General features: G+C 42.7%; 1 protein-coding gene across 1 annotated transcript; it reads right to left on the minus strand.

The window, feature by feature from the left end:
* Positions 1-3,935: 3,935 nt before the first annotated feature.
* LOC106585065 (single-stranded DNA-binding protein 2) lies at positions 3,936-100,962 on the minus strand. The gene is made up of 17 exons (XM_082968516.1): positions 100,780-100,962; positions 55,702-55,774; positions 53,722-53,783; positions 53,270-53,354; positions 19,312-19,401; positions 12,408-12,467; positions 10,609-10,672; positions 10,453-10,523; positions 10,169-10,236; positions 7,912-7,960; positions 7,702-7,740; positions 7,287-7,338; positions 6,880-6,950; positions 6,719-6,797; positions 6,398-6,426; positions 6,116-6,214; positions 3,936-5,784 (listed from the first exon to the last, which is right to left on the minus strand). The coding sequence occupies exons 1-17, from the start codon at positions 100,833-100,835 to the stop codon at positions 5,755-5,757; spliced, it is 1,077 nt and encodes a 358-aa protein (XP_082824642.1). The 5' UTR covers positions 100,836-100,962; the 3' UTR covers positions 3,936-5,754.
* Between the last annotated feature and the right edge of the window lie 3,752 nt (positions 100,963-104,714).

Raw genomic sequence — 104,714 nt, forward strand, 5'->3', positions numbered from 1 at the left:
TGAAGCTCGCCTGGAGGGTAGTTAACAGTGTCCAAAGAAGGGCCAGAAGTATACAGAATGGTGTCGTCTGCGTAGAGGTGGATCAGAGAATCACCAGCAGCAAGAGCGACATCATTGATGTATACAGAGAAAAGAGTCGGCCCAAGAATTGAACCCTGTGGCACCCCCATAGAGACTGCCAGAGGCCCGGACAACAGGCCCTCCGATTTGACACACTGAACTCTATCAGAGAAGTAGTTGGTGAACCAGGCGAGGCAATCATTTGAGAAACCAAGGCTATTGAGTCTGCCGATGAGGATGTGGTGATTGACAGAGTCGAAAACCTTGGCCAGGTCAATGAATACGGCTGGATAGTATTGTTTCTTATCGATGGCGGTTAAGATATCGTTTAGGACCTTGAGCGTGGCTGAGGTGCACCCATGACCAGCTCTGAAACCAGATTGTATATCGGAGAAGGTGCGGTGGGATTCGAAATGGTCGGTAATCTGTTTGTTGACTTGGGTTTCAAAGACTTTAGAAAGGCAGGGTAGGATAGATATAGGTCTGTAGCAGTTTGGGTCAAGAGTGTCCCCCCCTTTGAAGAGGGGGATGACCGCAGCTGCTTTCCAATCTTTGGGAATCTCAGACGACACGAAAGAGATGTGTGAGGAATGACAACACAACTTTTCTTTGTGTGGTTTTACTTGCCGTTTACACCGGATTGTTGGCATGATGATGAGTTTCAATGCATTGTCTAGTAAGAGGTGAAGTGGTAGGAAACGTGGCGATGAGGATCATAGCTAGTAAATCACTGTAGCCATATTCTCCTGCACAAAATATGAATTTGAGAGGGAAAGGACTTGATTCGATTTACAATATGTGTACTATTTGCAACCAATGGCTGTATAGACATGAAATACAATGAGCTAATTAACGTTTGTATATGTCTAATGCAATTTAACGTTTAGAACGACAAGCTAAAAGCAATCAGAATCTAATGAAAATGCTTATTTTAGCTAAGTAAAATTATACGACAGTAAATCACTGATACTCAAGTGATTGCCATTTCCCACAAAGTCCCCACAGTACGGTGAAATCTAACCTTAGGCATTCAGAGCTTTACTAGGCGTCACATTTGAGTTTTTCCGCTGGCCGGTTTGAACACCCTGTAACTGTACGTCTTTACCGCAATTCTTTCTTTCTGGTACATTTACACATCCGTAGCTAACCAATAGTATTTGGATTTCACTCATAAATTCTGATATAACATGTTGTATTTGAAACACATTTAGGCACATATCTACCGCTTCAGGCTGCACTGTCTTTGGCTTCGCTGTACTCTCCGTCTACTCTTTTACCCGCGAACCAGGTTGTGGCATCTTCCTCTTGCCAGTCTAGCACTTCGATGATACTTGCATTTGAGTGAAGACTTTTGAATCTTTTGTCTCTTAACTTTTCAGCCCCGCCCGTACATTTTTTTACTCTGCTTTTCCATTTTCTATTGTAGCTAGTTTTCGAGCTGTCAGTGTCAATGTGAGTGTGGACGGGGCTAAGGGTTGCATAGACGTTCGTTTTGAATACAGTGGGCGAAAAAAGTATTTGATCCCCTGCTGATTTTGTACGTTTGCCCACTGATAAAGAAAGGATCAGTCTATCATTTTAATGGTAGGTTTATTTGAACAGTGAGAGACAGAATAACAACAAAAAAATCCAGAAAAACGCATGTCAAAAATGTTATAAAATGATTTGTATTTTAATGAGGGAAATAAGTATTTGACCCCTCTGCAAAACATGACTTAGTACTTGGTGGCAAAACGCTTGTTGGCAATCACAGAGGTCAGACGTTTCTTGTAGTTGGCCATCAGGTTTGCACACATCTCAGGAGGGATTTTGTCCCACTCCTCTTTGCAGATCTTCTCCAAGTCATTAAGGTTTCGAGGCTGACGTTTGGCAACTCGAACCTTCAGCTCCCTCCACAGATTTTCAATGGGATTAAGGTCTGGAGACTGGCTAGGCCACTCCAGGACCTTAATGTGCTTCTTCTTGAGCCACTCCTTTGTTGCCTTGGCCGTGTGTTTTGGGTCATTGTCAGCATATTCCCTATAATGTAAACAGAAATAACTTCAAATGCCTGACTTCAAATTAAACCAAATAGTTTACACTCACGACTACTGGTTTCAATAAAATATTCAGTCAATTTACAAGCGAATCCTTTATGAATTTATTATTACAAATCAACTTGCAAGGCTACTAACCTGCTAACATTAGCCCTACTAGCCTGCTAATGTTAGCCCTACCAGCTTACTAACGTTATGCTAGCAGTGCATGAGTCAGCCAGTTGCTATCAACACCTAGCTTACAGCTACATTAAAGTAGACCAAAGGTTAAGAAATACATAATGCCATCTAACCAGTTATCAAAGAATGTTAGCTATATGCAGTTCTTAGCCAGTAAGCTAGCCAGCCAGCCAGCTAACATTAGCTATTTAGCCAATTAGCTGTTAGACTAGCCAGTCTAGCCAAACACCACGGTTATAGTCGGCAAGCTAGAGCACAACTAACACAACACAACAAAACATAACCGCAGATTAAAAGCAAAGAGAGTGCAGACTTACAGATTGATGGCTGGGGCCCATCTGATGGTAAAACGCTTTAAAGAATGCAGGCTGAGTTAGCTACCAAAGTGAGGGGGAGGCAGGGGCTTCATTGTCAGAGGGGGAGACAGGGAAATCCAAAATAGATAGATTCCAGATGTCCGTCAGCTAGCCTGCTAGCACTAAGCCAAGGTGGAACAAAATTACAAAACTCATAGCCTACTTCACAGAGAACCTGCCAAATTTTACAAATTTAGAAAACAAAAAGGAGAACAGACAAAGTACTTCACAATTAGAGCAAGCAGGTATGATCAGGGCCGGACTAAGAAATCATAGGCCTCGGGGCTTATTTTATTATACAGCCACTCTTGGGCCCCCTATAGGCTTGGGCTCAGCCCCTTACTCACACAATGGACCAGTCACATTTATTTATTATGCATTTTTGTATTAATCAGTTACCCAATCAAGGCAGGGCACCCAAGTAGGCCCCGTACCTCCTCTCTTTCCCCCATCTGATTAGCAAAGCGGCAGAAGGCAGCAGCAGGCTGTCTACACTCAAAAAGAGCGCCAAAAAAGTATTGTTTGTACTTATAGGTTACCAGATCGTGACTACAACTAAGTTACGAAGTCTTTGAGCACACTGTGTTGTTACATTGGTGAGTAAAAACTCATGCTTCCTACCTTTTTTAAAGCTTTTGAAAAAGCGAATGTATATCATTTTGCTCACTGGGCAGTAGTGTACTGCTGTTGTTGTTGACAGACACACGCACATCATTGGCTGCGTTTAGACAGGCAGCCCAAATCTGATCTTTTTTTTGTTGACCAACCAGATCAGTTCTAAAAGACCGAGAAAATATCAGAAGTGGGCTGTCTAGGCCTCCCGAGTGGAGCAGCGGTCTAAGGCACTGCATCGCAGTGCTTGAGGCGTCACTACAGCCCCGGGTTCAATCCCAGGCTGTGTTACAGCCAGCCGTGACCGGGAGACCCATGAGGCAGCGCACAATTGGTCCGGGTTAGGGGAGGGTTTAGCCGGCCGGGATTTCCTTGTCCCATCGTGCTCTAGCAGCTCCTTGTGGTGGGCCGGGCGCCTGCAAGCTGTATTCGGTCATCAGTTGGACAGTGTTTCCTCCGACACATTGGTGCGGCTGGCTTCCGGGTTAAGCGATCAGTGTGTCAAGAAGCAATGTGTCTTGGCAGGGTCGTGTTACGGAGGACGCATGGCTCTCGACCTTCGCCTCTCCCGAGTCTGTATGGGAGTTGCAGCGATGAGACAAGACTAACTACCAATTGGGGAGAAAAAAGGTGTAAAAAGTAAAATAATTGGGTTGCTTGTATAAACACATGCATGCACATTAGACATACAAGGAGTCAACATTTTTAATGAGGGAAGAGAAGCTTTATACCAGCATATTCAAAACCCATGTAGTACTTCTCAGTGTATTTACAAAACATAAAGAGGTAAAAAAAAAAAAAGAATAACATAAAAAGGAAGAAAATGAACACATCACAAATGGAAACAAACATAATCAACATTTGGAATCCAAAAATGTGTAAATTGTCAAATTTCACAGAAAAAAATATGCATCTTTCATTATTCATACTTGTGACTTTAAACTAACATTAAAACAAACGGCTCTGTATTGGTGTCCCCTAGTTCATCTTCCCCCTCTCTCTTTCGTTCTCTTTTTCTGTCCATCCCTCCATGTGTGAGATACATAAAGAAGAGGAGTTAGATTCGTGAGATTTAGATCTACGGGAGGGAATAGTACAATCCTGGACTAAATAATATCGTCATGGACTAAATATTATCGTAATAAACTAACATGGGCTGAGGATTAGGTTTAAAATAATACAAAACACAGCTATTTTACCTCTACACATACTCTCCAAAATACATTAAGATCACAGTTTTTCCGGATGACAATAATAAATTAATTAAGAGAATGATTTAAATGCATGTTTTTAATAATCCCTTCACACAAAAATCCCTACAACCATTGTCACCAATTGCTGCACTTTTAGTTTTCCTTTTTCGTTCAATCTACAGTCTTGCATTCTTTGAAAAATCATAACAGACATTGCATTCTTTTGACAAGGCAGAAAATAGTTCTCTTTCAGACAACCAACTGCTTGCATTTTCTCTGTTCTCTCCATCTCAGATGTGTCATCGTTAGATTGGCAAATCTCTATTTGTTTTTAGGTGTTGATGCTCGTAGTCAAGACATAGATATAAGGATGAACATTGCTCCCAGTAAATGATAAGATGTGGCCTTACAGTACTCTCTAGCCAGTACACTTACACAGTGTACAACTCAACAAGCAGGGGTACATTCTCAAACCATTCAACACGCCAAACAAAATCAACTAACCAATAAAAAACTAAATTGAAAACATGGCCCATACTGTACTGAATGATCTCTCTCTCTCCCTCTCTCTCTCTCTCCCACTCCCACTCTCTCTCTGCAGTCAACATAGCACATCAGATCCAAGTGTATGGAGGTGAAACTAAAAAAAATTGGTGAATGTTCACTGTGGGACGAAGATCTCAAATTCACTGAAGCTGTCGCCCCTCTCAAATCAAAGACAGTGGTTGCCATAATCTTCATCCAATGAGAGACGGAGGATACCATTAAATAGGCTTTATCCCAGGTTGTTGTATATCCAATGAGACTGAAGTTGTCATCTCAATATAATTCATCCAATCATAGACTGTGGTTGCCATCATGCCCATCAAATCTCAAGACTCATAACGAATGCAGGTGGAGAGACAGGCCAGAAAGCTATTCGCTCAGATTTCTTTACACTTGAGGGTTTTCAGTGTCTTTTCCACAAGATGGTGGAGCATGGTACATCTTTCTGTGTTAGCATGACTGAGAGTATGCACAGTGACATACATTTATAAATATACAGGGATTTTTCTTTCCTGGTTTGTTAGAATGGAGGTTCCTTTCATACAGTCTCTGATGGTAGGTGATGAACGAAGCAGAAGGTCACAAGTGTAAAAGTGAGAGGAAACAGAAGAAGAGAACAAACACAGATAGAGAGAGGCCAGGGGAGAACGAGGCCTGGGTCCACTGTCCTGGTAGGGAGGGCGCAGAGAGGAAGAGCCACTGGGCATAGATGACATCACGTCCTGTCTCTTCCACCAATCCACACCACTAACTGACCAGCTGGCGGAGCCTTCACACACTCATCGTCATGTTTGGAGAATACTACAGAGAGAGAGATGGACAAAGGGGGTTATGTAAATATTATCAATACTCTTATGAAGCCAAACATCACTTTTTATGGTATGAACAAATAGGGTACACACACTGAAATTCCCCTGCACACACCTGAGGTTGTTGGTAAAACATTGTGTTGGTAATGGAGCCTTTCAGTGTCCAGGCCTTTTAATATTTATTATCAACACCATGTAAAAAATGTATAGTTGGTAGGCTAATGTTCATTTTGAAAGTTGGTAAAGATAATCTTCAGTCCTACTGCTAAAATGTGTGTCGCTGGCCCTTTGAATAACTTCTGTAGATGCGGGTATGGACTCACGCTCTCGTTCTGAAAGGGGTTGAGGAAGTTTCCCCCCATCTCGCCGTCATCTCTGGGGGTCCCCGGTTGGTTACTCATACTCAGGTTACCAGGAGAGTTCTGATCAGGACCAATCACACAACATAGATGATATTTCTATCTGTATACCATACATACGCAATAGGGTAGATTAACCATTAACGGTAGTACCAATATTTCAACCACATACAAATCACTACAAAATTCTGTCTGATAATTGATTGACGCAAATGACTAATGGTATGGGTTGGAGTCTTCTCCTACCTTAGGGAGGCTATCCATGTCACCAGAACCTGGGTAGTTGGGAGAGAGAAGGGCATTACTACTATACAGTCTCAGTAAACACATCAATTTGCCCTTCAAAAGACTAGTGTAGTGAGTTAAGAACAAGCTCAAAGTGTGTGTGTGTGTGTGTGTGTGTGTGTGTGTGTGTGTGTGTGTGTGTGTCTGTTTAAGGGTTCTATTCAGCTTCATAGCGTGATTGAAATTTAAAGGCAATGTTCCTGCTTTAGCAGAGACTGCATTCATGGTAAACGCTCCATAAATGCTTCAGCTTTACAAATTGAATAGAGCCCTAAGTGTTACCTAGCGATCCATTCATGTGATGTGGCTCCATTCCTGCCATCCCTCCCATTGGACCGTCTGTACCGGCACCCATTGGAAACTAAGGCCAAAACACAAGCAAACAGTATTAAACAGTTAAATCACTCACACACACACAGATAATGATGGTTAAGTTGTCTTACATTTGGTCTGTTTCCACCGGGGGGGACTGTGTTGATCATGGTGTATATGTTGTCACCGGAGTTAGTCGAGTCTGACAGGAAACACAGTATACACAACTTATACATACAGTATACATATGTACACACACACACACACACATACATACATACATACATACATACATACATACATACATACATACATACATACAGTACACACACACACACACACACCCTCAGGTTAAGTACCCACTAGAAACCTTAACATACTATAAGCCAAATAGGCAACTGACTTCAGGTAAAGTCACACTTTAGGCCAGATATATACAGTTAAGTTGTTTCACAGACCAAATCGCTGAAGTCAGTTTGTAACATTGTGAATGCATCCCTGTCCCTGTCAAACACACACTCACACACGCACACACTACCTGCTGGGCTGGGCATTATTGGAGTACCAGGTGGCCCCCCTCCTCCCGGCGGACCCTAAAATGAGAGTTGATAATTGGGAGATTAATGCCTCACAGCAACTACACACCAACAATACAATGCTCCTAATATCTATAAAGACAATACACTATATACTGCCTTGTAACTAACAGGCAAATACTGACAACCAACTTCCAGTCACATAGTTTCAAGTATCAAGTTTTAATGTCACATGCTCATGTACAGTGAAATGCTTTTCTTGCTAGCTCTAATCCCAACAATGCAGTTATCAATAACAATGTAATGCCAAAAATAACAGGGTAGAATAAAAACACAATATATAAAAATAAGAAATAAGAAGAACACAATCATGTAAATAAGAATACTATATACAGGGTCATACTATCCAGGGCACATACCCACATAACTCCCCGGAGACGCAGAAGAGTAGGGGATCTACAGACAGACAAAGAGAGAGAGAGTGAGAAAATAACATTTCTCTTTATTCAAATCCTCTCTTCAGGAAATGTATGTTTTTTTTAAATTAAAATATTTACTATTTTATTGTGGTATATTTAGGTATCGGTCTTAGTGCTTGTGTTAAAGTTTGTTTTTCTGGTTACTCACTGAGTTGGCGTTTTGAGGATTTGGCCAAGGTCTACCCCCACCAGGTCCCCTAAAATACACACACACACACACACACACACACACACACACACACACACACACCACACACACACACACACACACACACACACACACACACACACACACACATTTTAGTTCACTCTGTTCTTACACAGTCCTGGGTTGTTCTATTTCCCGTCAACAGTATTGGCAAGAACACATCATTTAGAGTCCAGAGAAAGGAAGAGAGGACAGCACATTCAATCATAATCAGCTCTGAGGGTAGTGATCGTATCTACTGAGGAATTGAGGAAATATTGTTTTTATAGAACTCTTGCGTAACCACATCCGGAGGGGGGAAGAGTTAAAGGACGGTGTGGATTGTATGTTTACAGTGCTGTGTCTGTTCATTGTGTGTGCGTGCGTGAGTGTGTGCACATGTTTTTGTGTGTAGTGTGTGTGTATGTATATAGGGAGGCGCACAATTGGCCCAGCGTCGTCCAGGTTTAGCTGGGGTAGGCCGTCATTGTAAATAAGAATTTGTTCTTAACTGACTTGCCTAGTTAAAAAAAAGGTTAAATAAAATAAATACAGATGTACAATGCCTTCGGAAAGTATTGACCCCATTTCTTTTCCCACATTTTTTTACGTTACAGCCTTATTCTAAAATATATATATATTTTTTTTAAGTAAAAAAATCCTAGGGAATCTACACATAATACTCCATAATGACAAAGTGAAAACAGTTTTTTGGAAAAACAGAAATACCTTATTTACATACGTATTCAGACCCTTTGCTATGAGACTCGAAATTGAGTTCCGGTGCTTCCTATTTCTATTGATCATCCTTGAGATGTTTCTACAACTTGATTGGAGACCATCTGTGGTAAATTAAATTGATTGGACATGATTTGGAAAGGCATACACCTGTCTATAAGGTCCCACAGTTGACAGTGCATGTCAGAGCAAAAACCAAGCCGTGAGGTCGAAGGAATTGTCTGTCGAGCTCTGAGACAGGATTGTGTCAAGGCACAGATCTGGGAAAGGTTACCAAAACATTTCTGGAGCATTGAAGATCCCCAAGAACACAGTGGCCTCCATCATTCTTAAATGGAAGAAGTTTGGAAACACCAAGACTCTTCCTAGAGCTGGCCGCCCGGGCCAAACTGAGCATTCGGGGGAGAAGCGCCTTGGTCAGGAAGATGACCAAGAACCCGATGGTCACTCTGACAGAGCTCTAGAGTGCCTCTGTGGAGATGGAAGAACCTTCCAGAAGGACAACCAATCAGACCTTTATGGTAGAGTGGCCAGACGGAAGCCACTCCTCAGTAAAGGGCACATGACAGCCCGCTTTGAGTTTGCCAAAAGGCACCTAAAGACTCTCAGACCATGAGAAGCAAGATTCTCTGGTCTGATGAAACCAAGATTGAACTCTTTGGCCTGAATGCCAAGCGTCACTTCTGGAGGAAACCTGGCACCATCCTTATGGTGAAGTACGGTGGTGGCAGCATCATGCTGTGCGGATGTTTTTCGTCAGGGACTGGGAGACTAGTCAGGATCGAGGGAAAGATGAACCTAGCTGAGTACAGAGAGATCCTTGATGAAAACCTGCTCCAGAGCGCTCAGAAACCTCAGACTGGGGCGAAGGTTCACCCTCCAACAGGAAGACAACCCTAAGCACAGAGCCAAGACAACACAGGAGTGGCTTCGGAACAAGTCTCCGAATGTCCTTGAGTAGCCCGGCCAGAGCCCGGACTTAAACCTGATCAAACATCTCTGGAGAGACCTGAAAATAGTTGTACAGCAACGCTCCCCATCCAACCTGACAGAGCTTGATAGGATCTGCAGAGAAGAATGGGAGAAACTCCCCAAATACAGGTGTGCCAGGCTTGTAGCATCATACCCAAGAAGACTTGATGCTGTAATCGCTGCCAAAGGTGCTTCAACAAAGTACTGAGTAAAGGTTCTGAATACTTATGTAAATGTGATAATACATTTTTTCATTTTTTTTATATAAATTAGCAAAGGTTTCTTAACCTGTTTTTCCTTTGTCATTATGGGGTATTGTGTGTAGATTGATGAGGACAAAAAACAATAATACATCTTAGAATAAAGCTATAATGTAACAAAATGTGAAAAAGTCAAGGGGTCTGAATACTTTCCGAATGCACTGTATGTGTGTATGTGTGTGTAGTGTAGTGTAGTGTGTGTGTGTGTGTGTGTGTGTGTGTGTGTGTATTGATGACAGCGTGCTCACATGTTCATGCCAGGCATCCCAGGGCCGACGAGTGCATTTAGAGGAGGTCTCATCCCTCCACCGTAGTTCTGGAAAAGAGAAACCCAAGGTCAAAGGTCAAACTACTGTAAAGTAATATACACAAATCAAACAGGATCCACAGGTGGAGAGTAGAAATACTACTATTGTATACTACCACACATAAATACAAATATATTCACCCACCTACAAACACAAACATACGCTAATGTTACAGCAGGAGTTTAAACTTGCGCAAACCTGGAGATTTCATCCAATCAACATACCTGTGGCGCAAGAGGGACCATCCCTCTGGGTGGAGTCATTCGCTGCATGGGCCCGCCCATATTTGGATGCCCTGAAAAAACAGCACCATCAGCTCGCAGTCCTTGTATGTGTGTGTATGTGAGTAAGAATCTGTGGTGTGTATGTGTGACACACACCTTGCTGTCTCGTGGGGTCCATTCCGCTGGGTAGCATCGGCTGGTTACCATGGACCCCCATTGCCTGAGCCGAAATTGTCATCATCATCACAGAATATAACACAAAATCATTAACATACACTAAAGCTAAGGAGCTACAGTGCCTTGCGAAAGTATTCGGCCCCCTTGAACTTTTCGACCTTTTGCCACATTTCAGGCTTCAAACATAAAGAAATAACTATTTTTTTGTGAAGAATCAACAACAAGTGGGACACAATCATGAAGTGGAACGAAATTTATTGGATATTTCAAACTTTTTTAACAAATAAAAAACTGAAAAATTGGGCGTGCAAAATTATTCAGCCCCCTTAAGTTAATACTTTGTAGCGCCACCTTTTGCTGCGATTACAGCTGTAAGTCGCTTGGGGTATGTCGCTATCAGTTTTGCACATCGAGAGACTGAAATTTTTGCCCATTCCTCCTTGCAAAACAGCTCGAGCTCAGTGAGGTTGGATGGAGAGCGTTTGTGAACAGCAGTTTTCAGTTCTTTCCACAGATTCTCGATTTGGATTCAGGTCTGGACTTTGACTTGGCCATTCTAACACCTGGATATGTTTATTTGTGAACCATTCCATTGTAGATTTTGCTTTATGTTTTGGATCATTGGCTTGTTGGAAGACAAATCTCCGTCCCAGTCTCAGGTCTTTTGCAGACTCCATCAGGTTTTTTCCAGAATGGTCCTGTATTTGGCTCCATCCATCTTCCCATCAATTTTAACCATCTTCCCTGCCCCTGCTGAAGAAAAGCAGGCCCAAACCATGATGCTGCCACCACCATGTTTGACAGTGGGGATGGTGTGTTCAGGGTGATGAGCTGTGTTGCTTTTACGCCAAACATAACGTTTTGCATTGTTGCCAAAAAGTTCGATTTTGGTTTCATCTGACCAGAGCACCTTCTTCCACATGTTTGGTGTGTCTCCCAGGTGGCTAGTGGCAAACTTTAAACGACACTTTTTATGGATATCTTTAAGAAATGGCTTTCTTCTTGCCACTCTTCCATAAAGGCCAGATTTGTGCAGTATACGACTGATTGTTGTCCTATGAACAAAGTCTCCCACCTCAGCTGTAGATCTCTGCAGTTCATCCAGAGTGATCATGGGCCTCTTGGCTGCATCTCTGATCAGTCTTCTCCTTGTATGAGCTGAAAGTTTAGAGGGACGGCCGGGTCTTCGTAGATTTGCAGTGGTCTGATACTCCTTCCATTTCAATATTATCGCTTGCACAGTGCTCCTTGGGATGTTTAAAGCTTGGGAAATCTTTTTTTATCCAAATCCGGCTTTAAACTTCTCCACAACAGTATCTCGGACCTGCCTGGTGTGTTCCTTGTTCTTCATGATGCTCTCTGCGCTTTAAACGGAGAGAGTTTGCTGCACTGAAAGTAAAAGGGGCTGAATAATTTAGCACGGCCAATTTTTCAGTTTTTTTGTTTGTTAAAAAAGTATGAAATATCCAATAAATTTCGTTCCACTTCATAATTGTGTCCCACTTGTTGTTGATTCTTCACAAAAAATTACAGTTTTATATCTTTATGTTTGAAGCCTGAAATGTGGCAAAAGGTCGAAAAGTTCAAGGGGGCCGAATACTTTCGCAAGGCACTGTATACACACAATCATGTCCAAACCCGGTCAAAGAGAGTAAGACAAGACAATGTAGTCAAATAAGATATAAAGAGAAGCAGATATAAGTGAAGGGAAATAAAGAAGATGAGGGTACATATCCAACTGTAGCCTGAGGAGCGTGTCTGTGCATCAGTGATCTTACCTGATTAGGTATTCTGAGGGGAGGTCTGGGCCCACCAGGGTAACGAGGTGACATGAACGACTGTGAAGGTACACACGCACAAACAAACACACCAACATGCACACAGGGTTACAAGCATGCACACACATACCAGTACACACACAAAGAGAGAGGGGGGATAGAGGACGATAGAGTTAGGGAGAGATAAAGTCCGATGGAAAGAGATAAAGTATATGATAATGAATGCTAACAATGTTAATATGACAGTCAGTTATGACACTTCTACACTCCCGTGACTAACTACTATATGTATGTTTCAGTGTGTTTCCTGTAGGATTAACATGGTTGTGTTCTGTGATTGAAATATAATGTTGCTATTGTGTGTGTCTGCTATCTAATGTCTACACCACACACAATGAACTGTCCCATAAATGTTGGGGTCAATTCAAACTAAACCAAACCAGTTGTGTGTATTCATGGATGCCAAGAGAAGGCTTCCCCAAATATTTGACAAATTCAAGATAAATGAAATGAATTTATCTTTCGTCTCTCTGTGTTTTCATAATTTCCCTTCAATTCGCAAGCGGCTGAATCTCACCGGAAAAGTCATCCGAGCGAGGGAAACAGAACCCCACTGTCTCAGTATGTGTAGCCCTTGTATTTCATGCTGTCTGGACCAAAAGAGTATGCCGCCATAACATTTGATTGATGCCAGCAAGCATTTGGCTTCCCATGATAAAAAAAAGTATAAAAGTATTAGCCAATCAGCGTTCAGCTGAGCTCAACTTTGGGTTGTCCTGGCACAGTAAAACACCCCCCAAGGGAAAGCAGTTTGGATTTGGCTTCACACCAATCAAATCACATCCAACGCATACATTTTTATTTATTTTTTAAGTTTCTGGTCTGCTTTTGTTGTTGTCCTGTAGTAGCTAACTTGCTAAATTTTCCTAAGACATGGATGGAGATGGGGATTTGAACTTGTGGTTTTGACTTAATTCTCTGTATGATTATGAAGGTGATTCTGATCTAACCATAAATTAATACACTGCTCAAAAAAATAAAGGGAACACTAAAATAACACATCCTAGATCTGAATGAATGAAATAATCTTATTAAATACTTTTTTATTTACATAGTTGAATGTGCTGACAACAAAATCACACAAAAATAATCAATGGAAATCCAATTTATCAACCCATGGAGGTCTGGATTTGGAGTCACACTCAAAATTAAAGTGGAAAACCACATTACAGGCTGATCCAACTTTGATGTAATGTCCTTAAAACAAGTCGAAATGAGGCTCAGTAGTGTGTGTGGCCTCCACGTGCCTGTATGACCTCCCTACAATGCCTGGGCATGCTCCTGATGAGGTGGCGGATGGTCTCCTGAGGGATCTCCTCCCAGACCTGGACTAAAGCATCCGCCAACTCCTGGACAGTCTGTGGTGCAACGTGGCGTTGGTGGATGGAGCGAGACATGATGTGCTCAATTGGATTCAGGTCTGGGGAACGGGCGGGCCAGTCCATAGCATCAATGCCTTCCTCTTGCAGGAACTGCTGACACACTCCAGCCACATGAGGTCTAGCATTGTCTTGCATTAGGAGGAACCCAAGGCCAACCGCACCAGCATATGGTCTCACAAGGGGTCTGAGGATCTCATCTCGGTACCTAATGGCAGTCAGGCTACCTCTGGCGAGCACATGGAGGGCTGTGCGGCCCCCCCAAAGAAATGCCACCCCACACCATGACTGACCCACCGCCAAACCGGTCATGCTGGAGGATGTTGCAGGCAGCAGAACGTTCTCCACGGCGTCTCCAGACTGTCACGTCTGTCACATGTGCTCTGTATGAACCTGCTTCCATCTGTGAAGAGCACAGGGCGCCAGTGGCGAATGTGCCAATCTTGGTGTTCTCTGGCAAATGCCAAACGTCCTGCACGGTGTTGGGCTGTAAGCACAACCCCCACCTGTGGACGTCGGGCCCTCATACCACCCTCATGGAGTCTGTTTCTGACCGTTTGAGCAGACACATGCACATTTGTGGCCTGCTGGAGGTCATTTTGCAGGGCTGTGGCAGTGCTCCTCCTGCTCCTCCTTGCACAAAGGCGGAGGTAGCGGTCCTGCTGCTGGGTTGTTGCCCTCCTACGGCCTCCTCCCCGTCTCCTGATGTACTGGCCTGTCTCCTGGTAGCGCCTCCATGCTCTGGACACTACGCTGACAGACACAGCAAACCTTCTTGCCACAGCTTGCATTGATGTGCCATCCTGGATGAGCTGCACTACCTGAGCCACTTGTGTGGGTTGTAGACTCCGTCTCATGCTACCACTAGAGTGAAACCACCGCCAGCATTTAAGTGACCAAAACATCAGCCAGGAAGCATAGGACCTGAGAAGTGGTCTGTGGTTACCACCTGCAGAACCACTCCTTTATTGGGGGTGTCTTGCTAATTGCCTATAATTTCCACCTGTTGTCTATTCCATTTGCACAACAGCATGTGAAATTTATTGTCAATCAGTGTTGCTTCCTAAGTGGACAGTTTGATTTCACAGAAGTGTGATTGACTTGGAGTTACATTGTGTTGTTTAAGTGTTCCCTTTATTTTTTTGAGCAGTATATATTGTGCCACTGGCCTGAGACAAATTAAGTTCAATATGTAGCCTAGATGTAGACTAGGCTCACGTTAACTAGCTAGCTAACTTAGCTGGTTCATTGCTGCCCATGCATGGAAGTTAGGCTAGGAAGATATTTTAGCTAGGTAGCCTATGATAACAAAAACTAAAAGCGTACTGTATGACAAAGCGATAGACCATTTTGCCAACATGAAAGAGAGGTGGATGGCATTGGTCTACAAGTAGGATGAGTCAACATGTTTTACTTGCACGCGCGCACACACACACACACACACAGAAATAAATCAGTACCATGGACAGCCACATGATATTTAGCAAGATTGATTGGACTAAAATGTTTTTGGTATCTTTAAGTTTGTTTTCACTGTATTATAGCCTAGTTGATTTGATAATGTTTAAGTTGAAATGGTGCTAGAATACCAGAGGCAGTGCTGCTGTTGTCTTTATGCTGACTTGCAGCAACTCCGTGGTTCTCAATCAGTAGTTGTTTAGTAAACTATCTAAAACATGCCTGGCTTACCATGCTGTGGGTCATGAAACTGTTTGTTACATGCAAGATGTTGCTCTCTGGTTTTGTGATGAAAAAAACATGTGTAGTTGCATTTATTCCGCCGCTGTGTGACTTTTGTCTTTTTGCTTTATTGTATATTACGGTGGCGTATGAACGAATGGGTTAAAGAGCAAATAACGCAATTATCACAACATAGGTTGGAATATGGCTTTTTTACTGGCTTGGCTTCCACAGGGATTTTACCCACGCACTGCTATTGAACCAAACCCAACCAATGATGTGAGCTACAGAGAAGCAGTACCATAACACACCTCTAGGGAGCAGTATCACAAGACACCACTATGGAGCAGTACCATAAGACACCACTAGGGAGCAGTATTATACCACTAGGGAGCAGTATCATAATCACCACTAGGGAGCAGTATCATAAGAAACCACTAGGGGCAGTACCACAACACATCACTAGGGGGCAGTACCATAACACACCACTATGGAGCAGTACCAAAACACACCACCAGGGTGCAGTACCATAACACACCACTAGGTGACAGTGACATCCAGTTGACATCCAGTCCCTCTGCTACCTGCCTTCCTCTCTGTTTGGATCCAAATGAAATGGACATTGACTTTACAACAGAGAGATTATCATGTACTATTATGTTTCTTATTGTCTTATGTGTATTTCAGCCCAAGTGTATTTCAGCCCTTGAAAGATGTAAAAAGAGATTCGCAGAGTCTAAGAAATAATATAAGTGTATATGGATGAATGAATATATTATTACATTTATTTGTGAATGAGCAAAAGTGCAAAGAAGTGAGTCAATTAGAGTAAGTCAAAAGACATGAATGAATATGGACTACGGAGCCAGTTGGGTTTAGTGTGCACGTGTGTGTCTGCCAGTCAGTGCCTGTGTTGTGGCTAGTTTCTTTGTTGATTCAAAGCTGCATAGGCATGTGTTGATCATTCAGTTTGGCCTCTGTAAGAATCTCTGGGAGGAACTAGTCTGCTCTGTCTCAGACCCTGATTGGCCTTGACAAGAAATCATCTTCAAAGACGGCTCCAAACAACAATGATTGATTTTCAGCAAGGATCGGGGGACCAGGAGGTGGTGGAAAAGGGTGTGTTTTGACTCAAGTTTGAGATTTCTGAAAAGCTGATCTGAAAAATTGCCACGAAGGCTATTGATCTTAGTGTCAGACGTGAGCTACTAAGTTTGACTGTTAATGACATTTCATCAATGCGCTACCAGCCGACTGACTAATGTAATAGAGAGACTGACTGCCTAAGAGAGGAAGCTCATAGTGCTCAGACACACACACACACACACACACACACACACCTGTGCACCAACACACACACACACACACACACTAACATGCACACATACAGTACCAGTCAAAAGTTTGGACACCTACTTATTCAAGGGGTTTTCTTTATTTTTACTATTTTCTACATTGTAGAATAATAGTGAAGACATCAAAACTATGAAATAACACATATGGACTCATGTAGTAACCAAACAAGTGTTAAATCAAAATATATTTTAGATTCTTCAAAGTAGCCACCCTTTGCCTTGATTACAGCTTTGCACACTCTTGGCATTCTCTCAACCAGCTTCACCTGAAATGCTTTTCCAAAGGTTTTGAAGGAGTTTCCACATATGCTGAGCACATTGTTGGCTGCTTTTCCTTCCCTCTGCGGTCCAACTCATCCCAAACCATCTCAATTGGGTTGAGGTCGGGTGATTGTGGAGGCCAGGTCATCTGATACAGCACACCATCACTTTCCTTCTTGGTCAAATAGCCCTTACATAGCCTGGAGGTGTGTTGGGTCATTGTCCTGTTGAAAAACAAATGATAGTCCCACTAAGCAGAAACCAGATGGGATGGCGTATTGCTGCAGAATGCTGTGGTAGCCATGCTGGTTAAGTGTGCCTTGAATTCTAAAGAAATCACAGACAGTGTCACCAGCAAAGCACCCCAACATCATCACACCTCCTCCTCCATGCTTCACGGTGGGAACCACACATGCGGAGATCATCCGTTCACCTACTCTGAATCTGATACAGACACGGTGGTTGAAACCAAGAATCTCAAATTTGGACTCATCAGACCAAAGGACAGATTTCCACCGGTCTAATCTCCATTGCTCATGTTTCTTGGCCCAAGCAAGCCTCTTCTTCTTATTGGTGTCCTTTAGTAGTGGTTTCTTTGCAGCAATATGAAGGCCTGATTCACACAGTCTCCTCTAAACAGTTGATGTTGAGATGTGTCTGTTACTTGAACTCTGAAGCATTTATTTGGGCTGCAATTTCTGAGGCTAGTAACTCTAATGAACTTATCCTCTGCAGCAGAGGTAACTCTGGGTCTTCCTTTCCTGTGGCGGTCCTCAGGAGAGCCAGTTTCATCATAACGCTTGATGGTTTTTACGACTGCACTTGAAGAAACCTTCAAAGTTCTTGAAATGTTCCAGATTGACTTACCTTCATGTCTTAAAGTAATGATGGACTGTTGTTTCTCTTTGCTTATTTGAGCTGTTCTTACCATACTATGGACTTGGTCTTTTACCAAATATGGCTATCTTCTGTATACCACCCCTACCTTGCCACAACACAACTGATTGGCTTAAATGCATTAAGAAGGAAAGAAATTCCACAAATTTACTTTTAACAAGGTACACCTGTTAATTGAAATGCACTCCAGGTGACTACCTCATGAAGCTGGTTGAGAGAATGCCAAGAGTGTGCAAAGCTGTCATCAGGGCAAAGGGTGGCTACTTTGAAGAATCTCAAATACCAAATATGTTTTGATTTGTTTAACACTTTTTTGGATACTACATGATTCCATATGTGTTATTTCATAGTTTTGATGTCTTCACTATTATTCTACAACGTAGTAAATAGTCAAAATAAAGAAAAACCCTGGAATGAGTAGGCGTGTCCAAACTTTTGACTGGTACTGTACACAAAACCCAATCAACTCCTTGCTACAGAGCGTCAGGTCCATGTATTGCTAAAACATACACAAATGGAAAGATGATTGAATTAGTCTCTGTGAACATGTAGTGTTGTTGTAAAAGGATGAAGTACAGGTACCCTCCTCTAACCCAACCAGCACACACACACACACACACACACACACACACACACACACACACACACACACACACACACACACACACACAGTTAACACTCTCCCCTTGACATGACCATCTAACAAAGCTGATCTACCATCTAATGCAGCTGGTAGGAGGGTCTATGGAGGGACATGGGTATTGAAGATGGGCTCTGTTATAAGAACAACTAGCAGGGATGATCTCGATTCTATTTCAATCCAGTCAGTTCAGCAGAATTGTTTTGTTTTTTCTGAAGTTCCATGGTAACTCCCCACTCAACTCCTCAAGTCATACCCTTCCACCTCTTCTGCTTCAATTCAAAACCAAAGTCCTGGAGACAAGGGGTTGCCATTAATGACACATTGGACAATAGTGAGAGTACCTGCCTGGTGTCGGTGGTATCTGTTCTGGCTATAGGACAGTATGTTCTGTTGGTCATAATCTGTAGTTACTAATCTGATAGACAACCATTTTCTGTCTCCCACACACACACACACACACACACAAAGATAACACAGCAGGAACTGTGTGGCCACCGCAATGACGCACAGCAATCGGCTGAGTGCCATGTTAAATACTTCCCTGTAGCCCATTCAGCCAGAGCACAGGGAAGACCCCTTTCTGCTTTATAAATTCAACAATGTGTGTGTGTGTGTGTGTGTGTGTGTACCTGGAAGAATCCTGGAGGTACAGGACCCACTGGCATGCCCTCTCCTGGGGGAAGGTTCCCAAGGATTGGACTGGGTGCTGCTGCTGCACTCTGGAAGACACACACACACACACACACACACACACACACACACACACACACACACACACACACACACACACACACACACACACACACACACACACACACAGTAAGTGAGGTTAGACCATGGTGGTGGTGGTGTATCAGTGACACACCAATCTAACAATGCTCAAAAGACATCCAACATCCCACCACCAGGAGACCAAAATAACTGCCACCAATATCCCACAATATCTTGGCAAACTCAACCTCCCAGAACCCTAGTAAAATCCATAATCCAGCGCATGACTGTACTTATTATACAGGAGCAAATCATAACAGTATCCCAGTTTCTTTGTTATCATGTCATGATCAAACGAGCCTCCCTCCTCTGTCTCAATGGGATCTTTCCTGTGTGTTTCTGCCGGCCTCCCTGGTTATTTTTACTCCTTATTTGTTTTCCCCCAGACAGGCGGTGCGGGCACATTTCACCACTGCCTCGGACTATTTCCTGTGCTATTTTACAAACTCCCCAATATTACCAAGTCCCAAACATACCACCAGACAATGGCTATGGGCAGGGAGGCAGGGAGATGGCCACAGCCAGGAGCGTATTTAAGGGTAGAGGAGGGAAGCAAAATGCTGGTGGTCCGCAAAGAGGTGTTATCAGACACAGTGGTGAGTGACAGTAAAGATAGTTACCGCCCTTCAGTCGTCCTCTCTCTCCCTGTCCATTCATCCTCTCTCTCTCTCTCGCTCTCTGTCTCTCTCTCTGTATCTCTCTCTCTCTCTCGCTCTCTCACTTTCTCTCCCTAGGCATAGACTGTGTGTAAAAAGCCGCTGTGAGACAGACCCAAACTCTCTGAAGTTTCCGCTGGCTGACTTTTTAGGTCAGACTGCAACACAGTTACTAATCAGAGCCAAGATAACAGCCAACTACACCCCTTTTCCTCCCTTTCCTCCCCCTACTCCCTTACCCCCCCCCACACTCCCATGTCATCCTCTTTTGTCTCTCCCAGTAATGTTTGGGGACAGCATGCATACAAATCTTGAGTTGAAATAGCCATTTCATAAGGTACTGCTCTGTGTGTAAACAGAGCTTGTGTATTTGGCTTAAACAGATGAAGGTATGGATGGATGGCTCAGTGGTGGAGAACATTGTTCAGGAAAGGTGTGTTAAATAATTGTGTGCGAGTGTGTGTGTGTGTTCAAAGTAATGCACTCTCTCTGGAAGTGTTACTGTTCTTTTCCCCTGCCTCTGTTTCTCCTCTAACTCCAGGTTTACCCAGCATGCTTTTCACTGACTGGCAGCCTGGAGGTCTGCTGAGTCTGCTGAGAGTAAGAGAGAAAGAAAGAGAGCGAGAAAGAGAGGGAGAGAGCGAGTGTGTGTGTGTGTGTGTACCTGTGTTCATGTGCGCAAGAAAGAGGGGGGGAGAGAAATATCTACCTGACCTGCTGACAAGGCAGCCTTTTCCAAATAAAGCAACAAGAAAAACATTACCAAGATATTCCCTGCCCCCACAGCACAGCAGCCTCCTCCATGGGGATAAACAACAACAATAACCTCCCAGCCCCAAAGCCCCTGCAACACACTACACAGACAGTCTCTACACAACAAGCTCCCAGCCCCAAAGCCCCTGCAACACACTACACAGACAGTCTCTACACAACAAGCTCCCAGCCCCAAAGCCCCTGCAACACACTACACAGACAGTCTCTACACAACAAGCTCCCAGCCCCAAAGCCCCTGCAACACACTACACAGACAGTCTCTACACAACAAGCTCCCAGCCCCAAAGCCCCTGCAACACACTACACAGACAGTCTCTACACAACAAGCTCCCAGCCCCAAAGCCCCTGCAACACAGACAGTCTCTACACAACAAGCTCCCAGCCCCAAAGCCCCTGCAACACAGACAGTCTCTACACAACAAGCTCCCAGCCCCAAAGCCCCTGCAACACACTACACAGACAGTCTCTACACAACAAGCTCCCAGCCCCAAAGCCCCTGCAACACACTACACAGACAGTCTCTACACAACAAGCTCCCAGCCCCTGGCTAAAACAGAGCTACCACAGGAGTTGTTGTTATTTATTTCTGAATAAAACTGAACGTCACCTCGACCACACACATACCTTTTAAGCTTTCATTAGGAACACAGTTGGTAAGTCTTACGTACGCCAGGTTGGACTGTGTGTGTGTTTGGGGGTCAACAGCAGGTGTGTGTTACCATGGTTTACAGATTAAAACCTGTTGGGGCTAGGGGGCAGTATTGAGAAATGTAAAAAAAAATATATGTGCCCATTTTTAACTGCCTCCTACACCAACTCAGAAGCTAGGATATGCATATTATTAACACATTCGGATAGAAAACACTCAGAATTTTCTAAAACAGTTTGAATGGTGTCTGTAAGTATAACAAAACTCATATTGCAGGCAAAAACCTGTGAAAAATAGATTTAAAAAAAATGTGAATTTTGTGACTGTACTATTTAGTGTCATTGTTTTATAGATACCATAGTGAGAAAGGATTCATTTCGCAACTCCTACGGCTTCCACTAGATGTCAACGATCTTTATAAAGTTGTTTGAAGCGTCTATGATAAACAGAGAGCAAATTAGAATGCAGGGAAGTTGACATGTCGTCACTTCATTTTTTTGCGCCTGCGCATAAATCTGAGAAGAGTGAGTTTGTCATAATTGTTTATCTAGACATAGGATAGGTTGTGTGAAAATATTACTGATGTTTACTGATGTTTCACGTTAAAAATGGACCAAAAGATTAATGCTAAACAACGTTTGACATGTTTGAACGAACGTAAATACATTATTTACTAGGTTTTTTTAGCTTTTCGGCGTGATTTTACACCCCCCCCCCCCACCACGTTTTGTGGGAGCATACTGAACGCTAACTACTTGGTGTTATTTGGACATAAATTATGAACTTTGTCAAAAGAAACCACATTTGTTCTGGACCTGGGATTCCTGGCAGTGCCTTCTGATGGAGATAATCAAAGGTAAGGGGATATTTACAATGTTATTATCGATATTAGATGATGCTAACTGTATAGCATAGCCTATTGTTCTTAGCATAGCACCCCGTTTATTGCAAAATGTGATTTCCCAGTAAAGTTATTTTGAGATCTGGCCATTCGGTAGCAATTACGAGATGATAATATATTATTCTTTGAATGACAATATTATAATTTACCAATGTTTTCGAATAGTAATTTTGTTATGTTCACCGGAAGCATTTCAGAGAAGAAAAAAATCTGAATTTCACGCTACTGTAAAATGCTGTTTTTGGATATAAATATGAACTTGATGGAACAAAAAATGCATGTATTGTATAACATAATGTCCTAGGAGTGTCATCTGATGGAGATTGTCAAAGGTTGGTGCATAATTTTAGCTGGTTTCTGCTTTTGGTGACGCCTGACCTTGAATTGAAACTGGATGTTTGTACTTTTGTGGCTATGTACTGTCCTAACATAATCTAACTTTATGCTTTTGCCGTAAAGCCTCTTTGAAAATCGAACAATGTGGTTAGATTAAGGAGATGTTTATCTTTTAAATTGTGTAAAATAGTTGATTGTTTGAGAAATTGAAATTATTAGATTTTTGATGTTTTGAATTTCCAGCCTTGTTAGCAATCCCGTCTCGGGGTTCATTGCTAACCTGTAGCCCCAACAGGTTAAACACTGCCATGTGTACACACCAATATCGAAAACGATATAGAGGAATTTAACAAGATTCTTATATATTCGACCAGGAATGTGTAAGTATATGGCAGCAAATACACATACAAGATTCATAGAAGATTATTGTAATATCTGACTTATATGTATACATACATACATACATACATACATACATACATACATACATACATACATACATACATACATACATACATACATACAGTTGAAGTCGGAAGTTAACATTCACTTAGGTTGGAGTCATTAAAACTCGTTTTTCAACCACTCCACAAATTTCTTGTTAACAAACTATAGTTTGGCAAGTCGGTTAGGACATCTACTTTGTGCATGACACAAGTAATTGTTCCAACAATTGTTTACAGACAGAATATTTTACTTATAATTCACTGTATCACAATTCCAGTGGGTCAAAAGTTTACATACACTAAGTTGACTGTGGCTTTAAACAGCTTGGAAAATTCCAGAAAATGATATCATGGCTTTAGAAGCTTCTGATAGGCTAATTGACATCATTTGAGTCAATTGAAGGTGTACCTGTGGATGTATTTCAAGGCCTACCTTCAAACTCAGTGCCTCTTTGTTTGACATCATAGGAAAATCAAAAGAAATCAGCCAAGACCTCAAAAACAAGAATTGTAGACCTCCAAGTCTGGTTCATCCTTGGGAGCAATTTCCAAATGCCTGAAGGTACCACGTTCATCTGTACAAACAATAGTACGCAAGTATAAACACCATGGGACCACGCAGCCGTCATACTGCTCAGGAAGGAGACGCGTTTGGTCTCCTAGAGATGAACGTATTTTGGTGCGAAAAGTGCAAATCAATCCCAGAACAACAGCAAAGGACCTTGTGAAGATGCTGGAGGAAACAGGTACAAAAGTATCTATATCCACAGTAAAACGAGTCCTATATCGACATAACCTGAAAGGCCGCTCAGCAAGGAAGAAGCCACTGCTCCAAAACCGCCATAAAAAAGCCAGACTACGGTTTGCAACTGTACATGGGGACAAAGATCATAATTTTTGGAGAAATGTCCTCTGGTCTGATGTAACAAAAATAAAACTGTTTGGCCTTAATGACCATCGTTTGGAGGAAAAAGGGGGAGGCTTGCAAGCCGAAGAACCCCATCCCAATCGTGAAGCACGGGGGTGGCAGCATAAGGTTGTGGGGGTGCTTTGCTGCAGGAGGGACTGGTGCACTTCACAAAATAGATGGCATCATGAGGTAGGAAAATTAGGTGGATAATTGAAGCAACATCTCAAGACATCAGTCAGGAAGTTAAAGCTTGGGTCTTCCAAATGGACAATGACCCCAAGCATACTTCCAAATTTGTGGCAAAATGTCTTAAGGACAACAAAGTCAAAGTATTGGAGTGGCCATCACAAAGCCCTGACCTCAATCCCATTGAAAATGTGTGGACAGAACTTAAAAAGCTTGTGCGAGCAAGGAGGCCTACAAACCTGACTGTTACACCAGCTCCGTCAGGAGTAATGGGCCAAAATTCACGCAACTTATTGTGGGAAGCTTGTGGAAGGCTAACCGAAACAGTCCTTGCTAAATTATTTCTTGAGAAATTGCCCTTTGCTAAGAAGCTGTTTGTTTGTTTTTGAAATTTTAATTGAAAGCAATCATGGTAAGGTACATATTGTTACCTAGAAATGATTTGATATTGAGATAAAAATGGCTGCATTGGACCTTTTAAGTTTTGAGTTCTGAGGTGTGCGATGTGACTGAGGAAACCTGAAGCAGTGAAAACACTCTCACCCCTCCCACTCAGAAGAACACCTGGACCTCCTGGCAAACTCATTTGTCATGTAAATTATTCACAGCACCACTCTGGAGGACAGGGTTACACTACACTAACCATACTGTTACAGGGTTACACTATGCTAACCATACTGTTACACTGATCTCAGGACAGTCTAGTATTACACTAAAACCTCAGCATCCATTCTACAGGTTAACAGAGTGACCTTATATAATGAATATGAATTCGGAGGGCAGAAATTATTAAATATTAAAGCATTAGACCTCTCACTAAAGGCATCAGTCATACCAAAGTTATACTTAAATCCAAACTGGTTTTCTAGTAAATTGGTACGAATGTCTCATCCTATGTTCAAGAAGGGCATTTTTCCTTTTATTCAGATTACACGTGCCCACTTTCAGTTGTTTGAAAAGGAAATAATCTCCAAAATATCTTTATTTTTTAAACAAGCCTTAGAAAGTTGGTTGCAATTTCAGTTTAATCCACCTGAAAAGACAGAACAAATAATTCAACAAATATTGTGGTTAAATTCAAACATAGTAATTGATAAAAAACTGTATTTTTCTAAGAAATGTTTAAAAAAGGTATAATTTTAGTGAATGATATTATAAATAGGACTGGTGGAGTGATGTCACACATGCAGCTAACACAGACATATGGAAATGTCTGCTCTACCCAAAATTACAATCAATTAATTGCAGCATTACCACAAAAATGGAAGAGGCAAGTAGAAGGTGAAAAAAGTAAGGAACTTGTATGTCGGCCCTGTATTAAAGAACATAAATGGTTAAAGAAAAGTGTGATAAATAAAAACATATACAAATTTCATTTAAGGACCAAAAAACTGACAGCTGTGCCATATAAATTGCAAAATAGTTGGGAAGAGATTTTCGATGTACCCATTCCATGGCACATGGTTTATGAATTGATACGCAAAACAACGCCGGATTCAAAACTTCAAATTTTTCAATTTAAATTACTATACAAAATTCTTGCAACTAATAGAATGTTATATATATGGGGGATACAATCTTCCCAGCTCTGCAGATTCTGCTGTGCTGAGGCAGAGTCATTAGATCATTTATTTTGGTATTGTCCATATGTAGCTCGGTTTTGGTCCAGGAATGGCTGAAGAATTGCAACATTTGCCTACAACTTACGCTGCAGATAGCAATACTGGGTGATTTGAAAAGCCATAGTCAATCAATCAATAACATAATAATTATTTTTGCAATAATGTTTATTTTTAATTTCCAATCTGTAGAAGCTATGAGAATAGAAAGGTTCAATTGTTTTGTGAAGCAGCACAGTTGAAAAATATATGGCAAATAGAAATCTGAAATTGATGATGTTGAGAGATAGATGGGAGGGGTTGAATGGAGCTGAAGGGTGGGACTAATAACAAGATAAACAATGTAAAACATACGGGGTCTGTAAAATGTATATAGGTTCAGAACTTTTGTGAAATAGCAGTTACAAATAGAAATCAAACTGGATGGACATCAGAAATAGAGGAAGGACTAAAAACAAACAAAAAATAACTATTGTAAAATAGACTGTGTCTGTAAAATGTGTATAAGATGAATAAATTGAAGGTAAAAGCCGAAGTGTTCATTAGTTTACTCCAATTGGGGGATCGGTGGTAGGGTTTGCGGGGAATAATAATAAAGGTATATTCTTTTAAAAAGTATGTATGTCAATATAGGTATGTGTATGTATATATGTGTATATGTATGCATGCGTGTATGCAAGGATGTTTAATGGAAATAGGATGCACCTAAGCTCAATTTCGAGTCTTATAGCAAAGGGTCTGAATACTAATGTAAATAAGGTATTTATGTTTTTATTTAAATACATTTGCAGAAATTTCTAATTTTCGCTTTGTCATTAGGGGGTATTGTGTGTAGATTGAAGAGGAAAAAAGTACATTTAATCAATTTTAGAATAAGGCTATAACGTAACAAATTGTGGAAAAAGGGAAGGGGTCTGAATACTTTCCAAATGTACTGTAAATAGCAGAGTGTGAACACCTTTTGACCAGAGGCATAAGGAGTTTGGAATGCAAGGTCACTTTTTTCCCTTTTTTTTTTTAGGGGTGGATCAGCTTATTGCGGAAAGAATATTGTTTCCATCAATGTAATTGTCTGCATCATTTCCAATCCCCCATATATTTTTTGGGTAAATATATATATATATATATATATAGACCCCTTCCCTTTTTCCACAATTTGTTACGTTATAGCCTTATTCTAAAATTGATTAAATGTACTTTTTTCCTCTTCAATCTACACACAATACCCCCTAATGACAAAGCGAAAATTAGAAATTTCTGCAAATATATTTAAATAAAAACATAAATACCTTATTTACATAAGTATTCTGACCCTTTGCTATAAGACTCGAAATTGAGCTTAGGTGCATCCTATTTCCATTAAACATCCTTGATGTTTCTACAACTTGATTGGAGTACCCTTGTGGTAAATTCAATTGACTGAACATGATTTGGAAAGGCACACACCTGTCTATATAAGCCTTAGACCGCTGTGCCACTCGGGAGCCCCCATATAAGGTCCCACAGTTGACAGTGCATGTCAGAGAAAAAACCAAGCCGTGAGGTCAATGGAATACTCCGTAGAGCTCCGAGACAGGATTGTGTCGAGGCACAGATCTGGGGAAGCGTACCAAAACATTTCTGCAGCATTGAAGGTCCCCAAGAACACAGTGGCCTCCATCAATCTTAAATGGATGAAGTTTGGAAACACCAAGACTCTTCCTAGAGCTGGCTGTCCGGCCAAACTGAGCAATCTGAGGAGAAGGGCCTTGGTCAGGGAGATGACCAAGAACCCGATGGTCAATCTGACAGAGGTCCAGAGTTCCTCTGTGGAGATGGGAGAACCTTCCAGAAGGACAACCATCTCTGCAGGACTCCACCAATCAGGCCTTTATGGTAGAGTGGCCAGACGGAAGCCACTCCTCAGTAAAAGGCAACTGACAGCTCGCTTGGAATTTGCCAAAAGGCAGCTAAATGACTCTCAGACCATGAAAAACTAGATTCTCTGGTTTGACGAAACCAAGATTGATCTCTTTGGCCTGAATGCCAAGCGTCACATCTGGAGGAAACCTGGTACCATCCCTACGGTGAAGCATGGTGGTGGCAGCATCATGCTGTGGGGATGTTTTTCCGAGGCAGGGACTGGAAGACTAGTCAGGATCGAGGGAAAGATGAACGGAGCAAAGTACAGAGAGATCTTTGATGAAAACCTGCTCCAGAGTACTCAGGACCTCAGACTGGGGAAAGGTTCACCTTCCAACAGGACAACAACCCTATGCCCACAGCCAAGATAACGCAGCAGTGGCTTCGGGACAAGCCTCTGAATGTCCTTGAGTGGCCCAGCCAGAGCCCGGACTTGAACCCGATCTAAATCTATGGAGAGACCTGAAAATAGCTGTCCAGCGACGCTCCAATTCCAACCTGACAGAGCTTGAGAGGATCTGCAGAGAAGAATGAGAGAAACTCCCCAAATACAGGTGTACCAAGCTTGTAGCGTCATATCGAAAAAGACTAGAGACTGTAATCGCTGCCAAAGGTGCTTCAACAAGGTACTGAGTAACGGGTCTGAATACTTATGTAAATGTATATTTCAGTTTTTTATTTGTAATAAATTAGCAAAATTTCTACAAACCTGTTTTTGCTTCATCATTATGGAGCGGCAGGGTAGCCTAGTGGTTAGAGCGTTGGACTAGTAACCGTAAAGGTTGTAAGATCGAATCCCCGAGCTGACAAGCTACAATCTGTCGTTCTGCCCCTGAACAAGGTAGGCCGAACACTGAACACTGTTCCTAGGCCGTCATTGAAAATAAGAATTGGTTCTTAACTGACTTGCCTAGTTAAATAAAGGTAAAATAAAAAATTATGGGGTATTGTGTGTAGATTGATGAGGGAAAAAAACGATATAATACATTTTAGAATAAGGCTGTAGTGTAACAAAATGTGGAAAAAGTCAAGAGGTCTGAATACTTTCCTGAATGCACTGTATGTGCATTCAGAAAGTACTCATACCCCTTGACTTATTCCACATTTTGTTGCCTTACAGCCTGAATTAAAAATGTATTACATGTATTTATTTTCTCACCAATCTACACACAATACCCCATAATGACAAAGTGAAAACATGATTTTAGACATTTTTACAAATGTATTTGGCTGGGCTTTCACGTTCTTGTTCTGAAGCCATTTCAGTGTTGCTTTGACTGTATGCTTGGGGATCATTGTCCTGTTGGAATGTAAATCTTTGCCCCAGTCTAAGGTCATTTGCACTCTGAAGCAGGTTCTCATCAATGATTTGTGCTTTTAGGACAAAGAGCTAAATGTTTGTCTCATCAAACCACAGAATATTTTGCCTTATGCAAACTCCAGGCGTGCTGACATGTGCCTTTTTCTCACGAGTGGTTTCTGTCTGGCCAATCTCCCAAAACGCCCGGATTGGTGAAGTGCTATAGAGATTGTTGTACTTCTGGCAAGTTATCCCATCTCAGCCAAGAAACTGTAGTTCTGTCAGAGTGGTCATTGGGTTCTTGGTCACCTTCCTGACCCATGGTCCTTCTTGCCCGGTTACTCAGTTTGGTCAGACGGACAGCTCTAGGCAGAGTCTGAGTAGTTCCATATTTTTGAATTGGCCACAGGTGGACTCCAATCAAGTTGTAGTGACGTCTCAAGGATGATCAAAGTAAATTGGATTAACCTGAGCTCAATGTCATAGCAAAGGTGTGTGAATACTTGAGAAATTAGATATTTCTGTATTTAATTTTCAATACATTTGCAAAACTTTTGAAAAACTCGTTTTTTTACTTTGTCATTATGGAGGTATTGTGTGTAGATGGGTGAGAAAAATATATGTAATCCCTTTTGAATTCAGGCTGTAACACAAGAAAATGTGGAATAAGTCAAGGGGTAGGAATACTTTCTGAAGGCTCTGTATATACTGTATGTCACAGTTGTGACTAATTGCACTCGTTGTGAACCAAGAGCTCCCACTGGCTAATTGATGATCATGTGATTTCGGATGTGTGTATTTAAATCCCTTTCTTTTCTTGTTCTAGACAGCAGCCCACAGTAGGTGATGCAGTCTGGATGCACGGTGGAGCCTTTGTGCAACTATGTTTGGTGAAAGCAAATGAAGTTTGTGTTGAGTTGTATAATAGAGAAAATGAACACCTGCCTGCTGGACTGCACCAGTTCCTGTGCCCCTTTTTGTTTTCTGTATTGCTTGTATGTTTTTGTTTTTAATTAGCATATTGTTTAAAGTAAAAGTGGAATGGAAATGGAGGAACTGATAAAAGTGAAAGCAAAGTATGAGAACTTAACTGTGGAAATCGATTGATGTTTGGAACTTGACTGCCACGTTTTATTGAGAACCATGCCTTAAAAATGATGGAGTGGCTATGGACACAGTTTCTGTATCCCAATTTGCCCAGGAAAGAAATATGGATATTTCTGTGCAGGATTGTTTTTGTTGTTGTTGTACGTAGCCGAGTGTCCACTCCGCGGCCTACGTAGCTGCTGTGCTCTCCCCATTCCTTCCATCGCATTTGTGTGGTGACTGGGGTAGCCTACAAACTTCATGTTGTACGCAAAACTGTTCGAACTGTCTATTACATTCCATGTCTCAGTAAGCAAGAGCGTGATGTCATGTTCTTTTTTCAGGAGGGGAGTAGGCTACATGCAGCTATTTACATGTTGTACACAAAATACATTATTGATGTGATCGTACAAACTTAGGTTGTCAGTATTGCAAACATAAGCACGTCACAAAGAGGCAGTCTAGCGATTTCATGTTCTTCTTAGCTAATAAGTTACATGCAGCTATTTACTCTCACCACGATATCAGCATATATGGCAAAACTATGGCACCGCTCAGCTGCCTAGAACGTTTGGCTGCCCAACCCTAATTGGCGATTAAATTTTTTTTTTTCTTCATCATCATTGCAAACATTGGCTAAACTGGTCAGGAGGCAGACAGCCAAATAGTGTTCTTTTTCCAGAAACTACGATATGGCAGCAATTATAAAGATTAGCCTACATCCTCACACAAAATGTGTACAATGAGTAGGGACTGCGTCCTGCTTGTACAACTGAGATATACGTTTCAACAGACGGACAGAGAACGTTTTAACCTTCATAATATATATGTTTTGGAATGGTCGGTCAAATCGCAGCAGTTTTTTTTTTCTCCAGCTGTTCAGAAATGTGAGGCAGAGAGAGGCTACATCATTATGGTTCAGAAGAGGGTGAGTAAAGCGCGAAACGTGAAGGGAGGGGGAGTGTGAGCAGCAGCTATGTTAGAAAAATGAATATGTGTGTAAAAATAACACATGCGCAGAACGTAATCCGAATCCTTAGCTTTAAGAAAGAGGTTTCCGGAGAGGCGTGGGGGCGAAAACTACGAAGCCACGGCCTAAAAATGCATGTTTAAAACTGTTCCTTTGTGGTCTGCCTCTACTTCACTCTGCCTGCTCAACCCAGATTCCAAACAACTTGTCAATTCTCCACCCTTTGACATATACTGTATCTATCTACTGTACAGTTTTATCAAACTTTTTTTTAAATCTCTATCCTTCTCATTACTTATTCATCTATAGCTATTCATTTCTATATTTTTCTATTAATTCCTATAGTAGCACTGTTCTGTGCACCTGCATTCTTTGTGTGTCTCCAAGTGTGTGTGTGTGTGTGTGTGTGTGTCAGGGGAGAGTGGTGTTCCTCAGGTGTGTTCCAACACTGGGAGGGAGGAACTCATGTCAGCTGATTACAGACGAGAATAAAGAGACTCGGATAGACGTGAGTGGAATCCCAACACACTGTCGTCTCTGTCTCACTGTCTGGATCACTCTGTCTGACTCAACACTGGCTCAAACAGCCAAACTGTCTCACTCTGCCTTGCTCTTCTTCTATACTACCTAACTCTGTCTCACTCTAACCTGCCTCACCCTGTGTGTGTGTGTGTGTGTGTGTGTGTGGGGGGGGGGGGGGGGTCTTACTGGTCTCAAGGTCACCATTACCACAGGAAATACAAATGACACAGCACAGGAAGGAACTCACTAACAGCTCCCTCCCTCTCTCCTGTGCCCTCGACCCCCACCTTTCTTCTTCACTCCCTCCATCCTCTCAAATGCCATTAGTCTACTTCCTGAATGAGAGAAGAGGAAATGGAGAAAAGATGCCCCTCTGCATGAAACACACACACAGATGCACATCTGGGTTTGGCGGGTCTGAATTGATTTTGTTGAGGAAAACAACTTGGTGTAAATAAGAGTATCAAGTTACTATTTGGTAATTACTCTGTAGACTAATGGCGTGTGTGGGAACATGCACATGCGTGTGTGTGGTTGGGGCCGTTCCCTAGAACTGTACTGAGAATGGAAACCAGTTGTGGTGGAAACCAAACTAAGCCAGGAGAGAAAAGGCCAGTTGTGCTAGTCTGAGAGATGAGCAAATTCCTTTGCTTTTACCATGCATTATTCACCATGCATTATTCAACGTCTCCCATGGCGACCAGAGACATTTCAGCACGCTTCACTATTCACTCCTGAGCCAGCGCTCACTCACTGCCCAACTCACTTTTCAATTTCAAGGCAGAAAGGTTTATAGGGCGACTGCACTTCCTGATTTGACCTCGTTTTAGATTTGGTTCATTAAGAAATGCTAGTTGTCATGATGACTGAATTGAAACGTGAGTTGGTTTTGGGGTGCGGTTTGATGTGGGTGTCTCTTGTGTTTTCACAGGTGGGAAGAGTTACTTTAATTATTTCGGCCATTAACTTCAGCTGGCTGGTGTGAGACCGTGGCAAAATTGGATTGACTTTGGATAGCCCATCTCCGGGGCTAGTTAAAATTACACAATGTAAATGAGACAATATTTTCATGTAGCACATCATTTAGTTGTCTCAAAGATGTGCTTGCAGAAGCCTAATTACCGTGACTAAACTGTCAGGTGGAATTTGACTGCCTTCATGACTCAAGATCGCCGTTGTGGCGGTAATAAGATATCCGCAACAGCCCTACTCCCATCACTGCCTGAGGCGTCTCTGTGTGTGCGCGTGCCGGTCATGGCTCACAACAACAACACCATCATCCCAGACACCCTGGACCCACTCCAATTCACATACCGCCCCAACAGATCCACAGATGACACAACCTCTATTGAAATCCACACTGCTCTCTCCTACCTGGACCAGAGGAATGCCTATGTGAGAGTGCTGTTCATTGACTACAGCTCAACGTTCAACACCATAATGCCCTCCAAGTTCATCACTAAGTTAAGAACCCTGGGACTAAACACCTCCCTCTGCAACTGGATCCTGGATTTCCTGACGGGCCGATCCCAGGTGGTAAGGGTAGGCAACAACATCTGCCACGCTGATCCTCAACAAGGGGGCCCCTCAGAGGTGTGTGCTCGGCAGGTAGCCTAGTGGTTAGAGCGTTGGGCCAGTAACCGAAAGGATGCTAGATCGAATCCCCGAGCTGACAAGGTAAAAATCTGTTGTTCTGCCCCTGAACAAGGCAGTTAACCCACTGTTCCTAGGCTGTCATTGTAAATAAGAATTTGTTCTTAAAACCTGTTATGGCTAGGGGTTCCGCTAGCGGAACGTTTTGACAACATCCGGTGAAATTGCAGAGCGCGAAATTCCCACAAATTTATTAGAAATATTTAACTTTCATACATTCACACGTGCAATACACCAAATTAAAGCTTAACTTCATGTTAATCTAGCCACCCTGTCAGATTTAAAAAAGGCTTTATGGCGAAAGCAAACCATGCGATTATCTGAGGACAGCACACCATCAAACAAACACATGACAATCATATTTCAACCCGCCAGGCGCGACACAAAACTCAGAAATAACGATATAATTCATGCCTTACCTTTGAAGAACGTCTTCTGTTGGTACTCCAATATGTCCCATAAACATCCAAAATTGTCCTTTTGTTTGATTAATTCCGTCGTTATATCTCCAAAATGTCCATTTATTTGGCGCGTTTGATTCAGAAAAACACCGGTGTCAACTTGCCCAACATGACTACAAAATATCTAATAAGTTACCTGTAAACTTGTTCCAAACATTTCAAACACTTTCCTAATCCAACTTTAGGTATTTTAAAACGTAAATAATCAATCAAATTTAAGACGGGATAAACTGCGTTCAATACCGGACGAAAACAAAGTGAAGCGCATTCCAGGTCGCGCACACCAAAACATTAGAGTGCACTAGGCTGGACCCTCGTTCTGAATAGCCGTACTTCTTAATTTCTCTAAAGAAAAACATCAACCAATTTCTAAAGACTGTTGACATCTAGTGGAAGCAATAGGAACTGCAACCAAGTGCCACAGAAATCCAGGTTCCCATAGAAAACCAATTGAAAACACAGTGAACTCAACAAAAAACAATTCCTGGATGGTTTGTCCTCGGGGTTTCGCCTGCCAAATAAGTACTGTTATACTCACAGACATTATTGTAACAGTTTTATAAACTTTAGAGTGTGTTCTATCCAAATCTACCAATTATATGCATATCCTAGCTTCTGGGCTTGAGTAGCAGGCAGTTTACTTTGAGCACGCTTTTCATCCGGACGTGAAAATACTGCCCCCCTAACTTGCACTCCCTGTTCAGCCACGACTGTGTGGCTAAGCACGACTCCAACACCATCATTAAGTTTGCTGACTACACAAGTGGTAGGCCTGATCACCGAAAACGATGCGACAGCCTATAGGGAGGAGGTCAGAGACAACAATCTCTCCCTCAATGTGAGCAAGACAAAGGAGCTGATCGTGGACTACAGGAAAAGGAGGGCTGAACACGCTCCCGGGGCTGTAGTGGAGTGGGTTGAGAGTTTGAAGTTCCTTTGTGTCCACATCACCAACAAACTATCATGGTCCAAACACACCAAGACAGTCGTGAAGAGGGAGCGACAACGGCTTTTCCCCCTCAGGAGACTGAAAAGATTTGGCATGGGTCCCCAGATCATCAAAAAGTTCTACAGCAGCACCATTGAGTGCATCCTGAACAGTTGCATCACCTCCTGGTATGGCAATCCGACCATAACTCGCTAGTGCTTACGGCCCAGTACATCACTGGCTAGAAACAAATGGCTAGGTGTCCACAAATGGCTAGAAACAAAGTACTTTCTTCTAAAACTTGTTCTGAAAAATTAAGGCTATTCCATGCGAGAAATTGCCAAGAAACTGAAGATATCGTACAACGCTGTGTACTACTCCCTTCACAAAACAGCGCAAACTGGCTCTAACCAGAATAGAAAGAGGAGTGGGAGGCCCCGGTGCACAACTGACGAGTTTCTGAAGAAAATTATTTTTTGTAGCCATTTTGAGCCTGTAATCGAACCCACAAATGCTGATGCTCCAGATACTCAACTAGTCTAAAGAAGGCCAGTTTTATTGCTTATTTAATCAGAACAACAGTTTTCATCTGTGTTAACATAATTGCAAAAGGGTTTTCTAATGATCAATTAGCATTTTAAAATTATAAACTTGGATTAGCTAACACAATGTTCCATTGGAACACAGGAGTGATAGTTGCTGATAATGGGCCTCTGTAAGCCTATGTAGATATTCCATTTTTTTTTAAAACATCCGTTTCCAGCTACAATAGTCATTTACAACATTAACAATATCTACACTGTACCTCTGATCAACTTGATGTTATTTTAATGGACCAAAAATGTTTGCTTTTCTTTCAAAAACAAGAAAATGTCTAAGTGACCCCAAACTTTTGAACGGTAGTTTATATTTAATACATTTTGAATACAGACTAACACAACAAAATGTGGAATAGGTTGAGCAGTATAAATACTTTCTGAAGCCACTGTATCTACCTCAATTACCTCGTACACCTGCACATCGACTAGATATTGTAACCCCAAGTTATTGTTACTCATTGTGTATTTATTATTACTTTTATTATTACGTGCTATTAATTTTCTATTATTTCTCTATTTTCTTTCTCTCTGCATTGTTGAGAAGTAAGCATTTCACTGTTGTTTACGAAGCATGTGACGAATACAATTTGATTTGATTTGTGTATGTGTCCTGTCCTGTGCTATAACAGGCAGTGGGAAACACAAACATGTTGAGATGGAAATAAGAGTTCACATGCTCCTCTCAGATCTCTGCTGTTTAGCCAAAATATCCGGCTCAAACTCAGGAAAGGAGTAAATATTTATCACATTCAGGGTGCACGTCCACACAGACAGACCACAGAGAACCCTTCAGTTAAATAACTTCTCTCTTATCTATCCCGGCATTAGGAAAACAGAGAGAGATGGTCTGGCTGGGTGCATGGGAAATAGGTAGTGAGATTATAACCTCTTACTCTGACTGTGAATCCTAATCAGTCTCTCAATCTACCTCTCACTCTTTTATAGTTCCTTCTTATTCAATTCATCCACCCTCTCTGTCTCTCCCTCTTTTGTTACATTCCCTGTCTCCTCCCCTATCTCTCCTCTCTTCACTAGTATCACACAGGGTGACCACATTTTAAATACCAAAATGCAAGACATTGGGATGATTTTGCGGTACATTCAAAAATGTCCTGCAATATCTGGGACTATTTGGCCAAGGAAACATTTCTGGTTGGTCTCAGGGAATGTAAAAGAGTTAGGAAGGGAGACTTTTAAAACGGGATTAAGTGAAGTAGCATGTTCGTTCCACGTAAATAGTTCCTTTTGCGTCCCTCTTATTTTAAGTAGAAATTGTTCACCAATATTGCACTTTAATATAGACCGCATGGAGAATTCAATAAATCCGATTTTTAATATGAATAAAGGCTTGCTAAAGTGCATTGAACATCTAATAGACAATTCATAGTGAAAAAGCAGGTGAGCTGGTCCTAATCTTTTTGGCCATTTTCTGGTGTTTTATGGCAGAAAACTGAGCGGGTGGAGCATAACACGTACCCATAGATAGACAGGCTAGAAATGTTTTAGCAATATTCTTTTTTTTTTTTTATGAAGCTTGCATTCAATTGCCACTCCCTGCTGCACACAACAAGTTTCCATTCCCCCTGTCACAAGGAGATTTGGAACTTAATAGGCACTTTTCTTATTTAACCTCGAGATGGGAAACATTTAGCTTTTTATGAAGTTGAATATGTGGTCTTTATGACCTTTTTTTATACCAAGTTACACTTCTCAAGAGGCACTGAATTGGTGGAACAACCAATATCAGATCTCAACAATGATTGGAGAAATGTTTAAAGGCCCAGTGCAGTCAAAAACGTGATTACCCTGTGTTTTATATGCACTACATGACCAAAAGGTATGTGGACACCTACTCGTCGAACATCTAATTCCAAAACAATCGGCATTAATATGGAGTTGGTCCCTCCTTTGCTGCTATAACAGCCTTCACTCTTCTGGGAAGGCTTTCCACTAGATGTTGGATTATTGCTGTGGGGACTTGCTTCCATTCAGCCACAAGAGTATTAGTGTGGTTGGGCACTGATGTTGGGCGATTAGGCCTGGCTCACAGTTGGCGTTCCAATTCATCCCAAAGATGTTTGATAGGGTTGAGGTCAGGGCTCTGTGCAGGCCAGTCAAGTTCTTCCACACCGATCTCGACAAACTATTTCTGTATGGACCTCACTTTTTGCACGGGGGAACTGTCATGCTGAAACAGGAAAGGGGCTTCCCCATACTGTTGCCACAAAGTTGGAAGCACAGAATCATCTAGTATGTCATTGTACACTAATTAAAAACATTAAAAACAACCCCAGATCATTATTCCTCCTACACCAAACTTTACACTATGCATTCGGGCAGGTAGGGTTCTCCTGCCATCCGCAAAACCCAGATTCGTCTGTCGGACTACCAGATGTTGAAGCTTGATTCATCACTCCAGAGAACGCATTTCCATTGCTCCAGAGTCTAATGGCGGCTAGCTTTACACCACTCCAGCTGAAGATTGGCATTGCGCATGGTAATCTTAGGCTTGTGTGCTGCTGTTCGGCCATGGAAACCAAATTCACGAAGCTCCCGACAAACATTTATTGTGCTGACGTTGCTTCCAGAGGCAGTTTCGAACTCTGTAGTGAGCGTAGCAACCGAGGACAGACGATTTTTACACGCTACACGCTTCAGGACTTGACAGTCCGGTTCTGTGAGCTTGTGGGGCCTACCTCTTTGCGGTTGAGCCATTATTGCTCCTAGACGTTTCCACTTCACAATAACAGCACTTACAGTTGACTGGGCAGCTCTAGCAGGGCAGAAATTTGACAAACTGATTTGTTGGAAAGGTGGCATCCTATTACGGTGCCATGTTGAAAGTCACTGAGCTCTTCAGTAAGGCCATTCTATTGCCAATGTTTGTCTATGGAGATTACATGGCTGTGCACTCGATTTTATATACCTGTCAGCAACGGGTGTGGCTGAAATAGCGGGATTCACTCATTTGAAAATTGTCCACATACGTTTGTATATATAGTGTACATTTTCCCACTATGAGGTTTGAATAATACTGTGCAATTGTGAAAATGATGATAATGCCTTTTTAGTGTAAGAGCTGTTTGAAAAGACAGCCTGAAAGTTCAGCCTGTTTTGGTGGGATGGAGTTTTGGGCTGCCTGGTGACATCACCAGATTGTACATTTGTTAATAGACCAATAAGAAAGAGTTCCAAACCTTTCTGCCAATAACAGCTAGTTTTCAGTTTTCCCCTCCCCACTCAGACCACTCCCAGACAGTTCTAGAAAAATGTTTTGCTTGAGAAATTGCATTTAGACTGAAAACAATCAATCACAGTCAGGTACTTAATTGTTACCCAGAAATAATTTGACATCGAGATAAAAAATGGCTGCATTGAGCCTTTAACATCACCAGTACCACATCCTTACGATATACATTGAGTGCACAAAATATTAGGAACACCTTCTTAATATTGGATTGCACCCCTTTTAGTCCTCAGAACAGCCTCAATTCATCGGGGAATGGACTCTACAAGGTGTCGAATGTGTTCCACAGGGATGCTGGCCCATGTTGACTCCAATGCTTCCCAGAGTTGTGTCAAGTTGGCTGGATGTCCTTTAGGTGGTGGACCATACATGATACACACAGGAAAATGTTGAGTATGAAAAACCCAGCAGCATTGCAGTTCTTGACCCACTCAAACCGGTCCACCTGGCACCTAGTACCATACCCCGGCACTTAAATCTTTTGTCTTGCCCATTCACCCTCTGAATGGCACATAGACATGGAGCAGGTGTTCCTAATGTTTTGTACACTCAGTGTATATCTTGTCATAAGCGTAACGTGACTGCTAAAGAGACCGGTTGGAATGTCAATTCTCATCAAATGAATATGAAGTCTGACTGAAATAAATAAATACAAAATATTAATAAAAAGTGTTAATTTTTTATTAAATGCAGGACTGTCCTGCACAATCCGGGACATGTGGTCACCTTAGTCACACTGCTCTCAGCACAATAACCCAAACAGCCCCTGTACTGTTCCATCACAGGACAATGTTGATATACTGTACCTGTACTGTACCTGCTCTCTCACTCAGGTAATTGAAGGTGGGTCTACAGCAGCATCAGCAGTAGCTAGGACCCTAACTGACTGCATTCCTTTTATCACTGATGTCATTATCAGCCATCGTAAACATCTCTCAGCCATAAAGCCATAGCAGTATAACACACACACACACACACACACACACACACACACACACACACACACACACACACACACACACACACACACTATAATACGAGAGGTAGGTCTGTGGGCAGATACTGCGTCAGATACACCCATCCAGAGATTTATTTGAGTGTAAATGATAGCCACAAAGGGCTAGGAGCTGCACTGAACTGCACTACTCTTCCACAATCTGACCTGGTCTTCCAACGCAAAGAGGAGATAAGAGATTTAGACTGAGCACAGAGGGGAAGAGATTAAAGTCCTAGTGAGGTGGAGTCAATATAAAATATTTTCAGATGGATGAAAGACACAGTACCACAGAATCCACCCAGGACAATGATACAGTGCATTCGGAAAGTATTCAGATCCCTTCACTTTTTCCACATTTTGTTACGTTACAGCCTTATTCTGAAATGGATTAGGTAAATGTTTTTCCTCATCAATCTACACACAATACCCCATAACGACAAAGCGAAAACAGGTTTTCAGAAATACCTTATTTACAAAAGTATTCAGACACTTTCCTATGAGACTCGAAATTGAGCTCAGGTGCATACTGTTTCCATTGATCATCCTTGAGATGTTTCTACAACTTGGAGTACACCTGCGGTAAATTCAATTGATTGGACATTACTTGGAAAGGCCTGTCTATATTTTTATTTATTGTTATTTAACCTTTATTTTACTAGGCAAGTCCGTTAAGAACCCCGGCCAACTCCTAACCAGGACGACGCTGGGCCAGTTGTGCGCCGCCCTATGGGACTCCCGATCATGGCCGGTTGTGATACAGCCCGGGATCGAACCCAGGTCTGTAGTGACGCCTCTAGCACTGCGATGCAGTGCCTTAGACCGCTGTGCCACTCGGGAGCCCCCAAATAAGGTCCTCCACGAGGACAGCCCTCGTGGAGTTTGCCAAAAGGCACCTAAAGGACTCTCAGAATATGACAAAGAAGATTATCTGGCATGATTAAACCAAGATTGAACTCCTTGGCCTGAATGCCAAGCGTCACATCTGGAGGAAACCAGGCACCGCTCAACACCTGGCCAATGCTATCTCTACGGTGAAGCATGGTGGTGGCAGCATCATGATGTGGGGATGTTTTTCAACGGCAGGGACTGGGAGACTAGTCAGGATCGAGGGAAAGATGAACGGAGCAAAGTATAGAGAGATCCTTGATGAAAACCTGTTCCAGAGCGCTCAGGACCTCAAACTGGGGCGAAGATTCACCTTCCAACAGGACAATGACCTTAAGCACACAGCCAAGACAACGCAGGAGTGGCTTCGGGACAAGTCTCTGAATGTCCTTGAGTGGCCCAGCCAGAGCTCGGACTTGAAAACAATCGGACATCTCTGGAAAGACCTGAAAATAGTTGTGCAGCAACGCTCCCCATCCAACCTGACAGAGCTTGAGAGGATCTGCAGAGAAGAATGGGAGAAAGCTGCCAAAGCTGCTTCAACAGTATACTGAGTAAAGGGTCTGAATACTTCTGTAAATGTAATTTTTCTATTTTTTACTTGTAATACATTTGCAAACAATTCTAAAAACCTGGTTTGCTTTGTCATTATGGGGTATTGTGTGTACAGTCGTGGCCAAAAGTTGAGAACGACACAAATATTAATTTTCACAAAGTTTGCTGCTTCAGTGTCTTTAAATATTTTTGTCAGATGTTACTATGGAATACTGAAGTATAATTACAAGCATTTCATAAGTGTCAAAGGCTTTTATTGACAATTACATGAAGTTGATGCAAAGAGTCAATATTGGCAGTGTTGACCCTTCTTTTTCAAGACCTCTGCAATCCGCCCTGGCATGCTGTCAATTAACTTCTGGACCACATCCTGACTGATGGCAGCCCATTCTTGCATAATCAATGCTTGGAGTTTGTCAGAATTTGTGGGTTTTTGTTTGTCCACCTGCCTCTTGAGGATTGACCACAAGTTCTCAATGGGATTAAGGTCTGGGGAGTTTCCTGACCCAAAATATCGATGTTTTGTTCCCCGAGCCACTTAGTTATCACTTTTGCCTTATGGCAAGGTGCTCCATCATGCTGGAAAAGGCATTGTTCGTCACCAAACTGTTCCTGGATGGTTGGGAGAAGTTGCTCTCGGAGGATGTGTTGGTTCCATTCTTTATACATGGCTGTGTTCTTAGGCAAAATTGTGAGTGAGCCCACTCCCTTGGCTGAGAAGCAACCCCACACATGAATGGTCTCAGGAGGCTTTACTGTTGGCATGACACAGGACTGATGGTAGCGCTCACCTTGTCTTCTCTGGACAAACTTCTTTCCGGATGCCCCAAACAATCGGAAAGGGGATTCATCAGAGAAAATGACTTTACCCCAGTCCTCAGTTGTCCAATCCCTGTACCTTTTGCAGAATATCAGTCTGTCCCTGATGTTTTTCCTGGAGAGAAGTGGCTTCTTTGCTGCCCTTCATGACACCAGGCCATCCTCCAAAAGTCTTCACTGTGCGTTCACTGTGCGTGCAGATGCACTCACACCTGCCGGCTGCCATTCCTGAGCAAGCTCTGTACTAGTGGTGCCCCGATCCCGCAGCTGAATCAACTTTAGGAGACGGTCCTGGCGCTCGCTGGACTTTCTTGGGCGCCCTGAAGCCTTCTTCACAACAATTGAACCACTCTCCTTGAAGTTCTTGATGATCCGATAAATGGTTGATTTAGGTGCAATCTTACTGGCAGCAATATCCTTGCCTGTGAAGCCCTTTTTGTGCAAAGCAATGATGACGGCACGTGTTTCCTTGCAGGTAACCATGGTTGACAGAGGAAGAACAATGATTCCAAGCACCACCCTCCTTTTGAAGCTTCTAGTCTGTTATTCGAACTTAATCAGCATGACAGAGTGATCTCCAGCCTTGTCCTCGTCAACACTCACACCTGTGTTAACGAGAGAATTACTGACATGATGTCAGCTGGTCCTTTTGTGGCAGGGTTGAAATGCAGTGGAAATGTTTTTTGGTGATTCAGGTCATTTGCATAGCAAAGAGGGACTTTGCAATTAATTGCAATTCAACTGATCACTCTTCATAACATTGGAGTATATGCAAATTGCCATCATACAAACTGAGGCAGCAGACTGTGAAAATTAATATTTGTGTCATTCTCAAAACTTTTGGCCACGACTGTAGATTGATGAGAAAAAAAATAACAATTTAATCCATTTTAGAATAAGGCTGTAACGTAACAAAATGTGGAAAAAGTGAAGGGGTCTGAATAGCTTCCGAATGCACTGTATATGGATTCATTTTGTATCAGGGGAAAGTAGATACTGATAATCAGAGACTGTTATGGTGAGATATGGCCGTCAGTCTACTACACCATCACAGCCACTTTGGGTCACAGATATAACCTACCACCAATGCCACCAGGGAGGCCCTTCCCCATACCTCTTTCCTGCTCATGTCCTCCCCCCTGCCTTAAGTCCTCACCCCAGCCTACCCCTGCCCATGTACTCCCCTCCTCCCATGGCCCTGTCCACTCCCCTGACCTCAGTCCTCAGCCCAACCCATCTCTGCCCCTGTCCTCCCCACTGCCCTCACCCTCACCCCAGCCCACCACTGAGCAGCTGAGTGCAAACACGCCTCGCTGACATGTCCAAACACGCGTGTGACATGACACAGCAGCGGAAAACACACTCCTGGGGACTGCTAGACTACAAGCATGATAGTGCAAGAGACCACAGAGGGAGATGGAGAGAGCGAGAAGAGAGAGCGAGAGAGAGAGAGAGAGAGAGAGAGGAAGAAAGAGAGGGAGGAGGAGGGAAAGAGAGAGGGAGACGGGGAAAGAGAGGGAGAGAGATGAGAGAGGTGACTTATCTGAAGATAGTCAGCTTATTGTAACAATGTCTATCTGTTAGAGTGGGTGAAAGACAGACGGAGAGAAAACAGTAAGCAAGCAAAAAGTAGTTATTGTAGAGAAAAGTTATAGTTTAACATGATATGAAATTCATAAAGTTGTAGACAATGGTTTACAAATCAGTTGCTAACACACAAGCTATCAGCTCTTCAGGTGACATCTCTCTGCTATGGTCTGAACTGTTCTCAATGTTAGCACGACTGTCACAAGACAATCACATTCTCATTTGCATTCTTACTAAACTGGTAAAAACAGCCCCATATCTGCTCCCCCACCATCAACAAATCTCTCTCTCTCTCTCTCCTGTGAGTCACCCTCACACTGCTCCTCAGCTCGGCTTAAAAACAGGAGAGTCGAGGAGACTGGAGGAGAGAAGGGCTCTGTTGCCTGGAAACAGACTGGGGGTCCCTTCGATCCCCCACACAACCATCTCCTCCACCCCCCATTGGTCCACCAATCAGCTTGGCACCCACAATGCGCTGAGCCAGGAGATCCAAGAGAGTATGTCCTGGTAATGTGCGTATGTGATAAATACAAAATGTATACACACAACCACACATTGATCCTGCTCAGAAAAATATATGTAAAAGCAGCTTAATAGAATCAAATGTTACAAACCGAAAGAATCTCTAGGTTTATGTATACCGTGTGCACACAGTGTGTGTGCGTGCTTGCAGTGTGTGTGCATGTATACAGGTAACTGCCAAAATAATGGAAACACGAGTAAACGAGGGATACAAAGTATATTGAAAGCAGGTGCTTCCACACAGGTGTGGTTCCGGCGTTAATTAAGCAATTAACATCCCGTCATGTATAAAAATGCGTTGCGGGCCTTTATTTTGGCTACCATGACAATACCCCCATCCACAGGGCACGAGTCGTCACTGAATGGTTTGACGAGCATGAAAATGATGTAAACCATATGCCAAGGCCGTCTCAGCCACCATATCTCAACCCAATAGAAAAATTATGGGAGATTCAGGAGCGACACCTGAGACAGTGTTTTCCCCCACCATCAACAAAACCAAATTGTACACGCGTACACATGCATACACACACTCGCATTCAAACGCGCACACACACACACCCATATAAATAGTGCCACACATGCACACAAACGCATAACTAGGCCTTGCTGTTTTGATTTTTGTTGTCCTTGATGTCTTTTGTTTTTACATTGTTGTTTTTTGCTGTTTTCCTTTATTTTTGTATTTTCTTCTCTTTTGTTCTGTTTGTTGGTTGTTGGTACACTGGGTCGGTGGTGGGTTTTGGTTGGGTTGAAGGGGGACGGTGGCTTGGGTGGGGTGGGGGGTCTTGGATGGTTGATGGCCTGACGGTTGGGAGCTTGGGGCGGTGGCCGAGAGGTTGCTGGTTCGGGTCCCCGTTTCGCCTGGGTGGAGGTTCTGTCCTTGTGCCCTTGGGTGGGGTGCTTGACCCTTTTTTCTCCTGTGGGTCCCTCTGGATGGGAGTGTCTGCTAGATGACTGAATGTAATGTAAATGTTGAGCGTCTTCACTGCAGGTAGATTGCATGTTTTAAAATTCAATAATAAAAAAAACAATAATAATAATAATAAAAAATGAAAACAAATTGTGGAATTTCTTGTGAAAGAATGGTGTCACATCCCTCCAATAGAGTTCCAGACGATATATCTATGCCAAGGCGCACTGAAGGTGTTCTGGCTTGTGGTGGCCCATCGCCCTATTAAAACACATTAACTTGTTGTTTCCTTTATTGTGGCAGTTACTTGTATGTGTGTGTTCTTTCTAAATACATTGTGTCCTGGTAAGTACCCTGTGATGTCATGATTGGGGAATGTAATAAGGTGATGAGGCCATCACAGCCACAGAAATGCACTCTGGTAGGCTTGTACTAACAGGCAGGAAAATGCAGGCACACACACAGACATTGAGAGTCATTGGAGTGATTCCTCACGAAACCCAGACATAAAAATACTATTATTTGAGGGATTTTCACAAAATGTCATTCATAAAATAAGCATTTGAAGGAAGGATTGTTGACATATACTCTACATTTTTATCTAAAAGCATTATTGAGAAATAATTGCCTCCTTTAAGACTCCATAGGGTTTCATCTGTAGGTGTTACAAAGCAAACATTGGTGTCATATGAAGCTTTACTGCTTAGTCTGTAATATGAGTAGTATTTTGGATTTCAATAACTTTTTGTTTACTTACATTTATGAATATTGAAAAATATGAACATGAATATTGACTTTTATATTTGGCTAATGTTTCCATATATTGTTGAACATAATATATTATATCGGAATATACATGTTCCAGAGTGGGATCTCTGCCAGTTTTAGAGTTATGATCCAATTTGTAAGCATTACCAACAGAGTGAATGTGAAAATGGATTCAAAATGGTTGCCATCTACTGGTGATTTGCAGGATGTGCAATGATATAAGTAAAAGAAAGGCTGTGATTGGTTACTGTACATTGCCTACTATACCAATTTCTCAAAAAACGGGCAATAACTTTAAAACTAGCTGAGATCCCACTTTGGAACTTTGATATTCCTGTAGTGTATTTTATGTTCAATATTCATGTGTATATTTGTCAATACATATATATATATATATATATTTTTTTTTTTGTATTGAAATCAAAATACTACTCATATTACAGAGCAAACGGTAAAGCTTCATATGACATAAATCTTTGCTTAAAGGAGGCCTGAGTAAGGCCAAAACATCATAAATATGTCAACTTTAAGAAATGATTTCTCAATTATGCTTTTAGAAACAAATGTCAAATATATGTCAACAATCATTTCTCCAAAGGCCTATTCTATGGATTACATTTCATGAAAATCCCCAAAATCATGGTATTTTTTTTGTCTGGGTTTCATGAGGAATGACTCATTGACTGTTTGCTAGTGGGTGGAGTGTGGAGAGTAGTGTCACTGTGTGTGTGTGTGTGTGTGTGTGTGTGTGTGTGTGTGTGTGTGTGTGTGTGTGTGTGTGTGTGTGTGTGTGTGTGTGTGTGTGTGTGTGTGTGTGTGTGTGTGTGTGTGTTTGTGTACGTAGGGGACAGGGTCATATCAGGACAAGGGTGTTTCCAGTTAAACAGAGCAGTCCCTTGTGTTCAGCTACCACACCCTACTTTCCCTGGATCCCTGGCAGAGGCCCCCAAAAATACCTGTCTGTGTGTGCATGCATGGGTGTAGGGGCGGCATGGGGGAGAGTGTGTAGAGATAGGAGGTGGAGGGGGGGTAGAAAGGGGGTGTGGGGCTTGAGCAGGTATTGGAGTTGGTTGAATATGTATGCATGTGTGTGTATGTATCATTCCTGGCCCGTGTGTCTGTCTATGCATGAGTAAATTAGTGTGTCTGTATGTGTGAGTTCTTGTACTTCGAGAGAGATCGCTTCGTCAGAGGAGGTTGCCTTGTGCTTGATCTGCTCTCCTCCCTAACAGCACAGTGTCAGAGCTAACATCCCCCCAGTGATTAAAAAAAAATATGTCTTTAATTTAACTAGGCAAGTTAGTTAAGAACAAATTCTTATTTACAATGACGGCCTACCCCGGCCAAACCCGGAAGACGCTGGGCCAATTGTGCACCACCCTATGAGACTCCCAATCACGGCCGGATGTGATACAGCATGGATTCAAACCAGGGACTGTAGTGACGCCTCTTGCACTGAGACGCAGTGCCTTAGACCGCTGCGCCACTCGGGAGCCTGCTTGATACCACAGGCAGGTTCCCCACCGCACCGCAGCGCCTATCCTAGCAGCCTGAAGCCTGATTGGCAGTACAGACTAAAGGGAGAAAAGCTTAGAATGGATATGACTTTTTCGTAGCAGTTAAGAGAATTTACACAGCAGGTTAGGATAATTAACGTATAAGGTTAGGAGACTTAGGTTAAGGTTAGTAAAAGGGTTAGCTAACATGCTCTCCTAACCTGCTACGAAAAGTCCCTTCCTGTCTAAGCTGTACTCCTTCTAGTTACAACCCTGATTGGCACTTGCTCTTGTCTGACTGAGAAACAGCCTTTCATGCTGGATGAGCACTCTGTTCACACAAACACACATTATTATGACTTTTATTATTATGTGTTTTACTTTTCTATTATTTCTCTATTTTCTTTCTATCTGCATTGTTGGGAAAGTCCCGTAAGCAAGGATTTCACTGTTAGTCTACACCTGTTGTTTAAGGAAGCATGTGACGAATCAAATTTGATTTGATTTGACATACACACACAGTTGAATTTATAAAGCACACGCACAATAACAACCAACAGCTGAGGAACTCTTTACAGTGAGGGAAAAAAGTATTTGAAAAAGTATCCCTCATTAAAATGCAAATTAATTTATAACATTTTTGACATGCGTTTTTCTGGATTTTTTTGTTGTTATCCTGTCTCTCACTGTTCAAATAAACCTACCACTAAAATTATAGACTGATCATTTCTTTGTCAGTGGGCAAATGTACAAAATCAGCAGGGGATCAAATACTTTTTTCCCTCTCTGTATATTGTACATACATCCTCACACACATACACCAACATATATACACACACACGCATAGCCTTTGTAAAATATGCAATTCTTCAATAAGAAAACCAGTGATTAAATGTCAGTTTCTACCCAAAGTTGTTTGTGTGTGTGTGTGTGTGTGTGTGTGTGTGTGTGTGTGTGTGTGTGTGTGTGTGTGTGTGTGTGGTGGGGGCTTTGTTAACATGCTTGAGTTGCTTTTACAGGTCTTACAAGCAATTTCATGCTGGCATGATTCTCTTTCCATCCTGTTTAATTTGCTCATGTTTGTGTTCAACTCCCTGTGATCACAAAGAAATTAGTTCTGATAATAGTGTGATATCAATAAAGCAGAACAAGAATAGACCATTGTTTCAAAAAGGTAGGGGGATTAACTTGATAATAAATGGGATAGAAGTCAGCTAGATGAGTGGTGCCAATAAGAGCTGGACAAGGAGGCAGGATTAGCTGGCAAGAAGTAGGGTAGAGTTTACTGGTGTCTACATAGCCTGGCCTGGCTTGCTAGGCTTATAGTGGTACTCTGTGTAATGGAGATTGGAGACACAGCTACAAACGAGACTAGTACTTATCATGGCTCTAAAAAGAGCTGGATTAAATGTTAGAAAATGGGTCAGAAACTAGAGGGGTGAGTGATGCTACATGGTTCTCTTTACAGGCCCAATCCAGAGATCAAACTAATGGCGTATGACTGTTGTGGACCTGTTATGAAAGAACATTGGCACAGAATTATAGTGTCACCACATAACACTGAGAATCATCCTGCTTCTTTGTTACCTTCCAACCTCTCATAGAATCGTCAGGAACAATCTGATTGACCTGCATGGATCGAAGTCTTGAGAGCAAGGTTATTATAGTAAACGAAAACATAACAGTGAATTCAGCTTACTGCAGTGGCCTGCCCAGTCACCAGATCTCAATCCAACTGAGCATCTGTGGGAGGAGATGGAACGATTTAGAGATCCACTCCCAGCCAACTTGACACAACTGTTGGAAGCATTGGAGTCAAAATGGGCCAGAAACCCAGTGGAACGCTTTCGACACCTTGTAAAGTCCATGCCCTGTCGAACTGAGGCTGTTCTGAGGGCATAACGGGGAGCAACTAAATATTAGGAAGGTGTTCCTAATGTTTTGTACACTCTGTGAAAGTTGGCATTCCAGCAACTTTGAGAAAAAAAACTGTTATATCATCATTGTTCCTGTTGTTCACACGCGTATCTGCCCTGTCATTGGCTAGAATGTCCCCTCCTGATCCTGCCCTCTCCTGCCTGCCTTCTGCCTTTCTGGACATTTATTCCCATTGTTAGAGCGGTCAGTCCAGTATCTTGTCAATATATAGATAATCTGATCACTATCACTAGCTAACAGGGGAAAAAATAGCTACATAGCTAACTTGATTCTTACATGTACTACTAAAGTTAAAAAGCATTGGATTGGTGTAAACATGGGCGAGAGAAGTTTCCTTCATCCTTATTTTTGCTCTAGTCTCAGCGCTATTCTTTTTAAATCCAAGTCACAATGAGACTGACTTAATAATTTAAATTTAACCCATCACCTTATGTATTACTGCCCCCCAGTTGAAAGTAGTGACATCCCAAAAAACTATACAACATCAATGACTCCTAGCCTTCCACGCATGCTTTCCACCCCGAACACTAAAAGTGAACATAAAAATATAAAAACTAAATAGAAATAGTTTTATACAACTAAAAATAAATCGAAACGAGCAAATACGTTGTCAAAACGAACTGAAACTAAATTTGAAATAAAAATCCAATAAAATCCCAAAACTATTATAACCTTGTTTGAAAGACAGAAAAGCAATATTCTGTGAGTTAGCTTCTAATTGGTCCATTTCCGAGCTGATCGAAATAATGTAAAAATAGCTTGTTTTGATGACTCCGTGTCCCTCCTCGAATGAAATTTGCTCATTTAGCATGGAGAAGGCAATTTAAAAAGCACTTAGCAGAACTGTAAACGTTGTTTCCCTGGCTGAAACACCCAGACTGAAGATGAAATCAATACAGCAGGACTCTTCACTTCATTCATCACTCTTTTTTCCCTCACTTTTCCCTGGAGTTCCTGGAATACCGGCTCACGTCAGACACATAATGTATACACTCACACACACAGTTGCGCATGCAAGCACACACGCACACCACACACAAAGTACACACACAGACACACAGATAATACAATAGTATAGTAATACAGATGGAGACCAAAGCCTTGACACCATGGAATGAGCTGAGCACAGGAAGTATCTTCAAAGAACTGACTCAACTCTCTATCCATCTATCTCCCGAACAGTAATTAGCTATCTGAAAAGAATTACCACAAATATGCTTGATTACATCTTCATCAGCCTCAAAGTCAGACGATTGAAACAAATGATGATCCGCATCAAATCAAGGTGTTTTCCTTTTTCAATAACGCCGACCATAATGGTCTCCCTATCTCTGTTAATTGAGCTGTGTAAAGTAGCTACAGTATCTGTGTGGTAGATTGGATCTCACAATCACCGTTAATTGAAAGTGACCCTGGCTAATTACAACCCACAGATTACATCCAGAAGAAGAACATGGACAAATTTGTGCCATTTATTTTGCTCACCACATGCCTGCCTGTACTTAATTGATGCATTTACCGAAAGTAATAGAAGAAGCTGAAATTGTGGAGTTTTCGAAAGATTCATTGTTGCCAGTAATTGTTTCTCTCTATGAAGTTATGTAGTTAGACTGTGTGTGGTGTTGTTACCAGTAAGATTTAGAGGAGGCAGGATGAAGAGGGAATAGGCAAGATGAGATTCCTCTCTTCCTTCTATTCCTTCCCTCTTTCTGTGACTCAGATTCATGCTGCCTCTGTCCAGCCCCCCCTCTCCATCTCTCTTTCCATCTCTCTCTCTCCCACTTTCTCTCTTCATAGCTCTCTCCCTTTCCATCCCCCACTCTCCCCCTTGTTCTTTCGACCCTCATTGTCTCTCCCTCACCCTCCAATTTCCATTCCTCACTCTCTCACTCCCCCCACCCCACCCTTCTCTCTCTCAGGGCTCAGAGGTCGGGCCGCCCTCCGGCGCTCCTCTCCCCAGAGCCAGGATGACATCATCACAGCGCTGCTGCTTCGTTTCCCAGGAGCCTATTCATCACACATCATCACCAGAATCAGCATCATCTTCCTGCACACACAAATACACGCACACCTCTTCCACACACTGTGCACCGTGCCCCCACCTCCCCATCTGCCTCCAACTACACTGAGAGGGGGTCTGTGGGGGGAGTAGTTGCCCACTAGGCCTGCAGCGAGAGAGAGAGAGGAGAAAGCAAAAAGCTACGACCTGTGCACTCTCAACAATGCATCTCAATAAACCAAGCCACACAAAATCTGATGAGTCAGACTGGCTCCAGAGAAAGAACAACAACTTCAAAAAGCAGGAGACCCCTCCACCTCCCTCGGGCGAGAGAGAGAAAAGACAAAGGAAGTGTTTATACACATCCCAGCTCAGGCTCTGGACATGCTTACATGACTTTCCCTTTTTACGACCGAGAGTCCTCTGTTCTTTTGACCAATTGATTGGTCAACATTTTTAAATGTAAAATCAACTATCAACTATATGTAGGCTACTTTGCCTTATGCTTTAAGAACTGCAAATAAAACCAGAAGAAAAAAACCTGTTCCCGTCCTGACCCTCCTCCTCCTCCCGCTGCTGCTGGCCTTGGCAGATTCTGCCGTTATGCTCCTGAAGTTGCCGGTAATAGGCCACACCAGCGGTCGGCAACCTTTTCCATTTGGAGTGCCAAGTTATCGTACCTTTCCTACTGATCTGCGTGCCAGTTATGATTTTCATATGCACATTTTCGTGGAATAGTTTCATTTAATTTATAATAAAGTTGTCATATCTCAAAATCAATGTCCTGTGGTTAATCCATCTAAATGAAAATGATAGAAATGTAAAAGTAACTTCTATTGCCATTGCCAATATGTAAAAATAGCCTACATAAAGCCAATAAATAAAAACATTGCAGCCAGCCAGGTAGAAAACATCCTGATAAAAATACATATTCAATAAATCCCATTGGCTATGCATGGTCTGTCTGAAACTAACTTGAAACATTGTATCAACTATTAAGTTGGGTCCTGCCTGAAGCTGGTGCAAGCAAACTTGCAACATTGTATAAAATATTCTGGGCCCTCAGTTTCCTGCACCAGTGAGCTCCACACAGACCAACACAGCTGTAGGCTATTTGCGCAAAGATAAGAAGTAATCAGGTAGCCTTTTTTTTAATGACATTTCCATCATCAGAGCATAACATTTTTTCCCCTTTCATGCTGACTGGTTGTGGAAAGGGAGAGAGTTGGAAATATTTTTCAAATAGGCTACGTTAATGAACTATTGTCATTCTCAATGGATGTAAAAACAGACTTGGTTAACTTGCTTTTCGAAGCGAAGAAAAAATTGCTGTGAGAAGTTCCACAGCAGTTCCACAGTTTCACAGGCTCCTGAGTGGCGCAGCGGTCTAAGGCACTCAGTGTTAGAGGTGTCACTACAGACCCTGGTTCAATTCCAGGCTGTATCACAACTGGCTGTGATTTGCAGTCCCATAGGGTGGTGCACAATTGGCCCAGCGTCGTCCGGGTTAGGGTTTGGCTGGGATAGGCTGTCATTGTAAATAAGAATTTGTTCTTAACTGACTTGCTTAGTTAAATAAAGTTTATATATATTTTTTTTTTTATATATATATATATTTTTTTTTTAAAGTAATGGTGAGTTAAGACAATCAGAAATAGTATCAGATCCCCAAATGGGCACATTTATGAGCCTACATTGGCACGCAGGCCAGGAAGCCTAGGCCTACTTCTATGCGTAACCAGGTGCGTGTTCCTACTCAAGATTGACAGGAGTGCTCCAAACAAAAGTTTAGCATAGGTTGTGCACTCTGCAAACAACGTGTCCACTCCTAAAATGACAACGGTAAGACTGTAATAATAATATATTAAATGCATTAACATATATGACCGTAACCAAACAAACATTGTAGAAATTATGGGAGTTAACGGTAAATGTACTACTGGTGATACTAGTGTACCATCCCCGTGGCCTCCACAATGGATTAGTCCACTCAGAGAGGCTTGAATCAGACAGGTGTCTAACCCACTACCAGGTAGCCTACATCAAGCCGCTAAACTCCTATACATTGTACATCTATTGAAAAAAACTGGCAGAACACTGGTTAGCACCAGTGTAAGGCAGCAGTAGGTACCAGTGTGGGGCAGCAGTGGTTGAGGACGGGATGAGGTAATGTAATGTTGATGGTGACTCACATAGTCATGGAAGGCCTTGGCCTCACTGGAGTGCTCACATGTTTCTCTCCTCTCCGGGGCTGCACAGTACAGGTCCCAGAACACACTGCAGCACAGGGAAGGCAGGGGAAGTTAGATACATAAGAGGTTCTGAACAAACAAAAATAACAATATCTTTATCATTAGCAATGTTATCATTCGGATTATTCCAGAATGTTACCAGGGCCCGTATTCACAAAGCATCTCAGAGTAGGAGTAGAATAGCCAGGTCCCCCTGTCCATTCATTATAATCTAAATGGGAAAACTGATTCCAGATCAGCACTCCTACTCTGAGAAGTTTTTTTAATACGGGCCCAGTAAGGTCGATTGATAAGTCATTGTCATTCAAAACAAGTTATAATAGAGAAGAGAGGAGGATGAAGATAAAGGAGAGGGTGAGGGAACGGAGTGAAGGATGTAGAACTGTACTCACCACCACCAAGAGTGGAGGAACCCTGGGGGCTCTCCTAATGTGATGTTCTTCTCCCATCGGATCTACCCAAGAGACAGACAGACAGACGACAGACAGACAGACAGACAGACAGACAGACAGACAGACAGACAGACAGACAGACAGACAGACAGACAGACAGACAGACAGACAGACAGACAGACAGACAGACAGACAGACAGGTTTCAAAGGTATATAATGTGTCGGGTGTAGACCCCATTGTACTGCAACTGAAGTCCTCAAGTGTGTGTGTGTGTGTGTGTGTGTGTGTGTGTGTGTGTGTGTGTGTGTGTGTGTGTGTGTGTGTGTGTGTGTGTGTGTGTGTTGTGTACTATAAACCTGACAGAGCCCATTGTTAGTTGTGGGGCTGTTCTTAAGGACATGTACCAACCTGAGAGGCCAATCTGTCCTTTGTACAGGACACACACTGTGAACCCTGAAACACTCCTGTGTTTGCTTTGCCCCATCACTATCTTTCTTTCCTTTCTTTCGCTCGGTCTCTCTCTCTCTCTCCCTCTCTCGCTCTCAAACCTTAGCATGCCATCTCCTGTGCCTCCACACAAGGTCAATGCAAGCAGTAACATCATCCTCTGGAGTAAACCTGATTTATGGCCCCACACACACACACACAGGAAAGCATGCACACTTGCGAGCACGCACGCACGCACGCACGCACGCACGCACGCACGCACGCACGCACGCACGCACACACGCACACACGCACACACGCACACACGCACACACACACACACACACACACACACACACACACACACACACACAGTAAAACCATGTGATTGAGCGGTGGTGTAGAGTGGATGTCTACGGAAACTGTACACAATGGGGCGACTATCATGGTATTGTTTAGGCTGGCTCTGAGAGTGACATCACCCTGCTGTAGAAGGTTTACAGCATGACTCAACTCCCCTGTTAACCTGACTTTCCAATCCTTCTCTCTGTCAGTCTATCTCTCTATCTCTACTTAGTTCAGGAGCCTATTTGAAATAAACAACTACAGTCGTAGCGTGAACATTCTGTTCATCGTAGCCAATGTTTGAAAGTGTCAACAGTGAACACCATCCAACTAACCCATGTTCCCTCAGCAGCAGAAGCAGTGGTCTGTCTGTATTTCGCCAATCAGAGGTTGTGTTGGGTTGTGTTGGGTCTCAGGGTCTTAGCCTGGAGGTGTCAACAGATGTGTGTGGTAAACACAGCTCTATGGAGTGGCTAACAGCTATTTAAAGCCTTGTTCCTCTCCTGTCCTCTACTCCAGTAGGAGCCATGGTGGGTTGGGTAGTGTAGGGGGATGGGAGGGACGGCTGTGTTTATACACATCCCTCTCTCAGCTAATGTGCTCGGCGCCCACACTCAAACCCACCGCCTCCCTCTCTTCTCCACCATCTCCGGAAGACAGACGGAGTGATATGCCATGGGATGCCAGAGAGGAAAGGGTGTGTGTATTTGTGTGTGTCCGTGTGAAGGGGGGAGGGGGGGGGGGGGGGGGGGGGGGTTGGAGCCAGCTGATGCATTCTCTATTGCTCTTTTCTTTCTTTTTTTCATTTTCCTTTTCCATTTTAATTTAGAGTGATTTGGAGAAAATTACTGGTTTCAACTTTCAAACCTCCTTACCTGCATACAGAGACAGACAGACAGAGACAGAGAGAGAGAGAGAGAGAGAGAGAGAGAGTAACCTGTCAGCTAGGTGGTCTATCGTAACTCTCTGGGCTGATCCCAGTAATGGAGGCTAAATACTGAACCCCCTACTGCCCTGCCTGCTCTGCCAGCTCAGCACTGTGCTCCACACTAATTCAATTAACCACACACACACACACACCAGACACTGCATAGGAGGCAGAATCAGCCCTGCTCTAGGAGAGTGGACACACACACACACACACACACACACACACACACACACACACACACACACACACACACACACACACACACACACACACTTACCTCTGAGAGGAAGGTCTGTGCTGACTTCTGTGCCCCTACGTGCAGCAGGTACTCATACACATAGAGAGCTAACCTGCACAGGGAAACATAAGGATGACATGTTAGTAGTATGATCACCAGAGTAAAGTAGTGTGGCCACACTAGGTTGTGTCGACTGGATAACACAATTCGACCTCTCCTGTTCAATTCCAACTAACCATTTGAACTTTGGGCCATATGAGACAGAGCCAATGAGAAGGCTTCTATACCCTCGACAGACTCTGCTAAAGCTGAAAACACACAGGCAATAGAAGAACAAACAGCATGCTGAGATGAGTTGGCACAGAGGGAACACACAGGAAATGCCTCTGTTTTACCCCAGGCACTCTATACCCCCCAAAACACTGTGCTTTTCCCACGTTGGGAATTCATTACACACTTGATTCATTCATTGATTCTTTACTCTGTACTGCTCTGTTGATCAAACTAACTTGGAGGGCAGGCAGGTGGTCTACCTGATCCACAGATACAAGATATCCATTGATCTGTCAGGGATCAATGCAGGATCAGTCAGTCTCTTAACAGTACAATTCAGGCTTGGCTGGGTCTCGGAGTTACAGAACTGTAGAAACATGGATTCAGTCTAGAGCAGCGGTCTTAAACATAAGGACGTGGGCTGGATCCGTCTGCCAGCCCATTCAATCCAGCCCGTGGGGGATTTGCGGAAAAAATAAATAAAACATATATATTTTTATGGATAAAACAATCCCAATTGACAATGAAATGACTCAAACCAATATCCATAAATGAAAGTGCCCATTGACGCAATGGCAGAGAGCGAGGTTCTTGTCAACATAATACAACCATCTTTTTGGCTGCAGACTCATCTGTATGTGTCCAACAAAAGTTCAGCATTCACCTTCTGATACCATTTCTGTCAAGGCCTCTGCGCATACAGTTTGACGCATACGTTCGATAAATCCAACGTATGTACCACACAGAACGTACCACAACTCTCTCTGCAACGCAATGCTGCAAGGCAAACGCACTGTTCCATTGGAAAACACTGTCGGTGTGATCGAGGCGTAAGTCCTGCAAGCCATATACGTTTTTCGCGATCAGTAAGGTTCAAGGTAGAATCGTCATTCAGAAGAAGTGTAGTTAGTGAAAAGGGAAATCTTTTTAGCAGCAATGGTGGATAAAAACATGGAAATCTGTTTCCAGAATGTGGGGTATTTTGGACTTAGAGCCTCTTCACACTTACTACACTTTTCGTAAAAATACCGTTGGCTAGACAAATTACTCAAATGTGAACTTGCGTACTTGCTTACGTCTCGTCCGCTACCTCCGGAGGTAACGCAAGACATCGCCCGACATTTGCCCCCCTTGAAGCAGAGCAGCGTAAACAGAATTGTCTCGTGGAGACAACACTCCTACAGTATAAATGGTGTTTTTGAAATAGCTGAAATGTACAGCATGTTCAATTCTGAAATTGTTGCCATATCGGCCGGCTGCACTGAGCCACGCAGTGGTGTAGGGTATAGGCCTACGCAGGTATACGTCATATAAGCACTTATTTTTCAGTGGGCATTGCCTACACCCACTTCTTCATCCCCACTGATATTTATCAAAGTAGTGTAGTGGAGGTATACGCCCGTATCAATTAATAGGGTTGATGGAACTGATCGGAATGTTTAGCTTAAAATGTTGATAAACTTCTTTTTTTTCACATTTTAGGCGCAGCAATGTGCACACGGCAGTAGGCCTACGCCTGAATGTTCCAAAATGCAATTTGCGGGAAAACACTGTTCTAAAATGCAAGCGGTTTCATGGACAGAGATGGACATATCCGTTAGAAAGTGGGTGGATTTAGAGATGCAACAACTATCATGGGTTGCTAATATGATTAGAGTAATGCCTTTGGCTGCTAGGCAATGAAAGAAAGTTGAAAGAAAACCAATAGAACAGGAGAACGCATATGAGTAAGTCTATAAAAAAGAATTGCCTCCATGTTTCTATGGTGGGATTTTGGCTATAGGCTACTTTGTCGCAAGGTAAGACATGCCTCATAATATGAAGTAAAATGTCTATGTTTCAAACAATTAAGGAACAGGAAAAATATATTGACGCTAATGATAGGTTCTAACCGTCTTCAGGTAGATGGAAAGGCTTTCCCAAAAACCTTCTCTATTAAATGTTAACTAGCTACAATGTAGCCAATGCCTACCTGACAGAATGATATCATGATGATGATTATTATTTGCATCAATCCAGTGACCATTTCTTTTGCAAACTCTATCTCATGTGCTACAGAAACACCTTTAATCATACAAGAGTGCTAGGTGCCTGCATACCTTAATGAAAGGCTACTCTAAAAAATCCACATTTCTTATTTTTTTCCCCAGACCTCAAAAGTGGTCTCCTGATGTGGTTTAATTCGAGTATACCAACTTCTCCAGGCACCACTACACGACTGGAACCACATAAACTATGGAAGCCCATCCCCACCACCAAAAATATGTAAAATGGGATATATTTTTTCATTTGTAACATTGTGTGGTGATTTCAGGAGGTGGTGAGGATGTTTCCTGGGGTCCAGAGTTTTTCCTAATCTGGTAGCTCCTTAGACTCTCCTTCATATCTCGTTGTGGGAATAGGGCCTTAGAAGTTCACTTGACCTTTCTCCCTGGTGAGGGTAGTATGAAAGCTCACCAGCTCTCTGGATGTGTCCCAAATGGCACCCTATTCCCTTTATAGTGCACTACTTTTGACCAGAGCCCTGTATGCCCAGGTCAAAAGTAATGCACTAATAAAGGGAAAAGGGTGCCATTTTGGATGTATCCTGTCTGTGCCCAGCCATAGCAGGCAGCAGCGGGCAGGCAGCAGCGGGCAGCAGCGTAGGCAGTAGCAGGCAGCAGCGTAGCGTCTCCTCAGTCTAGACTAACATCTCAGACTGGGACAAAAATAAACCCTCCAGACACCTCTAGTCTACCTCTCTGAAGATGATGGACTGCACATCTCTCCAGACTCTCTCTCTGTGCCTCTTGCCCTCGCTCGCTTTCTCTACCTCTCTCTTCACCTCTTTCCCTCACTCTCTCTACATCTCTCTGCCTCTTTCCCTCGCTCTCTCTCCAACTCTCTCATCTATCTTGTCTTTCTCTTGAGAGGCCTTGTGTTTAATGATGAAGGGATGAGGTATGAAAGGAGAGGAGAACAAAAGGAGCAACACAGTGTCTGCAGCAGGCGGCGGAGTGGCGTGATGTTTAACCACAGAGAAGACAAAGCTTTTCACAGGGACAAGGTTAACGCAACGACGTCCCATGAATAAAACATGGTGATGTTCATAAGGCTGCGTCTCTTTCTATCTCTGTCTGTACTGTCTGTCTGTACAATACAATATACTTTATTGATAATTTACATGAAGTCAGCAAACAAAAAAACACTATAATACATGCAGTACGGAAAACTGGAAAGTTAGTACACAAGTCACACATATTAATGTCTCCGCGGCCTACTGTCCGACCGTATATTGGGCCTGCATCTGGCCTATGTTCCACTGTTCGGCCTAATGGCCATCGGCATGAAACCTCTCTCTCTCTCGCTCTCTGAAATATGATGGGTAATCAATATTACGCTGTGACTCTACTGTGTGGCCCTAAGAGACACATCTGCCCATTGACAAAATATGACAGAGAGAGGAGAGGAGAAGGAAGAAAACCAAGGAAAGCAAAGAGAGAAGAAGAGATTTTTAAAAAAGGATAGGAGAGATCTGGAGAGGTGAATAGAAGAGTGGGGAGAAAGGGAGATGAAAGGAACAAGAAGAGGAGAAAAGGCAAAGTATAAAGAGGTGCTAATTCCCACAGCGCTGTTTCTACTGACCTAAGAAACGCAGGTTTAAATGCGCTGAGGCTTGGCAAAAATATACCTATAAATCACACTTATTAAAATGGCCCTGTCTGTTCCTCCATTATTGTGTGGAGCTCTCTCTCTCAATTCATTTCACAGGGGCTTTATTGGCAAGGGAAACAAGTTTACGTTGCCAAAGCAAGTGAAAATAAAAGTGAGAAGACACAAAACATTGACAAAAAACTTTAAACACTCAAAAAGGTTTAGAAAAGATAGACATTTCAAAATGTTATATTATCAGCTATTTACAGTGTTTAAGTAATGTGCAAATAGTTGTAGTACGAATATTAGGGGAAGATAAATAAACAGATAAATATTGGTGGTATTTACAATGTTGCTCCAGTGGTGACCTTTTCTCAACAGGCCACAACTCTTGCTGCTGTGATTGCACACTGCGGTATTTCGCCTAACAGATATGGGAGTTTATCAATGTTTGATTTGTTTTCATTTTTTGGGGTCTTTGTGCTCTGTGGGAAATATGTATCTGTAATGTTGTCATACATTTGGCAGGAGGTTAGGAAGTGCAGCTCAGTTTCCACTTCATTTTATGGGCAATGGGCACATAGCCTGTTTTCTCTCGAGAGCCAGGTCTGCCTACGGCGGCCTCTCTCAATAGCAAGGCTATGCTCACGGAGTCTGTACATAGTCAAGGACTATGGGTCTTAATTGTGGGTCAGTCACAGTGGTTAGGTATTCTGCCACTGTGTACTCTTTGTTCAAGGCCAGATAGCATTCCAATATGGTCAGTTTTTTTCCGGTTCTCTCTATCACACACACACACACACACCAGTGGCGGTCGGTGCCGTTTAAGATCAGAGAGGACAATCTTTTTTTTAATGACCGTGGCATTGTTGGGTGACTGTCATTCATATTCCATTCACCCAGCTCAATGTAACATTAATAGGCTTAGGATATTACACAAATTTTCCCTATACCCATCATGAGGTTGCTACAACCTAGCCTACGAATGAAAGTTTACAACGTAGGTGCACAGGTCAAGAGAAAAATTTGAGTCATCACGGTGACAAGGTTGCACACTCTTGCCTGCATCTAGCTGATACAGGGTGTAATCATTAGTCCAAACAGTTGCAAACAAGAGTTTCTATTGGCAAATTCAGGTATGTTTATCCCACACACACAGTTCACTTTCATAGCAGCCACATAAAAACAGGATGATCACTTTGCTCATTGTGTAATTCCTTCTCGCATCTACGACTACGCACTCTCGTTCTCTCACCTTCTACCTTCACTTGTGGACTTCTGTCCACAACACAACAGCTGTCTGTGACCAGGTGAAAAAAAATTAAAAGCCAAACCTTCATACCATAACCGCTAACCACTACACACAGCCTACATGATTGTCACCATATTACCTAACGTCATGGTACACATAGCTACTAGAACTAACATGTTAGTAAACTTGCTACACTCCTGCAGTACAGTGTACAGCAAGCAGTTTAGCCGACTGAAGCAGGTTTTCCTCTAGAATTGTGCCTGTGCTTAGCTCCATCCCATTTTTATAAGTCTTTGTTGATGTCCAAGCATACCCATACCATGATGCAGCGACCACCATGCTTGAAAATTAGGAGGCAGTTACCCATGATGTGATGTGTTGGATTTGCCCCAAACATAAGGCTTTGCATTGAGGCCAAAAAGTGTATTCCTTTGCCTTATTTTGTTTTTCAGTATTACTTTAGTGACTTGTTACATACATGATGCATGTTTTGGAATATTTATATTCTATGTATTTTTATTCTTCTTTTCACTCTGTCATTTAGGTAATTATTGTGGAGTCAGAACCATGTTGTTGAACCATCTTCAGTTTTCTCCCATCACAGCGATTAAACTCTAGCTGTTTTAAAATCACCATTGGCCTCATGGTGACATCCTTGAGCAGTTTCTTTCCTGTCCTGCAGCTCAGTTCAGAATGGCGACTGCATCTTTGTTGTGTCTGGGTGGTTTAAAACATCAACCACAAAATAATTATTAACTTGACCATGCTTGAAGAGATATTCAATGTTTGATTTGCTACTGTTACCCATCTACCAATTACTGCCCTTCGTTAAATAAATCACATTTTATTTGTCACATGCGCCAAATACAATGCTTACTTACAAGCCCTTAACCAACAATGCAGTTAAGAAAAAAATAAGTGTTAAGAATGTATTTACTAAATAAACTGAAGTAAACAAAAGAGCAACAATAAAATAACAGCTATATACAGAGGGTACCGGTACAGAGTCAATGAGCGGGGGCACAGGTTAGTCGAGGTAATTGAAGTAATATGTATACAGTGAGGGAAAAAGCTATTTGATCCTCTGCTGATTTTGTACGTTTGCCCACTGACAAAGAAATGATCAGTCTATAATTTTAATGGTAGGTTAATTTGAACAGTGAGAGACAGAATAACAACAAAAAAATCCAGAAAAACATGTTACGCATTCGCGTAACAGGCAGGCTCCTCGTGGAGTGCAATGTAAAGCAGGTGGTTAGAGCGTTGGACTAGTTAACAGTAAAGTTGCATCCCCGAGCTGACAAGGTAAAAATCTGTCATTCTGCCCCTGAACAAGGCAGTTAACCCACCGTTCCTAGGCCGTCATTGAAAATAAGAATGTGTTCTTAACTGACTTGCCTAGTTAAAAAATATTTATATAAAATAAAACATTTAATTAAATGTAAAAAAAATAATAATAATAAAACATAAAAATCGGCAAATCGGTGGGCAAAAATACAGATTACCGATTGTTATGAAAACTTGAAATCGGCCCTAATTAATCGGCCATTCCGATTAATTGGTTGACCTCTAGTATGTAGGTAGAGATAAAGTGACTATGCATGGATAAGCAGAGAGTAGCAGCAGCGTAGAAAAATGGATGGGGGGAGGTCAATGCAAATAGCCCAGGTAGCCGTTTGGTTAGCTGTTCAGGAGTCTTATGGCTTGGGGGTAGAAGCTGTTAAGAAGCCTTTTGGACCTAGACTTGGCGCTCTGGTACCGCTGGCCGTGCGGTATAGACGTCCTGGATGTCAGGAAGCTTGGCCCCAGTGATGTACTGGGCCGTACGCACTACCCTCTGTATTGCCTTGCGGTCAGAGGCTGAGCAGTTGCCATACTAGGCGGTGATGCAACCAGTCAGGATGCTCTTGATGGTGCAGCTGTAGAACCTTTTGAGGATCTAAGAACCCATGCCGAATCTTTTCAGTCTCCTGAGGGGGAAAAGGCGTTGTCGTGCCCTCTTCACGACTGTCTTGGTGTGTTTGGACCATGACAGTTCGTTGGTGATGCGGACACCAAGGAACTTTAAGCTCTCAACCTGCTCCACTACAGCCCCGTCAATGAGAATGGGGGTGTGCTCGGCCCTCTTCCTGTAGTCCACGATCATCTCCTTTGTCTTAATCACATTGAGGGAGAGGTTGTTATCCTGGCACCCCGCTGCCAGGTCTCTGACCTCCTCCCTATAAGCTGTCTCTTCATTGTCGGTGATCAGGCCTACCACTGTTGTGTAGTCTGCAAACTTAATGATGGTGTTGGAGTCGTGCTTTGCCATGCAGTCATGGGTGAACAGGGAGTACAGGAGGGGACTTAGCACGCACCCCTGACGGGCCCCAGTGTTGAGAATCAGTGTGGCAGATGTGTCGTTACCTATCCTTACCACCTGGGGGCAGCCCGTCAGGAAGTCCAGGATCCAGTTGCAGAGGGAGGTGTTTAGTTCCAGGGTCCTTAGCTTAGTGATAGCTTTGAGGGCACTATGGTGTTGAACGCTGAGCTGTAGTCAATGAATAGCATTCTCACATAGGTGTACCTTTTGTCCAGGTGGGAAAGGGCAATGTGGAGTGCAATAGAGATTGTGTCATCTGTGGATCTGTTGGTGCGGTATGCAAATTGGAGTGGGTCTAGGGTTTCTGGAATAATGGTGTTGATGTGAGCCACAACCAGCCTTTCAAAGCACTTCATGACTACAGACATGAGTGCTACGGGTCGGTAGTCATTTATGCAGGTTACCTTGGTGTTCTTGGGCACAGGGACTACGTTGGTCTGCTTGAAACATGTTGGTATTACAGACTCAGTCAGGGACAGGTTGGAAAGGTTTAAAGGTCTTACTCACATCGGCTCCGGAGAGCGTGATCACACAGTCATCCAGAACAGCTGGTGCTCTCATACATGCTTCAGTGTTGCTTGCCTCGAGGGCACGCATAGAAGTAATTTAGCTCATCTGGTAGGCTCGGGTCACTGGGCAGCTCGCGGCTGGGTTTCCCTTTGTAGTCCATAATAGTTTGCAAGCCATGCCACATCTGACGAGCATCAGAGCCGGTGTAGAAGGATTAAATCTTAGTCCTGTATTGAAGCTTTGCTTGTTTGATGGTTCATCGGAGAGCATAGCGAGGTTTCTTACAAGCGTCCGGGTTAGAGTCCCACTCCTTGAAAGCGGCAGCTCTACCCTTTAGCTCGGTGCGGATGTTGCCTGTAATCCATGGCTTCTGGTTGGGGTATGTATTTACAGTCCCTGTGGGGACGACGTCATCGATGCACTTATTGATGAAGCCAGTGACTGATGTGGTGTACTGCTCAATGCCATCGGAAGAATTCCGGAACATATTCAAGTCTGTGCTAGCAAAACAGTCCTGTAGCTTAGCATCTGCGTTATCTGACCACTTCCGTATTGAGCGAGTCACTGGTATTTTCTGCTTTAGTTGTTGCTTGTAAGCAGGAATCAGGAGGATAGAGTTATGGTCAGATTTGCCAAATGGGGGGCGAGGGAGAGCTTTGTATGTGTCTCTGTGTGTGGAATAAAGATGGTCTAGAGTTTTTTTCCCCTCTGTTGCACATGTAACAGGCTTGTAGAAATTAGGTAAAATGGATTTAAGTTTGTCTGCATTACAATCCCCGGCCACTAGGAGCGCCGCCTCTGGATTGGCATTTTCTTGTTTGCTTATGGCCTTATACAGCTCAATGAGTGCTGTCTCACTGCCAGCATCGAATTGTGGTGGTAAATAGACAGCTACGAAAAATATAGATGAAAACTAAATTGGTAAATAGTGTGGTCTACAGCTTATTATGAGATACTCTACCTCAGGCGAGCAAAACCTCAAGACTTCATTAATATTAGATTTTGTGCACCAGCTGTTACTGACAAATAGACACAGCCTGCCATCCGTTGTCTTACCGGAGGCAGCTGTTCTATCTTGCCATTTTTTACATTTTTATAAATTCGCAAAAGAAAATAAAAACCTGTTTTAGCTTTATCATTATTGGGTATTGTGTGTGGATTGATGAGGGGGGGAAACGATTGAATCCATTTTAGAATAAGGCTGTAACGTAACAAAATGTGGAATCAGTCAAGGGGTCTGAATACTTTCCGAATGCACTGTATGTATGTATGTATGTATGTATGTATGTATGTATGTATGTATGTATGTATGTATGTATGTATGTATGTATGTATGTATGTATGTATGTATGTTTTTTTTTAGGGGGTACATAAGCTTTAATATTAAGGCCAGCATCCCAGAATATCCTCTTCACTGTTGACGTTGAGACTGGTGTTTTGCGGGTACTACTTAATGAAGCTGCCAGTTGAGGAGATACTCTAATGTACTTGTCCTCTTGCTCAGTTGTGCACCGGAGCCTCCCACTCCTCTTTCTATTCTGGTTAGAGACAGTTTGCGCTGTTCTGTGAAGGGAGTAGTACACAGCGTTGTACGAGATCTTCTGTTTCTTGGCAATTTCTAGCATGGAATAGCCTTAATTTCTCAGAACAAGAAAAGACTAACGAGTTTCCGAAGAAAGTTCTTTGTTTCTGGCCATTTTGAGCCTGTAATCGAACCCACAAATGCTGATGCTCCAGATACTCAACTAGTCTAAAGAAGGCCAGTTTTATTGCTTATTTAAATCAGAACACAAGGACATTTCTAAGTGACCCCAAACTTTTGAACGGTAGTGTACAGTCGTGGCCAAAAGTTTTGAGAATGACACAAATATTAATTTTCACAAAGTGTGCAGCCTCAGTGTCTTTAGATATTTTTGTCAGATGTTACTATGGAATACTGAAGTATAATTACAAGCATTTCATAAGTGTCAAAGGCTTGTATTGACAATTACATGAAGTTGATGCAAAGAGTCAATATTGGCAGTGTTGACCATTCTTTTTCAACAACTCTGCAATCCGCCCTGGCATGCTGTCAATTAACTTCTGGGCCACATCCTGACTGATGGCAGCCCATTCTTGCATAATCAATGCTTGGAGTTTGTCAGAATTTGTGGGTTTTTGTTTGTCCACCCGCCTATTGAGGATTGACCACAAGTTCTCAATGGGATTAAGGTCTGGGGAGTTTCCTGGCAATGGACCCAAAATATCGATGTTTTGTTCCCCGAGCTACTTAGTTATCACTTTTGCCTTATGGCAAGGTGCTCCATCATGCTGGAAAAGGCATTGTTCGTCACCAAACTGTTCCTGGATGGTTGGGAGAAGTTGCTCTCGGAGGATGTGTTGGTACCATTCTTTATTTATGAGTGTGGTCTTAGGCAAAATTGTGAGTGAGGCCACTCCCTTGGCTGAGAAGCAACCCCACACATGAATGGTCTCAGGATGCTTTACTGTTGGCATGTTACAGGATTGATGGTAGCTCTCACCTTGTCTTCTCCGGACAAGCTTTTTTCCGGATGCCGCAAACAATCGGAAAGGAGATTCAGAGAAAATTACTTTACCCCAGTCCTCAGTAGTCCAATCCCTGTACCTTTTGCAGAATATCTGTCCGTCCCTGATGTTTTTCCTGGAGAGAAGTGGCTTCTTTGCTGCCCTTCTTGACACCAGGCCATCCTCCAAAAGTCTTTGCCTCACTGTGCGTGCAGATGCACTCACACCTGCCTGCTGCCATTCCTGAGCAAGCGCTGTACTGGTGGTGCCCCGATCCCGCAGCTGAATAAACTTTAGGAGACAGTCCTGGCGCTTGCTGGACTTTCTTGGGCGCCCTGAAGCCTTCTTCACAACAATTGAACCACTCTCCTTGAAGTTCTTGGTGATCCGATAAATGGTTGATTTAGGTGAAATCTTACTGGCAGCAATATCCTTGCCTGTGAAGCCCTTTTTGTGCAAAGCAATGATGACGGCACGTGTTTCCTTGCAGGAAACCATGGTTGACAGAGGAAGAACAATTATTCCAAGCACTATCCTCCTTTTGAAGCTTCCAGTCTTTTATTCGAACTCAATCAGCATGACAGAGTGATCTCCAGCCTTGTCCTCATCAACACTCACACCTGTGTTAATGAGAGAATCACTGACATGATGTCAGCTGGTCCCCTTGTGGCAGGGCTGAAATGCAGTGGAAATGTTTTTGGGGGATTCAGTTCATTTGCATGGCAAAGAGGGACTTTGCAATTAATTGCAATTCATCTGATCACTCTTCATAACATTCTGGAGTATATGCAAATTGCCATCATACAAACTGAGGCAGCAGACTTTGTGAGAATTAATATTTGTGTCATTCTCAAAACTTTTGGCCACGACTGTATATATTTTCCTTTTTTATTATTTTATCCTAACCCTAACCCTTCCCTAATTGGAGTAAACTAATGGACAACAATACTTAGGCTTCTACTTCCAGCTTATACATACAGTTGAAGTCGGAAGTTTACATACACCTTAGCCAAATACATTTAAACTCAGTTTTTCTCAATTCCTGACATTTAATCGAAGTAAAAATTCCCTGTCACGTCAGTTTGGATCACCACTTTATTTTAAGAATGTGAAATGTCAGAATAATAGTACAGAGAATTATTTATTTCAGCTTTTATTTCTTCCATCACATTGACAGTGGGTCAGAAGTTTACATACACTCAATTAATATTTGGTAGCATTGCCTTTAAATTGTCTAACTTGGGTCAAACATTTTCCGTAGCCTTCCACAAGCTTCCCACAATAAGATGGGTGAATTTTGGCCCATTCCTCCTGACAGAGCTGGTGTAACTGAGTCAGGTTTGTAGGCCTCCTTGCTCGCACACGCTTTTTCAGTTCTGCCCACTAATTTTCTACGGGCTTGAGGTCAGGGCTTTGTGATGGCCACTCCAATACCTTGACTTTGTTGTCCTTAAGCCATTTGCTACAACTTTGGAAGTATGCTTGGGGTCATTGTCCGTTTGGAAGACCCATTTGTGACCAGGCTTTAACTTCCTAACTGATGTCTTGAGATGTTGCTTCAATATATCCACATCATTTCCTGCCTCATGATGCCATCTATTTTGTGAAGTGCACCAGTCCCTCCTGCAGCAAAGCACGCCACACAACATGATGCTGCCACCCCCGTGCATCACGGGATGGTGTTCTTCAGCTTGCAAGCGTCCTCTTTTTTCATCCAAACATAACGATGGACATTATGGCCAATCAGTTCTATTTTTGTTTCATCAGACCAGAGGACATTTCTCCAAAAAGTACGATCTTTGTCCCCATGTGCAGTTGCAAACCGTAGTCTGGCTTTTTTATGGCAGTTTTGGAGCAGTGGCTTTTTCCTTGCTGAGCGGCCTTTCAGGTTATGTCGATATAGGACTCGTTTTACTGTGGATATAGATACTTTTGTACCTGTTTCCTCCAGCACCTTCACAAGGTCCTTTGCTGTTGTTCTGGGATTGATTTGCACTTTTCGCACCAAAGTACGATCATCTCTAGGAGACAGAATGCGTCTCCTTCCTGAGCGGTATGATGGCTGCGTGGTCCCATGGTGTTTATACTTGCGTACTATTGTTTGTACAGATGAAGTGGTTCCTTCGGGCATTTGGAAATTGCTCCCAAGGATGAACCAGACATGTGGATGTCTACAATTGTTTTTCTGAGGTCTTGGCTGATTTCTTTTGATTTTCCCATGATGTCAAGCAAAGAGGCACCGAGTTTGAAGGTAGGCCTTGAAATACATCCACAGGTACACCTCCAATTGACTCAAATTATGTCAATTAGCCTATCAGAAGCTTCTAAAGCCACATCATTTTCTGGAACTTTCCAAGCTGTTTAAAGGAACAGTCAACTTAGATTTCCTAGCCAACTTGCCAAAACTATAGTGTGTTAACAAGACATTTGTGGAGTGGTTGAAAAAGAAGTTTTAATGACTACAACCAAAGTGCATGTAAACGTATGACTTCAACTGTACTATATCAATTTTACGTACACAATATATATTTTGTTTGTTTTCAGTCCCATCCTTCAGCTATCTTCAACCCTCCCATCTAACTCTGAAGACCATCCAGTTTTGATTTCTAGCTGCCATATATTGTTCCACATGTAACTTATTATCTGATTTGTTAAGCCAAAGTTTACTCCTGAACTAATAAGGCTTGCCTAAAAAAAGGGAGGGGGGGGGGGGGTGAATTCTTCTGCAATGACTATATTTCAGTTATTTAATTTGTAAACATTTGTAGAATTTGCACTTTGAAATAATGGTGTAGATCAATGACAAAAAAAGCACAATTAAATCCATTTCAATCATACTTTTTCTAACGCAACAAAATAAAATCCAAGGGGGTGAATACTTATGATACCCACTGGGCCTGTCAACTGGATGTGATAAAGGAAGCACACACACCAAAAGCTCTTAGAATTACTCAATAAACTCCCAAAAATGACTAGCTCTCCTGACCTGATCTGTGAATGATTCAATAGGACCTGAAGAGCCAGAAGAAGGAAGTCAACAAAGTCAAATACTTTTCAATTGTATACACTAGGCCTATCATAACAAAATATATTTTCTATTTTCAGTAGCATTTATCCTTGCTCTTGAAATTAGCCTTTTGAAGACAAACTGTTATCTTTGTTTCCCACAGCAGCTGCACTAGCAATCTACTTTGACCAATCTGTGAAGCCAATGAGCTCCACCTTACATTAATCACGGTGAATCAGGATTGAAACAGGATCAAGTGTTTGTCTCATCTATACGAGTGTGTGTGTGTACGTGTGTGTGTGTGCGAGTGTGCATGTGTGCATGCGTGCGTGTATGGGATCTGGCCTCCTTCAAATTCAAGTATTGTCCTCAGCACTCACATCTAATTAAATTCATATGTTGGTAGCATGCTCCTCTGAGTCTACAGTAGTGCAGTAGAAGTCTCCAGGAGGCTCAGCAGCCAGGACCAGGCTAGCTGTAGCTTAATGAAGTCAGGGAGCTGAAATGCTGCTGATTCTCCATTTTCCCTTTTTCACTGAGCAGCACAGAGAGGAGAGGAGATGAGGTGAGAATTCTTGCTGTTTGGGCAGACCTCAGCACCTGGGCCTGTGAAGTTACCCTACTTTATAGAATCAGCTTATGAGACCAGCAGATCACTGCTAATCAATTTACTGCCACCGTAATCACAACTGGAGTTAGAAATCAAAAAAGACAATTCATTTGGCACTTAACTATTAAAGATGAAAAGGAAATGGGCCAAAAGTCATTATGTTCCTGATAGTGTATCAGCACCTGTGATAAAACACAACATTATCTGTAAGACATGCTCAATATGAGTGCAGGTGTACTGTATGGGTCAAACAGCCTTGCAGCTACCCTTTGACCTTGTCCAGGAAACAAGCTGATTCGTCATAACACTTAGAACAAAGGGTTCCAAAAGGGTTCTTCGGCTGTCCCCATAAGACACAAAATCATCATGCGTACCTGTATCCATACCCACACATGCCGTCAGAGCCAGCCCTAGCCTTTTGGGGGGCCTAAGTGTAATTTAGTTGGGTGTCCCCCTTCACCTTGCGAGCAAAACATTTTAGCAGCTCTCCTCTTGACAGCGGAGAGAACAAATATACATTTTAGAGTTCATTTCCTGCAATTCTACACATCATGTCATATACATAGAGAAAGTGTTGCAGTTTTAAAGAAAGTTTGATGCAATTCTACACATTTTGCCATGGGGTGGAGAGAAATGTTTGCAGTTTTTAATATGATATCTGATTGAGAGTGACTAACAAAATCAATGGGGACCACCTGCTTTCTACAAGTTTAGATAGCTGGTTAGACTAACTTACAAATCTAAAAAAAAATTGTTCACATTGAGTGTCTATCAGTGACTGACATAACAAGAGAAACTGCTGATGCATAACCTAATAAAGAAATTACACCTTGTGTATTCTACTATTCTAACTCTCAAAAGTAAGTTGAGACCCCGACAGGCGGATGGACGGACAGACGGGACGGGAGGGCTGTGGCAATTGATCCGCAGGCCTTCAAAAAGGGGTCTCAACCCTTTTTGGTTCCCGGTACAATAATTTTGGGTTCCATGTAGAACCCTCTGTGGAATGGGTTCTACATTGAACCCAAAAGGGTTCTACTGGAAACAAAAGAGTTCTACATGGAACCAAAAAGGGTTCTTCAAAGCTTCAAAGGGTTCTCCTATGCGGACAGCCGAAGAACCCTTTAATGTTCTAGATAGAAAAAAAGGTGCTAAGAGTGTAGAACAGACAGTGCTGACTGGTGTTGGACAGAGAGGAATTGGATCCAGAGATGGAGAGAGAGTAAGAAACAAAGAAAGGGAGAGAATAACAACAAAGGAGAGAAAGAGAGGTCCCAGTACCACAGCTGTAGTACAGCCTCCAAAAGGAGGATACAGCAGTTTCGAAATGGTGACAGTTAATCTTCCACAGATTTGCAACAGAGATGAAAGGTTCTGGTAAAGAGAGGGAGAAGGAGGTGGGGGATTAGAGGAAGAGAAGACAGACGGGGGTCTGAAGGAGGGGGTTAGTGGGTGAGCCACACAATTAATACTCCTGAGGTCTGGAAACGTTAATATTCTAATAGTGACGGATCTGACAGAACAAGTACCGGCCTAGCCAAGCACCCCTGCTGTGCCCTCCTTCTGCAAATTAACACAAACCCACACTGGAACAAGCAGCAGGGAAAAGTAGGCTCTTTCTCCTGCCTTTCTCCCAAATACACACTAGAAACACAAATACAGAGACCTTCAGGAGAAAAGAACAGATTGCATTTCTGCAGTATGGAAAATATGAATTTCCACATGAGTAGTAATTTCTGAGAAAGTAGTAAGAACGAGAGCGTGAACATGAGTTAAGACCAGAGCTGACATTTTTAAAGTGCATATGGAGTTCAATCAAAGGGTGTCTGTCTGGCAGACAAAAACATAATAAAAGTGAAAATGGGGTGTTAAAAATGTTGCAAGACGTGTACCTAAATCTGCTTAATATTGTCTTTCTTATCCCAGAGAACTCTCCGTGTCAATGGTCAAATCAAATTTTATTAGCCACATGCGCCGAATACAAACGGTGTAGACATTACAGTGAAATGCTTACTTACGAGCCCCTAACCAACAATGCAGTTTAAAAAAAAAATACAGATAAGAATAAATGATAAAAGGAATAGGTTTTGTCGTGCCCTCTTCACGACTGTCTTGGTGTGCTTGGACCACATTAGTTTGTTGATGATGTGGACACCAAGGAATTTGAAGCTCTTAACCTGCTCCACGGCAGCCCCGTTGATAAGAATGGGGATGTGCTCGGTCCTCTTTTTCCTGTAGTCCACAATCATCTCCTTTGTCTTGATCACATTGAGGGAGAAGTTGTTGTCCTGGCACCACACGGCCAGGTCTCTGACCACCTCCCTATAGGCGGTCTCGTCGTTATCGGTGATCAGGCCACTTGTGTCATCAGCAAATTTAATGATGGTGTTGGAGTCGTGACTGGCCATGCAATCATGAGTGAACAGGGAGTACAGGAGGGGACTGAGAACACACCCCTGAGAGGCCCCTGTGTTGAGGATCAGCGTGGCGGATGTGTTGTTACCTACTCTTACCACCTGGGGGCGGCCCGTCAGGAAGTCCAGGATCCAGTTGCAGAGGGAGGTGTTTAGTCCCAGGGTCCTTAGCTTATTGATGAGCTTTGAGGGCGCTATGGTGTTGAACGCTAAGCTGTAGTCAATTAACCTCTCTTGGGCAGGTGGGACGCTACCGTCCCACCCACGGTTCACACTATTCAACGGAAGCTTCTAAAGCCATGACATCATTTTCTGGAATTTTCCAAGCCGTTTAAAGTCATAGTCAACTTAGTGTATGTAAACTTCTGTCCCACTGGAATTGTGATACAGTGAATTAAAAGTGAAATAATCTGTCTGTAAACAATTGTTGGACAAAATTACTTGTGCCATGCACAAAGTAGATGTCCTAACCGACTTGCCAAAACTATAGTTTGTTAACAAGAAATTTGTGGAGTGGTTGAAAAACGAGTTTTAATGACTCCAACCTAAGTGTATGTAAACTTTCGACTTCAACTGTGGGGACGACATCATCAATGCAATTATTGATGAAGCCAGTGACTGATGTGGTGTACTCCTCAATGCCATTGGAGGAATCCCGGAACATATTCCAGTCTGTGCTAGCAAAACAGTCCTGTAGCTTAGCATCTGCTTCCTCTGACCACTTTTATATTGATCTAGTCACTGGTGCTTCCTGCTTTCATTTTTGCTTGTAAGCAGGAATTAGGAGGATAGAATTATGGTCAGATTTGACAAATGGAGGGCGAGGGAGAGCTTTGTATGCATCTATGTGTGTGGAGTATAGGTGGTCCAGAGTTATTTTTCCTCTTGTTGCACATGTAACCTGCTGATAGAAATCTGGTAAAACGGATTTAAGTTTCCTTGCATTAAAGTCCCCAGCTACTAGGAGCGCCACCTTTGGGTGAGAGTTTTCTTGTTTGCTTATGGCGGAATACAGCTCATTCAATGCTGTCTTAGTGCCAGCCTCTGATTGTGGTGGTATGTAAACAGCTACAAAGAATACAGATGAAAACTCTCTCGGTAGGTAGTGTGGTCTACAGCTTATCATGAGATACTCTACCTCAGGTGAGCAATAGCTCAAAACTTCCTTAGATATCATGCACCAGCTGTTGTTTACAAAAATACATAGACCGCTGCCCCTTGTCTTACCAGACGGCGCTTTTCTATCCTGCCAGTACATCGTATAACTAGCCAGCTGTATGTTGATGTTGTCGTCGTTCAGCCACGACTCCGTGAAGCATAAGATGTTACAGTTTTTCATGTTCAGTTGGTAGTTTAATCTCCCGCATAACTCGTCAATTCTATTGTCCAAAGATTGCACGTTTGCTAGCTGAATGAAAGGAAGTGGGAATTTATTTGATCTCCTACAAATTTTCAGAAGGCAGCCCGACCTTCGCCCCCTTTTCTCCGCCTCCTCTTCACGCAGATCACGGGGATCGTGGCCTGTTCCCATGGAAGCAGTGTATCCTTTGCGTCGGGCTCATCAGAGTTGTGAAAGGAAAAAAAGGATTCTGCTAGACCGTGGTGAGTAATCGCAGTCCTGATGTCTAGAAGTTATTTTCAGTCATAAGAGACGGTAGCGGCAACATTATGTACAAAATAAGTAACAAAATAAGTAACAAAACGCAAATAAACACAATCGGCTGGGGGTGCGTAAAGCGTCTACCATCCTCTCCGGTGCCATCTTACATCTGTAGGGTTATTATGAGGGTTTCAGCATGAAATATCCTATTTATTATAATATGTCAATATGTCTTTGTTGGAAATGTTTTGGGGCCAAGCAGGTGGCAGTTGTGAAAAAAGACAATTGTTGGAAGAGTTGCGGAGTTAATTGAAAGTAATGCTTTTTTCATGTTTAGGTTATTTTCTCTTGAACCATATGGTCTATCCATTAGAAACTCATGGACAATATGGACACCCCTATAAAAAATGAATACTACCATAGATTGCCATAGATTACCTGAAACTTTGGTAAATTACCGGTAGTTTTGCAACCCTAGTCAATAAACACACAAACAATGAGAGGTGTAATCATGAAATTATAGAAGCACATGACTGTTATTAAATTGACACCACAACACAACTTTAGGGCTAATCTCCTCTCCTCTGCGGCATCCCAAACCACCATGAAGTAAACACCACAGACTGGGAAAGACTGGAATGGTGTATGTCCCAAATAGCACCCTATTCCCTATGCAGTATAGTACACTACTTTTGACCAGGGACATAGGGCTCTGGTCAAAAGTAGTGGTCTTTATAGGGAATAGGGTTCAATTTGGGACACACCCTTAGAGAAAGGGATCAGGCTATAAAGGAGAGCAACAATGAAGGTAGAGAAAGGGATCAGGCTTTAAAGGGAGAGCAGAGCAGCGATGAGAAGGAATGAAGGGTTGAGGACGAGTGCAGCCTCTGTGCTCAGCCAAACATTTTGTCTGATTAATCAGAGCCCAGCAGCAGGGCTTTATGTGCCATTAAAAGGCTCTCTAAATGTCCTGACTTCAGTCATAGAGTGGAGTATCTTCAGCAGGGAAGAGGCTCTGCCAGATAGAGAGCAAAGTGGCAGAGGGAGAGGACAGGGGTATTGAGCTACAATAAACAACCACAAATATAGAACCATTACAATGGTGAATCATTGATCTAATACATAGAGAGTTGCACAACAACCGCATAACACAACACCAACAACAACTGGTGAACGAATATATAGACCCATTACGCTACTAAACCGTGACATAAAAACATAAAGGTGTTTGGGTGGGTACGCTCTCTCTGAGAAGCTGTGTCCTACAGCAGGCTCAATCCCAAATCACTTTATGGTGTTAAATCTGGCTCAATGCAACTAATCCCTTTTCTCTTTTCATTAGGGGCGCATATTGTCTTAATGAAGCAGCAGAGAGGAGCGGGACAACCAGGGAACAAGTATTATGCTGAATGCATCGTTAGCCCCATGCTGAGACTGCCTTGCTGTTATTAGGGGAATTCTCCTCACCATTTTACAAATAGATTGGGAAAGACCTCAATGGCAATCTCTCTCTCTCTGTCTCCCTCTCACAGACACACACACACACACACACACACACACACACACACACACACACACACACACACACACACACACAGGCAAACACAAATGCAAACACACACACACACACACTGGGGAGGGACACAGACGGAGGAGCAATGAGAAAGAAACTGAAAGTGGATGAAATAGAGAAGATGAGGAAGACAACATTTAGGAGAGATAAGATGTGTGCTGATAATATTGATGGAAATATATGGTAATACAAAGTAGTAAAAGAGAGAGATAAAGACGGCGATAGAGAGGGAATGAGAGAGAGAGAGGAGAAAGGATGGTAAATGATTAATGATGAGGGGATGGCAGGCAAGGTCAGGGCAGAGCATGGAAGAAAGGAGTGATGATGCAGCCAGTGAACAAAACCTAAGGACAACAAGACTAACATGCTGGTCAGGCACTCTCTCCATACCACACTTAAAGGACAATGTGTCTCCCAAGCCATACTAAACAATAGGACATAAAGTCACAACATAAACAGTGGAATCTGAGGTAAATAAGTGCTGCTGTCAGTGAGCGTATGATGATCTGAGTGAATATCTAGTCAAGCCCATGCACTACACAGTATATCACACTACAGTGACATTATCACATAAAAAGTTATACCTTGGTCACATAAACAAACTGGCAATCTCAAAGTGCTTATGTCATTTGCCTCACATCATACCTTCTGTAAAGGACAGTAATGTGCATGTACGCAAGCGCCCACATACGCACGCAAGTACACTTACACACACACACACACACACACACACACACACACACACACACACACACACACACACACACACACACACACACACACACACACACACACACACACACACACACACACACACACACACACACACACACACACACACACACACAGAGGTTTATAGACCACTCTCCATCAGTTTGGCAACCTGTTCTGATTGTCTTGTAGCAATGTGGCTGTAACGGCCCTCCAGTGAATTCCCAAATGGCTGTAGCTGTCCGTTGATGCATTTCTAATTGGCATTTCTGCTGATAGTCACGTCAGATCTATATTCTCCATTATCCTATACCCACGTCCTCAGAGACTTCTCTAATGGTTTCTCCTCAAGGCAAAGATATGAAGGAAAGTTGTATTGTAATATAAACTTGACTCTCATTAAGTCTTTGTATAATCTGAGGAGAGGAGAGTTTAAGAAGTAAAACTTTCACGTTGAAGATTAACATGGCACACGTCATAATCCCGCTTTAGACGGGCCTGAGTGAGGAGAGACACAAGTGTTTATCTGTCCATGTTCTCTGTTTTGTCTCCACAGAGAGGGGTCTCGCACTGCTTTACTGTGTCAATGTTTGTACGGCGCTTTATCCCCCTCACTTCCAGCAAACATATTAAACCCCTCAGCAGTGAAGGCCTGACCATGTGACAGAGATACAAACAGAGAGCTCTCTAAACTGGCCTAACAGCCCTCCCTGGAAGAACACCAGTCACAGTGAACATAGCCAGGTCACACCAGATCAAACTCACAGTAGCTGATAAAAACTATTATTAAGGTTATCCATACAGTGACAGCGTTGACACAATATATACAATGTCAACATGAGCTTCTGTGTATTATGTCAACATGCATCATAATCATCTCGACAATTTCTCATTTCATACAATGGACTACAGTACACAGAGGGCCCTGGCAGGCATGTAATATTGCAGCAAACTAGAATTCCCAGTCAAATCTAACCCCTCAGGAGAGGAATGTTGAGGGTAAAAACATGTTCCTCTGGTCCAGTCTTGCGTACCAAGGTAAGTCAGAAGAATGAAGTTCATATCCGGTGTAGAGCTCTGTGTTCTTTGGCGCACCTCAGAGCATCCCTCCTGTTTGCATTTCATTAACTCCAGAGGCCCCCCACCCCACCCCATCTCCTGGGGTCGCGCCAACTCAGGCCAAAGGTCACGCAGACACCATTCACAAAATTGTCACTCAGGAGAGACAACAACGATAAGGTGTTGAAGGGATGGGGATGATGAAGTGACAAATGTACACTTATCCTCTTCTAAGTTGGCCTGGTGTTGTTACACTGCCTCCTGTTACACAAGTGACACTATCTATGACAGCTTATTATTTGTTTCTGCAGAAGACGACTGATGTACAGGGCAGAGGCTACATTGATGCATGGCACATAGAGCACGGGACCAACGCCCCAGTTTATTAGAAGCACTGTAACAACCTACCCTTTCAACCAGTGGCGTAGTGCTATTGTGTTGTACATTTTTTAGTTGCGGGATCATTTAAAAAACATTTTTTTAAATTCTCAGTCAAAGTTTGTTACCGACAGATGTAGCCTATTTAATATCATTACAGAATATGCCTAAAATGCATCCTCCAATTGCAACGTCTGCCTATGCCCACACATTGTCTCAAGAAAATGTTATATTTTTAATAACCTCAAACACCAAGTTAGGCATTGCTATTTCAGAATAGGCCATCATTACTGTCAATCGTGAAAGATAATTCCTCCCATTTTACCGGTAAAATGTTCAAAACTCCAAACTGCATCCCAATCATTTTATCTCAATCAGTTTCATGGGAATATGCATTTAGATATTGAATTGCTGTTTTGTGAGCGAATTAGAGCAGATGGTGTTAACAAACTATTAGACTTTCTTGTATTTTGTTTTAATCAAAGCATAGGTGATATCCTGCCTAGTGGAGTGCACTGCTGAGAAAATTTGACTTTTCAGCTTCAATGAGCTAACCATCCTAAAGTCTCATAAGAAATGAGTGAGGAGGTGTTTTTGGTGTAAGCCTAATATAGGCCTACCATTCTATATGCTATTATATTCGGTTCTGTTATGTAAAATACAAATTAATCATGAGACATATGTGATCTTGCAAGACATACACTTGGACAATAGGGCGAGTTCATCAAGTGCGTCATGCATGAGCCCCAAGTCCATAACAAACAGTTTTGAGGACATCGTCTTAGCAACCCCTCATTTAGTTTTCTGTCTGTGTTCTTGTTATGTCAGATTTGTTCCTCTCAAAGTGAGCGCAGTGCGCTTCTACACACCCTATTTTTGCCACTTGTTGCTACAGTTTGGCAGCGCACTCAGTGATTTGGTTACCTCTGGGTTGCTATACATTTTTATTTGGTTTGTCATTCTATCGTTTTGTCCTGGAATTTTTGTGGTAATTAAATATTAGAATTTATCAGAATACATTTTCCAGAAATATATATTGGTACTTTTACCCCTTTTTCTCCCAAATGTTGTGATATCCAATCATCGCTGCAACTCCCCTACGGACTCGGGAGAGGCGAAGGTCGAGAACCATGAGTCCTCCGAAACACGACCCTGCCAAGCCACAATGTTTCTTGACACACTACTCGCTTAACCCGGAAGCCAGCTGCACTAATGTGTCAGAGGAAACACCATCCAGCTGGCAACCGTAGTCAGCTTGGAGTTGCACGGCCTGCCACAAGGAGTTGCTAGAGCACGATGGGACTAGGAAATCCCGGCCGGCCAAACCCTCCCCTAACCCGGAAGACGCTGGGCCAATTGTGCGCCGTCTCATGGGTCTCCCAGTCACGGCCGGCTGTGACAGCCAGGGATCGAACCCGGATCTGAAGTGATGCCTCAAGCACTGTGATGCAGTTCCTTAGACTGCTGCGAAACTCGGGAGGCCCCAGAAATATTCCATCTCTCGCAGTTGAAGTGTACCTATGATAAAAATGACAGACCTCTACATGCTTTGTAAGTAGGAAAACCTGCAAAATCGGCAGTGTATCAAATACTTGTTCTCCCCACTGTATGAAATTCCCTTATGTTGATGACTTTTTGAAAATCCAATCACTTTTCCACATGATTCAACTTCATCCCCCAAAAAGTATAAATGCCCAGTGGGTCATACTATTACCTGTGCAAACAACCTTTTCTCCTGGACTTTACTAACGGGGAAAAGTGTGAAACAATGTCTCAAAAGGATGGGGGTATCGTCGGAAATCGTAAACATGGGCCAAAAAGATTTTGACCCACATGTTTATATCGATGGGGATTAAAAACACTGACACAGCAACTACACAACAAGAGAAAACGGTCCACTTACAGTAAGTGTTCCCCTTCGTGGGATAGAAAAAGTTGGTGTTTGATTAGATGATAACGAAAAACAAAGTCCCCACTCAGAAAAGAAGGCCGACAGAAAAAAATCCACGTCGAATTAAATCGTGCACCGACACAAAAAAATCCACATATCTAATTAATTCGTGCAATTTCTTTTCTTTCCCCCATTTTAAAATAAATATGCATTGTGATATGCATTGTGCATTGTGATAATATTTCTGCATTGTGTTTAATATTCTTGATGACATCAATCATGAATAAGTAATGTCGTAGGTCTTTTGTGAAAGCCATGGTGAAAGTTAACGGGAGATTGTGAGGGGGTGGTAACAAATTCTCTTTGGGGTAGTACCTTAGAAAGAGCTGGTTGGATAGAGAGTTATGCAAATGTATTAAATCATGCCCACATGTACATGCAAAATAGTTATTTCCAAACATTATTATTCTATCAATATAATAACAAAACATATACGGTCTTCAAATATGTTTTTTTTTTGTATTTTACATTCAATTTAATACCTGAAGTCCCACTAAAATGTCTGGATTCCATAGATTTTCTGTCTCTCATTATACAAATTGTTTACGTGCTTTAAGACAGTGCTCTACTACCCGTACTCTACTACCCGTAGCACCCTTTCACCAACCTCTCTCTTCCGGAAGGTTTTCCTCCTCCACCAAAATCAGTACCGATCAACTCTTTCACTACTGCTTTTGGAACGCCAGATTCCACTTTAATATCATAATGCTTTGCAATAATGACCATATTCCCTTTCGTACATTTATCTACAATATCCCATCTACTGTTTTCCAAAAATGCTTCCAACTTCAAGTGCATGGCTTTCATTTTATAACCCTGTGTGTTTATGCAACAAAATGATTCCCCAGAAAAACAGTTGAGTTTAAATATTTTTCTTTATTTAACTAGGCAAGTCAGTTAAGAACAAATTCTTATTTTCAATGATGGCCTAGGAAGAGTGGGTTAACTGCCTTGTTCAGGGGCAGAACGACATATTTTTACCTTGTCAGCTCGGGTATTCGATCTTGCAACCTTTTGGTTACTAGTCCAATGCTCTAACCACTAGGCTACCTGCCGCCCCAGGTATCGTATAATGAGTATCTTACTCCATTATACATCTGTTACATTTATCAGAACTGCATTTTTGACCTTCTATCAATTTTGACGACTGTTGCTACAACTAATTAACACCGGTCTCCCCTGGTGGTCTAGGATTAAAAGACAAAAATGAAAAGCACCATACACTACAGCCTGTGAGGATCGCAGTAGTGCAACTCTGCCCTAGAGTCTAATTCCAAACATACATCATCATCTGTTCAGAATTAGGTGGTCATGAAAGGAGAAGCCCTCCCTCCACCGTCAGAGACTGACCCTTTAAACAGGAGCCTGTGACAATGGCCAGGGCAACATGTCGGCTCAGTGGTCTGTGTCAATGTGATAGACTACCAAACGCCCCCTCTCTCTCCCTCTCTCTCTCTCTTTCTTAAGAACATGAGCAGGAAACCACCATCGTCTAGCTCCTTACGGAAAATAACAAATGAGTGGAACTGCAATTAAGAACGGAAAAGTGGGTGGGGACTCAGCGACCCCCTGTCTTTTCTACTGTTTCTCTTAAAGACAGACAAAACAGAATGTTGAGGGGCTTGAAAATGAAAAGTAGTTCTCGTTCATTGTCATTGGTTCAGATAGGCTTTGACCTAACATGGGAGACACAAATGTTCTTGGCAAGGACAACAGGAAATACCAGCTTATCAGACAAGGAGAGGTTAGGATCTATTTGAAGAGGTGACCCTTCTAGACAGATCCATTATATAAAAAATAAAAAAAATCATTTCATTTGAAGAAGTATAGTATAGTCCCTGGTCAGGATGACCTGAATGGACAGAATGTTGACAGAGCACTGTAGGCTCTATGAGTCACAATGAAAGGTCAATGATAACTTGAGACAAAGTATGGAGTATGTCAGTCTGGCACTGAATGTCTTAAACACATGCTTACACAGCATGAGTGCACACAAACATGGATGCACACACACACACACACACACACACACACACACACACACACACACACACACACACACACACACACACACACACACACACACACACGCTGGTCTATCCTCCCTCTTGGTTTTGTTTATGAGGGGTGAGAGAGCCCGGTGTGTTCTCTACCGTCGCCTGCCTCCTTGTCTTAGAATGTCAGACCTAGAATGTGTCTGCCAGAACGTTTTCCCGCTAGCGCCGGAGCTTTGTGAATTCCAGAGCCTATTGTTGAGCTCACACAATGTAACATTCCACACTACCACCAAGAACACCCTATACAGATAGCTGTGAGGTTATTCCAATACCGGTAGGTTACGTTCAGCGGCACAATTAGACCCTGGCAATTGAAGTATGTGACGAAAATGGTGATAGCAATAATACTATTAGGTCTATAGAACCCTATTTCAGCCTGTAGGAAATATTCTAAAAACACACTTGAAATGCCCATATATAACCTTATTCCTGTACTACCAGTGATATTGAAGATTGAAGCAGAGGTTTGTCACAGACAACAATACCCAGTGTTGCCCAGCTCTGCACTGAAATCTGTCTATGATGTCATCCATCCCTCTCCTGCTTTTCTCTCTGATTGAGAAATAACATTATGTGGATCTTATAAATGCCAAGCAGTCTCTGCCAGCCATTTAAGTCCTGGACAGGAAAATATACAGCCCTGCGTGCAGGGGGGAGAAAATGTCGTATAGGACTTTATAGGGTTCAGTGGCAGTCATATGTATGTTGTAATATAAGAGGGGGTTGGAAGGTACATTTATGGATGATTAAAATGAAGAACTCTGTGGCCTAACACTCAAAGACAGAAGGAAATGAGAGAGCAAAAAAAAGACAGAGAGAAAGAAGTGGAGCGAGAGAGAGAGAGCGAGAGAGAGAGAGCGAGAGAGAGAGAGCGAGAGAGAGAGAGCGAGAGAGAGAGAGCGAGCGAGATACTGAGGCAGTTCCTAAGCCTGGCCGTCACGCATGCTTAACCTTGCGCTAGCGCCTGGGCAATGCGTCTTGCATATCAATGATGGAGGAAATATCAGAGGATACAGGCCTACAACCTCCACTGCTGCAGGAGACACCGGGAAAGAGAGAGAGAGAGAGAGAGAGAGAGAGAGAGAGAGAGAGAGAGAGAGAGAGAGAGAGAGAGAGAGAGAGAGAGAGAGAGAAAACAGGAGCTCAGCAACAACAGCAGTATAGAGGTTGCCAATAGAGGTCTAATCATAGACACACACACGTGCACGCACACACAGCATAAACATTGAACATTCTTGACAGACACACCGCAACTAAATAGAAATGTGACATGCTAAATAAGAAACACACATTAGAAGAGACATGAAGATCTAATTAAGAAGTATAAAAGCTAAATAAGCAAACAAGAGAAAATACAACAACAGATAACTGTCGGTTTCCCTCACTGACCTGTGTGTGTGTGTGTGTGCACGCGTGGTTACACCGCTGCGTTTACTTCTAGTCTGTTCTCAGGTTACAGGACATGCTTACCGTGGTTACCGGGCATTTAGTGTCACCAACTGTGGTTACTGGGTATTTAGTGTCACCATGGGCAACACAAAACTTTCTGCCAAAACCACGAGCACTAGTACCGCTAACTATCAGGATGGTGAACATGAGACATGGAGAGACTGTTACACTCAAACACACTATAATTTCTCTCCATCTACTACATCTCTTTGTCGCTCTCCCTCTCTCATACACCCCCCCCCCCCCACACACACACACACACACACACACACTTGACACAGAGTTGACTCAAAGTGAGGAGTTACAGGATGCAGAGAGGAGGTGAGAGTCAGAGTGTGTCTAATTAAAACAGGCGTGTTCTGGGACGCCCCCGGGGTCCGGAGGGATGTGCTAGGTGATAAACTCAGTCATCTGTTCCCCCTTCTTTTGAACAGAGAGATGAAAGACTTTCAGGATCCTTCTCCCTCTTATCCTTTCTTCTCCCTCCTCCTTTCAAACTCTCTGATAGAAACGGAGGGCTTGTGTCACGTCCGGAGGACCCCGAGGCGTCCTCTGAGGATGCCTGATGAGATGTGGGGTGCTTTTTGCTGAGTGACACATTGCCTCCCTGTTCTGTGTGTCGATCAAGGGCTGGCTCCCTGTTAGAGCTCAGTAAGACGCAGCTGCTTTGATAGTTGCTGTACATCTTTAGCAGGGAACACGATCAAAACAAGGAGGGCTCTCTACAGATAAAAGAGGACTTTAGGAGGCTATACAGCAGACTAATGTTTTCTGCCAAAGCCTTGTCACGCTGTCATCACTGCTATTTGCAGAGGCTTTGTGGGCATGTTAGATACAGGGTTTTTCCTTTACTTTGATCTTGTAATCCGAGATTGGCGCTAATCTGAAGGACCGGTGGATTAAAACATTTAGACAATCATGGCTTTCATAGTCTCTCATATCTGAATGACAACAACATTGAGTGGGTGACAATTCTCTCTGTTGTTGTTGCTTCTCACTTGAATTCCCAGGAGAGCAGATAAACTATCAGCACTACAATCATTACTGGAGTTGAACTGAAGTGCCATTCATAAAGACAGCCTGTCAGACAGATGGGGTTTGTTGTGAGGGGGATGAACCATATGGGAAAGTGGTGGTCTAGGCAGACAGGAGCTCAGACAGGCTTACTGGATGGACAGTTTACCAACAATATGTTCTCCACTGATCTAGCAGAGATGAGTTTAACTGGTGCTCAAACCCTCAGTGTCTGTATGGTCTTTCACTGATGTTTTCACATGAGCTCTGTCTGGACCGTGGCCAGCAGAACCAGGTGTGGTCACATCCCAGTATAAGCAATCTATGTGTAGGAGATGTGTTTTAAGTGCTGGGGTCTGATGAGCAGCCATTAGAAAGCATCAGACCATGAAACCAGCTACCCTCATCTGACCCTCATCTGACCACAACCACACAGAGGACATTTCTTCTCACTTATTTTTCTTTCTCACGATCATTCACTTACTTATCTCTCTTTCCTTCTTTTTCTTACACACTCACCTCTCACTTTCTTACATATACGTTCTCTCCAAATAACTTGAGCACTCAGCGTCTTTCTATTGGTTTCAATTTGAAACATAAAACAGGTAAACAGAGCCATAAGAGTGGCAGCCAGCAGGAGGCTACGTAGCTAAAGCAGTGTATGACGTAGAGCGCGGCCTGCAGTAAAGATCCTCAAGGTACCCCGAGCAGCTCCTGTGGTGTATTGTGATGTCTCAGTGCAGTCTTATGAGTCACTGTGACAGCCAGATAGTAGCAACCAGAACTGGCTCTGTTGGGGAGGATAAACACTCGAAACACGCACTGCTCTGCCTCAGTCGGAGCAATGCTGCGTCGGCAGCTTCCTGCCAGGAGCTGGAGGTGTCTCAGGAATGAGGGGAGAGCCAGGTGCCAGTCACTAAGCCAGGAGATAGAAACTGCGTGTGTGTCTGTGTGTGTGTAACTATGTGACAGGCCATGGTCCATGTTGAGGATCCAGAGTGAGGACAGTCAGTACCCTACATGTTTGTTCATTTGTTTGCATGCTAATCTGCAGAGGCAGATGAATAGAACAAGGACCACGGCTGATTCACCAAGAAAAACCTCAGTCCACAAAATAAGCTTACCAAGCAACATTGAGATATCCAGCAAGCATGGATACAGCTTTATCAACGGCTACATTTCAATCACAATTCTGCATCACACAAGTGCCATGACGCTCTGATCAACAGCAGATACTGAACTCAACCAAGGAAAACCCCTGTTGGTTTTACAACAGGTTCTTCCCTAAGCAAATTATACTAGGAAGGGAACAGTGTACTGATTATACTAGGAAGGGAACAGTGTACTGATTATACTAGGAAGGGAACAGTGTACTGATTATACTAGGAAGGGAACAGTGTACTGATTATACTAGGAAGGGAACAGTGTACTGATTACACTAGGAAGGGAACAGTATACCAAGGGTGGAGTGTTTCAATTGCATTCTCTTGTTTTCAAAGAAAGAAAACTTGGTTTATAATCATGTAACCCTGGGTCTCAGTCATGGATTCCGGACGGGAGCAAACATTTTCAAACCTTTTCAAACTGAAACGGTACTGAAATTCTATAGGCCTAAGCAAACATTTCAAGATATGTTGAATCTTTCTGAAACCGGCACGGAGAAGTGCATGACCCTGGTTTGTCCTCTCAGAACAATTCCTGCACACAGTCAGTGGTGCTGGGCTGTCACTTGTCATTACATCAGGCAAAGAGAGCGAGAGAGCGAGAGCAAGAGAGGGGGGGGGGGGGATACGAAGACCAGGCAGACTCCACAATCAGACACCAACATGTAGACACCTGTTTTATTCACTATATTATAGCAAAACACACACACACACACACACACACACACACACACACACACACACACACACACACACACACACACACACACACACACACACACACACACACACACACACACACACACACACCTCTACCTAAGAAAATGCATTGAAGAAGCACAATTGGCCCAGCATCGTCCGGGTTAGGGGAGGGTTTTGCCGGGGGGGGGGGCTTTACTTGGCTCATCCCGCTCTAGTGACTCCTTGTGGCGAGCCGGGCGCCTGCAGGCTGACCTCGGTCGTCAGTTGAACAGTGTTTCCGGCGACACATTTGTGTGGCTGGCTTCCGGGTTAAGAACACGGGTGTTAACCTGTTGGGGATAGGGGGCAGTATTTGCACAGCCGGATAAAAAAACATACCCGATTTAATCTGGTTACTACTCCTGCCCAGTAACTAGAATATGCATATAGTTGATGATTTGGATAGAAAACACCCTAAAGTTTATAAAACTGTTTGAATGGTGTCTGTGAGTATAACAGAACTCATTTGGCAGGCCAAAACCTGAGAAGATTCCAAACAGGAAGCGCCCTCTTTGACCATTTCTTGGCCTTCTTTGCCATCTCTATCCAAAACAGGGGATCTCTGCTGTAACGTGACATTTTCTAACGCTCCCATAAGGCGCAAGAATGTTGAATGATGACTTTGCAGGCCATGGCTGAAAAACAGTAGTGCATTTGGTAAGTGGTCGATCTGAGAACAATGAGACTGGGGCGCGCGTGCACGAGACAACTCCATGTTTACATTATCAGTCTTTCAACGAAAACAACGACTCCCGGTCTGAATATTATCGCTTTTTTACGATAATTTAAACAGCGTTTGACATGCTTTGAAGTACGGTAATGGAATATTTTGAAATATTTTGTCACGAAACGCGTCACCCTTCTTTACCCTTCGGATAGTGTCTTGAACGCACGAACAAAACGGCGCTATTTGGATATAACTATGGATTATTTGGAACCAAACCAACATTTGTTATTGAAGTAGAAGTCCTGGGAGTGCATTCTGACGAAGAACAGCAAAGGTAATCCAATTTTTCTTATAGTAAATCTGAGTTTGGTGAGTACTAAACTTGGTGGGTGTCTAAATAGCTAGCCTGTGATGGCCGGGCTATCTACTCAGAATATTGCAAAATGTGCTTTCACCGAAAAGCTATTTTAAAATCGGACACCGCGATTGCATAAAGGAGTTCTGTATCTATAATTCTTAAAATAATTATGTTTTTTGTGAACGTTTATCGTGAGTAATTTAGTAAATTCACCGGAAGTATTCGGTGGGAATGCTAGTCACATGCTAGTCACATGCTAATGTAAAAAGCTGTTTTTTTATATAAATATGAACTTGATTGAACAAAACATGAATGTATTGTATAACATAATGTCCTAGGAGTGTCATCTGATGAAGATCATCAAAGGTTAGTGCTGCATTTAGCTATGGTTTTGGTTTTTGTGACATTATATGCTAGCTTGAAAAATGGGTGTCTGATTATTTCTGGCTGGGTACTCTGCTGACATAATCTAATGTTTTGCTTTCGTTGTAAAGCCTTTTTGAAATCGGACAGTGTGGTTAGATAAAGGAGAGTCTTGTCTTTAAAATGGTGTAAAATAGTCATATGTTTGAGGAATTGAAGTAATAGCATTTCTAAGGTATTTGAATATCGCGCCACGGGATTCCACTGGCTGTTGACTAGGGTGGGACGCAAACGTCCCACCTAGCCCATAGAGGTTAAGAAGCATGGTTTGGCGGGTCATGTTTCAGAGAGCGCATGACTCGACCTTTGCCTCCCGAGCCCGTTGGGCCAATGCAGCGATGAGGCAAGATCAAAATTGGGAAGAAAAAAATAATCTAATTACGGACTTCTCTTTGAATAAGCATATTTCTCCATAACTCTTGTCCTGAGTCTGCACAGAACTGCCAAGACCTCAGATCAATGGAGACAATCAAGTTTTTTTTATCCTGTATCTCTCGACACATTCATGAAAATAGCCATGGCCTCTAAACCTTCCAGCTGCCTACTGGACTCTATTCCAACTAAACCACTGAAAGAGCTACGTCCTGTGATTGGCCCTCCTATGTTGAACATAATAAACAGCTCCCTATCCTCCGGATGTGTACGGAACTCACGGAAAGTGGAAGTAATAAAGCCTTGACCCGGAATTTCTTTGTTAAACTATCGGCCTATATTGAATCTCTCATTCCTCTCAAAACATTTTTTAAAAGCTGTTCGTTAGTAACTCACTGCCTTCCTGAATAAAAATAATGTATAAGAAACGCTCCAGCCTGGTTTTAGACCCCATAATAGTACTGAGATTGCACACGTGAAGGTGGTATATTACCTTTTAATGTCATCAGACCAAGGCTCTGCGTCTGTCCTCGTACTCCTAGACCTGAGTGCCGCTTTTGACACCATCAATCACCACATTCTTTTGGAGAGATTGGAAACCCCAATTTGTCTACACGGAAAAGTTATTGCCTGGTTTAGATCTTATCGGTCAGAAAGATATCTGTTTGTTCCTGTGGATGGTTTGTCCTCTGAAAAATCAATGCTAAGTTTGGGTGTTCCTCAAGGTTCCAAATGTTTTACTTTTAAACTCGGACAAAACAGAGATGCTAGTTCTAGGTCCCAAGAAACAAAGAGATCTGCTGTTTGATCTGACAATTAATATTGATGGTTGTACAGTCGTCTTAAATAAAACTGTGAAGGACGTCCGTTACTCTGGACCCTGATCTCTCTTTTGATGAACATACTGTATAAAAAAATATATTTCAAGAGCAGCTTTTTCCATCTTCATAACATTGCAAATATCTGAAACTTTTTGTCCAAAAATTATGCTAAGCCATGCTTCTGTCACTTCAAGATTAGACAACTGCATTGCTCTACTCTCTGGCTACCCAGATAAAGCACTAAATAAACTTCAGCAAGTGCTAAATATGTCTTCTAGAATCTTGACTAGAACCCCAAAATTGCATCATATTACTCCAGTGCTAGCCTCTCTACACTGGTTTCCTGTTAAGGCTAGGGCAGATTTCAAGGTTTTACTACAAAGCATTACATGGACTTGCTCCTACCCATCTTTCCGATATGGTCATGCCTTACATACCTACACGTACGCAATGGTCACAAGACGCAGGCCTCCTTATTGTTCTTAGAACCCCAAAGCAAACAGCTGGAAGCAGGGCTTTCTCCTATAGTGCTTCATTTGTATGGAATGGTCTGACGATGTGAGAGATGCAGACTCAGTCTCGACCTTTAAGTCTTTACTGAAGACTCATCTCTTCAGTAGGTCCTATGATTGAGTGCAGTCTGCCCAGGGGGCTGAAGTTGAATAGCAAGGCACTGGAGCGACGAACCACCTTTGCCGTCTCTGCCTGGCCGGCTCCCCTCTCTCCACTGGGATTCTCTGCGTCGGACCTTGTTATGGGGGCTGAATCCCTGGCTTGATAGTGCTCTCCCATACCGTCCCTAGGAGGAGTGCATCACGTCGTGCCAGGCTTTTATCACTATACTCAACTTGAGTGGGTTGAATCACTGACGTGATCTTCCTGTCTGGAACCCACTTCCCAGATAGTATTATAATTTTGGGTTAGGTACCCCCGGAGGTCAGGCCCCCCAGATAGCATATGAACACTTCATAAGCCATGAAAGAAATGTTTAGAATTACATGAAATTAGCTTAAAAACTGCTAAAGTTTCTCTCAGCCTAACGGCAAAATGTATAGAATAGCAGGAAATTAGCTCAGAGATTCTTGAAAGTCAGGACAATCCTTATCCGGCGGGAAAATAATTTCTCAGTAGTTGAACATTTTTGATTTTGTTGCATTATTTTTGTTTAAAATGTACATTGAGGGGAACAGATTTGTTTAGGGAATAAAATAAAAAAAACGTTGATAATGCCCTTGTCCGGATCAAAGGATCCCAATATCAAACTCTCCAAAAACACTCTCAAACAAACTGTCAATAACGTATATTAACTGAAAAATGATCTTATGTCGTTAAGTAGTTGCAATTGCCCTTTTTGACTTTAAAGAATATTTATCTCAAAACTGTGATTCCAAAAAGATGTGTCCGGGGATTTGATAAACTCTGTCAGATTTGTCTAAAATCCTAAATTATTCAGGAATGAGCAGGGTCAGCTATACCATAAGGATCCCTTATTCATGTCCTCATTACATGTAGTACAACAAGACCACTCATGGTCTTTAAAGTTCTCTACTTTTCATAGATTTAAATTAACATTATTGTAATCACCATGGTCAAAACCATAAACTGTCAATTACATCTGCCTGATAGATTAAGATAACGCCCCCATCCACATCGACAGGGCCGCAGTGGAGAGCGTGAAAAGTATCCAGTTCCTCGCTGTGCACATCACTGACAACTTGAAATGGTCCCTTCACAGACAGTGTGAGGCTGAAGAAATTCGGCTTGGTCCCTAAAACCCACACAAACTTCTACAGATGCACCATTGAGAGCATCCTGTTGGGCTGTATCACCGCCTGGTACGGCAATTAGAACATCTGCAACCGCAGGGCTTTCCAGAGGGTGTCAGCCTACACATCACCGGGGACAGCACAGGTGCATCAAAGCTGGGAGTAAGAGACTGAAAAACAGCTTCCATCTCCAGGCCATCAGACAGTTAAATAGTCACCACTAGTCGGCCTCTACCAGTACCCTGCCCTGAACCTTAGTCACTGTTACTAGCCGGCTCCCACCTGGTACTCTACCCTGCACCTTAGAGACTGCTGCCCTATGTACATAGTCATTGAACACTAGTCACTTTAAAAATGTTACATACTGTTTACCCACTTCATTATATATATACAGTTGAAGTCAGAAGTTTACATACACTTAGGTTGCAGTCATTAAAACTCGTTTTTCAACCACTCCACAAATGTATTGTTAACAAACTATAGTTTTGGAAAGTCGGTTTAGTTCATTACTTTGTGCATGTGTAACAGTGCAGGTTCCGTCCCTCTCTTCGCCCCAACCTGGGCTCGAACCAGGGACCCTTGCACACATCAACAAGCATCGTTACCCATCGCACCACAAAAGTCACGGCCCTTGCAACGCAAGGGGAAACCCTACTTCAAGTCTCAGAGCGAGTGACGTAACTGATTGAAACGCTAACTAACTAGCCATTTCACATCGGTTACACTCACCCCCCTTTTGACCTCCTCTTTTTCCGCAGCAACCAATGATCCGGGTCATGGCACCAATGTAACAGTGCAGGTTCCGTCCCTCTCTTCGCCCCAACCCGGGCTCGAACCAGGGACCCTTGCACACATCAACAACTGACACCCACCGAAGCATCGTTACCCATCGCGCCACAAAAGCCGCGGCCCTTGCAACGCAAGGGGAAACCCTACTTCAAGTCTCAGAGCGAGTGACGTCACTGATTGAAACGCTATTAGCGCGCACCACCGCTAACTAATTAGCCATTTCACATCAGTTACACATGACACAATTGTTTACAGACAGATTATTTCACTTATAATTCACTGTACCACAATCCCAGTGGGTCAGAAGTTTACATACACTAAGTTGACTGTGCCTTCAAACAGCTTGGAAAATTCCAGAAAATGATGTCATGGCTTTAGATACTTCTGACAGGCTAATTGACATAATTTGAGTCAATTGCAGGTGTACCTGTGGTTGTATTTCAAGGCCTACCTTCAAACTCAGTGCCTCTTCAAAACTATAGTTTGTTAACATTCTTAAAATAGAGGTGATCCTAACTGACCTAAGACAGGAAATTTTTACTTGGATTAAATGTCAACTGTATATACAGTTGAAGTCGGAAGTTTACATACACCTTAGCCAAATACATTTAAACTCAGTTTCTCACAATTCCTGACATTTAATCCAAGTAAAAAATCCCTGTGTAAGGTCTGTTTGGATCACCACTTTATTTTAAGAATGTGAAATGTCAGAATAATAGTACAGAGACTGATTTATTTCAGCTTTTATTTCTTTCATCACATTCCCAGTGGGTCAGAAGTTTACATACACTCAATTAGTATTTGGTAGCATTGCCTTTAAATTGTTTAACTTGGGTCAAACATTTTGGGTAGCCTTCCACAAGCACCCCACAATAAGTTGGGTGAATTTTGGCCCATTCCTCCTGACAGAGCTGGTGTAACTGAGTCAGGTTTGTAGGCCTCCTTGCTCGCACACGCTTTTTCAGTTCTGCCCACACATTTTCTAAAGGATTGAGGTCAGGGCTTTGTGATGGCCACTCCAATACCTTGACTTTGTTGTCCTTAAGCCATTTTGCCACAACTTTGGAAGTATGCTTGGGGTCATTGTCCATTAGGAAGGCCCATTTGCGACCAAGCTTAAACTTCCTGATGTCTTGAGATGTTGCATCAATATATCCACATAACTTTCCTCCCTCATGATGCCATCTATTTTGTGAAGTGCATCAGTCCCTCTTGCAGCAAAGCACCCCCACAACATGATGCTGCCACCCCTGTGCTTCACGGTTGAGATGGTGTTCTTCAGCTTGTAAGCGTCCCCCTTTTTCCTCCAAACATAACGATGGTCATTATGGCCAAACAGTTCTATTTTTGTTTCATCAGACCAGAGGACATTTCTCCAAAAAGTACGATCTTTGTCCCCATGTGCAGTTGCAAAACGTAGTCTGGCTTTTTTATGGCGGTTTTGGAGCAGTGGCTTCTTCCTTGCTGAGCGGAATTTCAGGTTATGTCGATATAGGACTCGTTTTACTGTGGATATAGATACTTTTGTACCCGTTTCCTCCAGCATCTTCACAAGGTCTTTTGTGCGAGTATATTGGGCTCAATTTTGTGAGTTCAAAGGGAACTTTGTTAGTATTATAAACTTTGAAACAACTACTTTCTAGTTGGCTACAGAATTAGAGAAGGGCTGTTTCTCTGAACCTCAAGCAGTATTCTCAACCAAGCCTGTTTCTCTCCCCAGCCATTCGCAGCCTGCCTGTCTCAGACTCTGACCAGCAACAGCAACCTTTCTTCCTTATTTATGTTTAGAACACAAATTTAAAGGCCAAAATTGTATGGGGGGGGGGGGGGGGCACTCATCATGTTTATACAACCTAATAGTCACACTAACAATACTTCTAGAACCAACTTTACTGTATATTTTATTTACAGAAAATCTACAAAATAAAACGATAGTAGCAGTTCATTCAATTGGTGGAGGTGAGGGGGCATAGGATGTTCCCCCATGATGAAAAGGGGCCATGACTGAAACCGTTTGGGTAGCACTGATTTAGATAATGATCAGCACAAATACAGATGGGCAACCCCATGCTTCAGCCTATTTATTTATAGAGCACTGCTACCTGCCCAGAGCCCGACGGGGCCTGACACAATACAGTGAGGGAAAAAAAGTATTTGATCCCCTGCTGATTTTGTACGTTTGCCCACTGATAAAGAAATGATCAGTCTATAATTTTAATGGTAGGTTTATTTGAACAGTGAGAGACAGAATAACAAAAAAATCCAGAAGAATGCATGTCAAAAATGTTATAAATTGATTTGCATTTTAATGAGGGAAATAAGTATTTGACCCCCTCTCAATCAGAAAGATTTCTGGCTCCCAGGTGTCTTTTATACAGGTAACCAGCTCGTTACCTGTATAAAAGACACCTGTCCATAGAAGCAATCAATCAATCAGATTCCAAACTCTCCACCATGGCCAAGACTAAAGAGCTCTCCAAGGATGTCAGGGACAAGATTGTAAACCTACACAAGGCTGGAATGGGCTACAAGACCATCGCCAAGCAGCTTGGTGAGAAGGTGACAACGGTTGGTGCGATTATTCGCAAATAGAAGAAACACAAAAGAACTGTCAATCTCCCTCGGCCTGGGGCTCCATGTAAGATCTCACCTCGTGGAGTTGCAATGATCATGAGAACGGTGAGGAATCAGCCCAGAACTACACGGGAGGATCTTGTCAATGATCTCAAGGCAGCTGGGACCATAGTCACCAAGAAAACAATTGGTAACACACTACGCCGTGAAGGACTGAAATCCTGCAGTGCCCGCAAGGTCCCCCTGCTCAAGAAAGCACATATACATGCCCATCTGAAGTTTGCCAATAAACATCTGAATGATTCAGAGGACAACTGGGTGAAAGTGTTGTGGTCAGATGAGACCAAAATGGAGCTCTTTGGCATCAACTCAACTCGCCGTGTTTGGAGGAGGAGGAATGCTGCCTATAACCCCAAGAACACCATCCCCACCGTCAAACATGGAGATGGAAACATTATGCTTTGGGGGTGTTTTTCTGCTAAGGGGACAGGACAACTTCACCGCATCAAAGGGACGATGGACGGGGCCATGTACCGTCAAATCTTGGGTGAGAACCTCCTTCCCTCAGCCAGGGCATTGAAAATGGGTCGTGGATGGGTATTCCAGAATGACAATGACCCAAAACACACGGCCAAGGCAACAAAGGAGTGGCTCAAGAAGAAGCACATTAAGGTCCTGGAGTGGCCTAGCCAGTTTCCAGACCTTAATCCCATAGAAAATCTGTGGAGGGAGCTGAAGGTTCGAGTTGCCAAACGTCAGCCTCGAAACCTTAATGACTTGGAGAAGATCTGCAAAGAGGAGTGGGACAAAATCCCTCCTGAGATGTGTGCAAACCTGGTGGCAAACTACAAGAAACGTCTGACCTCTGATTGCCAACAAGGGTTTTGCCACCAAGTACTAAGTCATGTTTTGCAGAGGGGGGTCAAATACTTATTTCCCTCATTAAAATGCAAATCAATTTATAACATTTTTGACCTGCGTTTTTCTGGATTTTTTTGTTGTTATTCTGTCTCTCACTGTTCAAATAAACCTACCATTAAAATTATAGACTGATCATTTCTTTGTCAGTGAGCAAACGTACAAAATCAGCAGGGGATCAAATACTTTTTTCCCCTTACTGTACATCGGGTTAGGGTAGGGCCTGCTTTTCATCAATAACTAGGGTAAGGGGAGCGCACGGGTATCACTAAATTAATCAAACATTTTGAAACTGAGCCATTTGCTTGTGCTTTGCTGCTAAGATCATAACATGGTGTCAGAAGTTCTTCAACCTCGTCAAACATAAGACAGAAGAGATTATTTCACATAAAATAATGTTTCTTAAAATTGTCGGATTTTAAAGTGACGGAAAGTAGCTAACTGCTTACTGCTCTCTCGTTTCTTCATTGAGTAGCCCAAGCGGAGCCGTTGCTATGGATACTCACACTCAGAGCCGCCATGCACAGACTGCATTCAGAGCGAGCTGCCTGCGTGCAGGGAGTGACTTACAGACAGAAAGGTGCAGTTAATGGATTTACTAACGGAGGAACATATTTCTAATTTCGGGTTTCGGGCAGGGCCGGGCTTTAACCTTTTCACATGTCAGTTCGAAATCACTCTAACGGTCGCCCCAGCATGTTGTTTTATGCACGTGATGTCAGAATGCACTCACTGTTCCAAAATGTGATTGTTACACAACAGGACACTTAACACGCGCTGCCTGCTAATTATCTATAGGCTGTGTTTCAACTTGTCAACTTCAAATTATTTTCTTCTAAGTTTTAATTTGAATTGAGGTGTGTTCCGCCTAATCATTGATTCACATAGAAGGAGCCCATTTCGGTGTTGCGGACAATTTATGTTTGAGGCTGTACTGAGCCGGACAAACTTCTTTCTTCGAGGAGAGCCCAAGCACTTCCCAGTGTTTCTGCAGATCAAGTATGCAGACATTTGCGCAGTCTTGCAAAAACTGCCACATTTTCTGGCTGGCGCTCGCATTGTCTTCATTGTTGTTTTGCTTACAAATAATTACTTTTGACATGTATGTGTTCCTATCAAAGTAAGTGCCTTATTTTCTGTATATCGTTTTTACTGTAGCATACAGTATGTACACTACCGTTCAAAAGTTTGGGGTCACTTAGAAATGTCCTTGTTTTTGAAAGAAAAGCACATTTTTGGTCCATTAAAATAACATAAAATTGATCCGAAATACATTGTTAATGTTGTAAATGACTATTGTAGCTGGAAATGGCTGATTTGTAATGGAATATCTGCCTAGAAGGTCAGTATCCCGGAGTCGCCTCTTCACTGTTGACATTGAGACTGGTGTTTTGCAGGTACTATTTAATGAAGCTGCCAGTTGAGGACTAATGAGGTGTTGCTTAAACTAGACACTCTAATGTACTTGTCCTCTTGCTCAGTTGTGGACCGGGGCCTCCCACTCCTCTTTCTATTCTGGTTAGAGACAGTTTGCAATGTTCTGTGAAGGGAGTAGTACACAGCCTTATACGAGATCTTCAGTTTCTTGGCAATTTCTCACATGGAATAACCTTAATTTCTCAGAACAAGAATAGACTGACAAGTTTCCGAAGAAAGTTATTTGTTTCTGGCCATTTTGAGCCTGTAATCGAACCCACAAATGCTGATGCTCCAGATACTCAACTAGTCTAAAGAAGGCCAGTTTATTGCTTTTTTAATCAGAACAACAGTTTTCAGCTGTGCTAACACAATTGCAAAAGGGTTTTCTAATGATCAATTAGCCTTTTAAAATGATCAACTTGGATTAGCTAACACAACGTGCCATTGGAACACAGGAGTGATGGTTGCTGATAATGGGCCTATGTAGATATTCCATTTAAAAAAAAATCTGCCGTTTCCAGCTACAATAGTCATTTACAACATTAACAATGTCTACACTGTATTTCTGATCAATTTGATGTTATTTTAATGGACAAAAAATGTTATTTTCTTTCAAAAACAAGGACATTTCTAAGTGACCCCAAACTTTTGAACGGTAGTGCATGTATTTTTTTATTTAACCTTTATTTAACTAGGCAACTCAGTTAAGAACAAATTCTTATTTACAACGATGGCCTAGAAACAGTGGGTTAACAGCCTTGTTCAGGGCCAGAATGACAGATTTTTACCTCGTCAGCTCAGGGATTCGATCTAGCAAACTTTCGGTTACTGACCCAACGCTCTAACCACTAGGCTACCTGTGTAGCATGTATGTATGTATGTATGTAGCATAATGTATTTACAGTCTTATTCACATCTTTTTAAGTACTGGTGACAAATAATGTATTCTGAATATTGAATAGATTGTAATGGACACCTATGATGTGTGTAAAATACTTTTATGAAGATTGTACTGATTATAATGAGATAATGCTAAGCTATTTGCCAGCTATGTGTGGTGCCATGTTTCTTTATATAATTATTTGTTTTAATTGTTAGTTGTTTTTTTTACCCCTTTTTCTCCACAATTTCATGGTATCCAATTGGTAGTTACAGTCTAGTCCCATCGCTGCAACTCCCGTACGGACTCGGGAGAGGCGAAGGTTGAGAGTCGTGCATCCTCCGAAACACAACCCAGCCAAGCCGCACTGCTTCTTGACACAATGCCCGCTTAACCTGGAAGTGTCGGAGGAAACACCGTACACCTGGCGACCGGCCCGCCACAAGAATCGCTAGTGCGCGATGGGACAATATAATCCCTGCCGGCCAAACCCTCCCTAACCCAGGTGACGCTGGGCCAATTGTGCGCTGCCCCTTGGGTCTCCCGGTCGCGGCCGGTTGCGTCAGAGCCTGGACTCGAACCAGGATCTCTAGTGACACAGCTAGAACTGTGATCCAGTGCCTTAGACCACTGCGCCACTGGGGAGGCCTTCCGCCATGTTTGTTGACATTATACATTGCATTTTGGGTGTCACATAAACATCTGTCAGACCAAAGATGTTATAATGAGGTGAAAGAATGGTTCACTCTTCTTTCGAGTAAACTTCCGGAAGTGAATGAAGGGAATGATCGTAGACGACAACATGCTGTGCAAACAGACCAAACTCATCTTTTCTCCTCTTTATTATCTTTGGTTGACGAGAAAATAAAAAACATGGCGGCGTGCACAAACTACCCAAATAGTAATTGCTATTAGCCAATTCATATTGTGGTTTCTGTCAGCCGAGCGTTATCTAAATATGACCGCTTGTGTTAAGTCAATCTTTTCTCAGTTAGCGCTAGGACAAATGTAGCCTACATTTTCCGGTTTGGATGATAATTGTGTTATGCTGTGACTACTTCTGTGAATGTCGGAACAATCAACCAGAAAAAGGTACAGTGATGCCGAAATGTTGGGAGATTTACCCAATAAATTACTAGGAGTTTATATATAGAGTGTGCGACTCTATTTTTATAGCTTATTCGCTGTTCGTTAGCACCTCTACATAAAATAATTTTCCCTGGGTGTGAGCCAGCTCATGTTTTTATTCTAACATTGCATCCAAAAATAAACTGGTCACATTCAGGACATAACTTTGTAAGTACTCTGTTCGTGCAAAATGTTTCTGTGAAACAACAGTGTGGCCAGCTCAAATGCTGACTGTTGCGTCAATCGAAAGTGGATGTTCTAAATAAGCATGCTAATCACACCGGTTTAAATGTACGCTGCAGGGACCGCTGTAGAATGATCACACCCGTTTGTTGGTACGTGTGAAAAGGTTACATTTGGCAGAAGCAATCGGGCCTGGGTAGGTTAGGGCCTTGAATGTCGCGGGCGTAGGTAGGACTATGGCTTAAAATTCATGCCCGTGCAGGTGTAACCGATGTGAAATGGCTAGTTAGTTAGCGGTGGTGCGCACTAATAGCGTTTCAATCAGGGACGTCACTCGCTCTGAGACCTGAAGTGGTTGTTCCCCTTGCGTTGCAAGAGCCGCGGCTTTTGTGGCGCGATGGGTAACGATGCTTCGTGGGTGACTGTTGTTGATGTGCGCAGAGGGTCCCTGGTTCAAGCCCAGGTTGGGGCGAGGAGAGGGACGGAATCTAGACTGTTACACAGGGCTCTATGCTGCATCAGTTGGGCTACAGGTGATAATGCTTATTGCTAAATAACACACCAGCCTGATAATATGGACCATTTTAGGCTCAATTTTGGAGCATAAAATTATCATTTTAATGGTGTCACCATAATTACATTTTTATTCATTTTAAAGTAGAAAAGTCACCAAGGCTGCGTTAGGTATGAAAAAACGTAATGCAATATTCAATTAAATGGAAACTGTGCTGTTCTGAACGACCAGTTGAAAAACGGAGTGGGGTTGTGTTGTGGGTTAAAAATGCACCACTATCCTTCAAATACCACACTCATTGCTTCAAGCCACAACCCCCTCACATCCGCCAAATGGAGCAAACGTAGGCTACCTCAAAGTCTGTTCAAGAATGTTGAAGAACGTTGAACATTGTTCAGTACAAGCCATTACGCAACGTAGCAAACATTCAATTGAACTGAACACACCTCAGAACTGACTTTCTCACAGTCGTTCTACAAAAGAATTGCCAAGCGTAGTTACACCTTCTGAACTGTTAGAGTTAGACCAACAGTTTAAAGTAATACATAAATTATTAGTATTTCAGTTGTGGTTGGGATACATTGACCAAATTATCAGTAACGTTTGTTTATTTTCCCTTCAAAATTAACCAGAAACAACCATTTTACATTTATTTAATTTTTTTCTCTTGGGTTGGGGGCCCTTGACCCCCATGTAAGGGTGTTGACCCCTGAACCCATTGACCCTAACCTCCCCAATATGCAACACAAAGTTAAGCCCTTGGCAAGAATTTACTAATATTAGCAATAGTTCAATAATTTCCATGTGCCTATGACAAAAGAAGAACCCACCCCTGTCGAACAGATAAAAATGTATTCGATCTTTAGAAAATCTACTGTTTCCATTACACGTCGCATTTTTTCTTCCAGACGTCAATTCAACCAGTGTGTGCCAAGTGCCTGGGTTAATAGAAACCTGCCTAATGTAACCAAGTTCTTCTGTCTGTCTCCCGGGAAATTGTTTCTTCTTTAGACAAGATGTGCTCACGCAACAGAGACATTCATCGGAAATAATTCTGAGGCTACAGTATGCATAAAATGATATACATTTTTATAAATCTTTGACAGAAATTACATTATGTTGTAGGCTATTTTGACAGAAATTACAATTTTAAAGCCCAAGGCCGGACACTGGTGTTTAATTATTTGCTCAACTGAAAAACACATTGGTTGCAATGTGCATGCATTGTATAACCCTGTAGTTATAACATGTTTTTCGAAAATGTACATAACAATATTGTTCAGGCACCTTGACCTGTAGGCTACGCTAGACTATGCAAGTAAAAACAAAAAATCTGGTAATGTTAATGGTAGCTTAATAATGATGACAGATACATTAGGCTATGCTGGCTATTTAATAGCCTGTCTGTCTGTGTCAGCTGCTGCGAGGTACAGTAGCATGCAATGGATGGGTTGATTGAACTAACAGCGATAGTGTTACCTGCTTGTCAACTTAATGCAAAGATAACTTCTACTCACAACAATATGCATGACGTGGGCATGTAAGCGTGCATAAAGCTCCACTGAAAAACTTGAACATAACAGTTGCCTAGGCTTTACAACAGCTACCTCTACAGACAGCATAATGTTTTTGCATATTATATAGCGAAATAACGCTAAACGGATAAACTGTTGATTGATAAGCATTGCTGTCAAAAAAATATAGTCTATGTCGCAGAAATACTAGCCTAGTATGACGGTAAAAGGTGTCCTATGAACCACGGTCATGTAAGTCGGCTAGCCTCGTGCATATATTCTATTTTCCCATGATGTTCTATTGTAATCTTTCTTGTAATATCCAGAATTTACAAAGAAATTGACATGGTCAACTTTTAAAGCCGTGCAAAGCCTCAATCATGCCTTTTATGAGTATCTTGCAATGTATCTCTTCTCTGACAGCAGCTCCGTGTGACTGACCCGGACGTTCATTAACTTTATCAATCCTCCCTCATTGCTGCGGTTTCCCTCCATAAATAAAACTTACTTTTCTCTGGCTTGGCTGTCGGACGGCACGTTGTTACTCTTGCCTTTGGCGTACATGCTTGCAGAGAGCTCCGATTGTCACGCACCTGTCAACCCATCACAACCTCCCTGAGTACAGCCCCATCACCATGGTGACACAAGCAACGTCGCTTGCCATTGGATGTCCTTGTATATGAGTACACCCATTTTGTGTCGTAAACGGCAGTGACTGACAGTTTGCTGGCCACGCCCTTCCTTATAACTCCCCAGAACCCCCCTCCCTTCCCTCCCTCCTCTACATTATCTCTGTCTCTCTGTTTTTCTCTCGCTCTCTAGCTCTCTCTCTTTCTCTCTCTCCTTCCGTCTGCCTTGGCTGTGTGTGCCGCGCTCCCTGGCGCTTGCGCTCACATACACGCATACACACAGAGAAGCACACACTCACGCACCCTCACACACGCAGACACACATCCACACGCACTCAAGCATGTACACTCTCTCTCTCGCTATTTCTCTTTCTCTCACACACACCCGCACTCCTCCCTCCATTCTACTCTCTGAGTGCAAGGGGGGATTTGAAACAGTCCGAGTAGGATTTTAAACAACTGGCTGCCCCTTTAATAGACAATCACCCCCTCTACAATCACACCCGACGCGCAGACAACGCATTGCGCAAACAACCCTCGCAAATATGAACTGGAATTACATGGGTCTATTACATAGCCAATGTTGAACTTGGGAATGGGTGTAGAATGGGAAGAGACTGACAAACAGAGGTGAGAGATCCAACAACATTCTGTAGTGTTGTATCCCCTCCTCGTGTGAGCCAATTACACACAAAGTAAACAAAACAATGAAATGCATCATTCTCACAATGGCAATACTTTTCAAATATCCACTTTAGTAAACTAACTCATTTCTTGTCTGTGCTGTTTTCTGTTTAATCCGTTCAAGGCAATAGTGTAGATCACTTAGATGCCACAAGTTGACACCTTGTGAATTACTGTAACAGGGAGCAACAGAACCTGAAGTGTTGGGAACAGAAACGATCCCAGACTTATTTGTTCATTTGAGTCCCCTCTGATCAGTTGATTATCAATGGATTTGTGTAATACAAAATCTTGCTATATCTTCTTATTTTTATTTGTGATTTAGACAGCACGGATTCTTCTGTAGAGGCAGTAAAGTACAAGGATGCATCCAGTCTGAAACATGTGTTGCAGTATGTAGCCTGAGCTGTTGCCAGACAATTGAATGTTCATTTTTCAACGATAAGCCGCCTCCAACAGCGTTTTAGAGAATTTGTCAGTATGTCCAACCGGCCTCACAACCGCAGACAACGTGTATGGCGTTGTGAGGGCGAGCGGTTTGCTGATGTCAACATTGTAAACAGAGTGTCCCATGGTGGCGGTGGGGTTATGGTATGGGCACGCATAAGCTAAGGACAATGAACACAATTGCATTTTAGCGATGGTAATTTGAATGCACAGAGATACCATGATGAGATCTTGAGGCCCATTGTCGTGCCAATCATCCGCTCATGTTTCAGCATAATGCACGTCACCATGTCGCAAGGATCTGTACACAATTCTTGGAGACTGAAAATGTCCCATTTCTTCCATGGCCTGCATACCTGACACGTCACACATTGAGCATGTTTGGGATACTCTGCATCGACGTGTACAACCTCGTGTTCCAGTTCCCGCCAATATGCAGAAACTTGCACACAACGCACCCGAGCCACTGCCTGTTCCCCCCGCTATCATCCAGAAGGTGAGGTCAGTACAGCTGCATCGAAGCTGGGACCGAGAGACTGAAAAACAGCTTCTATCTCAAGGCCATCAGACTGTTAAGCAGCCATCACAAACATAAAGTGGCTGCTGCCAACATACAGACTCAAATCTCTGGCCACTTTAATACCTTTATTAAATCCATTTATAAAATGTATCACTAGTTACTTGAAATAACGGCACTTTAATAATGTCTACATATCCTACATTACTCATCTCATGTGTTTAAACTGTATTCTATACCATCTACTGCATCTTGCCTATGCCGCACAGCCATCGCTTATCCATATATTTATATGTATATATTCTTATTCATCCCTTTTACATTTGTGTGTATAAGGTAGTCGTTGTGAATTTGTTAGATTACTTGTTAGATATTACTGCACTGTCGGGAACTAGAAGCACAAGCATTTCGCTACACTCGCATTAGCATCTGCTAACCATGTGTATGTGAGCAATAATATTTGATTTGATTTAACTTGACTTCGCACAGCCATTGGAGAGGAGTGGAACAACAATCCACAGGCCACAATCAACAACCAGATCAACCCTATATGAAGAAGATGTGTCGCGCTGCATGTGGCAACTGGTGGCCACACCAGGTACTGACTGTTTTTCTGATCCACGCCCCCTACCTTTTTTTGAAGGTGTCTGTGACAGTCATGTTAAATCCATAGATTAGTGCCGAATGAATTTATTTCAATTCACTCATTTCCTTATATGAACTGTAACTCAGTAAAATCTTTGAAATTGTTGCATGTTGCGTTTATATTTTTGTTCAGTATACTTTGGCAGAGATGAAATGCTAAGTTATGCTGACCGCGAGCTAACATCCAGGGTTCACTTCACTGTCATGATGTACTTATCGTAAATCCGCTGAGAGACAGTGATGGCTTTCGTTTCAATTCAGTGCCTCTGCAAATTTGGACCTAGTATATAACTGAAAAATGTAAAGTGCTGTATCCCAACGGGTAGTTTCCTGGAGAAGGACTGCTCCTCCTGTGTGTGTGTGTGTGTGTGTGCGCATGTAACTGTGTCTATGCCTTTGTGTGTGTGTGTGTGTGTGTGTGTGTGTGTGTGTGTGTGTGTGTGTGTGTGTGTGTGTGTGTGAGTTTGTGTAATCAAGGGCACAGAACAGGGCAGCAGTGTTTACCCTTACATAAAGCTCCGGCGATGTGACCCAGTTGGAATGGATGCACACTGTCTCGCTCACTCCCTCTACTCTGTATCTCTCACCACTTTCTGCTCCTCCTCTCACTCTCTTCACCCTCTCTCTCTACTCGTTCTGTATCTCTCTCTCCCTCTTTCTGCCCCGCCTCTCTCTCTACACCTTCTCTATTGTCCCTCTCTCTGTTTATCTCTATTCTTCTTTGTTTCTCCTCCTCCCCTCTCTTTCTCTCTCTCTCCTCTCTCTTGCTCTCTCTCTCCTCTCTCTGTTCCTCTCTGTTTCTCTCTCTCCGTCTCTGGTTCTCCCCCCCTCTTTCCCTCCTCTCTTCTTCCCTCTCTGTTTCCCCCTCCCCTCTCTCTCCTTTCCTCTCTTTTTCTCCCTCTCCTCTCTCCTCTCTCCACTCTCTGTTTCTGTCCACCCCCCTCCCACCCTCCCCTCTCTCTCTCTCTCTCTCTCTCTCTCTCTTTCTCTCTCTCTCTCTCTCTCTCTCTCTCTCTCTGTATCTAGTGAACCTCATCCCCCAGGAGAGAGACGGCGGTTCTATTTCAGACTAGCAGAACTTTCGGTTTTGGGATGAGTCCCTTGGGGGCTGATCGCCATGACAACGAATCACAGGCGACAACCGTGTGTTTGAGAAGATAGAAAGGAGAAGAGGAGGGTTTAGGGAAAAGGAGGAGGTGTGTGGGGTTCAGATTATACTGATCAAAAATATAAACGCAACATGCAACAATTTCAAAGATTTTACTGAGTTACAGTTCATATAAGGAAATGAGTCAATTGAAAAAAATCTATGGACTGGGAATACAGATATGCATCTGTAAATCACAGATACCTTAAAAAAAGGTAGGTGAGTGGATCAGAAAACCAGTCAGTATCTGGTGTGACCACCATTTGCCTCATGCAGCGGGACACATCTTCTTCATATAGGGTTGATCTGGTTGTTGATTGTGGCCTGTGGATTGTTGTCCCACTCCTCTTTAATGGCTGTGCAAAGTTGCTGGA

The sequence above is a fragment of the Salmo salar genome, chromosome 24 (assembly GCF_965601325.2).
Source record: "Salmo salar chromosome 24, fSalSal1, whole genome shotgun sequence".
Lineage (NCBI taxonomy): Eukaryota > Metazoa > Chordata > Actinopteri > Salmoniformes > Salmonidae > Salmo > Salmo salar.

What these genes read in the sequence shown, in the direction of transcription:
- LOC106585065 (XM_082968516.1), bottom strand. Translation starts at nt 100,835, where the DNA reads ATGTACGCCAAAGGCAAGAGTAACAACGTGCCGTCCGACAGCCAAGCC. An exon ending in GACAGCCAAGCCAGAGAAAA is followed by an intron (nt 55,775 to 100,779) that starts GTAAGTTTTATT and finishes TTCCCTGTGCAG; the next exon opens with GTTAGCTCTCTATGTGTATG. An exon ending in ACATGGATAGCCTCCCTAAG is followed by an intron (nt 6,215 to 6,397) that starts GTAGGAGAAGAC and finishes GGTCCTGATCAG; the next exon opens with AACTCTCCTGGTAACCTGAG.